Genomic DNA, 141,831 nt, shown 5'->3' with positions numbered 1-141,831 from the left:
TGTTACCGTCAATAAAGAATTCATGAAATTAAAACGTTAATCGTATTTAAATGATCATTTGACAGTCTGTTGCATTTCCCACAACAATCACTTGTGAACGACAAACTGACCCTTGAACGTCGACATAATGATATGATCGCGTCAAACGCACACAAATCACACGCAAATTGAAATCTAATATCTTTTAATAATGATACTTGCAATTAAATAGTAATTTATTGTTTGATTAAAATTATTTGTCTTTCCATCATTTTACATACAAACAAAAACACGCTAAACACTACTAATTATTCAGCACGACAATTCCATAGAAAGTAATTAATTTAAGGTTTCAGAACAAAAACGACGACGACGATGATGACGGTGAAATAGAAGCAACAACATGCAACTCATCATCATGTCATATCACAACAATGAACCGCACAATGAGTTAATATACATCGTAGCAAGTGTTGTTGTTACTTTTATTCAGTCATTAAATCATATAATTTAACAATGATAATTATGTCGTTATAAGCAACAACAACAACAAACGACGACCGAATAGTAAAAGTAGTAACTGGTTGTGGTACATTACCCGCTGATGAGTTAGAACAAAGAGTGCATTTAAATTAATATATAATGTTAAAGTGATTGCGGCGGCGACGACATTTCTTCACATGTGGCCCTTTTAATGACGATCGGAACATTTATGACAAATTTTGATGGATTTCTTCTGGCGTACCCATAAAACTGCTTAATATTCTGCGTAGCTTCCATCGAGTTTCGGTATTTCCGGTTCTGAAATTTTTGTTTCTTGGTAGAAAGTTTATATTTATTATGTTATAGGCAAAAAGGTAAAAACGACGAAAAGACGAGCGAGACGGCTAAAAAATATCCATAGAACCGGTTTCTGTCGCCATCCAATCAAGTGTTTAAATATTGTTGTCTGGTGTTTGCACTCTTCTTTGCTTATTAGAGGTTTTTGGAACGGAAAAAGTGCACATTTGAAGGGATTCGAAAGTCTGTCTGTCTGAAAATCCACAAAAACTTCGAAAAATCTCAATTTATGGTGCATAAAAAATTCCAGAAATAAAAAAATTAAAATATATTAATATTTTGTTCTTTGAGAACCTTTAAAAGCTAATTTTGATGGTTATTGGAAAATTGTTTTATTGGTTTAAAAATATAAAATTAACCAGAAAAATATTTCGTTGTTTCTACTATTTTTAAGATAATTCAGGGAGAATATTAAATTTGAAAATAGTAAAAAAGTATTAATATTTTAACATATTTTTGTCAAAATAATAAATAAAAAACAAAGTTATCCATAAAAATATGATAAAATATCAAAAAAAAAAAATTAATTTTAAAAATTTTTTTACTAAATCGTTAATTGAAGACATTAAAATAATTTTTACTTTTATTATTCTAAGTTTTTAAGTCAAAACTTTAATAAAATTTTACAAAATAAAAATTTTTTAAAAAATTTCTTCACGTGGCAAAAATTTTTTCAAAAAATATTCGTACTTTTAATTTTTTTAAAATAAATATGAAGAATTTCTCAATAAAAAAATAAAAATTCAATAGAATTTTATCGATTTTACCCAATTTAAAATTTACAAAAAAATTCAAAATTTTTCCTTATTTTTTTATTATTTTTATTTTTTGAAATTTTTCGGCAAAATCAATAGTTAATAATAAAGTAATTTTTTTTTAATAAAATTTAATGGCCTCATTAAAAAAAAATAAAAAAATTAAACACCTTTATAAATAATTAAGAAATAAATTAAAGATTGAAATAATTAAAAATTCAATAAAAATCGTATTTTCAATAATTTTTTTTAAATATATTATATTTTGTTTTATCACATATCTTAAAAATTTTCGAATTATAGCATTAGTTTTCGATAATTTTGCAGTAAAATCAAAATACACTTTTGTCAGAATATTCTAAAATTTTTAAATAAAATTTGTGCTAAAAATAAATATATTTAAATATTCTTTTATTTTCACAACGATCACTACCCAAAAATGTAAAAACCGATTTAATCAATTACCTGATCCTATCATCATGGCATCTTGTATCGCTTTCGGGTCGTCTTCTGATTTATTTCACAACTCAAGCTCACACTCGTTCGCCGATGTCAATGTCCTCGCATCATTATCACACATTAGTGCGCATTATAATTGTCTTTTCTCTCGATCAAAGCTACTTACTTGGTTATTGTGTCGTCGCTCGTCCTCGTCAATTCTGTTTGTTTACAACTATGAATTAATCATCGAAATTACACACGGCTCGAGGGAAGTACAACAAACGGTAGTTATTGACGACGAAGATGACGCCAATTCACGCTTCGAGCGTTTCTTATCACACAAAAAAAAGAGAGAAAAAACGTGTGAATGTGCTAGACAAGTGTCTCCACATGTAATCCACGTTGTCTCCGATATTGATATACTTTTGCTGCACACGTTTGATGATCCGATCACAAAGTGAAGTGCATCGAATTTACCGCTTCACGAACAATAAATACAACAAAAAATGAGTCATTTAAGTTCACTAGTTGCTTTTTTTCTCGTTCGATTCGTTAACCACAAGTTTTTTTTTTACTCTTTTTTTTATCTATCTCTAATTGTACGTAAATAAGTGCATGTGAGCACTTTGTATTGTTTACATTTATTTTATTTATAAAGCGAGTAAAATGCACAACGTGTACGTAAGGCAACTTGATACAAATCATACAATTTATTAGTCATCAATTTTTGTGTTGTTCTGTTGTTAATTGTAGAATAACGGCATGTCTTTCTACCGTACATAATAATATATATTATAACATTAGCTTGCAGTTTATGAACATTTACCGAAAAAATACAATAAACACGAAATTTTTGATTAATTTATTATATTATCATGTTGTTATTATTCTTTACGACTTAAATTTTATATTATTAAGAAAGAAACAAATTTATCAATTATTAATAAAATTATTAAATATAAAAAACCACACACACGAGAAAAAGTGTGATTAACAATTAATTTTGAGAAAAGAATTGAAATTGAGTTAACACAAGCAATTACAGCGGCAAGACAAGCGTGCACAGGCCGCACATGAGTTTTATATAAATATATTTTATTTTTTTTAGAATATAAATTTAACATGACAATAAACGTCTGACATGTGTACTTTTTCAAACAACGTAATATTGTTATTATTAGTAACGGCGATATGTTCAAAGGTCTTGTCGGACACCTTTCTATTAGACGTAAATATATCTATTTGTACGATAATTTTATAACAATTAAAGATTATAATTTTTAAACCTAATTTTTCATATATTTACTCGTGATTATTAACAATGATATTATACTATATAAAAAATAGTTTAATTAAAAAATATACTTTAAAAAAATAATTAATGTTAGTAATTAATAAATGTGTATTATTATTTTTTTAAATTAATTTAAAATTAAAATTTAGTACTTTTTATTATTAATTTCAATAAATTATTTTTTTAAAGATTAAAAAAAATAAATACTATAAAAAATAACTACTTAAAAAATAAAGATTAACATTAAACTTATTTTAAATTTTTTTTTCTCATCTTAAAAAAATTTTCATTAAAGAAAAAAAAAATTATAATAAATAAACGTATAATTCTATAATAATAATAACATACAACATCAACGTCAACGCGAACATTTTTAACGTTAATTATGCCATAACCCAACATAAACATAACATAAATCCATCAATATCGCAAGATAATTTTCAACCACAACATAATGAGCAGGTAAATGATGATATTAATTGTCAATTTATTACATATGAAAAAAATTAATTAAACTGCAACGTCTATACTTTGCAAACTCGACTCGATACACCATCGCATGTATAACATAAAAATTAATATTACAACCAACGGACGAGTTGAAAAAAATAAAACGCATATCAAACATGTTTGATCAAGAAAACATAAACAAACCACCTTCGCACACTTGTGCTCCTTCTTCTTGCCTCCTACCAACGTACCCGACAACGACGACGACGACGACGACGCATACATGTTATTATGTAGTATATTGGTGTATGCGACGGCCTGTTGAACCATGTATTTTTTTCGTCAGCTAGGTTAAATGTCTTTTTATAAAAGTTTATGTGTGTGTGTGTGTAACATCATCCGATAATTTTATTTTTTTTTCGTATCTCCAACAGGAATGGACTTACAAACGGCAAAGAGAATGAAAAGTGCATCAACAATAATATACTTATAAGAACGATGGACTATCAAACGGCTATCAAATAGGCAATTGTTTTTATTTTATCCCTTGTGGCAAGCGATTTTTTTGTAATTTCAAGCCATCAGTCCGCCAGCTAGAAAGAAAAAAAGTTAAATACAGAGAAAAATGAGTAAAAATCCGAGTAAAATGAAATAAAAAGTACAAGTGAAATATTATCATATATAAAATAATATGTATACACAAATAAACAATCATATAGAAATACAAATGCAATCGCTTTAAACTTTTCGCTAGCGAGCGATTTAAAAAAAAATCCTTTACTTTACGTACTTCGACAATATTTATACAAATACTGGCATGGCCATGCACTGCCGTTATGTATAACTATATATATATTTTGTTCTTTGTTTGATTCTCGATTCATTGCAGGCAAGTGTGTAGTAAATATATTTTTTTTTATTCTTTGCTTCATCTATTCCATGATATTTATTTATATGTGCGTGTGTATATATTTTTTTTTGCTCGTTCCTTTATTGAGTGTACGTTTATTTTATATAATAATACACGAAATAATAAGAATAGAAAGATACGTTTTGTGTCTTTTTTGCCTTTTTGCAAAAATAATATACAAATAGAGAAAAAAAAAATTAAAAGGAAAAAGTGAAGAATATAAAAGTGGATGTAGTGTAGTATAAAGTTGTCGTTTTTTGTATGATGAAATTTCTATAGTTGCTTTAGTTTAGCTTACTTTGCGTTGCCTGTAATAAAATATGATATAAAATGTATAATTTATATTTTTTATTATTTTATAAATCAGAAGCAAACGATTATAAAGTTATATTGAGACGTTTTATTGTGAAGTGAAGTGACTTTTGTTTTGAATTTTCTGTGTGAAGTGTTTTGAGAAGAATATTGAATATTATTAATAATAACTTTTTTAAATGTTTTTTTTTTCAAAGTGAAATTTGTTTTACAAAGATAATTTCTTTTTAAAATTTATTATTTCATTCAGTTTTTAGTTTTTTTTAGTATGTATTTAATTTTTTTTTTTAATTTTTTATTAAGTTTAAAAAATATGTTTTACGAAAAATTACGGGTTTTTTTATGAAAAATTAATCACTTTTATTTTTTTAATTTTTTTTATATTTTTTAATTAAGAAATATTTTAAAATAAAAATTTGATTGAACATTTTTCATTAAAAAAAAAATAATTTTCTTTTTCATTAATTTTTAAGAAAAAAATATTAGTTTTTATTTTTTTTTCAATATTATAAAATAAAACATATATTTTTTTAACAAAAAAGCAAATACTTTAATTTTTTATGAAGGCTTAAAAATATTTTTTTTTCTAAAATTCTGTAAAAAATGTTTGATAATTTTTATTTTAAAATGCATTTAATTTTTTAATTAAAAAATATTGCAAAAAAAAATATTTTTTATAAAAAAAGAAAATGTGACAAAAAAAAATGTTTGATAATTTTTATTTTAAAATGCATTTAATTTTTTAATTATAAAATATTGCAAAAAAAAATATTTTTTATCAAAAAAAAAATTTTTTAGGACTTAAAATTAATTTTTATGGCTCTGCAAAATTTTAATTTACAAAAATATCATTAAATTTATCATTAGGATTATTTTTTAATAAAACAAGATTTTTGTAATATTTGAAAAAAATTAAAAATATTTTTTTATTCAATTTTTTTAAAGAATTTAAAAAAAAAATATTTCTGAATAAATAAAATATTTTTAATGTTAAAGTAGGAAAATTATTTAAAAAAAAAATTGCATAAAAATAAAAATTTCGTAAAAATTGATAAAATTGTGAAATCAAAAAAAAAAATAAGATAAGAAGATTCAAAACAAAAACAAAGAAACCACAAAGTAAAATTTCCATCCGAAAAAAAAAACTTAGATTTCTTTTTTAAAAACAAAAATATTATATCCACACAATTCACCGCACATTTTACCAAAATCAAAACCCACAGAAAAAACCTTGTCGTGTATATTCTCTGTTGAAAATGAAGAAGAGTGAATCCAACAAGTACCTTGTTAATATACCTCTAAACACACATCATACACAAAAGATTCGTACAATATTCAACAAGCGATCCGTAGAACCAAACAGGAATATTAATAATAATAATAGAACACCCTTCCTTCGTCGTTCGAAGCGCGCGTATACGAGACCCGAAGTTGTTTCTCCTCTTGGAAGAGAACTTTATTCCCGGTTGCTACCGAATTACACGCATGCGCTCCCCTCCACTGCCGCACAAAACCCGTAAACAATATTCCCATTGGAACACCGCGGCCAAGAACGCGTTCTGATACACACACATTATGCATTTTATCTTCCCCTCGTGCACATTCGGTTCGGAAAACTTCGTAACATATGCAACAAATGCGTACATGGCACGTACAGCGACACGACTCAATATGTTACTCTTCTACACAAGTTTAAAAGTTTTATATATTTGATTGCACTTCGTTCAAACACGTCAATTTCAATCGGATCTCTAAGCGAGTTAGACGTAATTTTATAGTTCTCTAACAAAAAAATAATAATATTAACAAAACACATCTCTTTATATAGTATAAAATAATATTTGTTGTAATACTGATAAAATAAATGTGTTTCGTGTTGTAAAAAAAATTCTTGCGAGACAAATAATTCTAGTGCACAAAAATTTTTGATACTAAATAAAAATTAAAATAAACTAACAAAAATTGTTCGAAAAAGTATAAGAAGACGTCGAAGCGCTTTTTGTATAAAAACATAAAAAAAAATTAAAAATACGAACAACGAAACGAAAATAATAATAATAAATAGTACTTGTTGCTTACAAAAAAAATATTATTATTAAAAAAAACACAAAGTACGAAAATATGCAAAAGTGACATCAAAAGATAAAAAACTGTGAAAATGCATAAAATGAAAAATATTCATAAAATGATTTTAAGTAAAAATTTATCTGATAGCAATGGATAAAAAATTATGAATATTCAACAATAAAACAGAAACAGTAGTGATGAAACAAAAATAAATATTGTGGTTTCAACAGACACGCAAAAACACTAAAATAAAACAATAAATTAAAAATAAAAACGAAAAAAGACGATAAACAATAATTTATAATAATAAACACAAAAAAAGCTGCAATTGTGATAATAATATTAAAAAAATAATATTAAGACAATTTTTTTTCTAAATATCTTAAAATAAAAAAAAAATAAAAATATGGCAATTCCATTTTGTCTACCCGATCAACCATCAAATAATGATGCAGCCGGAAGTACTGGTGCATCGCAAGCCACAAGCGGTGCTTCTTCGGCAATGCAATCCCCATTGCTGAGTCCCGTCACCGATGCCCAATTCATGCAAGCCTTTTGCGAGGCACTCTACCGCTGCACTCAAAATGGTAAGTACCACGTGTGTGTCTGAAAAAAAAAATAAATAAAAATAAACAAACAAGTGTGGTGAATAAAATAATGTGTAAATAATAATAATATTATATATGATTATCAAATCAGTTAAAACAAAATAAAATAAATGATTATTTTTTTTTATCGCGCGACGTGTGATATAATTTAAATCAATTTAGATTTTTAAATCAAAAAATAATCTAACAGCTTCTGTCTCATAGTGTAATAATTATTTATCATTATTATTATTATTTATTGAAAACGACGCAAAAATTGTTACAAACATAAAAATATACATATATATTGATTACAAGTTTGTGATTAATTTGCGCGCGAATTATTATGTAAAAATTTGTTATTTTTCTCCATGTGACGTGCACGATAATAATCTAGAGTTATAAATAATTATACCAATTTTGTATCTTGATGGTGATATGAATACGTGTATTTTGCATGTTGCCTGCTAAATAGTGCGGAAAATTATATATAATTCGCCTGCGTACAAAAAAAGTTTTTTTTTTACTTTATACACAAAAAAAATAAAATTAAGATAAAGTGTATAAAATTCTCTTATAATATAATAAACAAACATGTATAAAACAATTAAAGTTTTAAACTTTTTATCTCCAAAAATGCAGAAAATAACGAAGAATATTATATTTTGCAAGTTAGAATGTCTTTTATTGCCAGTCATTAGAAATGTGATGTGCTAAGTCGATGTTGTCGTTGCATTTTATGACGTTAAGCATTTAACGGGACTAGTTGTAACTTTTTTACACAACTCTCGAATACCATAAAAAAGGAATTAAACATGGAAGAAAATGATAATTATGCAATGCACGTGCATCTTTTACGGCTCTTCATTTTTATCTAATTAAACAAGTTTAAATAAAAATTAAAAAAAAGGAAAAAAAAGTTGTCCTTGGATGCATTTTCATACACGATACATTTATTAACTCGCGAACAAAGAAAATTCGTAATATTATATTTTTTTATACAAATGCAGAAAATGCGGAAAAAAAACTTTTCATTAACATTATGCCGGTAGGAAATGCAAGCGCAATAATAAAAAATGAGTAATCCACCGCTTCGCTTCGGTCAACTGATTTTCGCTTGTTTTGAATAAAAAACGCATCATTCTATTGATTGATTAGTTTTATTGTGTCCAATTAAAAAAAATAAAAAAAAATACAATATGAATCATGCGACTTGCAACAAGGGAAGTTTATTTTTTGATGTTAATTGCGATACATGTTTTGTGTAAATTTTTCGTGTAATTGAAATATCGAGAAAAAAAAATACACGATTAATTATTGACCGTATTTGTATCAAAAAATGTATGTGACATTCAATCATCACATCATGTTTAATGCTTTTTTTGGGCAAAAAATTTTTTTCGTGCATTTCCGTAGAAAAAAAAATTATTTTACAAGGTTGACGGAAATTTGCACTTTAGTGATAAATATTTCTAACAAAGAACCCTGCTATGAAAAAAATTTTCTAGATAAAATAAAATATATATATTTTGACATGCATCCATCTGCATATCTCTTTTTTCGCATTGTATTTAAATAAATAACGTCTTTAATTTATGCATCTTCACTTTTACTGCGTTATAATTGTAACATACACATTATTGTTACTAATTGCGCTACTAAAGTACACTCAAGTTATAAATGCTCATTTGAATAAAAGATTAACATGCAAAAAAGTGCAATTTATTTTATTTACTACAAAAACTTCTTGCAAGTATTTTTTTTTTTCGCAACGAGAACGACAACTAGATGATGATTAAATAAACATTTCAAAGCTTTTCGCGCCTAATTGTTGACATACTCCATTATATTGTTTTAAAATAAAATAATAATGTATATATTGATAATCAAATAAGTAAATTACATACAAGAAACACTTGTATCTACTTGTAAAATGAATGGCGTGTTTGCGGAGCGAGCATTTGTAAACATTTATGTAACGAACAGATTATAAAAATAAATAAAGCGCGTCGTTTTGCGAGCATTGTTCAAACAATATACTGTTTTATTATTTGATTATCGTTAAACTATTAAAATAATAATAATAAAATAATCAGACAATTATTTAAAAATTCTAAAGAAAAGTCGTAAAAAAATCGAAACTGGATTAAAACCGGATTAAAACTCCAAAATGTCATCGTAAATCATATCACTTTCGATCCTTATCATTATTTATCATCAAAATTAAAGTAAACATTTAAAAAAATAAACAATTTAAATTTATTAAAATAATCTTGAGCGAGGTCAAAACTTCTAGTAACACCTCGCAAGTAATCATTTTCATCTTCTAACCTAATTTATTTGAAATTTATTTAGATTTATTAGAAGTTTATTTATAAAACAAGCGTTATCGTTTTTTTTTAATAATTTAATAAAACATTATTATTCTGACTCAATATTCTTACGAGATAATTGCCGCGTAAATGTCTACCTAATGCGCATGATGATGATCGGTCGGCCGACAAACCGACGGCAAATCGCATTTACGTATATATAGTATAACATGTTCGTACAAGTTTCGCGCCAAAACATTTTGTCGTGATAACAAACAATAAAAAAAATTGTATATAAATAAATAAACATTATGCTGCCTTGTTACTCAGTCACAATAAAAACAAAAACATGTGTGTATATGTAAATTTTTATTTTATTTCAAGAATCACGATAAATCGCATCATGACCTTCGAGATGATTTTTATCGTTTCTGCAACATTGACATTGCAAGAGTCTAAGGTGTTCCTTTATTTTTTATTTTATTATTTATTAACGTTTCATTTGTAAGACAATATACATTGTCTCTATCTGTCAATTAAATGATATGCTATTGATAAGATGATGTCATCGCAAGTACTTGCATTTTCTAAGCGATTTATTAATTATTATTATAAATCTTGCATTGCTACTGTATTCCTTCACTCGCTTCATTTTACGTAATAATTGTCTCGTGTAAACATGATGAAACACAAAACAGCTGCAGAATCATGACTTTGTACATAATATTGTTTGATCATTGATTCTATTTAATATAATAATAATTTATACAACAACAACAACAAGTCAGGGACTGGTTTGTGATGCATGCTTGTTGCATCTAAGGCAATACACGAGACCAATCCATTATTATATTAACTTGCTTAACCTTGAAAATGTGCAACATATATATTGGTTAGTAGTGCATCATATCAAGATTTGCGCCCTCTACACACATGCTAACATATATTTATAAGTAATTATTATTTTATTAGGCGACTAATAATTATTATTTGATATTTTGTAACACACCCTTTGTGATTTGGAAAAAAAAAATCAGGAAGATTTTTTTTTATGTTTTTGATTGGAAAATCAAAAAAAAAATACATTTTAAAAAATTTTAAAAAATTATCAAAATTAATAATTCATAATAAAATTATAAATAATTAAAATATTACAATTATTTTTATAAAATAAAAGATATCTTGAGCTCCAAACAAAGAAATGAGTGAATTAAAATATTATATAAAAAAATTAAAATTAATTTAAATAAATTTAGATATTTAAAAAAATTATTTATTATAAAAAAATAGTTATTTTAATGATTAAAATTAACAACTAAATATTAAGATAAAAAATTAAAAATAATAATTAAAATATTTTTAAAAAAATAATTAAAATGAAATTTCTCATTAAAAAATTATTAAAATTAATTTAATTAATTAAAAAATTAAAAATAAATAAATTATTTTTTTTACTAAATCACATCGAAATTGATGCGACTAAATTTCAAATAATTAAATCTACTCGCCTAATATTTATCATTATCATTAACATTATAAATCCAGAAAAAATGTTTAAGATAATTTTTCGCTTACGTGCAACAATCCATCAATTCAACGCATTACATTACGGCAAGAGTAAAGAACTTGAACTAGTCTTGCTAGTTTGTTTGCACAAACATATACAATAAATAATAATAATAATAAATCAAACTTATATATTTATTTTGTAATGTTAATTATTTATTTTATCAAGTTGCAGTGAGAGCGAGAAAAAAATGTCAAATGTGTACACAAAAGACACAACATGCATCATAAATATTAATATTATTATAAAATACAAAAAATCAATGGACAAGTTCATTTTTTCCGCTGTAGGCGCTTAAATACATACTTTGAACAAGCTTACACACTCATTTGTCGCTTAACTAACATATTTTTTATTATTATTATTTATAATGTTTTTTCGTTGCATATCTGGTTTTTTATTTTGTCTTTTATTTTTGCGCACAATTCTGACCTCTATTCTTTGCTACTTGCTGCAAGTGTACAAAATTTTCATAATCAGGACAAAACGTAAATAATAATCATAATAACGAGTATATGTTGTGTGTTGTGTATTATAATAACGTTGCGATGGTGTTGCGTCAGAAAACAAGACAGGACAAGACAAACGTGTCAGTACTCACTGCCTTTGTCAATTAACTGCCCCAAACTATTACGTACACATGTAATTTTTGCATATTACGCTGCAGCTAAAACATTCACATGTATATCATTGTAAGGTACATTATTATATTATTAATCGCGCGCTAGTAACTAACACTCCATCTACCAGCCATCCACAAAGATATTGGAAGTTGTAATGATAATTTATATATTTTTTTATTGAAAAATGAATATATATTGAGTAAATTAATGATGAAAAATTTTGTTTGTGTGTCGTTTTCGGTACTGTATCATTATATAATAAAATATAAAATAATATAATGGGGAGTTAATTAAAGTTTTGTTCTATTATTATCAATATTTTTATTGTTTTTCTTCGTTTTTAATGCATTCATGAATATATTCATGTTGCAAAAAATAAAAAATAAAGGAATCAAGGATGATCAGATACTCGTATATATGTTGATTGTTATGTAATTTTCATAGTTTATCATTATATAGAAAAATAATGAAACTAGTTTTACATGTTAAATGTATATAGTATGTAATTTTCGTGCGTACGTGCACTTTTGTAACGATTTGTATACAATTTGTCAATCAAAGAGATATATGTTACTTGTGAGAATATTAAATTAGGTTGGTGATGCGAGAAAATTGAGCAATTGCATATAAAGGGACTTCAAAGTGAAAAAATAAATAATAATAGCAATTTAAATTTAAAATTAATGTTAAAAAAAAAAGAAAAAAACGCGCCTGCCTAATAAAAACATAATTCTTATTGATATTTTAACCAGCAATCCACTTAAAATAATAGTGTGTAATAAACATAAATTAAGAATTAAGTACGTGTGCATTTACTACATACAGAAAAAATGGCAATAAAATAATATTATATATTTTTTGTGTATAACTAAATTAGAAGCACTTTATAATTATATTTCATCATTTCTACCCACTTGCGGTGATTAATGCATTTCATGTGCATGATGAATTGCGTATTATTTAATTTTATTTTTATCGGCTAAATCTGAGGAGAGATAGCAGACATTGTGGCAACCACTTTTCAAGATAACATACGTCACGTAGCCTTGGACAATTTAAAAAAACAGATAATAAACCACAATATTTGTTCAATAACAATAATAATAATGATTAATTGTTATGATTTTTCTCCAAGTTTCATTGAAATTCTTTCTAAACTTTCTCGGAAATATTTCAAGGCTATCATTTCTTTGCTTATATTACATTATTTATAATAACGAGGTATAATTAGATCGTACCACGTTAGAAGGGAAAATAACTGACGTTCAACAATGTGGTTATTATTATAAATTTTCCCGCAATTCACAGAGTTTGTCATCGCTACTGCGTTACTCACACAATGTTGCACCTCAATATTTGATGAAATTAAATGATTATTTATTTAAAGCGCATTCATGCGGCGTTCTGATACAAAATATATATATTTTAAAAAAAGAATAAAAAAAATTGTCACAAAAAACTGTAAATAATTATTATAATAATAAAAGTAACAAAAAACGCAAATAAAACGAATGCAAATATTACAACAAAATAATGTAAATGCAATCAACATTAATTTGAATGAATTTTAATGACTTTGGGTTAAATGGTTTACGATCTGATAATAAATTAAATGTACATTTAACATGCATAGCCAATCCATATTTAATGTTATTAAACAATTAATTAAAGTTCATGTTTTATTTTTTTTTATTTATTTTTTTGTAGGTTTACCCGAAACACCATTGATGTCGCCGATGATGAGTCCCAATCCCGATACCGGATGCGGATATCATGCCGTCAACCCGACGAACGGCAATCGTTTCTACTTTCCCCAAATCCCACGTTCACCAATGTCCCCGAATAGTACGAACAGCAGCGTGCCCGTCACTCCTGTCACAACGAGAAATCATCCGCGACGCGTTAATGCGCAAAGTCAGCAGAGGGTGTATGTGCCAAGACGGTAAGTTTTAACTTATTTTTTTTATTTTTTTAACAAAATTTTTAAAATATTTTTTTTTTTTTTATTTAGGGTCCGTTTGTCATCTCTCGGCGAAGACGACATGTACGAAGATGTGATCCACTACTGTGCCAGTGCCAGCGACTCCGAAGAGGAGGAAATTGCAAGTCCGATTGAACAAGTGGACCGCGAGGATCTCATGTTGCATTTGCGCCACATGGAGGCCCGCGAGCAATTGCAAATGTTCCCTGGACGTGTACCCCCACCAAAAGTTCGAAGAAAACGCGATCAATCGTCGACGTCGTCGTCGTCATCGAGCTCGACCACCGCTGCCGAAGAACGTCGTAACAATAGAAATATAAGTAATAATATAAGGATCTCAATGAAAGACGCCAAACCAGAACAGAAGTCAAAAGTAAGTTTAAATTAAATTATTATTTTAAAATACCAAAAAAAATTATTTATTTTAAAAATAATAAAAAAATATTTTTGAAATAATTTTAAAAATTAATTATTTTTTTTACAAAATTTGAGTTTTTTATTAATTTTGTTTTTTTTTCTCTTTCGCAGGACTCTTTCAAATGGCCAACTGTGGTAACTGTCGTTGTGATTGCTGTCGGATGTGGCATTTTAGTTTCGCGCTAAATTTCTACTGAAAATATTCGGGCTTAGAATATTTTTCAAGTAGACATTGTGTAAATATCGTGCCAATATCTTCAGACTACGAACAAAACAAAAAAACTACTTCTCGATGCATTTGTGAGTCAACTCACACTGCCATATATTTCAATCCTATTCAACACTTGAAATTCTCAGACGCATAAACGAATGAAATTACAAATTCTGATAAAAATTGCACAAGCAGCGAATTCAGCACCCCAGTTAGCATTAAAAATTAAATAAATTAGTGTGAATTTTTCTTTTTTTTATATACTTTAGACACATTTTTAGACAAAAAAAAATTAATTAAGTGTTCATAGATAGAAACAGAAATACAATCCCATCAAATTTGTCATGATCTTTACATTTAACGGATAAGTAAGAATATACTTATATATGAAATACCATAAATTTATATTAAATATAATATGATTGTGTAAAAAAAATATAAGTATAATGATAGTTAGTAAATATACATTTTTGTAAATAAAAAAAATAAATTTAAATGCACATAAAAACACAGAAAAAAATAAGGCATTTTTATAAATATTGATAGGTCATAAGCAATCATAACATAAGGAAAATGATGATGAAGACATACACGATGATGATGATGATAAGAAAACTTGGTCGGAACCGAGGAATATATTAAAAGATTATGAAAAACAAGTAGTAAGTAAGAATAAAACCCAAAGCAAATGTGATTTTTTATATAAAATAATAATTGGAAAAAAGAGGCGTTATATAAATTTATTATTATTATATTATTAAAGATTATTATCGAGAAACAATTTAGATGATAAATATATATTTTAATTTTATCATCATTATATTATTAAAATATACATCGTTAGAGGAAAATAATAATTTAGAAATATATACAAAATAATTATATTATTATTAAGTTGTTTCTTCTTTAACTTTTCCTCTATCTCATCATGTTTCTAACATATTTTCATCTATTTGTTTCATTTTATTACAAAAAAAAAACATAAAAATACAAAAAAAAAATATTTCAACAATGTGATGTGATATATATCTTGAATTAAAATTGGAAAAAATTCAGCATATGTATGATACACATTAAAAATTTAAAACATTTTCAAACAGAAAAAAAAATATTTCATTCAAAATGAAAATTTTCACATTTAGACCTAAATTATATTTAGTTTAATTTCGATTGTGATGAACATTACACATACAGCAAAAAAAATCATTTTCATTTCATAAAACCATTTTTCTTAAAATAGTGTTTTTTCCAATCGCTCTCAAAGCATATTGTGATCCCACTGAAAAAATAAAGTTTCAATGATGAACGCCATAAACATAACAATTGAAACAAAAATCGAAAAACAAATATTATTACAAACATGAAATAGATACGAAACAATAGTTGGCCAAAATCAAAGTTCCAAAGATTTTTTATACAGAAAAAAAATACAAATATACAAGAAAACAGTTTTTTATACAAAAATAATAATTGTAAAATCAATTCGAATCTGTCTTTTATATTATACAATTAAAAATATAAATATTTGTGAGAAAAAAAAACTAAAGATACAGTATATATGTTAAATATCTATTTTATTAATTAATATAAAAAATTATCATCATCGAAAAAAAACATTGTAAATTTGATGAAATGAAGTCCCAAATTGATCTCATTCAAGAAAAAATATATCATCATTGTTTAAATCTTAATATTACACAAAAAAAAACAACAACCGATAATTGTATATCATTGTTCATTTATTTTATGTTTTCATATAGATCTCATTTTAATTATAAAACAACAACATATATATATTTGAAAAACCAAAAGTTTTGATCAAAGTTACAATTTAATGATGACCACACATCAAAATTATTCTTCACATTGAAGATTTTAATTGTCAATTTATACAAAAAAAAAATGTCAATGTTTGATGAAACATTCGTCGATTATTGTTGTAACTTTGAAAATTGATACAAAATATATATATTTGCTTCAGCTTTTGCATATGTATGCTTTGGAACTTTTTTTAATTAAAAATTTCTTATACAAAACAAAATTTCCCGCCCTGCTTTAATTTTTAATGTATAAAAATTTATTTTAATTTTTTTGTGTAAATAAGAAAAAAAATGCTTAGCCCAATTTTTTTATTATCTTTTATATAATTATTTTCTGTATATTTTTTTCCAGTAAATGTCCCCGCTTTATCCATACTATAGTGCTTGTAACTTGCTTTTTTTGTAGAAATTTTATGTATAAATGATTATATAAATATTATATATATAGATTTATTATATTATTATTATTAAAAAGCCAAGAATATAAATTCTGAAAAAATAAAAAAACAATCATATACATAAAATACATTTTTTTTATTATTTTGCATTTAATTTTCTGCTTAAATTTTTTATTTTGCCGCCACTTTTATGCTTCTTAGATAACATACATACATAACATAACACAAAATATATACAATGCTTGTGCCTTTTTATTTCTAATTTTATATTTATAAAATGCTTTGCTTTGGTGTTAGTGTCTGGTCAATTCTGTCTTCTGCACTCGAGACGTTAAAAATCGTAAGTAAAACTTTTTCCTTTAAATTTTTTGGTATCTCTTAGAGGAACTTTGTCTATTATATATTATTACATTATGTACAGAAAAGTTATAAAGCTAAGCTGCTTTGAATGCTCAAAAGGCTGTGATTTTACTACAAAACAATAACATTTATATATTAAAAGCTAAATTTAAGTAAACTAAACTTTAAAGTAGCAATGTGGATTCAAGCAGCTTTTAAAGGTAAGTGTTGTAGAATTTTTATTGCATTATATTAATTATTGTATTTAATTACACTAAACTGCATACTAATTACAATCAAATGGTTTCATTTCACAAAAACAAAAGAAAAAAAAAGTTACAAATTACATCAAATCAAATCAGTTCACTAAAAACAAATGATAAATAATTATGTATAATGAAAAAGCAATATAATCAAACCAAATTGATTCTCTCATCCACAAGAATTTTAAATCAAAATAATGATTTTATTTACTCACCACTTCCCGACTATACATATTTTTATTATTTTGCAGATTTACTAAAAAAAAGCAGGAAATGCCACCAAAAATCCATTTGCATAATTGAAAACACACAAAATTACATCAACTGTCTAAAAATAAAAATAATAATAATAGAGAGAAAAAAATCACTTGTGCACAAAATTAAACGAATCATTGATTACCAAATTAAAATCTATTTTTTGTTAAAATTTTTCCATTACTTTGATTTTAAAACTATGATTATTTTTTTACGTGGTGTGCATATTATCGCATCGAATCGATGCTCGATAAACTATTTAAAATATATATATTTAAATAAAATGAAATAAAAAAAAATTAATTATACATATGTAACTTTGATAAATATTCAAAAACTGCACAATTAAAATGAAATAAAGGGCTGATGATGAAAAGTACAACTAATAAAAAAGCAAACATTATTTAATGATAATATAAACAATTTACATATATAATACATAGAATATAAATCAAATACAAATTGTATATTTACAAACATCAGAGACACAAAGATGATGATGGCACGACACACGATTTAATTAATATACATAAAATTAACAAAAAAAAAAGTAACAAAGGTGAAAACTATGGCTATGAAATTGTACTAATAAAAATAATATTAATTATAAATCATTGGATTATATATATTAAAATTAACAATTTTATACAAATTACATGGCTGCTGATAAACTAATAATTATACAACAAAATTTTTACGCAAATCTCGATGTCTAGAATTTTATATGAAACAAAAATACTATTTGTGTAATTTTTAAAAAATACTATTTTGGAAGAGAAAAACAATGAAGATGATGATGGTTATGATGATGACTAGCTTTTACCTTTGTAAAACATTGGTTAAATGTTATTAAAAATATACTATTAAGATGTAGTTATAAATATTATAAAGCATAATACAAAAAAAAAATATAAAACTATAAAAAAAAGAGTAAAATATAACAAGAAAAAAATATAAAAATGAAAGGTAACTTAATAATAATAATAATATTATAAATTATTTTTAAATTTAAGTTGAACATTATTACCGTTAAGTGGACGATTTCCATCTAAATTGCATTTATTTAAATTTAAAAATTTATTGAAAATGTTTTAGTTATACTTAATATATTTTAACATTATTATTGTATATTTTATAATTATAATTTACGATAAAAAAAAATATAAAAGAAAATAAACAAAAAAATAGTAAACTTAAAAAAAATACAAAAAACAATGATGATGACGAACGACATAATAATTTATAATAAAAAAATATAAATTAATATGAATGTTAAAGTAAAACATGTGTCTCATAATTAGCAAGACATGTATTTCATTTATAGGAGAAATTAAAAGAAACAAAGAGTTATTTAATTGTGATGTAGACAAATCTCGATCTCATTCAATTCTAGTAACGACATACAAAAAAAAATAATAGTTTATATTGAGTGTTGTGAACTTTGCCATCTCTTAATAATTATAAATAAAATAGACATAAATTAGACACGTCAATAAATATTCAATTCGAGTAGCAAAAAAAAAACGTTAAACGGTGCTAAAAATAACTTTAAAATAATAATAATTACCTTTACAATAGAACAATATTTTTAATGGGAACAAGAACAATACATGTAAAGATAAACAGCTGTGAAAAGGACCAGAAACACAACCAAAGTGACAATGATGATGATGGCGATTAAAGACGACAATTAATTAACGAATAAAATAAGTTTCTTTTATTACAAAAAAAATTTTTTTTTCAATACATTCATTTTAATTTCTTATAAAACCTTAATTCTTTTGAATCGTCTTTTATGCTAAACGAACTTTTATAAATATATAAGCATACAAAACCCGAAATGTCTTTCAAAGAAAAAAAAGAAGAAAACAATCGAAACAAGTACTAAAAAAAACTCTCAAAGAGTAATTTTACTTCTAAACTAACAATACAAAATAATATTTATAAAAATGTAACGACAATGATGATGATGATTGTATAACTTTAATCCTATATACTTAATGTTAAGAAATTTGGTTTCACATAAAACGAGTTTCATTTTACAAAACAATGAAAAATTGTACATAATTTAAATTATCAAATTGATTGATTACATTAAATAAGTTAAAATTAATAAAGATAAATTTAAGATATATAATTGTAACTTTTTATACAAAAAAAAAATAAAATATGTAAAATTATTAAACTTTTTGATAAATAAATGTTATTAATATTAGTAAAAATCATGAAATTATCCTCGTTTTCTTATTCTTTGACATTTTTTGATATCTGCCACCCACACATGTCCTTCTTTGCACTTTTTCGCAAATTCGTCTAAGAAAAAGACACTGAAATCTTCTATTTCTAGGCTGTCTTCTACTGCAGATTCGTCCATTTCGGTGATTTTTTCTTGGTGAATCGAAGCAGAATTGGCTATGGTTATTAGAACAAATATCAACAAAATGCTGATTAAATAAATTTTTGTATTCAACATTTTTTTGAATTATAAAAAAAATAATTCTCGAATATTTTTTAAAGAATTTACGCAAGAAATGTCGTTTCAATTGCAATTTCAAGCACAGACTGAGGATAATTTTTAAAATTGTGTGAGTTAAAAGATGCTTAAGACAAGATTCTCATTTGCAAGTTGAAATTTTAGCTCTGCGACTTTAATTTTTCATACAAAAATGATTAAAATGAGTGATAAAAATGAACGTTGACGTTTATTCAATAATTTTATTGATTGTTAATTTTAATTGCTGCACGTACGAAACGAATAAGTGTATAGGAAGAATGCAAAAATTCTCGGTAAACAAGTATAATTACCGGGTAGAACCACGTTTGAATCACTATGAACTCGTATATCAAGAAAAATTTAAATAAAAATTACGAGTTGATTCATTAAATGGTGAAATCACGTTGATTTTCCTTACCGGAATCAAAATTTACTGATTTTTTTTTTTAATTTTTTTTTCAAAATAGTTTTTTTATGACTCACCTGTAAAATCTGAAGAATGTGCGAAAATCCAATATTTCATTGCGATACGCTTGTAAACTTCAAATGTTTGTAATTAGACCATGCGACACATTAAAAGGTCAATCATATTTATCGGATATCCATACAAGTCGCGTTCATCATTAGGAATTCCCCAAGACTAGGTATTGCCCCATGCATCGAGCAGCAATGATATTCAACACGCCGGATCCGCTTCACTGAACTTCTTGATTGGTCTCTTACGAAGATAGCTCAAGTATGTAATGGCAATGGCAAAGACCTCCAAAAACTTTTGTTTATATCAATTTGAAGTAAATGATGACATAAAAGATGAATTAACTTTCTCTCTCAAGGCAACAAATTATTTGCAAATATGGTCTGGATTGGATCACTGTCATAATAGTAATAATTTTAGCAACACAGACACCGAGACCTACGCAAATTTTCTCTCCAGCTATATGGGCAAAATGCAAGGTAAGATTGCATAAAAGTGACGAGAGTAATAAAGTACGGCGGCGTGCGTGTCTCCTGTTTTGTTTGTATTTTGAATTAATGTGAATTAGCGATTGCTGTGATTCAAATTCATTTTTGTGAATTTACGAATAGGAAGAAGAAAATTTTTAGAAATTGTTTTCAGCTAATCTGAGCTTCTTTTCATTCCTTCAGCAGTTCTAAAAATTTTAAAATAGAATTTTATTTAAATTTCATTCAATTAAAAAAAAAATCATAAAAAATAAATTCAAAAATCCGTAATTAAAAAATAAATATTTATTTAAAATTGAATTTTTTCTTTAAATTACTATTTCTTTAACAAACTACAAATATGAAATTGATAAAATTAGAATCAGTGTTTTAAAATGGATAAATATTTTTTATAAAATGATTGTATAATAATATGAAATTTAATTTTTCCTTAATTTTTTTCTAAATTTTGGATCAAAATTTTTATTTTTTTTTTTTAAACGTTTAACGGTTTATTTAAATTTTAGTTTATAATTAAAACCTTACATCAATCTCACAAAATACAAATTTTAAAAAAAAAATAAATTTGTTTTATTTTACCCTTTTTGGACTTTTAAAATTCTTTGATTAACAAATTAAAAATTTACTTTGAAAAAAAAAATTAAAAAAAAAATTATAAAAAAAATTTAAAAAAAAAATTTTTAATTTTTTCCAAAAAATTGATATAATAAATTTAAAAAAAAGGTATAAAAGTTTTTTTATGAAATTATTATTTTAATTTTTCAATAAAATAAAATTTAATTTTTCCATAAATTTTTTAACAATTTTTTTATTATTATTTTTTGTTCACTAATTTTTAAAAACCTTGCATTAAAAAAAAATTTTAATTAATTAATATAAAATAATAATTTAAAAAATAAATAAATTAATTAAAAATAAATAAATAAATAAAAATAAAATAAAATAAAATAAATAAAATAATTTAAAATAAATTAAAAATTTAAATAAAAATTTAAATTTTTACCTGAAATGAAACCTCTAGAAATAATTTTTGTATCGAAATCAATTCCAATTTCTTCTCAATTTCTTACAAACATCCAAATATGTCATTTTATGAATGAAGTCACACATTTATATTTTTGCATACAACCATAAATTTAATATTCGTACGCAATACAAACAAATTTTACACTTTGGCAGACCTACTACTTTAAACTTTTTCGAGTTCACTTTCATTGTAAATTTAAACTTTAAATCCGAAACACACAAAAAAAAGTTATTCAGTAAACACTCGAAAAAATAAAAATTGATTTTATTAATATTCAGTGTAAAATAAAATAAAATTAAATTTAAACAAACAAGAGATTACCAAAGAGTTTAAAAAATCAGTTAAAAGGGATTAAAATAATTATATTTTACAAGCAATGTGAGACTCTTACGAGCTTAACGGATTTTTAATTGACTGAATGAATCAGATTATCGAAAATAAAATAAAACAATTCAATAAATATTGAAATAAAAGAAATTTTGTGAAAAAAGGGCGGGAATGATGTTATTTAACGATTGTAAATTTGTGGTTTTGTTATTTGGATTGATTGGAACACATCAAATATTTGCGGTCGATGTGTTAGATAACGCAGAAGTCGACGATAAAAGTAGTAATGTAACGAAACGGGAAGAGAAAATTGAGGGAAGGTGAGTTTTTTTTGACTATTTTTGTTCGAAAGTGATAATTTTAAGCCATAAATCATATTTTTTAAGGGCACGCAAATCATTTGTGTTCAAAGACAACGACGATTACGGCGATTACTCAACTGGCACTGGCTCTGGATATGGCGGCGGTTATAACGATTACGGCGATAGCAGTTACAACAGTCAAAGTCAAGGTGTGCGAGGTGGCCGATACTACAATGCGGACAAGGCGGTGAAATTTCCCGTCGATGATGCACGTGAAAGTCTTTCGTCGGTGATCGATGATGCCAACTACAATTACGGCGTTTATAGTTCAATTTACAATAATAATAATAATGGCAACAGTGACAACAATCGTGTCAAAGGCGGCCGTGGATTGTTCCCGTACGAGACGACAAATAACGGTGTCGATCAATACGGTTCGCAATACAATAATTACGAAAGTGAGAGTGTGCGTGGGCAACTGAACAGTTATGGGCAACCAGCGATTTCATCATCGCCATCATTTGGCTCGTCGTCGTCGTCATCATCGGCACAGCAGCCATACAAGTTCGTTGATCCATATTCCCATAAAAGATACGAAAACGAGGATCCGTCACAGCAAAAATTGCAAACGCAGGAATATATTCAAAAACTCGAGCAGCAACAGCAATATTTGTTGCATCAAAAACAGCAACAAGATGCTCTTCGTTTGCAGCAACAACAACAGCAGCTCTTATTACAACAACAACAACACAATCACGGATACAACCCACAATCGCAACTTTATCGTCCGCCAGTTGACAGTTCCTTCCCCGGTCCATACTCACCTGAATTCTTGCAAAATCAGCAACATTTCTCCTCGTTCCCTGGTTCAACGTCCCATCATCATCCCTCCGTAGCTCAAGCATTCCCCGGTACTTTTGGATCGAATCCGAATCCCAATCTCCACATTGGACCTTTTCCCCCACCAGGCACTTACAAACTTCCCAATGGCGTTGAAATAAGTTTCACTCCGCCACCAGGATTTGCAGGACCCGATCACGGACCTCCGCCAATAATTCACTCCCAACCGCCAAGACCCCAATCTCCTCCTGGTACCTACCAACATCTCTATGAAAACCCCTTCCAAAGCCCTTATGCACCAGATCGCATTGGACATCCGCATGCCAGCCAATATGCAAGTCAATTTGGAAATTATGGCGCTCCAGGAGGGCAATTTCCGGGTCCATTGAACCCAGCACTTTTACAACAACAACAAGGACATCCTGGACTTCATGGGCCTCCCCATGGACCTCCTCCACATCACGGAGCATTGAATCCCCATCAACTGGGCGTGATCGGAGGCATTGGAGCGATAAATGGTCCTCAAGGCTTTGGACATGCTGCATTTGCGCCACAAGGAGGACGACCGCCATACGGAGGAGGATTATTTGATGCAGTTGGAAGGCAACCAGAAGGAGGTATTGGAAGAAGAATTAGTAGAGCCATTGAGGAAATTAGTAAAAATGATGATTTGCAATGTGTGCCACAAATGGTGTGTAAAATGGTTGGCTCGAGAATGCGAGAAAGACCGTTGCCGGGATTTATTGATGTGGGATCGCTTGGAACGTGAGTATTTTTTTTTTTTTTATAAAATAATTTTTGAATTTTATTATTTTTCATTTTGCGTTTATCCTATCCTATATTTGAGTTTATAAGCTAATTTTAGGTGGCTTTAAATTTATTTCAAACTTTTTATCACTATTTTTTAATTTTTGAAATATTTACTTTTTGATCAAAATTTTTCAAATTTTTGATTATTTTTAAATTTTTTAATTATTTTAATAAAATTTTCTAATTGATTTTATTTTTTAAATTTTTTAAAATTTTTATTTCAAAATAATTTTTGAAAAAAAATAAAAAAAAGTTGAAAATTTCATTAAAATTAATCGTTTTTTGGTCTTTTTTTATATTTTTTCATGATTAAACATTTTTAAAACATTTTTTTTTTAATTTTAATTTTTAAGAATTTTTGTATTGAAAAACGAAATTTTACATGAATTTTCTTCTCTAAGAATTTTCCAAAAAAAATTATTTTTCAAAAATTTCTGAAAAAAATAATGAAATTTTTCTGAAAAATTAAGGACAAAAAATTTCAAAAAAAAAATCTCAATTGAAAAAGTGCATTTTTACGCATAATTTATTCATTAATTCAAAAAAATTTTATTTCAAAATTTAGTTCGAAAAAAATTTTGAACGGCACTACCATTAAATAATTTTTTTTTTCAAAAATTTTTATTTTTTGAGATTTTGCTTGATTTTTCTCCACTTTTAAATTCAAATTTGATAATCATTTAAAGTAAAATTAAATAAATGTTAAAAATCAACGTTTAACGTCTAAAAATGTTACAAAATTACAATAAAAAAAATTCAAAAATATTTATTTTTTTATCCGACGTCCCTTTTTATCTTAATTAATTTTTAATTATTTAATTAAATTTATTTTCTCTCTCAGCTTAATAGAAGCAATCCCCGTTGAAACTCCAGCAGCTGTTTATATGAGAGCAGCCTTGCTTGGATTGACAAATGGCGATCGACGTTGCTATCATGCCTACAAACGCTGTCCTAACAACGAAGATGATGTCTTATATTACCTAAACAATCATCGCGGAGGGTTTTTCAGGTAAATTTATTTTTTTCCGAATAAAATTTAAATTTTTAATATTTTTTTTGTGTTTTAAGATTCTTCAGTGGCGAAGACAACACATTGAACGATCATCAATCCGGCAGCAATCATCATCATCATCAACAACAACAATCCGATGGTGGCTTAGGCGGTTTATTAGGACTTTTAATGGGCGGCGGAGGTCAAGGAGGAAGTCCCCAATCACAACTAAATGCTCTCGCATTACAACAAATTGCCGCTGCTCTTGGAACGACAACACCAGCGCAACGTGATCCACCTCAAGGAGGTCTTAATCTCGGTTCTCTCAGTGGACTTGCAAGTAATTTCCAACTCTTATCGACTTTGGGATCTTTATTCGGAGGCGGTGGCGGCTCTTTTGGACGCTCAAAAGAAACGGAAATCACTGGAAGACAAGCGAATGCCGAAAAAATCGAAGAAAAAGAAGACTATGCACAATTAAAAGACGTTGACTTTAGTAAAGTGATACAAAATATGATCAAATCCTTTGCCCCCACGAATGCGACTGAGACAAAAGAATCCTCTGACCGAACGAAACGCGACACAATTCCCGTGACAACGCTCGTTACCCCTGTAAGTACTCCTGAAACTCACGCAAGAATCGTCAATAAACCCATTTATTCTTACATACCGGATCCGGGACACGCGAATAGGTATCAAAACACTGACCAATTCTACCACCAATCGAACGCCATCACTGACGATGACCGCTTTTACCAAAACAATCCACACCAGCAACGAATAACTCCCGATCAGATCCCCTTAAAAACCGGCACCGGTAATCTGGCATTTAGTCACGAGCAATTCAATAAGCGCTATTACGAAAATCAGAAATATTTGTTGCAACAACAGCTGCAGGAAGAACTCGAAAAAGAGCAAAAAGACCGCCAAGCTGAACAGGATCGCTTAAATCAGTTGTCCAATTATTACACGAACACACACCGATTTCAGTATAATTCCGGATCACGACCATCGTCGTCGTCGAGCTACAATAGATACAGCTATACACGATATCCGAGCAGCAGCAGCTCATCAAATAACAATTACAATAGATATCAATCGTCCTCGAGTAATTACAACTCAGGTGGTGGTGGCGGGAATGGCAACAGGGTTTATGTCACGAATGCACAAGGCGTGAACGAATATTATCTAGAAAATGGCAGGAAACATTATTTAAAGTAGAATTCTAACATTTTTTCATAATTCGAATATTTATTAGAATCCTATCTTAATTTCCTTCAGGATTCATTAAATTATTATAACCTTTAATTTTACTGAAATACGATTGTTTGTATTAATAAAGACATTAATTTATTTTATTTTTTGTGCATTTCCTCTAGCGAGAGAAAAAAATCAAATGAAACCACCTTTTCTGGTCAGTGGATCGTAAACCACGCTTTCGATCAAATTAAAAGCCAATTAAAACTAAATTAAATCATCACAACTATAAATGCATAAACCACGTGACCTGACCATCTGCCCGTTAATTGTCTTGCTTTGTTTCACATTAAAAGTTGAAAGGAATCTCGGTGAGAGGCATTGAACCATATTGTTCGAACAAAACCTACTCAAGCAGGAAGAAACCTGACACTACTTACACGACATTCTTGTCAACTTGTTTCTTTCCCCTCAAGCACGATGAATTGGCATTCATATAGAATGTTTATTTATTCAACTCGTCACAAAAAAAAAATAATAATTGCTAAATTTAAGGGTGCGTGTTTTTTTTTATCTAAATCTTATAAAAACAATTTTGGAAAAATAATGAGCGTCATTATTCAATTATAAGGGAATAAAAGAGAGAACAATGCAGTGAGGAAAGATGACACACGACAATTAAAATAATATTATGACAAAATACAATATAAATTGTATAGGACACATCTGTGTTCAAATACGAGCAAGTATCGAAAATTAGGCAAAAGTGAAATGAAGTGAAGGGATAGAAAATTCAAATGAATTTTGATAGATATTTAGAACGCGATAATGCCACAGTAGATATTCACAAATGATGATAATAGGCATAATTTTTAATTCCTATTCCAAATAATGCGGAACATGAGTATTCAATTAAAACAGGTGCTTTTGTTTATTTTGTGTCCATCAGTTTTCTAGCATGAGGTAATTGGGTACCGAATTAGAATTATTCAATGTAGAAAGTAAAGTGTAATTATTTTTGGCGTGTGGTTGGAATTAATTTTGTGTTACAATAATGGAGCAAAATTATAGGCAAGTACAATTTTGAAAAATGGTTCACTTTATTTAAAACCCCTTTATATACAAAGGAGGGTTAATGAATGATCAGCAATTTTTGAATAATTTTTTAAAGTTATATTTAAGATTTTCGCAGTTTTAAATATTTGTGGTTATTTAAAAGGAGGAAGGAACGAGTTGGCGTGGTAAAACAGCATTTGTAAAATCGCTGTACGCCGAGGAATGACCGGATTAAAGAGTAAAACAGACTATTTCATGAGCTAGGAAGAACGAAGGCCTCCGCCGAATTTTTGATGAAGCTTCAGTCGGCAGTCAAGAGTGCTTTGGATCGACAGAACAAATTCGACATCGACCGCCGGATAGAGCTTTGTTCTAAATACAGTATAATCTCTAATCTATTTAATAAATCTATTTCATCTAATCTATTTAACAAAAAATTTCAACAAAATTAATAATTTTCTTTTAAAAATTCAAAAAAAAATGTTTTCTTTGAATTTTTCAAAACTTTGAGTGTTTTATAGTTTATACTCTTTTTTAGATAATTTTAAACTATTTTTTATTGAAAATATTCTAAATAAACATAAAACTTGAATTTTTGGTTAAATTTAGTTATTAGTTGCTTAAAGAGCGTTATAAAAGAGATATCGTGAAACGGGACCCTGACGGTCCAATATATTTCAAACTTCCTTGGAGACATCGTGTATGTCGGATGGACCACAATCCATTCGACAGAACAAAAAAACATCATAGGGTCTCGTAAAGCTCCAAATGCGTTTTCGTTAGAAAAGGCAAGAGGACTATCTACGTTGTGCTTACAAAATGGATTTTTCAATTAAGGCATTGTTTCTCGACAAGACCACATCTCAAAAATTTTGTTTTTAAAATAAATACTTATAATTTCAAATTTAATTTCTAAATAATATTATTAATTTCTTTACAGTAAAAAACAACAAAAAACAAATTTTCTAAAAAATTTAAAAAAAAATTCAAAATTGAAGAAAGAACTTTTCGACAAATGTTTCATCACAAATGAAATGTTTTTTTGTATCATCAAATCTCGTTGAATATCATGAAACGTGAAACATTTTGCAAAATTGCACTGGCCTTATTTAAAATTTCAATCAAAACTATTATATTTTATTAAATTGAGTTTAAATGTTTTATTTAGCAAGGTTTTAAAAAAGTAAATAAAAACGTAGATATACTAAAAATACACCGGTAAATATAAGAAAAAATATTCTTAAAGAAAAGGTTCGTCTTCTAGCATCTTATAAATCTTTTGTATGAAATCTTTTGATTCAATTGATCTCTTAATTTAATTTCACCTTGAATACCTGAATATAACATTCAATAACAACTCTCACTTCATATGTCCAAAAATACCCATTATTTCGTAACAATTGCAAAAACAAACTTTTTTAATCACACCACACCTCTCAAATAATTTTTTTTTTGCGTGGGCCCACATTTTAATACGAAAATACTCTAATTAAAATATTATTGCAACTTATTTAATTTATCATATGTACGAAAATCTCCAATAAAAACAAAATTTTGAACATTGAATCCCCTCGTTTAGCAACCATTGACTATTTAATTGTAAACAATTTTCTGTATTTAAAAGAGATTATGTCGCATTAAATAAACATCCAGTAATTTTGTGAGCGAATTATTTTTTTGATGTGTCTAAATAATATTTTGAAACAAAATATTCTCCTCCTCCGCATTGATTGGCACTTATTATTGTTTATCTGAACATTATTTTTTTGGCATGAAACACTTGAATCAACAATTATTTTTGTATTAAAAACTTTATTCGACAACTTACAACTAAATAATAAAAATTGAATCATTTTTTGAGCAACGTCTTAAAATTACCTAAAATTACTTTATTATTGCAAGTAAGAAAATAATAATGAGGAAACATTTATTTACAACAGACAGAATGACCTTAAAACTACAAAAATATTTAGTTTTTTCTCCTATAATTTGATGTCTTTTTTAATTGTTAATATCGGTTAAAGGTCTCGCCACGCAGCAACGTTACGTCAGGCCGTCCACAAGGAAGTCTCTTTGCAAGTTGCTTACATAATTGCACATCTGCAAAAAAAAAACAACAAAAAATATTTTTAATATCTTACTTTAAAAAATTATTTATTCGTTTGTTTTATATTTCACAAATAAATGCCCGTCATGTAATTTCAACTCGTTTTTTTTTTGTAAAGATGTAAAAAATGAGACATTTGCATAAAAAACGACGTCTTCTTACCTCTGATCACGTCACCCAAAAAGACTGATAACAAATACCATTGTTTCGTTCCCGTTGACTGGCTTTTGTAATTTCTGTCAAAAAAATAAAAAGTTGAAATATTAATTTTCGAACAAAGAAGAGGAGAGGAGAAAGACGACACACTCCATCCACGAAAAAAAAGAATAAAAAAACGTAATAATGTCATTAGAGCTGTGGCATTAAATAAATCAGTGGGAAAATTTTTTTGGCGGCAATTTATATCTGAATGACTTTGATTTAAACAAATTTGGGGGTCAATCTTTTTTTTTTACTTTAAAGGTGAGGTGCGATTCTTATTTATGTAAGTCGTTATGAGAGTCGTTCATGCATAAAATTTTCCTGTTAAGAAGTTAAATGTTCCGTATGTAAAAACTTGTGAATCTGAAACGAAATTTAAGGTCAGTCTGTTATATGGTCAGGTTAGTAAAAAAAGAACTACAAAAAAAGTTAATTAATAAAGTATAGAATGTTATTGCGTCCAATTGATTTGAGTCCCTTTGATTTTCGTAACAATGACAATGGTTGGAAGACAATGAAATTGGGTAATTTGTATTTAAATTGTTTGATTTTGAACAAAAAATAATTAATTTTTTTTTAGTTTACAAAAAAATGAAGAAATCAAGTCAGTGGAAAAGGGAGTGATCTTGATCGTGAGAAAAAATATTCCAGAATTAAAGTTACTGGAAGAAGATGCACTAAATTTAGGTAAGTTGCACTTTTTAAATATTTATTTCCGGGAATTTTAAAAAGAAAGTTTAAGCCAAAAATTATTAAAATTTTTATATTTTCGAAAAAAATATTTTTTTGAAGATGTAAAATTATTCTACCTCTTTCACTAAGATTTTTAATTATTTTTTTTTTCAATGCAAGTAGAAAAATATTTAAAATTTTTGATCCGTCAATATTTTGAATAGATAAAATTTATAAAAAATTAATATTTTTTACAATTATTTCTCTAATTTTAATTTTTATAATTGTTTTCATATTTTAACTAAAAATTATTTTTCAAATTAAATAACAATAAAAAAATTAAATAATTACCGTAATGTAGAGAATGCTAAGAGAAATTAAAAATTTCAACAAAAATGGAAGTTTTTCAAAACATAATTTTGTTCTCTTAAAATTTTTTTGTTTCAAATTTTAATTTTTTAAAATTTTTAACTGAAAATGTTGAAATTTTAACTAGTTTTGTATTTTTATATGTATTTTATTAATAAATATATTCATTTTAGTGTCAAAAACATTTAAAAATTTAGAAATTGTCTTCTCTTAACTTCAAAATTAACCTTCTCTTTATTTATCTACATTTTTCTGTTTCATTTGAATTTTAACGGTTTTTCTTCTCTTAGCATTCTCTACATTACGGTAATTAGATAACTCAAATAAATTATTATTCTTAATTAAATAATAAATTTTGAGAAAAAAAAAATTTCAATCAAATTTAGTTCGTTTTTTTTTAACTTTGATAAAAATTGCAATTTTTTAATGGACACATGGTGAAAAAATTCCCATTTTAACAAATTCAGAGAAGATTAATGAAAATTTCAATCGTCAATTTAATTTTCTTTATTTTGTTTTCTTCCAGAGCATTAAAATACCTAACAAATTATTATTAGCAGTAATTCATAAAAACTTGTCGAAATTAATAAACCGGTAAAACACAAAATTTTCCTCAATCAACAACCTGTAACTCTCTCAATCACTCATCACAATCAAATCAAAAGAAGAAAGACAGACCATTGACTGCACAAACACACCGTCATCTATTCATAACACCAAGCACATAACAAAAACATCATCAACGTCATCGTTCAACCACTTAGCAATAATAATCATAATAATCCTCAACAACAGCGGCATGCAGCAACAACATTGCAAAAAAAAATCATTATATCTACTTACTCACATAAAGTAAGTCAGTATTACGATGAACTATAAAATACACTGCAAAAATGTTACGTATCTCAACATTTATTCACGTCGTCGACGATCGTCACTCGTTTTCGTTTTCACGTCGTTTCACATTTTATAAACGGCACATTGCACTTTTCCACAACTACTTGCACGAATAAAAATTACATAAGTCACATACGAGGAGAGCGAAAGAGAGTTGTTGTTGAACGTAGCGCTTCGATGCATCTTTACTCAGGATTTTTCTAGAGCATGACAAAAAAAAATCCACTTTTGTGCAAAATTAATCAAAGCCCACGTGAACGAATTTGGCGGAATTTTTAGTAAGTAAGTAGGTCACTTACACTGAGTAATTTACAACACCTTCATAATTATTGATAATTTTCACGATTATTTAATTTTTTTTAGTATCAAAGCACGCACCGATTTTTATTGTTATGATAGAAGAAAAAAAATTAGTATGCACAATTAATTGAATATTTATTTTATTACATTGTTAAATCATCATCACTACTTTTTTTTCTCACGTAGGCCACGGAAAAAAGCCGGTCAAGGCAATTTTGTCGGCAGTAAATGTCAAAGTTATCACGTAACGCGGAGAGATTGATTGAAAAGCCCCCCGATCGATGTCGGAACGAAGCATAATCATATGCGGTGCATTTGAATAATAGAGATATCTATTTGATAATGACATATTCATTAGGCTTTATTGGCCGTTTAAAAAGAAATATCATAAGATAATTGATACCTTTTACGTCGCGATCTACTCAATCTCGTCAAATGTGCACGAAAAAAATTACTCTTGAATGAAATTTTGTATTCAAAGCGAGACACGATTTAAATAATTGGCTTAAAAACTTTGATTTTCTTGACGTAACATTGCATTTCTTCGCTTGGTGATCGACATTTCTCGAAGCGAAATGCAGGTAGGTCTTTTAGTCATGAAAAGGGTTCGTTTGCACTCAATTAACGGCAAATAAATTTCTGTGGGTGGCTCCGCGATGTAATGACACAGCAATAAATTACCTCAAAATGTCCGTCCAATCGGGTTGCTCGCGATACTTTCTTTGGTTGGTGGCATGCAAGCGACATGGTTCTTCCATAACGCACGCTTTGGGTCCCATTTCGGCGATAATTCGCTTTTCGGCGAGCGTTGCATCGATCGCTTGCGTGGAAAAACTACTTGTGGCAGCATCGGGAGATCTGCGGTTGCGAGCGACATAAGTTTCTGCAAAAATACAAAAAAAAATTGCAAATTAGTGAGACGCGTGAAGGTTATTATTATGACAGACATGACAAGGTGAAGCAAATAATGCGGAAACAGACATAATTTTTGACAAATGTCCTAAAAAATTACTTTCTTTCAATGATTTTTGACGGACCGTTAAAACAGTGTTTTAATCATAATTTAAGCCGATCGAACATGGTCAGGTAAGTAATTTGAATTTTAAATTTTGTAACCGCATATCCGAAAAAAAATTACTAAATCGAAAGGTAGACAAGGTTTGTTTTTTTTTTGTTGATAATAAAGACCGCCACCTCATTTTTTGTGCGGCTTTTGAAATTAAATTTAATGCGCGATCTAAAAAATCATGTTGTAATTTAAAATAAAAGCAATTAATGTTAAACATTTTAAAAGTTAATTAAAGCGGCTGAGTGAATTGTGTATTTCAAAAACAAATATTAAGTAACGAAAGTGTGTTTGACGCATTTTTTGACCTTCAAAAATTGGGAAATAATGAGGAAATATTTTTAACCAGTTTTTTTGAAAGAAATTTGTTTCTTCTACTTGTTTATTATTATTTTTTTTTGTCGTAAAAATACACAATTCATATTTTTTGTTCGAAGAGTTTCATTTAAATAAATTTAAAAAATAACAAGAATATTGTTAAAGCTTAATTAAAATTAAAAAAATAATTTAAATTTTTTTCTCGTTAAATTACGAAAATTCAAATGAAGTTGTTTTATTTTTCCTAAAAAATATTTTTTATAAAAAAAAATAATTTTTAATTAATTAAAAAAATTAAATAGATTTATCTAATTTTAATTTATTATTTTTAAATTAAATAAATCTTTTCGAAAATTATTAAATTTTTTAATTTAACTTATTTTATTTAATTTAATTTATTTTGTTTTTTTAATTTTACTTAAAATTATTATTTTTGAAAAAAAAAATTATTATTAATAAATTATTTTTTTTATTTAAATTTAATGTTTTTCTTTTTGTCAAAAAGCTTATAAAAACTTGAACAAGAACTTAAAAAAAATCTTAAATATTTTCCTTGAATTTCAACCTTCATTTCTTTGTTATTTTTTAATAAAAAACCGCAAAAAAGATTTCACTCAATTGAACACAAATAAAAAGTAACAACAAAACGACAATGAATTGACAAGTGCATAGCACAATAAAGAAAGAAAAACAAAAAATTACTGTTGCGGCAATCGACAATTTTATACAAAAAAAAAAAAAATGCACGAAAAAAAGTTTGTCGAAGAATTTTGCATAGTTAATCTAGTTAATTCAGACATGACATGATCATTACACTTTTTTGTTATTTTTTCCTGTTGCATAATTCGCTTTTAATAAACAAAACAGGCAACCAGACAAGAAAGTGTTACACAACCGCAGTTCTGACATTGATTCGGTTTTCACTTCATTGCACTTTTGCAGATCACTAAACTTACGTGGATTGAGGGAATATGCGAGTCTTTTGACAAATGTGGACATTCTAACCGCTAACACTATCACTGGAAAGCCAATTAGCTGAACTGGGAGCTCGAAAAGTGGCTGTTGAGCAATTGCCCTTTCCGGGGTCTCGATTAATCCAATTAAAAGGGCGAAGATGAAATAAGCATAGGGTATCACGTATTTTGTGGTAATTTTCATTTTTTATGATTTTTTATTTATTTTTAATTTTTTTACTGGTATTTCTTTGGTTCACTTTAATTTTTTTCTAAATTCTTTTCCACAATTTTTATTTTTTTTTTTAATAATTTTTACATTCTATTTTTCTTGTAGATTTTTTTTTCTTGAATGCACATTCACATGCCGCTCCCCGAAGAAAAAAAAATATGGAAAAAATATTTTCATGCAATTTTCGATGTTAATACTTGTGCTTAACGATTATCACTGAGTTGCTTAAAATATTGTCTTAAGCACAAAAGTCTTTTCAGATTAAAGTAACGACGACGCGATGTCGACTACGTGACCAACCGACAACGGCACAGCGGTACTGTTGCAAGAAACGAGAGTGAAAGTGTCTATGTGTTAGTTGAAAAATCCACCGTTTCAGCTCCACTCTTTGGCAAACTGAGCCGCATGTTGCTCGTAGCATATGATTCATGTTGTTTCGTCGCATAATGTGTGCAATGCACTACTACTCCACATTCGTACAAAGAGTTGGCAAGCAAAAAGGTAGAGGGGTTTGTTTATTTAGAGTGGTACAAAATACAGGTGAATATGGATGAAAAATGAGTACAAAACACATGTATTTAATTTCTTGTGGCATAGTAATAATAATAACGAAGCAACGCCGTGTGGAGAAGGTAGGTCGTGAATGCAAGGGCATTTTTAAAGGTATTTGAATTATTATAATATTGGCATGATTATTTTTAAGGAATGTTGCTGTTACATTATTTATTAGTATAGAGAGTTGGATAATTTTAAAGATTTCGCAATTCAATGCAAATTTGCAAGTTTCTTAAAATGGTGCGAGTTGAATTTTAAGTAAGAACTTTGATGCAACTCTCACTTTCATGCCAATATTTTTGCAGTTTTGCAATTTTAAGTGTTCAATTTTAGGTGAAGGGAACTTTAGAAGAATGACGCTTAGAAAAAACCAACTTAGGTCACAAGATTTAACTAAAAATTCATCTTTATTTAAATTCAGTATTGGGGTATTACTGAAATTAAATATTAGGTTTAGAAAAAAAATTCAGAATAATTTCTAAAATAGAAAACTTTAAAATTTAGAAAAATAATTTTAAAACTTTTGAAGATAAAAAAATCAAAAATATTATTTTTTTAAATACAACAAATTTTTTCTTAACAATATTTATCTTCTTTTTCAAAAACTTAAAAAAAAAATAATTTTCATAAAGATTTTTAACTTTCTTTTGTTTAAAAATTTTAATTAAATATAAAGCAACTTTTTTTACAATTAATGATTTATTTTTTAACATTTGACCATTCCTTGTTTTTTCCGGATTTTTTAACAATTTTATATTTTTTTTTATTTTAATTTTTTTATTTTTTTTTTTCTTTTTTTTTTGAAAAATATAAAAATGATTTTAGAAGTTGAAAACTTCAAAAATGTTTTTTTTTTCTATTTTTTTTTATATTTTTTTAATATTTTTTTTCAAATATTTTTTTTTTTTTATATAAAAATTTTAATTAAATTTAAAAAATTAAATTTAATTAATTTTAAAACATAAATTTTATCCCGTTAGAAAATTATTTTTATTTATTTATTTCTTTGATTTATTTAATTTTAATTTATTATTGGGTATTTCAAGTAAAAAATCAAATTTTGAAAATTAATTTTATTTATTTTTTTGGGGGTGTTTTCCAATCTAATTTTGGTGAAAAATTCAAAGTTGGAATGATTTTTAGACGAACTGGAAAACAATTACGGAAAATGTCAACTATAAAAAAACCTTAGGTGAAACTGGCAAGTCACGTAGTCAAAAAACTATACAAACTATTAATATTAACCTTTAATATTAAAAAAATAAATATTTTATCTTACAAATTTAAATGAATGAAAATATATAAAACTTTTGTAAAAATAAATATTTAATTCTCTTTTAATTTTATTTTAATTTTAGAAGTCGAAAAAATCATAAATGACAAAAGACTGGACTAAAAAATGCATTTAACGCTGTAAAATTTACGAACATTGAATGGTAAACACAACAAAAGTAACTAAAACGAATTCTTTACCAAGATCAACAGAACCTTAACCCACTTTATCTCATTTTTATTCATTTTTTTTCTTTACTTCACACTTTTGATTGCACTTGATTTCACTTTCAATCCATTTAGAAATACCATTTCAACATTTGCTAACCACAAACGAACGACCTTGTCAACCAATTAACGACATTGATCAATACCGAAAAAAAAGTAACATAACAAAAAAATATGACTTTTTTGTCACGTCTCTAATAGATGCTTCTCCATCACACAAAAAGATATTTTTCGCACAATTTAATCAAAAAAAAACTGCAGTTAATGTCTAAAACCGCGCTGTAATATACATAATAATCATTTCTAATCGTACACAGTAATCAAGCACTCTGTAATAGTCTGTAATAATGAAACAAATTGTATAATGGTTTTGTAATACTTTGCGCGCGAGAAATAAGTATAAGGGAGTTCAACGTACGTTCACTGCTCCACACACACGAGAAAATACACAATTGAAATTGCATTTTCAATCTGCCATCATCCATCCGTAGAGCAGAGCGTGATGTACGAAAGCGTTTATTTGCTTGACGGTGCAAAGTAACTGTGTTACACTGCGAGAAAAGTACTTACTGAGAGTCTTAATTTAGAAGTATGCGAGTATTCAGATACTTTGAGAGGGAAATCTTTTTAACGAGAAATGCATGTGTGACTGCAAAACGATGTCTACGTGAATTTTACGTGAAAACTTTTACTTTTTTACGTTGCAAGCTTATCTTTTTACATGTAGACGCTGTGAAATAAGTGAATATGGTAACATTGTTGCCGGCGGTGTCGTGTCTCCTCAACATTAGGGTGCAAAAAATATAAGAAGTGAATAAATTTTTAAATTTAATTATTTTTGGTGACAACTCAAAACAAATATATTTCTTAAAAAAAAATAAAAAAATAGGGAAATTTCAACTATTTTTATTATTTTTTTAATAAAAAATTTTGACAAATTTCAATTTCAATTAAAATCATAAAAAAATTAAACGAACTGAGATGAACTTTGCAATAATGATAAAACATAAAATTTATGATAACTTCTATAAATAACTAATAAAAATTGTAAAAAAAATAAATAATTAAAAATTTAAAAAACAATAAAAATTTAGAAAACAAAAAAAATTAAAAATTATTTTATTTATTAAAATTTTATATAAATACCTAAATAAATTTTAATTTTAAAAAATTAAAAAAAAAATTAAAAATTTAGGAAAAAAAATTAAAATTTTGAAAAATAAATTTTTTTACAAATTCCTAACGCGTCAAAAAACTAATAATTAATTTTAGTCGCCTTAACATAAATTAAAAATAAATAATTTATTTTTTGAGAAATTTTTTTTTTTAAATTCCAAAAAATGTCCAACCTAATACTCTTCAATGCATAATATATCATTTTATATAGGGTTGTGGGTAAGTATCACATCGACCGACCGACATAACACTCGCAAAGCTATCTATGCAGACGGAAAATGATTAACACACGAGCCTCTCGGTGATGCATAGACACAAAACAAATCATAATTTAAATTACATTATTATAAATGACGTCGTCGTTTTTTTTTAAATAAAAAAAGATAAACATAAATTAAATAATAATAAAATGTGTGTGAATGTGGATAAAAATAGATACATAGAAAGAGTTATATAAAAAAAAGTACAAAAATTTACCCATATTGCTAAAAACAACGTGTTGTCATAAATCACGTACGCCATCCATTGCATCCATCATGAATCGTTAATTAATTGAGTTGAGTTGATTTACCAAACAAAAAAAAATATACAAAAATATTTTAGGTGTGAAACAAACTTTTATTACGATAAAAAGTAGGTGAAATTCGGAAACAATTTTATGGAAGTGGGACATAGGAAGATAAATATTTTTTTTTTACAAATTTTTGTATATTTATTTTTGGTATTTATTCATGTCCGAATGCGCGTTTGAAGCGTTGTCAGGTAAATAAAAATAAATTAAATTTAAATCCGCAAATTTGGTAACTTTTGAGGTTAATTGCAAGGAAATAAAAATTAACCAGGCATCTCCTTCTCGTTGCAGCAATGAAACTTTCTGCCATGCAAGATATTTTTTTACCATTGACACAATTAAAACCAGTTTCCCATACATGTAATTAATAAAAAAAGCCTCAATTCAATTGTTTTACGATAAAAAATTAAATTTTTAATTTTATGTTTAATGAAAGAGAGTGGAAACCAGTTTGGTTGGAACTCAGTTGCACAGTAGTACCTACAAAACAGCAAATAATTCCGGAAAAATCCAAATGTGCAAAATCATCCATTGAATATCGATTGATTCAATTGACGCGAATTATTGTGTAAGTCTGTTATTATTATTTATTTACTTGCCAAAAAATAATAAATTAAAATAAAAATCTATCGCAGTTACGTGTTTTTCTTTATTTGATATTTATTTCATAATTTTACGCTCTTACAAAGCTAAACAATTATATGATGTTGGAAAAATGTCTTATTATAAACTTTTGCATTACATTTGAAATTTATTCGTTTTATGATTATCATTTGTTTGTTATTACACTTCTGAATTACGTTTCGTCGCGTAATTTTCGCGTCTATTTGTTATAAATTATGTCTTGTTTGTATTGCGAATGGAATTCCTTTTAAGAGTCATTTGTCCAAGTTTTGCCAAAAATAAAAAAGATTTATGAATAGTGCGGCGAAAATGGAAGTAAAGTTGACGGCATGACAAAAATATTAAAATTTTTTGGATTAATTGGCAAAAAAAAGTGTTAAGTAACAATAAGCGCAGCTACTTAGCCAAAAAATATTAGCTTATAAATTTCTTTTTGTTTTGTTTTTATTACTTTTTTGTTTTTTTTTTTATTTTGTTATGCTTTAGTTTTAATATTTGCTGGCCCGTGTCAAAAAAAAAAAATGATGAGTGAAATGGATAACATTTTATTGTTGAAAAGGTAAATAAATTTTGATGAAGATGACATTTTATTTATGGAGTCATAAAACGAGGTAAAAATTTTAGCAAATTTTTAAAAAAAATAAACAAATTTATTTTCGAATATTTTAGATATTTTTATTTTAAAATTTAAATATTTTTTTATTGATTTTATGAAAATTTTGTACAAGATAATTTTTTATTTTAAAAAATTTTTAATTTATATACATACCACTAAAACTAAAGAAATTGATTTCTCGTAAAATCAATTAATTTCTCAAAAAAATATTTAAAAAAAATAGTAAATCAATTTTTTTTTATAAATTCTTATATTTTTTATAAAACTAGAAAAAAATCGATAAAAAAATAATTTTGAAGAATTATAAAAAAAAACAATTTTTAAGCCTAAGTTTATTCTAAATCGACGCCGATTTTAAAACGTTTCTGATAATCAAATATAATGCGGTTGAAATTTTTCTAACGATTTTTCCATTTTGAGACTAAAATAAACTGATTTTGAATATTTTCATTTAAAAATAATTTTAACTTTAAATAAAATTAATTCTGAAAAAATCCATTGACCTTTAAAAAAAATTCTTCAATTTAATATTCTATATAAAATTATGCCGATTCTAAATTCAGATTCATGTAATGTAAAACATAAAAATTAAATAGGTATATGAAAATATGCGATGTTGAAAAAATCGTTAATCTGTTAACCGCACATCTGGAGACATAAATACCTCTTGTATAAAAATAAAATAAAAATGCAAAAATATTTAAAAACGCATTTAAAGAAAAATAAAATATGCATCGCGTGTTGATCATGTAATGCACAATAAAAATCATAAACTTTTATCTTCTTTTTTTTTCAAGAAAAACAAATGAATAAAAATTTATATTTTATTTATTTTAATTTATTTTTTACAAATAATTACAGTAATTATTTAATTAACATCTTGATCTTCATTTTTTTTTATCAATAATTAATTATATTTTTAATTACTTATAAAAATAGAAATTTTTCTTATCACCTAACAGCGAATCCACTTAAAATTCTAATTTATTGCATTTATTCAATTAATTAACAAGTCTATAAATAAAATAAAAATCCAATCATTCATGGCGCGACAAAAACTGTCGTTCACTTTTACTCTCACTCTTGTTGTACAAATTAACAACAATTTGACTAGATCTCAATCTTATACACAAAAACTCGCTCCTACAAACACACACATTCCGCGCATTTAACAACTAGGTACAAAAATATTGATTTTTTTTTTCTTAAGTATCAGTACAATTTTTAATCTCTCTAAAACTAACTTACGGAAAAATTTACATAACTTCTTGCAGTACAACTACTACTTATTTTTTTTTTTTTTTTGCCTTTATCACATAACACAAAATATTATTGGAACAAAAAGGCGCGCGCGATACAAAACTCGTTCACATTTGTAGAGTGTGGCACATTTTTTTGACACATAAAAATTCCGGTTACGATCGATCGATCGAGAGACAGAGAAAAATTTGTCGCATTTTCTAATTGAAAAAAAAAAGAAGGCAAATAAAATATAGGTTGAAAAGTGAATCACTTCCTGCGCTTTGCACGACAAACGTTAATTTCGCATTGTAGTTCATCCAACTCATCGAGCCAAGGTCGTTTCAGGTGTTAAACTCGTGTGTCTTCTCTACCGGAACGAGAATTTGGACGAGATGGAAAGTAGTTTTTTTGAGCTGAACGGACAAGTAGGCCACAGCTGTGAACATCCAATTGGTGCGATATCATCTGTTGTTCGGAGCAACTGACCCATGTGTGCAGCAAAATGCCATCTTGTTGGCGATAAGGCAACGGACAACGACATGGTGGTTGATCTGCAACGGAATCGGACAATTGTCATTAAATTATGTCAGTTCCGAATTTTTTTTAGCTAATATTATTATGCAAAAAAATTAACGCCTGCGAGACAAAATTTTTAGACGACGCAAATATTTACGATGACTTCATTTATTGAATTTCCATTATGCAATCGAGCGAACTTTCTTCTGTTTCTTCTTCGGGCTAGTAAAAATTTTTACGCGTTTGACCATTTAAAAAATTTTTGCATACGAATTTTGAGCAAATATTAGCATAACGAACGGAAGAGGCGTAAAAAGGTCTATTTTTTGCATAATTTCACTTACTTTATCAAATTCAGTAAATCTCTTTCTTTGTCTGTCAACGACATCCACGGTTTTGCAGCCATTTCGCACAAAAGTTTCGGCAGACATGCCTCTCGAAGTCTCTCTCCCATGCGATATTTCGGCGTAGAATCCAATGTGTCGTAAAGACCTTTATAAAAAAAAATACGATTAAAAACTTGATCAACACTGCAAACTTGTTTCGTTATTAAATTTAAATTAAATTAAATTGTTTCGGTGTAAAAAACTGTTCGACCTTCAACCTTATTTACAATTCTTACCATTTGTACTTCCTTCCTTGATTACAGCTGTATCCATTGTTTGTTCGGCATGGCGATTACTGGTGTTGCTGTTGCCAGGTGCATTATTGCCGCTGTTGCCGTAACCGAGAAAATCGCCAAAGATGATGACGGCAACGCCAATTGCCATGATTAAACGCGCTTTCCATGAAGAGTTCATTTTTTTGTGGGAAGTTTGATGGATAAATCAAAGGTAAATTGGGTTGAACTGGAGTTGTTTATTAAGGTGATTGGTAACTGTAATAAAAAAATTAAAGAAAAATATTTATTGATTTAAAAAAAAATAGAAAAAATAACATTGGTAAACAAAAGACTTGAAATGAAAGGAATCTTGTTGACTTTTTATTTAAGCTTGTGCAAAGGTCCCTTAGACTGAACTTTAATTAATATAATAAAGTTAATATTTTCATTTTTTGTCCTATAAGGATTTTCAGGTGGGAGATGAAAAATAACAAAAAAAAATAAATAAAAATTTTTTGCTTGCTATTTTTAAAGTTTTTGGATGTTAAACGATAAATATTAACATTTTAAAAAAATTACTTTAAAATTTTTAATTTTTCATGACTTACAAAAAAAATTATCCAAATTTAATAAATAAAATATCCAAATTAAAAAAATTTCTTTTCAAAAAAAATTTAAATATAGATATTTTTTTTTTTTTCCTGAATTTTTCGGCAAAATCGGTTGAGATGGACAGCAAAAAAAAAACTATGTCAATTAAACATTTTCGCCTTCAAAACATATTTTCTAAATTTTTTCTAAAAATTTTTTTTTCTTGTTTTCAAAACATTTTTCTCAATTTTTGAACATAAATCTAAACATTGTAGTTTTTCAGAAATATTCGTCATTTTTTTTAATAAAAAAATATAATTTTTATATTAAATTTGAATCAAAAACGGTCCCGAATTCAAAATTAATTTTTTTTAGACCTAAAAGGACCAAAATTAGCAAAATAAAATATTATTTGATTGCAGCTGATAAAATTTTTTTCTTAAATAAAAATTTTTTAAATTGTGGATAAGGAAAATTTTCAATTTTGTTGGCAATTTTTTTTTTTTTATCCTTGAGACACTTTGACAAAAATTAATTAATTAAAAAATGCATTTTCAAAAAAAATACAACAAAGGTAAAAAAAAGGACAAAAAATAAACAAAACCTCAATTTAAAAAAATAATTTTTTAAAATGCTTTTTTAAATTGTTCGAATTCCGAATTTTTCATGAATTTAAGTCAAACTTGTTGACGTGAATTAAACATTTAGTATTAAAAAAATATTTACACTTCTTCAGACAAACTTCTTGAGTCATTGACTGAAAAGAGCACTTGCTGACGTCAAAAAATTACTAAATATAATTTAATTATTTAAATCAAGAACCAAAAAACTGCACATTTGTATCAATACAAAAATTTAAAAAAAAATTTTTTTTTTCGTTCGGTTCAAACTTCACCAAAATTTGCATTCAAACAAGCAAGCAATTATTTTTTTTTGTTATGACATACTTTTTTTTGTTTAAAAAATTCATTTAGTCGCATTTAAAGAAGACCTTTGTTTTTGCACTGCTTTTTTTGCTTTGCCGTTGTTGCTAATTAGAACTGAAACTGCGTTTAAATAAAAATTTTAAATATCATCATTATATAACAAAATTGTGAAATTACGAAAAAAGGGCAATAATCGCTTTGAACCTACTTAGTCATTTTTTGTTTACATTATTTCATTTACACGCGCTTTCGTTATTTTTAGTTGACTTGACATTCAATAGGTCAAGCAGGCGGAAGAAGAATACACACAGTTGGCAGAACTTTACAAAAAGCAAAAACTAGTTTCATGTATTTTTCCTTTCTTTTTTTGTGTGATAAAAATAAATAAGTTTAAGTGCCATTCAGGGAATGCAACTAGTTTTGATTCTGTTTTGAACAAAAAATATATTTTGACGAGATAAATATTGTTTTTGTTGTTGTTTATTTACGGCCGTTTGAAGGTCAAAAAACACTGCGTGAAGTGTTCTAGAAGTTTTTCGGTGTTGTGTTGTTTTGATAAAATTTTTGATTTTTTGTGGCTTTTTGATCGAATTCTCAAATTTCCGTCGCGATCTGTCTCCGTTATTGCGTCAACCGCGTATTTACCCAACACTTGAGTCACTTTGGCATTGCAATTATATCGAATTACAAATGTAGCTGTCCTTGAATTGAGCTTTAAATGAGTTCTTTGCTTTATTTTTATCTTCTATCCGTGTATAAAAATGTTAAAAAATGTAACTTTTTGATCACATGAACACAAAGAAATCTTTGTGTTAACCACTTCTTGTATTTTAATTTTTCTTTGGTGGGGCTAAAAAACTGCACTGTTCACAAATACACACACGAAAAAAAAATCTATCAATTGAATGCACTAACCTTTTAATTCAAGTATTAGCAAACGAAACAAAAAAAAAGCTTGTTACATCAAAGAAAAAAATAATTTTTAAAAAATAAATTCACGGTGGAATTATTGGACTTGTTCACCACTTTGCTATATGAGCTATTATGACTTAACATTAACACACAAATAGACGGCGAACAGACAGTCGACTGTAGTCAGCACTGAATAAATGAAAGTAAAAATGAGCACAAGAGCGAGGTACACAGCAGTGTGGTAGTATACACGGTCAAACATTGCTCACCAAACTCCAAACTACACGTTCGCTCAACGTGAAGCAGTCTCAGTAGTGGTGCTATATAGCTCTTTTTAGTGTATATCGACCAGATGTCTTGGCTACCAGCCAACGAGTAAGTGGGTATTGTGTGTTATATAAAATACCTGTTGAGTCAATTTTAAAGCATTTTTGGGGAGATAGCGCGTTTTATGCTCTCCTGAGTATTTGGATGTATTTTAAGAAATATTTTTCTTATCATTGGAGTTGCTCTCTGAAACGAAATATTTTTAAAATATCAAATTGCATTTATGATTTTCAAGTTTATTGGAAATTATAGAGGTTTATAAAAAAATTGAATATATTCCTGATATTTCTTTTTTCTATAAATTTTATTAAAAATTGAGAAAATAGGCTTTTTTCCTACCCTTGATTTTTGATTTTGACTTGTGTCAAAAAAAAATAATTTTTTCCGATTGAGTTTCGCTCAAATGTATTTTTTTGTATCAAATAAAATATTTTTAACACTTTAATTCTAGTTATAAAATTAATTTAAAAAATATATCTTTTTTTAAAACTTCTGTTTTTTTTAAATTATTTATTCGAAATTATTTTTAAATAATTTAATTTTATTATTTTATTTTTTTTTATTTTAATTTATTTTGTAAAGTAATTTTTAATAGATAAGAAATTTTGACTTTATTTTAATAAAAAAAATATATATTTTTTTTCTCAATTTACTAAGATTAATTTATCCAACATTCAATATAACCAAACGAAAAAAAATTATTTTAAATTTTTTTAAGTCCTTTATTATTTCTAATGAGTTTCTGATTTTATTTCAATAAATTATTGAATGAAATTCAATCCATGTAAATTTCTTACGTAACATTTTCCCACCAAATTACGTTCTAACTTAATTATTTTACCCACTTAAAAATTCTAAACTATTCAATGAATGAACAATTAGAGAAACTCTCAATCAATCCCAAAATTGCCCTCTAATTGATCGATACTTTAATACTTGGTGTCATGAAAAACCAATATTTACCAAATCAATCCTGCGTTTCTCAAGTGCCCTAATTCTCGGGTAATTAACATCAAATTAAGCATTTACCGGTTACTTGAAAAAAAAAATAATATGATAAAAAAGTGTGCACCTTTTATTGTACCTAAAATACTTAAGTGGGCCACTTGAGTGCATTTTATTGAAACTCAGCATTATTTGTACGCGTTGTACAATGGAAGTTCAAGTGGCAATCGTTTAAATTCCCTAAATTTTTGTCTTTTGGTGCAATTTTAATTCTCACGGAGGTAGAAGTGCATCAAGTGCAACGAAGAAAATATTAGGGTGCAACAGGAAATTTTTATTCAAGTGGCGCTTAAATATTTTTGCACAACGTTGTCGTGATTTGTAACAAAGATGGGTAATTGTTTGTAATAAAAAGGGATCGTTGCTTGATGTTATTAAAAATTGATGACAGTGCGAAAGAAGGATTATTTTGAAGATATTTTAATTTTTTTTTTAAATAATTCGCTTTAAATAGGGAAAACGGATAAAACATTATTCAATGAAAAATCTTAAAAAAAAATAAAATTAAGAAATGATTCGACTGTTTTTGTCTTTTCGATTAAAACATCGAAAAATTCAAAAATTAATTAATGTTTTTATTGACAGAATGGTCTTCTTTGTTTGCAGACGACATTTTTCTGTTGTCAAACACTCAAGGACAACTTGAAAAAGGCTTGTGCAAGTGCTGTGAAGCTCTGGAAACAATGCATACAAGGAAGGCTGCGAGAAAATAGAGGTCAAAATCAATGAAAACAACAACACACGTGATTCTGAGAGACGTTCAACGGTCAATTTGCTATTCAAAGTCCAATGTGCCGCTATTAATCACTAGATGGCGTCGAGTAAGTTCCAAAACCCACCGCTAGGTGGCGCCATATGACCGCTACTCAAAAAATTATCGGTTAATCGGTTAATTACCGGTTAATCGGTTAATTATTTTTTTTTTAAATATTTTTTAATTTAATTTAATTTTTTTTTGTTTTTTTTTTATTATTTTTACTTTTTTATATTTTTTTCAAATTTTTTTAGAATTTTAAAAATTATTTTTTTCATGTTTTGAATTTATATTATTAAATCAGAGGCGGACAGGCCATTGGGAGCGCAGGGAAAATTTCTAGTGGGCAAAAGAGTGTCAACTATTTCGAATCCTGTGCATCACTTTTGCAAGCGGCCCTAAATCCATTGGAGTAACGTCGTTGTTGACGATCTTCGCAAAAAACTCGATTATCGGCAAACCCCGAGGGAAAGGAATCTGGAAGAAAGAGCGGTAAGCCGCTTCGATCTTTAGCAAAATGTATGAATTTTTGGGCTTAATTTTCGAAATATCCTTAAAAATCATGAAATGGGCCGTTGAAAATATATAATGCCAGGGCCGATTTTTTTTTCCAGCCCGCCACTGCACTTGATCATCTAAAACAGAAAAAAAAAAAAATTAAGTAAAAAGTGAAAAATTTTTAAGCGGTTTTCCTATCGTATAGTTTTCCAAGTTTAATCCTCATGATGATTTAAAATTATATTCTTTTTATTTTTTTAATTCTTCAGCATATTTCCATATTTTTTTAAAATTACAATTTAATCAGTCACTGCTGTTAATTACTAATTTTTTGTTGCTCAACAAATAATTATGCCCTTTCTCATCTCTCGAAAAAAAATTCTAGATTAAGATCAAAACTCTTTCACAACAAGAAAAAAAATTATGTAAATTAATTTTAATTAATAACGGTAATTTTAAGCATTATTTGGCAACGTGTGCATTTCCTACTCAATTGCCCATTAACTTCTTATTAACATCATCCCACACTCTAACTGAATGTTTGTTACAAAAAAACAAAACAAAAAAGTTCTTAACGATTATTTCTTCCTCATCATCTCTCACATGCGAAAAAAAATTTGTCGACATTCGACAACATAATTAACGATAAGGTAGGTTCTTTCAAACAAATGCAAAGCCCCTCTCATCGTCGTCATTCATGTAATAAATAAAAAAAAATCATTTTCGTGCTCGTACAATTGCGCTTTCAATTACACTCCGCTGCTATTATATTTGAGTGAATTACATTTCCACACAAATACATCCACAGCGCGATCATCTGCGAAAGAAAGAAACTGGCTTTGAATGTGGAAAAAAAATTATTGTTTATTCTAAGCTAAGTTATTCAGTACGCGAGTGATAGTCACGGTGATCAGTTCAGAAAGCGCGGCGCGAACGATCGAGACTCTCTTCATATTTTTTTTAGATAATAATAAATAATAATTTGAATGAAAAAAGTGCATGATGTGCTGATAAAAGATACGCGAAGGTGAAAAAGGTGATTTGATTATTTTTATAACGAGCATTTTTTTTTATAATTTTATTAAATAAAAAAAAAGTGAACAATGAAAGAAATTTATATGATTATCACTGAATAAAATATAAAAAAGTGATAGAAAAAGAAGAAAAAAAGAGAAAATAATTTAATAAATAAATATTTTAATTGGTTTGTGTGTTGGTAATAATAAGCGGATAAGAAAAGAAATATTTATTTAATAACTTAATTAATAAAAAAAATAAAATTAAAATAAAGAAAAATCGTGTCATAGAAAAAAAATTAATAAGATCAAAAAAAGCAAGGTTTGTCTAAATCTGACAGTAAAATAATAATAAATAGTAAAAGCAGATGATGAGTAATACCTACAAAGATTAACCTATTTAACGTTAAATTTGATACAAATTTGGTAAATATTATCAATCATCTCGATCTCTTAGTTTTTACCAAATTTATTAAAAATGACTTTGAGCAAGATTTTATTTGCGCACGACTTTCTTGTGCGGTTGTTGTTTCAAGCCACGTTCGACGCGATGAAAGAACGATGTGACCACCGGTGATCGTGCGTCGAATTGTTTTTCTTCGTAACGCAGTTAGTTGCTTTGGTTAAATGGGTCGTTCAACTACAAAGTTGACAGGAAATGACGTGAAATGAAACAAAGAAAAATTGAGGAAAAAATTAGATCAGATTTATGTTGCAAAAATAATTTAAAAGTTTCACTCTAAATATTGAAGTTTCAATTTTTAAATTAATTTTTAGAATTTAAATAAATTTCAAAAAAGTTTTAAAAATTTTATAAGATTCAAAAATATGCAATTCTTAGAAAAAGTTGTTTTTTATAATTTTTGTTTTTTTATAAAATTAAATAATTTTAAATGTTTAAAATAGTAATTATCTAATTTATGTTTTTATGCTTTTTAAGACAATTTCATTGAAAAAAATTTTTTTATCAAGTTTTTAATTTTTTTTTATTTTTAATGACATAAAATTACATATTCCCATTTAAATAAAAAAAAACATAAATTGATGAATATACAATAAAAAAAATGAAATTAAAGAAATTCGTTAAATTCTGCCATTTTACCTCAAATTTATTTGAAAGAACCAAAATTACTCTTGAAAAAAATGTATAAATACACTCAATCGACCAGTAACTTTTTGCAAAATAAGCAAAAATTCATAAGAGATCTCTTAAATTATCGTCTGAAATATGTCAAGTAAGTACTAAGTACTTCAAAAAATCAATAAATGTCGGCACTTTATAAGATTATGAAATTTTTTGTTAAAGCAAAAAACTTCTATTACTTGCAGAATAATTATTTTTACTGTCTAACTACTGAAAATTCGATTAGAAAGCAAAAAATGTTGCTCCATTTTACAAATTTTAGCTGACAGAACTACTAAATTTTTGCTAATAAATTATTCAGACGAAATAAACAAAAAAGCTGAGTCAGTCTGAAAATGACCAATGGGCAAAAAAAAAACTTAAAAGAGCTTCAGAAAATTCAAATACAGATTTTTTCTCTCTCTTGTCTTATTTTCTCACATTAAGTCCATCGATAGTTCATTAAAAATCTATCAAACCACAACGATTCCATTTAAAAGTCATTAATCTTGTCCCTATCTAAGGAATTTAATGAGCTACAAACATTAATGGTCATGTTATCTACTTACTTGCATACAAAAAGAACAACAACATCGACTAGCGACAAGTCATGTTCAGAATTCAAAGAAAATGCTAAAAAACATTCACGTTTTATTTTTATTTTCTTTCTTTTTTTTAACACAACTCTTTAAAGCTCTGGCAGATACAATGCAATGAGACACTTCCTCCTCTGTGTTACACACGCATATCCATCTGGTTCATTACATCTTCTGCGCTCTTTTTCCATATGGCTCATCATCAAATTCGAATGAGCTAACACATCCGATAGTGTATATTTGCCATACATGCATAACAACAAAATATTCTCACGATTTGTTTTTGTTATTTTTTTTATATGCTCGCTGTTGAAATCGTTATTAGTGTTATATTAAAAGTATTATTAACAGTCACACTTCGTCTTCTTTTTTTTCTTTTTTTTTGTCTCTCCCTCTATTATTATGTTTTTTCTATAAATTAGGCAAAACGAATTTTTTTTTTGAACTTTTTGTCCCTTTGATAATGGGGGCAAAGTCAAAAATTCAAAATGAAAAATAATTTTTTTAATTAAATTTTAAAATTTTTAATATGAAAATTAATATTTAACATGAATTTTAAATTATTATCTAAATTATTTTAAAATTAATATTTTATTTTATTTTAATTTTTAATATTTTTTACAAAATTGATTATTGAATAAAATTTTAAATTCTATATATTTTTTTTTTATTAACTCTTTTTTATTTTCAACTCAAAATTTTCTTCAATCCATTAAAAAAATCAATTCTGAATAAAAATAAATAAAATTATAAAAAAAAAATAATTTTGAATTAAATTTTACACAATTTTTTTTTAATTTTAAAAAATTTTTCTCCTATTTTATTTTTATTTCTGACAAAAAAATTGTGAGTAAAAAAATTAAAAATAAATTTGTAACAACCTTATTTGAAATGTTGTAAAACACAAAATACCTTCTAATGGTAATGAAATGATTCACGAAACATGATAACTCATGTGGCAACAAAAAAATGCCTCAAGAACAAAATTTTCGTCAAATTTCAGCACGAATTAAAATTTTTATGAATAAAAGTTGTCAGATAATTAGCGACCGAATAAAAAAATCTCATTTTTTAATGAAAAGTCATATAAAAAGGTATCAAAGTTCGTTGATCTCTTCACCTCAAGTTTTATGTTATTTATTAGACAACGTGCACCTCTATCTATCGCTCTGCACATAACAGCAACAACAACAAATGATGTCGAAGTCGACGACGACGACGAACGACGAGTGAATGTGAATTTAATGTCTTTTGTCCAAGCCAAAGTGAAATAAAATAAATAAAATAATCGTAACAATAATAACAGTAAATTTGCTCTTTTTTAACAAAAAAAAAAGTCGAATCCATAATAATGACTGAAGAAAGAAGAGTCACATTTTAATGATTGAATAAACGAAAAAAGAGCAAACGAAAGCTTGAATTTGTGTGGTTAAAAGACCAAGAAATCGTCACCGTAATAACAAGACGTGAGTAAATAGTAAATAAACAACGATTCGAACCGTTACACACACCTTCCTTCAAGTACCTTCACCTTGACTGAAGAGCTGCAAGACACAACAACAACAAAAAAAAGACATTAACTTGGTAATAGAATAATTATTTACAAAACAGCGAACTTGTTAAATTTTATACGTTTTTGTCAAATTTGAAACAATCAAGAGTAATCTGTTTTTTTTTTTTGGTAAATTGGATTTATTTTCTGGTCGCAGAAATTGATTCTACTTTTGGACCGCAAATGAACGTGTGAACTATTAACGGTCAATATTGTCTTAATGCGAGCAGGAAGGCTTTCTTTGTAAAAATAAATTACTTTTTTTTGGTTAAAAATATAAATCTGTGGCTACGAAATCACGAAAAAAGTTTAAGAACGTGATTTTTTGTAATGGACATAGATTTACCTTGAATTGGATATTTTTTTAAAAAGAATATTGAAAGGTGAGGCAGTTGACCCGCAGTTGACAAGAACTCACGAGCAGAGTTTGAAGATCAGGAAAGAATTTGCTGTCACGAAAAATGATTTTTAGGAATTTCAAGGCCGTTGTGAAACTGTCGAACAATCATTTCTTTGTAGTTTTTTACTTAGAAAAAAATTTAAAAGATTTTTGGTTTTTAATTAAATTTAAAAAAAAAAATATTTTTAAGGTGAAAATATGAAAATTTTGAATTTTTATCTCTCAAATTAGGTCGCTTTGTGAGGAAAATGATCGTTTTTACGGTATTTTTAGCACTTTTTTTATTGAAAAAAAATTGAATTGCAATTTTTAAGACCCATTGTTTTGGTTTTTAATTTAAAACCATTCACTGTTTTTTAAATTAATTATTTTATTTTTATTTTAAATATACTACAATAATAATAATTTTAAATATAATTAAATATTTAGTAAAAATAATTAAAAATTCAATTTAGAAAAATGACAGTCGCATTTTTCCTTTTTTATCAAAATATTTCAGGGCTTAAACTAAAGTTTTGTAAAAAGTAAAAATAATTAAAATTTCAATTTAGAAAAATGACAGTCGCATTTTTCCTTTTTTATCAAAATATTTAATAAAAAATTTATTTTTACCAATTTCAAAAATTTTACAATATATGAAATATTTAATAAAAAATTTATTTTTACCAATTTCAAAAATTTTACAATATATAATAAAAAAAAAATGATAATTGTAATTATAAATAAATTATAATTAAATAAGCAAAAACATAAATTAAATAAAATTGTTGAAAAAAATTCTAAAAATTTTTTTTTACAATAAAAAAACGTGATTTACATAAATTTTGCCAAACTGCTAAAAATTAAAAAACTAAAAAAAAAATTAAAAACCTTCTAAAGACTTTAATTTTACAATATCTGATCATCACGAGACCGCTTTAGGCAAAAAAATCATCAACATTTATACTAAAGTAAAAAAAAAGTACAAAAATATACATTTCAAGAAGCCTTGACGAAACAAACAAACAAACATAAAAGGTCAAAAGTTCATAGTCCTCCTTCTCGTTGTATACTTAGTGGTTGTTATTTGACTCAAAACAACAATAAAATCGATGTTTTTCTTTCTTGTTTGATTGATTCCAACAACACTTGTCAAACATTGTTGTAACAATCGGCGAACAAAAGCGAGTGAACTGATTTAACATCGTTTTAAATTAATCTTTGTTATACTTTTGATACATCACATTTCATTAAAAACACATTTTTTAGCCTTTGGGGAGCGCGAGCTCGTCATGTCGACATGAAACTCGTCGATTTTTTTTTATTTATTTATTAAATCCACTATTTACAATTTCATTTAGTCGGAAAAAAAGAGTCAACGTTCATCAAGAGTCGTCGTCGTTGTGTGTTAACTACATTCAATTTTATTTACATTTTAAATATAAATGAATAGAATAATATTCGCTTCTTTCTCTCGGCACTACTGTGGAGCGACGTATAAAACGACATGACAAAATAATATAACGACAATAAATGAATGTTGTACAGAGAAACAGACAAAAGGTGGATAAGGTCAGACCAATTGAGATCATTAAAATTTAGATCAAAATGCTTCTCGTTGTGTTTTTTTCTGTGAGTTTCGTGCATCTTCTTCGAAATTTGGCGTTGATGTGATGAGAATGATGCAAGTAAATCGATATTTTGTCAGTCAATCGCTTAAAAAAAACGTAAAAAACGCAATTTTGCAAATTTTTTGTCGGCACGTGCATGGAAAACAGCATCGATTAAAAAAAAAACTGTGAGAGAAAAGAATGCCTTGACCCAGTTTCGCGTCTTTTGTCTTCGTTTCTTGCCTGCTTCCTGGTCTTTGTCTGTCTTCTGGCGAAACATTTTATTCGAAACAAACATTGCAAAGCTCTAAAATTGACCAAAACTCGGAGCATAAATCAATTAAGGTGTTAACAAGTACATCCGAGTCGGTAACGCGCTGCTGCCCTATTAATGGGGATTAACTCTGCAGACATTTATTTAAATGAGCGAAATTCTAACACTAACCTACCCACTTGCTCATTGAATTGACTGCAATTTAAAGGTGTGCACGATTGTTTCATCAGCATATTTATTTCGGTGCTGCGAGATGCGGAGGGGAAATCAGAAACTGACTGAAATGATGATAAATGGATGAGAATATATTACAAACTTGGCTTTTTTTATTGAATTGCATAATACTTACTAAGTAGAAACGACGACTACTCGATGATTTTGGATGAGATGAAAACTTGTATAAAACATGAGAGACTTTCCGGTATTTTATTAATGAAATAATTTTTCCACATAACACAAATAACAACAGCAGCCGATGAAGATCTAGTGAAAGTACATAAAAAACAGCGCGATAAACATGATTTTTCCATTAAATTAAGGCAGTTGTAGTAACATCATCATTCATGTGTTACATGCACTTTTAATAAATTCATCTCTTCTTCGCCGCTTTTTTTTATTTATTTATATAAAAATGTGAATTATGTGATGTATGAAGATCGTTTTTTGAAGTGTTTTTTGTCTGTCTGCTTGAAAATTGATATAAATAATTTAAATATTTTTTTAAATTAAAAAGACGAAAAATTTGGTAATTAATTTATTTTATCAAACTATTTTGCTCATTGTTATTGAAAAAAATCAGGATGAAAATAAAAAATAATTATTTACAATTATATCTTTTCATTATAAATCAATTTATATTGAACCCATAGATAAATTAATTTAATTTTTTATTTTAATAATTTTTGCTTAAAAATTTTATTTAACATTTTAATTGAACTGGATGAAAAAAATATATTTAAAGTTGTATGAATTAAAGTATAAAATTTATTTAAAAATTTAATTTATTTTTTTTCAATTTAATTTTTTATTTAAATTTAAAAAAAAAAAATTTTAAATTTTTGATTTAAATTTTTGCTGAATTTAAATTTTGGTAATTTTAAATTTTCCTTTAATTTTAAAATAACTTTATTAAAATTATTTTTTATATCATGATATACCTTTGAAAAGTCACACCAAAAATTTGATGCTTTATTTTTAAGACCATTAAATTTAATTTTTAAAATTAATTTATTCAACTATTTTTATTTTATTAAAATTTTTCTTTTTTAAAAATCTTACCTTTTGCGACAAAAAGTGAAATACTTAAATTTGATCACATAATTTCAAATAAAATGCTAAATTTTAAGCAAATTCTAGCTTTCACTTTAAAATAATAAAAATTACCAAAAACCTTAAATAATTATTGAATTAAAAAATATTTTTTTTACCTTTTTTAATTTATTTTATTTTATTTTGTCTTAAATGGGGTAAGAAGCTAAAAGCTTCTCCCATAATTTCACAAAAAAATTGACCATAATTTCTGTGAAAAAGCACTTTAGATGAAAATGCTTTCAACACTTGAGACAACTTTTCACGTTAATTTTACGATTTTTTCTCATGTATACACTTTGCTCTCATGTAATACTTTACAACAATTTCTCAATTATTATTTTTTTATTTCTTTGTAATAAAAATAATGTTTTGCAGATACTGAAGACACAAAAACCAAAGGCAATTTACAGCAGATTTTCAATACAATTACGCCGTACTTTACCAATAGAACGTGAATTATGGGAAAAACTGGATACTGTTGCATTCGAAAGACATTCTGTTCGCTAAATATACTTGTATTGGTAAGTCACATGACCATCGATGCAGTTTCATGATCACGAGACTAATTGAATTTGGTTTTTATGTTTTAGCTATGCGGCGCTTGTTTTTTGGGTCTCGGACTATGGCTGAAGCTGTCGTATGAGGGATATGGCTCGTTATTGCCCGAAAATGCCGGTTTAAGTGCAGATTGCCTGTTGATGACCTTCGGAGTGCTTAGCTTAGTTATCTCATTTTTCGGTTGTTGCGGAAGTTGGTTCCAGTCGAGATGTCTGCTTATTATTGTAAGTACCGGAATTGACCTTTTTCCTGGAATTTTAATTAAAAATTGTATTTTCTTAGTATTTTTCTTTAGTGATAGTTCTGTTTTTGAGCGAATTCCTGATTGGATCAATTGCTTTCGTGTTCCGCGGTGGCATTATGCGGACAATTTCGAATGACTTGAAGTACGGCATTGAAAAGCACTACAATGTGTCGGACCGTGGCAGTTTAATTGCGCCATCAGTTGCTGTCATTTACGATCAATTGCAAGTGCAGTTCAAGTGTTGCGGCGTGCACTCGTACGAGGACTGGTATGACATCAGTTCATGGCCTGGCGAGAGATGGGTACCAAAATCGTGTTGCAAACCAAAATTACTTGAGAACTTGGATGGATCGGGAGACGATGCTGGTTACGTTGATTGCACAAAGTAAGACAATTTTAATTTTTTTCATCAAAAAATGACAATTTCACACCCTCATGCTGTTGAATTTTCTCACGCAGATCCAAAGATCCAAGTCTCTGGTGGGAACAAAGTTGTTCAAAGGCCTTGACCAAATTCTTCCTTCAACGAATTCACATTGTTGGCTCGGTCGCACTGGGAATAGCAGGTTTACAGGTACACATAATTTTATGCAGAAAAAAAAAGTCATTAACACACCTGTTGTCATAACTTACACTATCCTTGTTTTAGCTATTTGGATTAATTGCGTCGATGCTCCTCTTTTGCACGATAAAGCACATGAAAAAGTCCGATTCGTACAAATCGTATTCCCCGCAGGTGGATTCGAGCATACAAAGGAACAGTCGCACCACCTCGTACATGGACGATTGAGTGCGCGCGACAATTTTCAACCCCGATGACGACGATGATTAGTTAAGATAAGAAAAGAATTTGTGCCAAAAATTATGTTTAACATTCCGTAGTATTTATCGAGTTATTAAAAAAAAAGACAAAAAAATATATTAATTAATTATATTTAAAGACAATAACTAATAAATTTTAATGAATTACCGAATTATCGTATAAGTGAGAACAAGAAAACGATGAGCCAGTAAACAAAAATAAATAAATTTAGATGTAAGCAATTTTAGATTTCCGTTTCACACGAATTTATCACAGTTCTCGGCCATTCTATGCTAAATTTTGAACTATACCAATAAATTAAACATGATATTCTACCTTAAAATGCGGAGTTTTATTGTCTTGAGAACAAAATTGTAGATGTTTTTCGTCGTTTTTTGAACTCTGATGAACTATTTTTAGTGACTTTAGATGAAATTCACAAGTGTTGGTGAATTTCTTAACGAGGTATGTACTTATTTCAAGCAACTTTTGCAATTGCTTAGAGTAGATTTTGTATTTTAATGTTTCTTTAAATTTAAAGTATATGAATTTAATTCAGTTTTCGTCGATTAAATAAATTTTTGGCTTCAATTGAATTAATTTTTAATTTAAACTTATCAATTTTAGGCAAATAAATTTAATTATTTGTATTTTGTCACATATTATAAATTTAATTGATAGCTTGACAGTAAAAAAAAATAAATAATTATTTATAAAATATTTTAAACAATGTTTGAAAGTGATTAATTATAAAATACCTAATTAAAAAAAATAACTGAATTTTTTATTAAATTTTAACTAATTAAAGTTTTAACTATTTAAAAAAATTAAAAACATTGATTAAAATTTAGTTTTCAAATTTTTAAAATTGAAGAAATTTACGAATTTCTTCAATTTTAACGTTTTCAATAAAAACAATAAATAAAAAAAAATAATTTTTGAATTAAATAATTGATTTTAAACTGAAAGAATTATTTTTTAAATTAATTTATTAATTTTGGATTAAAAAAAAATAATTTTTAAATAAATTAATTTAAGACTTTTAAAAAATTTTCAATCGATCACGTGATTAATTTTTTTTTTTCAACTAAATTTCAATTAAAGCATACTTACGTCATTTTTTTTTTATTTTTTCAATAGGGTTTGAGTTTTTTAAATATTTACAAAAATACTAAAAATAAAAATCTTTAACTTTTAATTATTTTTTTTTCTCTGGAAAAATAATTAATTTAATTCATTTAATAATTTTTTCAAATGAACAAATTTTCGGCAAAACTTTTTGATCATTAATTGCACATTCTTGAAGAAATTTAATGAAATTTGACCTTTTTCGAATATTTTTTGACCTCTCAATCACGAAAATAAACGATAAACACTCAAGGTTTCCATTCATCATTTTTCGATGTCACTAAATCACATTTATGAGTCATCATGTTCTATTTTTATATACTTCCATCTTGACTCTAATATGCATTGAGAACATAAATATAAGATTAAACTCACATGAAAAACTGATAACGAAAGTAAAAAAAATCTCACTTGTTCACAATTTAAACAGCAAGTTGTTCTTGGTAAAAAAAATTACTTCATATTTTTATTCTTCTGCTTCTCTCTTAATAACGTAATACTAAGGAGATTCTTTGTTTGTTTGTTGTCTTCCTTAAAATCTATGTATATAGGCATTATGTATGTTGTACATATATATAAAAGTACGTGCGCGAACTGTATAAAAAAGATGTAACGTAAAAGACATATAAAGCAAAAAATAGAGTTGAAATCACGATGGGTTGTTATTCTTAATGCGTCATCCGATTTTCGTTTGTGTTCCCGCTTATCCGGACTGGGCGTTGTTGAAGAGATTCTTGAAAGACTTTCCGATGGTTTCGGCCACGGCATCTGATTCGCCGCGCGAAACGCGATCCAAACGTTCGTAGTCGACCAACAAGGGCCACAAGAGGAACACCGAGACGCAAGTGTAGAGAATCAAAACCGTCAGTTGCTGTAAAAAAGTAAAACATAAACGATAATTATGGCATTACGCAATTGACGAAGTCGTAAATGTTTTGTTTAAATATAAACATTTTTTTTTCGTTTCGATGAAAGTAAATAAAAATAAAAAAAGTAAAGACTTACGAAATAACTGAAGCAGGTGTCACGGCAAAAGCAGAGTGTGGCATAACCGAAGCCAACGAGGATCATGGCTACCGATCCGAAGGCAGCAAAGGCATCGTAAGCCCACAAATCGAGGACTTTTGGCAGAAAGAGATTGACGAGTTTGTCATGATCGCGCAACTGGGCCGACTTAATTACCAACCAAAGTGCACCAGCCTACGCAAAAGAGACGACGTTCAATTGTTATTTTTGTCGTTAAACTGTTTTTTTTTTGGGTGTTGTTAAGTAACAAATGGCGGAATGCTTACCAAAACCAACGTGTTCAAGATGATCGAAGTGGTGATTCCGCAAGAGCCTGTTTTGCCCATTTTGTTTTTTTTTTATTAATTATCACTGGAATGTGGTATTCTAGGGAGGGAATTCAAAAAGTGTTTTCACTTTCGACACACGAAGCAACTTGAAAAGTAATTAAATAATTTTAATACAACACAACAAGAGAGTTTCGACAATACGCAACGAACCACTGCTAACTACTGACTGACTCGCTTGCAGACCCGACGACTTGTCTGTGTGGCATTTACGTCGTAGAAATTTCAAACAATAGCTATGTAACTCTATTTATTTTATTTTGGTGGTGTGTGTGCGATAGCGTACGTGATCTGATGTGGTTGTGTTATTTAATAGTATATTAGTCGCGACATGTAGAATACTACACAAGGTAACATAACATATACCGAATCGGATGTACATAAAAACTGGTTGTTGTTAGGTTATTTCAAACTTGCGAGAAAACATCGGTATTTTGATATGTTGCGAATAATTTTGATATAATTAATTTAATTCTTCATTAATTTTTAATTTAATTTAATTTTTAAAAAATGTACAAGTTTGGGTTTTTGAAATAATTATAAATTTTATTTATTAATTTTTTAAATTATTATTTTTTTGAATTAATTATTTTTTAATCAATTTTGAAATTAAAGAAAAATTAATAAAATTTTTAATTTAAATTTAAAGTTGATTTTTTTTTTACTTTTATTTTATTCTGAATTTTATATTATTTTTAATCCATCTAATTATTTTTAATTAATTTATTTATTTATTTAAAATTAATATAAATTTTAAAATTTAATTAATTAATTTTGATTTTTTAATTTTTTATTTTGAATTTTAATTTTTGATATTAAAAATAATATATCAATAATTTTTTTTCGTTAAAAAATAAAAATAAATAAATTAAAATCTTGACGAAAATTGACTTGAAAATAAAAAAAAATAAAATTCAACTAGAAAAGTAATCTAGAAACTGAAATTCTCCCCTAAATTTGTAACAACCGAACTAGTTTACCAAAACATTCACCCAAGCGTATGACCAATGAGATCCAAAACTTTTTTGATGATGTCATAACTTCGGTCCCTTATTTTTATTTTTTTCCTTGTATTTATTTACTTTATTGCAAAAATATACACAGACATCGATGCGTTAAAATTCTACAGAACTGGGGTAATAACAACAAACAACTCTCATGCCGACACACATCCATCAAGACATATCAAAGTCGCTTGCGCTTGCAAAAATTCAGCGCAGTGCTAAATACTTTAAAAAAAGATAAAAAAATAGTTGAACAAGTGAAGTCTTTTTTTTATTCAACGACGACAACAAAACGATGATTGAATTATAAGTCTGCAATGACCTTGCAACTGAAGTATTATGACTGAAAAAATGACCAACGATGCGGTTTTATTATCTTTCTTTTTGTTATTTTTACATCAGAATGAAGAGCAGACAATTATTAAAATTTTTGTTTCTATAAATAGGTTGAATGAACCTTTTTAAGGAGTTTCGATGCTTGGTCACGTAAAAACGTAAAATTAAATCATATTGCGCCAAAATTGCTTTGAATAGTATAAATTACTCAAGGACTTTATTGCAATATTTTTCGTGTTTCAACCACACAAAGTTTGTAAGAAATTTATTTCTGGATGCTTTCTTGTTTTTTGTTAGGTATTGCGTAGGATTTTCTTTATTATTAGAGCTTCTTTTTACAAATTTTACAACAATCATCATCTGCTGATGTAAGAAGAGGATGTAACTTAAATATTTTTGGAGGTTTTGTTACATAATTTTAATACAAAGAAAAAATTAAGAAAAAGTTTTAAATTTTTAAAAAATTTTAATTAAATAAAACTCAAGAATAATATTTGGAATTTTTTAATTAATTTATTTTTACCTATATTAATTATTATTAACTTTTTAATAATTAAATATTTATTTTAATATAAAAATGAGACGAATATAATTAATTACCAAAATAAGATTTTTTTTTTGCAAAATTATAATTTTTTTATTTTTAATTAAAATTATTTTTTTTAATTTTAATTAAATTTTAATCAAAATACCAATTTTTTTTAAATTATTTAAAAAAATAAATCGAATAAAATTTATTTTTACGATTTTACATGAAAAAATTACAATATCAAAATTTAAAAAAAATTGAAGACTTAGTATACACTAAAAAATGAACGAAGAAATTAATTCATTTAAAAAAAATAATTAAACATTATTTTAAATAATTATTAAAATCAAGTTAATTAAATTAAAATTCCAAACATTTTAATTAAAATTTAGTACTTTTTTCAATTTTTATATTTATTTATTTTTTTGTTTTTAATTTTAAATTATCATATGTAACATTAATATTAAGTTACATGCGGCGCACTTTTATAATAAAAATATCAAACAAAAGCAAAGTGGGCTTCTCAAAGCCTTCAAAAAGTCACAAAAAATGTGAAAAAACACATTCTCATTCACAAAACTCGAAAAAAATACAAATCTCTTTGACATGCCATACATTTCACTAAATGGGGTGAAAGTAAAAGCAAATCCTGTCTCCATTCACAAAACATAAATAGACTCAAGTTCGCAACGGGGACGCAGTAATTCCCGAAAATTCTTCAAAATGTGACTTTTCACTAAAATGGCCCGGAAAAATATAAAAGCTTCAAATTCTTTGGTCGCACATTCATACAAAAATTACAAAAACTAAAAAAACTTATTGGCCAGTTTTTACCTTAGAAACGTAAAAATTTGTGCCTTTTTTTAAAAAATCGTCTATATCGAGCATTACACAAAATGCTTGAATACAAAAAATCCCACAGCTTCCCATTCTTCATGTGAATTCTTTGGTAAAATTAACTAACTTACCCCAGTTTTTACCTCAAACGATTTTTTACACTGCTTGACAAAAAACCACAGCTTCCCTTTTTGTTCTCGTTCGCCATGCATTAACGGACTACTTTCACTTGGCTCCACTGTTGCAATAATTATCAACTTATAGCCTCTTCCCTTTATTTTTCATCATTTATGACAACGTCGACGACATCGTTGATGACGATGATGATGAACAGAACTCGAGGATACTTATCTCTCTCTCTCTCTTTGCTTGACATTTAGCATACGCGTGGATAACTCTTAGACATCTTCATTTGTCGTCGTCGACGTCGTCTCTGATCGTCGTTCTACAGAAATAAACATTCATCGCTATTTATGCCACCGCACCGCGTTGCGGCATCGACACAGGACGAGAGTGATTACTCAGCTTTTCACTCGTATTGATATATGATGATGAATAGTAATGATTTGGTCCTGTTTAAAAAATTCCCCACACACATACACAGAGACAAACACTTTTCCTTCATTTTGATCTATTTTTTCTTTCTTTTTCATGGATATAATTGGTGCATGCATAACTACGCTTCTTTCTAGATAAGTACATTTTGTAATACTTTTTTTGAAGTGCTTTTCCCGCTGAAAATCTATTTAAGCTGCGGCAAGATCAAAATTATGCTTAGTTTGGATTCGGTCGTTGCAATGTAAATAACTAAAAAAAATAAAAAAAAACGGATAAAAGTGAAAATTTGTGGAATTGATTTTAAAGAGACACAAATAAAAATTTTAAAAAAAAATGTAGAGCTTTAAAAAAAACATTTTTTTGTAATGTTGAAGCAAGCCACGTGGAACGAATTAACGGAAGACGCGCAATAAAATTAACAAATGGACATTCAGATAAATCATAGGTGGAAATATCACAAGTGGAACTTTATTTAGCAAAAGGTATAAAATAAAAAAAAATAATTGCGAAAAATAAAATTAAAAAATTATTCAAAGTGATTTGGCGCAAAATGTGAATAAAAAAATAATTACAAGGACATTCCACTTCTTAAAAGTTTTAAAAAAAATATTCACCCCCACGAAAAAACTGCTAATCAATTTATAGCTTTTTTACAAGTACCCAATTAAATTGGAGTATCATCAACACAATTTTAGTACAAAAAAAAAATTGGAAAATCACTCTTCTTCTAATTTTAGCTCATCAAACATCAACATATACTGTACAACTTACATCTCACATAAGAATCATCGACATGATTTTCTGTTCCTTCATCTTACAAATAATTATTACAACATTTTGCTTTAGTGAACTTTTAGCGGAATATAGGTGAGTACTTGAACACTCCTCGATCGGCACAAGAGTCCTCGAAAAGGAAATATTTTTGGTTCAATGATCTTCTCTTTAATCTTTTTTATGTATCGCTTGATTTTTTGCTCATTATCCGAAAAATAAAATCCTTTTCAAATGTGTGGAAATAATGCAGTACAAGCTTGACATTCAATGACCTCCTTCCGGAAGATCCGAAGCAATATGATAAAATGAGGCCTCCGAAAAAGGTATTTTTTTAAAAAATATTTTTTGTGGCAAGTGGACAATTTATTTTTTTTTATTTAATAAGATTTTTTTTTTTTATTTAAAATTAAAATTTATTTTGTCCTTTATTTTTTTAACTACTGTTATTTATTTCACATAATTAATTAATTTGTACATATTTATTTGATTTTTACTCTAAATTTTGTAATTAAATTTTAAAAACTTTATTGGTTTACATTGAATATCCAAGTTTCTCTCATGAATTATTAAATGTTTAATTGAGACTTTTATTGGACCATCGAAAAGTTAAAATTTTAATTTTTTATAAATTTAAAATTTTTAACGGACTAAATAATTTAATTATAAATAAAATAATAATTAATAAGTTAAAAAAAAATATAAATCCTCAAAGCCTTTATTTTATTTTCATTTAGAAATAATTCATTTTCAACACAAAGATCTTTTAATTATTGTTGATGCTTAATTTTTTTATGCTTTATGTTTTTCTTATTTGTCGATAGTTCCATAGAAACTTCATAGATGCTTTCGTTTTTTTATAAATTTAATAAAAAGATATTGCAAAAAATTCTTATAGATTTTTCAATTACACAAAAATCTTTTAACTTTTGATGCTTAAAAATTAATTTAAATTTTTATTTATTAATTGTTTATTATTAAATTCTTAGATTTAATTAAATTTAATAATTTTATGGATTTATAATTTTCTCAGAGACCTCAGATATATTTTAATGTTTTTATTCATTTTTTTTAAATTTTAATTTAATAATTTAATTTTATTTTTAATTTTTTATTCAATAATTTTTTTTATAAATGTTTATTTAAATTTTCAATAGGTCCAATTTTTTTACCAATAAATAAACCTAATTCTAATTATTTTTTATTTTTATAAATTCCTCAATTTTTCCAATTTATTTTTTTTTAATTTAAATATTTTTATTGATTTATAAATTCCCAAGAAACTTCATAGATACTTTTTATTTAAGTTAATTTTATTTGAACTTAAAAATTATTGAGTCAAATTAATGAAATTTTAATTCTAATATTTAAAATTTAAAAACCATACAAAACTTTAATATTAAAAATTTATTTTGTTAAAGAACCGAATAATAATTTTTATTAAATTAAAAAAATATTGAATTGAAGATATTTTATCTTATCAATCTAGGTATTGACAATTATTTTTTTTAAATAATTAAAAAAATACTCATTATTATTATTTACATTGAAAAATTAACTCAAAATCCAATAAAAAAAATTTCTGAAGTTTTAAAAGCTTGCCTATTCTTTCATTTTAATTTTTTTTTATTACAAATTCCTTAAAGTTCCTTAAATATTTTTTTATATTAAAATTAATTTTTCTTATTCACAGGATGGTGCAGCTACAACCGTATTTTTTCACGTTACCGTTATGGGGTTAGATAGTATTGACGAAACTTCTATGGTAAAACATAAAAAAATTTCCTTTTAACGCTTTTCTAAGTTTTCTTCCTTCTCTCTCCTAGACATATGCCGCTGACATATTTTTTGCACAAACATGGAAAGATCACAGGCTTCGATTGCCTGAAAACATGACGTCCGAATATAGGTCAGTTTACTTTTCCTTAAATTATCCTAAAAAAATATAATTAAAATTTTGTTTCTTAGATTACTAGAAGTGGAGTGGTTGAAGAACATGTGGCGCCCAGACTCATTTTTCAAAAATGCCAAAGCCGTTACCTTCCAAACAATGACAATTCCGAATCATTACATGTGGCTTTACAAGGACAAAACGATTCTCTACATGGTCAAATTAACGCTGAGACTTTCGTGTGCGATGAATTTTCTCATTTATCCGCACGATACGCAAGAATGCAAATTACAAATGGAAAGTTGTAAGTATTTTCTAAGCGATTTCCGGATAAATTTATTGATTTGTATTTTTTTAGTGAGCCACACGACTGACGACATGATTTTCCAATGGGACCCCGACGTTCCTTTAGTTGTGGACGAACATATCGAATTACCGCAATTAGCTTTAGTTAAGAATTACACAGCCGATTGTACGCAAGTTTATTCCACGGGTAATTTTTTTCCTACATTTTCCTTGATTTTTCACTAAAATTCTGATTTTTAGGCAATTTTACATGTTTGGAGGTGGTTTTTGTGCTAAAACGTCGCTTGGGCTATTATTTGTTCCACACGTATGTGCCAACGTGTCTCATTGTCATCATGTCATGGGTCTCATTTTGGATAAAGCCAGAGGCAGCTCCCGCTCGAGTCACTCTAGGAGTCACATCGCTGCTAACATTGTCGACACAACATGCCAAATCACAAGCAAGTTTACCTCCGGTGTCTTATCTGAAGGCTGTTGATGCTTTTATGTCCGTTTGTACAATGTAAGTAGGAGCCTAAACTAAAATTTCTTGAAAAAAAAAACATTTTAAAATTATTTTTTAGCTTTGTGTTTATGGCACTGATGGAATATTGCTTAGTTAACATCGTTTTGGGAGACAATCCGGTCCCTAAGGCACCAAAAGACATCAAACCTGAGAAGAACAATCGAACTGTGAGTCATTTTTTCGCCTTAAAACGACAACTTTGAAGCCTAAAATTAATAAATTTTCACTTTTTACAGACAATTCGACGTGATCGATCGCGCGAAAACTCAATCGAAAGTCCGCATCCGGCTTTTCGGCAACTCTCATCGAAAGCAACGCTGCCAGAGAACACGATAATCCTGACACAAACGATTCCGCCACCCCCCAAGCCACCCTGTTTGTCGGGCAAATTGACGCCTGCCCAGATCCGATTGGGACGCGCCGTCAACATTGATCGCTTTTCGCGAGCGTTTTTCCCGTTTTTATTCACTTTGCTGAACGTCATCTACTGGATCATGTTCTGGGAGTACATCTAAGAGACCATCAAAGTCGTTCGCGAAAAATTTTAGATTTTAATCTAGTCACTATTCACTAAGGTTTTACGAGTAAATACTTATTTTAGGTAATTAATTGCAAATAAAGAGATAGAGAAGAGTTAATTATATAATTTATAGGGACACAAAAACTCACTTTTATTTTGGAAATTCCGTTCGTGTTTATTTCACAAAATATTTCTCTTACAATATTCAATTAGATAAATTTCCTTTAGAAGAGCATGCGGTGTGGATATTGGTTGCTCTTCAATGCAAATTGGGATTTGAGGTATCGCTGGAGCAACAAACCCTCCTTGTGTTTCTTGATGCAGGCCTTCAATGCTTTGTCAACCTCAACTTGATCCTTTTTGCGTTGCTCTGACGGCACGTATTTCTCCTCCTTCTTGGCAAAGATGTCGCCTTCGGTACGTTTTGTCTGGGTCTTCTTGGGGCGCTTGAAGTAGTTGTCGTTGATGTGCTCGGGCACCTTGAAGCCCGTCAAGTCAACCTTGGTGCGCGTTGCGATCACATAACGTTGCGAGATGCGACGCAAGGGGCAAGTGTTCAAGCAGAAGGGTCCATTGACGAGCAACAAGCCCGACGACAAGACCTTCAACAACACTACACGTTTGCCTTGATGACGGCCCGCGAGCAAAATCAAAACACGTCCGGGTGTCAAGTTCTTGCGAGTGTAGCGGGTATGCTTCTTGAAGTAGTTGTGGGATGTACGCTTGACGACACCAGCCTTGACGGGATAGTTGGCCTTGTTTTTCTTCAGCAAAACAACGCGTTCACCTCCATTCTTGGCACCACCGATTTTCTTCACAACAGTAATGGCGACTTTTGGTTTCTCCACCTTCTTGGGCTTGGCGTTTTTGAAGCGATACAAGCACTTGCGACGATATTGGTCGGCGCGGGACCAACGGGTGACTCCGCTGCTCAATTCGCTGTTGTTGTGGCGATGTTTCGACGATTTTTGGCCCTTGGCCGCTGGTTTTTTAGCTACATTAGTCGGTGCCATGCTTTAACACGTCCTCTCCGACGAATCACTTGAATGAAAAGAAAGAGAAACACGAGGAATTTGACAGACGTCAACGTCAAAATGACAGACGCCAAACTTGTCTTTTGAATTAGAAAATGGCAATTTTTTATCATTTTCAACCGTCTCATTTTAGTTCCAATATCCGCCACTACGCTGCTAGGTGGCGCTGCTTTATCACTTTCATTCGTCTCAGTGGATGTAATGATTGAATTAGCATGAAACGAATTTTATCAATTTCATTCGACTCATATGTATTTGAAATAATTTGACCGTTGGGGGTTTATTAACAGGGTCTTGAGAGCTTTTTTGGCTAAATTGTGATGGGTTGGGAGCTATTCAAGATCCAACGTGGCCTTTTTTTAAACCTTTCAAAGCTCCAAAGGGCTAAATTTCTCTAATTTTCACTCCAAAAACTCGACAAAGTCTAATTGGAAGCTCGAAATGTACAATTTTGGATATTTAGGAGGTTGAAATTTTCAATTTAAAAGCTTTTTTAGACAAGGCTATGCCAAATTGGTTCAAGAGGAGCTTCTAAGAGACCAAAAATTGGATCTTGGAACCCCTGAACTCTCTATTCAAGGTAAGAATTGCTCATAGAAATCTCTTAAGGAGCTCCATAACGCCGGAATTACTTACTTTTTGTCTCTTTTTAGGCGCATAAAAGACAATATTAGATCACAACCTGCTTCCAAGAGTTGAAGTTAGATCCCAAAAATCATCTAAGAAGTCGAAATAAGACAGAATACAGTCTTTCAGAAGCTTTCAAGGCGTTGAATTAGATCTTTTCGAGCTTCCAGGCCATCATATGATCCCAAGGAGCTTCCATGAGGTTAAAATTTCAGGTATCAAGAAAAGACATTAGAGTAATCAAAAGTCAAAATCAAGGTAATGTATTCAATTCAATTTCAAGGATACATTTTTCATTAATACAGTTTTCTTAAAATTAATAAAGGAACAATTTGGGATCACGAAGTGCTTAATTCATTGTTGGATCCTTAATCCTCATCTTCATCGTTAGCATTTTCATCGATGACGGGATCGTATTCAATCAATTTTTCTATTTCTGCACTGCTGCACAACGATGGATTCCCAACAGCAGCTCGAATTGTTGGAAAATCGGCTTTTTTGTCTTTCAAAACGACATTTTCCAGGGCGAATTTCTCTGCAACAATGGTATGGCAGTAGATACCATCACTTTCCATTACGCTCGTCACTTTTTGCAAAACAATTCCAAAGGCATCCAGGACTCTTTTTGCACTTTCTAATCCAATGCCAGCGATTGAGATGGTGGCTTGATGACCCTTGACGACGTCTACTGCAGGAGGAGCTTTCTTCTTCAATCTCGGTGTGCTCTCAGTCATTTTGATGCCCAAAAGGTGATGGCACATCGTGTCTATATCGTCCTCGAAACTCGTATCTTTTACGATTTTTACATCGCCTACCCACTGAACCATCAGCTTGGCGGTCTCCATTGTGATGCCCTTCACAGTCATGGTGATTTTCTCGTCCTCTTCTTCGAAGTGAGAATTATATTCATAGACATCCAAGACTTCCATAACACAGTATGATTCGCCTGACAAAGATTGTCCTTGATCCTCACTGATGACTGTTGAATTTGACTCGTCAGACTCGCCTTCGAGGAAATCATCACCAGCGGAATCAACGTGTTCACTTGTCGGGGCTTCAGACCGCTTGATTGCCAAAATATGATGGTTTATTACTCCATCGGGTTCAACGATGCTCTCCTCATGTGTGATTTCAACAGATTCCAAGACACTTAAAATTTGCTTTGCCTCCTCCATAGTTATTCCAAAAACAGTTATTGTCGCTTTCTGATTCATTTTGGTAGAGTTTTCACACAATTTTTCACGATTGAATTTGTTTTTAGGCTTTATTTTCGGTATTAGGGCTTAAATTTTGCAATTTTAATGCTTTTTTGTGTTGTTTTAGGTAGAGACGAAGCAAAAGTGACGAAAAAACGTGGCACATTCCCAATAAGCAATTCGATTGAGGAACAACAGACGATCACAGACCAACAAAACGCTAAATTTGAAGAAAAATATTAGATAATTAGGTAACTTAAAAGACATTTAATTTAAAAAAAAAAAGCTCGGGCAATTTTGACTTATTTTATAGGTAATTAGGTGATTTGGTTATATTCTGCGTCATGTTAACGGTAGGACAAAAAGTCCGGTATGTTTTCGTTTATAGTTCTTCTGTCAAACTTGTGCATACAAAAGTTTTTTGGTTCCTCTCTCTAAGTTAGTCAAAAATATCGAAACAAGTAAAAATGAGAAAAACTATTTTATACAGCCTATAATTTTTCAATTTCTTTTCAATTTTCAACTGATTTTTGACAGATCTAAGGCTCCAAATAAAATGTTAACAACCATTTTTACTCTTTAGAACGAATATTTATTCAATTTTAAGCTTGAAATCATCTTAAGATATCCAATTATTATTCACTTTTAGCATTAAAATCGATCAAATTAAATTTTAAATGTTTAAATTATACAGCCTATAATTTTTCAATTTCTTTTTAATTTTCAACTGATTTTTGACAGATCTGAGGCTCCAAATAAAATATTAACAACCATTTTTACTCTTTAGAACGAATATTTATTCAATTTTAAGCCTGAAATCATCTTAAGAATGACTAATTATTCACTTTTAGCATTAAAATCGATCGAAAATTGATGAAAAAATTTTTACGTGACCAAATTTTTATTTTTTTTTAAATTTTTATTTTGTGAAATTAAAATTGTATAAGATTTGAACGTTTTTTTAATTTAAAGTTTTGACTTTTATTTGTTCAATCAACTTATTCAAAAAATCTATTAAAATCAAAATATCATAAAAATGCGACATTATTAATTATTTATGCCTAAAATCAAAATATCAATCATTATTTTATATGTGATAAAAAAACACATGCCTGAAAAACATAACGCTTTTAATAAAAATTATAATTTCAAAAATTATTAACCCATGTCACATATCACACATTAAATTACATATTTATTTTGGATTGTTGATATTGTGAAATTTTAAGTATTTTATCGATTTTCATTGAATTATCACAGCAAATATTACCACAAAATGGGCGAAGAATGGTGCACGGAACACTTGAAGAGCCTCGAGATCGTTGACAGACGAACAACGGCTCTGAACGAACTAAAATCGCACCTAATTACAAAGGGCAAGGATGATGCAGCAATTTACGACCAAGTCTTATCCTCGAAAAATCTCTTCGAATGTCTTAATGAGACCAACAGGTAAATTATTTCTTCATTTTTTCATAAAAATCTTTCATTAAACTCAAATTTTCCTTCAGTGAGGACTCAACTCTCGCATGTGACGTTCTTGCAATTTGCATGAGTAACTTGGAACTGGAAAAATCCATTCAGAACACGAATTTACTTGGTTCTGCTCTAACTCATCACAATCCCAAAGTTCAAGCACTTGGCTGTGTCGAAATCTCTCGCATCCTAAGGAATTGTCCAAATGGCATCAAAGATGTGAATCTCGTCATTTCGCTCATCGACTGCCTAAAATCCGAAGAATTGAATGTTTCGTTGCCGTGCATCCCGATTCTCGTGCAATTACTTCCCCAATTTTTGGATATCTCAACTGTGATGAGTCGTTTCTTGGGAACTCTCGATGCCGAAGCCAGTGTCAAATGCCGTTCGTACGAAATTGCCGTCAAAATAGCCAAAGTTTCTGCCGATCGATTGAATCACATGGACGGGGTCTTGGAAAAAGCTGTTGCTGATTTGGAATCCACTGATATCCTGTTCCAGCTGAACATGATCGAGATTTTATCGGAACTGGCAGAAAATGACCATGGCTTGCTTTATTTGGAAAACAAGGGAGTTTTCACGAAACTGCTGAAAGAAATTGAACAAATCAGTCAAAACCCGCTAAGTAACTTTGTGATTCCCGGTTTGATGAAATTTTACGCGAGAATTGCCACAAAATACCCGGAAAAGGTATTCGAGCAATTTCCGCAAGTGATTTTTGCGTTATTTGAATGTCTCGTGATATCGCTGGACTACACGATTCTTCCCACAGCCTTGGATACGTTGGGAGTTTTGGCACGATCGCGTACGGGAAAGATATTTTTGGAGAACACTTTTGGTCCGCAGATGAAACAAACGCTTCATGACATGGGCGCGAATATCCAAAATCTACCCACAGACCTGAAAATTCGCATTTTGGAGTGTTTAGATAACGTTTTCTACACAAACCCGGAGGAAAATGACAATCAAGTTGCCTGCATCACCGAGTCGTGGTACAAAATTGTATCGCAAAACGACCAAAGCTTGCAGTTTGTCTTTAAGTACATCCAGAACCCCTTTCCCGATATCAAGGGAGCCTCGTATTCGTTACTCAAAACGTTGTGTCACGTCAAATGGGGACACGAACGTTTGAACAAGACCGGCGGATTGATTGAATACCTATTGGATCGCAGCACCGAGTCCGATAAAGACCTCAAAATTGTAAAATATGAAATTATTTGTTTGCTGGCCGAGTCAAATGTGTTTCCGCCGAGAATTTTGGTGCAGTTGAAGAGTTACGTGAGTGAAGGAGCCTTTTTCGTGCGAGGCATGACAGAAGTGGCAGTTGAAGGGGCACAATAATTTTTGTATTTTTTTCGATATTTAAGAATAAAAACACTTTGATCTTATTATTACATGTTTATTACTTTAATAATAATATTTCCTCCTCAAATACGCAATTTTATTTATTTTTTTTATATAGTTTCGTTTATTCTTTAACATTATTTGCATCTCCATAATTAGCATTTTTTTTTTCTTCAAAACTTTAGACATTATAGCGCAATTTTAAATTTTTTTCTCCTTCTTAATATAATTAATAAGAGTTAAATATTAGCAATAGAATAACTTTTTAATATAATATTTTTTTATTTTATCTTTTAAATTTTTTTGAACTCATTTACAGTGTGAATTTATTGTTTTTCATTTATTATTCTGTTTTTTTTTATAGTACTCATTAAGAGGTCAGGTCAGGTGCGAACAAAGCATAAAATTGAATAAATATTTGAAACCGATTTTTCAAAAAGAAGTCAAAGAAGAAAAGAACGAATTTTTTATTAATAATAATTTTTTTTTCAACATTCATCAATATTCTAACTTTTTTCTTTTAAAAATAAAATTTTTCTTTATTTATTTTTTGTATTCATAAGCACGTGATTGTTTAGTTCTTGTCTTCCCTTTTTTTAATTTATTTTATTTTATTTTAGTCCCATGACATTTATTTATTTTTTAAAAATCTCAATTATATTGCTATTTATTAGATTTGTCATCAAAACACAAAAAAGAGCTCAAAAAGGAACTTATTTAACGTAAAAAAAAATAACATTTATTGCAGTTGAAAGGAGTATATGAGCGAACATAATATATTCTAACAATAATAATAATTAATAAGTTTTTAAACAAAATAACTAGTTTTTAATTGTAATAATAATTAATCTTATGAGAGAACTTCTTATCGATTAATGCATGGAATGATTTCATTGTTTTCTATTATTTACACTTTCTTTACATAAAACTAATAAATTTAAACATTTTTTTATACAATTATCTCGTTACACAAATGAAGCAAGTGTATATATGGCAAATTAAACAATTTTTTTTTCTTTAACTTTAAGTCAAATTTCAATTTTTATAATTATTTTTCAATGAAAAGCATCATAACTAGTAATATAGTACGCATTTTGATTTGATTTTTGAACATTTTTCTTTGTTGAATATACAATTAAAGAAAAAAATTAAATTATATAAATACACACGTGATCCTAGAATGAATGAACGTTATTACCTGACATTTTACACAACATTTAATATAATTTATATAATTCCACATTAAACGCTTTTCAATAATTTTCTCTAAGTATATGATGCGTTTTCATATATTTTTTACATTTTTTAAATTTTTCTTCTCTTGGATAAATTTACTCTTGGGATATAATTACTTTAATTATTATTTTATCTTTAATATATATTTATTTAATATTTGATTAACTCCAAAGTTCTTTTTGTTTTAATATTTAAACTTTATCACTTTACAAAGCCCCAAATGGATCCGTTGGCTGAGGTTGTTGCGTTACGGGTTGGCCACCAGGCGCCATCATTTGCGGTGCCATTTGCATTGGCATCATGTTAGGAGCGGCCATGGGAGCACCCATCATTGGTCGCATTTGTTGTTGTGGCATTCCTTGCTGTAAATTTATTTTTAAAATATTTTTTTTATTTAAATTTTAATTTTTTTTTAGAAAAAAAATTATTTTCCATCACCGAGCATTTTTTTAAATTTTTATTAAATTTTATGAGAAAAAAAAAATAAAAAAAAAAAACATAAACTGCCACCAAACAACAAAAGAAAATAAAAAAAAATATAATAAAGTCTTACCTGAAGGAACGGTGAAAAGTTTGGAAAAGTGTGGAGTGTGCTAGGTGCGGGACTTATTGTCATACCTTGAGCCTTATTTTTTTTTTATTTATAAAATTTACATAAAAAAATAAATAAATAAAATAATGTACAAAAGAAAGTAAAAAAAAAAATAAAATAATAATGAAAGAGGGAAAATCTAATTAAAAATAATAAAATAGAGTGAATTTTGTGTTTCAATCGCTTACAAAAAAAAAGGTTTCTAAGATTTCAACAGCTGTTACGTGTTTTTATTTTATTTGGTTTTAGAGATAGAAAGCAAAGCTTTCGTTCATTTTAATTAAATTAACAGGATTAAACGAGAGGATTAAGCGAAAAATCAGTTTCTAGTCTTTTTTATTTACATTTCAGACTTATTTTAAACTAAAAAAAAATAATTAAAGTCAACTCACCATTGGTCGGTAGTTTGCTCCAGTTGTGGCAGCCATGGGTTGTGGACTCCATCCCGTAGCGCCTGGCTTTGCGGTGTTCTTTGGTGAGTTCCATCCACCTCTGAAATTGTTTAAAAATTTATTTTTCATTAATTTTTCTTATTTTTTACAGACAAAAAACTTACTTTGCTTGTCCACCTCGATCAATTGTCAAATTTTCGGCTAACGATGCCAAGGAACTATCCAAATCTCCGGTCAAAACTTTGCCAGCGGCCGCCGGTTGTGGCACTTGCTGACCTGCAATTTGTGATTGGGCATGTGATATTAATCCACCTTGAAGTTGCTGCCCAGCAGCGGGTCTTAAAACATCACCCAATGCATCAAAGCCTTTTATTTTGTACAAGTTTACAGACAATGTTTTTTTGTTTTATTCACCAATGTGTGTGCAACAATTCCCCAACAATGTTTATGGTCATGTGTGATGTGTTTTTTATGTTTGTTTTATGAGTGTTTTGTTGTTTTTTGTTTGAATTGTACAAAATGATGAGGACAAAGAACAAAAAAAAGAGAAAATATATAAAAATTAAGGTTAGTTACGGCTTTTTTTCTATAGGTAAAATATAATTAAATACAAAAAGTTTTATTTTTCATTAAGGCGATTAAATTTAATTATTTGACTTTTTGTATGATTTTGACAAAAAAAAATTAATTAATTTTATTTTAATTTGTTTAAAATTTTTACTTTAATTTTATTAATTTTTTTGAAACAAAATATTTGATTTTTCTATTATTTTTTCAATTTATAAAAATATTTAATTGATTTAAGTTAAATCATTTTTTACGATATTTAAATTTTTTAAAGTCAAAATTTAAAGTAAATTTTTAAATTAAAAATTTTCAAAAAAAAATTTTGAAAATTTAATCTATTTTTTTTTATCTAATTAAAATTATATAAAATTTTAATGAATTTTGATATTTTAATATTTTTTATAATTTAATTAATTTTATTTTAATTTTTTTTATTTTGATAAATTTGAATTTTAAGTTTTTTTAATAAATTTTATTATTTCCAAAATTATTTTTTAAAAATTTTATTTTTCCCTTTGATTTTTTTTATCAAAATCGGAGTAAGGAAGTGGAAAAGTCAAATAATTAAATTTATTCGCCTTGAACGTCAAACTTATAAGCTAATTGAGATACACAAATAATACGAAATGTGTGTGTTTCTGTGCAGAACTGTAAGGAATCGTCTTTGGATCACTACAGTCTCTGAACTCGTGCAACAAAAAAGATTTTTTCGTGTTACGTGTAAAAAGCTCTTGTATACATTGATTGACCCTTTTCCCATTGAAGTTGTTGGACATAAAAGTTTACAACAAATTTACACAAAACATGCAAAAAATGTGCGAAAAATCATAAAAACTCATCGAACAGCACAATAAAAAAAATTCTGAAGCAACATTGATGAAAAATGTCAATTTTAAAGCAAAATGAGATGATCGAGCAGATCAAACGTTAGATCGAAAGAAAAAAAAACAACAAAAAGTTAAAGTTTTTCAAACGAAATAGAAGAAGAAAAAAGTAAAACGGGACAAGACCTCCAACAAATGTTTGCTGCGAGAACGGCTGTTGTGGCGGCATCATCTGTTGATTTTGCTGAAAATGTTGACTTGGACCCACATTCGACGACACATACATTGACGACGTGCCACCTGTAGCACCCTTCGACGGCGAACCCAACGCTATTCGCATGGAATCCTCCAAATCGTCAAATGCCGAGGTCTTGGGCGCAACGACGGGCGGCAGTGGTTTCGGTGGCGGAATGTTTGCATGAGCAAAATCTGCCGTAAATCCGGCGACATTTGACGATTCCAGAGGGTTTGCGGCAGCGGAAGGCGGCGGCGGGCGTACAGGTGGCATCGGACGTGGAGGCGGCGGTTTTGCAGGAGACGCAGAAGAAGAAGCATGATGATGACTTAAATTTGAAGCAAAATTTATACCTGTAAATTTTTGCGATTGCACCATTGAGTGACCATTATAAGAATTCAAGTTATTAGTAAAATTGTTTTGGTAGAGGTTTGTGTCCACGTCATCAGTCAAAAAGGGATTTTTTCCGGAGGGCGGCAACACACGAATTGCCGTTTGCGCAAAATGCTTAAATGGATCTGTCGATAAATGGCGAATTTATTCGTTTTCTTTCAAATCATAAAAGGGGATGGGTGAGTGATTCAGTGAGAATTTATAGAAAAAATTATTCCATAAAAAGCACACAAAACTGGATTTCCCTATTGGATGATTCGAAAACTCAATATTTTTTTAACTCATAAAATTTTAACAACATTTCTAATTGATGTGCGTCTAAAACTCATAAAAAAAATTCTATTTCACTAAATGATTCGTGCTGCTAAGAAGTAAGACTCTCTAACCCTAATTTGTATCAATTTTGACAGGACAGTGTGCAGTTTGCATGCAAATCCTAGCGATTTGTTAGTAAATTTTCTAGTTTTGTTAATAATAATATAATTTAGTTTAAGTTCAGAGAGGGAATTTTAGTTAGTAAGTTGTGTTAAATCTTCATGTGTTAAGTAGTGCTTATACAACTTTTTACGACGTGTGCGAAACATCTTACAAGAGAGATTTTTCCTTATTTTAGAGATTTTTTGCTTGGCAAGAGGAGCAAGTTCTTACCTTGAGGCTCAGCTGCCCCAAATACGTTGGAAAAGTTGGTGTCCGATACAAATGCATTCGTTGCTGCAGGTTGAGCGCCACCTGTGCCATTAAAGCCTTTGTTAATTATAGGTGAAATTTATGAAAAAAATAAATAATAAAAAAATTAACTTAAAATTAAAATAAAAAAAAAAATAAAATAAATAAAAATAAGGTCGCTTAAAATGAAACCCAATATTTTTATCCAAATTTAAAATAAAATAATGAAAATTAATATTATTAATTTTCACAGCATTAAAAATTGAATTATGAAAAAAATACTATTTTCATTATGTTATATTAATAAAAATTAAATAAAAAATTTTAATAGAAAAATTCAACGAAAAACAAATTTTCATTTTATTTTTTGAAGTTTTATGAAAAACAAATTAAAACATTTTTAAATAAATTTTTTTAAGTAAAAATTTTAAAATTTAAGGGTTTGTTAACGTTTTTTGCTTCAATTTTTATTTTTTTATAAAATGACTAATTAAATTTTATAAAAATTGAAAAAAAATTAAAAATCATTTTAAAAAGTAAAAAAAAAATTACAAAAAAATAATAACTAATTAAATATTTAATTAAAAATTACTAAAAAGTAATTATTGAGTTTCATTTGGAGCGGTAAAAAAATAAATTAAAAATAATCCATACCATTAGTAAAGAAATTCGCAGCGGGTTGTTGTACTGGAGGTGCTGGAGCTGAATTAAAGATGTCAGCGAAGGGGTTTCCCAGGCCGAGCAAGTCATCAGATGCGCGATTCGGAGCAACGGCAGCTGTTTGCGTATCAGCAGCTCCAAACAAATCCACAATATTCGTGTTGGCCGCTGCTGCAGGAGGCGACGACAAAAATGGATTTGTTGCGGCGGTTGGAGATGAGACCTTTTGCTGTAATATTTCAAAAAAAAAAAAAATTTTAAAAAATCTTCAACGAACGAAAATCCATTAATTACCTTATATTGATTCATTGCAGCTTCCTCTTCAGCCAAAGCCTGCGCTTTCAGTGCGTCATCAATGTTCACGCCATTCGAGTGAGAGTCATATTTCGCGGAAGCCGCTGCCGTGCCAAACGATGAGCTAGTAGAAGATAACGCGTTCACACCGCTCTTTACATTCTTTTGATTGCTACTGTTTTTTAATTCAACGTGTAAAATGTGTGTTTGTGTGGATTTTATGTAAGAAGCGTGCGGATTGTTTTTTTTTTTTTGCAGGAATTTTTACACAAAATTCAAGCAAGCAGGCAAAAAATCATAAATTGCAAGCAAATCATTTTAAATGGGGTAAAAAATGTGTTTAGAATTGGAAGCAAACACAAAAATCAGCAAACAAAAAATTTTTCGGGTTAAATTTTTACACACAATTTACACGCACATGATAGCAGTTGATTGAAGTACGTGGTAAGGACAATCATTACAACAAAATATAAAACAAAAATGGAAAAAAAGAAAAAAAATAGTCAATTACTGGTTTTTGGTGTAACTAGCTTACACACACACACACAAAAAGTGTAAGACTAAAATGTGTTAGAGAAAGGGTTCTTCAGGCTTTTAATTATAGAATTTATTTTTTTTCTTTTTAAAAATGAGGCAAAAAAATTCCTTTAAATTTGATCAAAAACTTAAAAATAAAATGATATTTTAAAATTTTCTTTAAAATTTTTTTTTTTTTGAAAATTTAAAAAAAATAAAATTGAATTAAAATTTAATAAAAAAAATTAAATTTAAAAAATAAATAAAAATTTTACTAATTAAAAATTTTATAAAATTAATTAATAAATTAATTAATTAAAGATCTCAATTTTTTTGTTGTTTTTTTTTTTAAAGATTATATAAATATATAATTTTAAATTTAAATGTTTAAAATTCAAATATTGAAAATTGTAGTTATGGGAACATAGATGCATAAGAATATTCTAGAAATAAGCAACTTAGATAAACAAATATCAATTTAGAGAATTTGGCCTGAAATGTTATTTGCATAAGTTTGGATAGATTAAGGGCCGGAAGTCACACTTCGTCCCTTTCTTAGATAAGTTTAGCATTAAGTAAACAATATGTCAGCTCAATATTGAAGAATCGAGAAATAAAGTTCAGTCTTCGTTCAGAAATCGTCGTGTTAAGACTCGCAATCATAACTTTGTTAAAAAATTGTACTTTTGAATTTTTTTTAATTTTTTTCACCTCACACAAATTTTAAAATTTAGAGCTGGAAAATATTTTTGGAGTTAATTCGAATCAATGTTATAAAAAAATTAAAATCTATAATCAAAAACCTGAAGAAACTTGTGTAATTAATTTTTTAGAACTATTCTAGATGAATTTTTTTTTCAGAAAATGACATTTGTACAAGATAACATGTTTTTGTCTACGTCAAACTAATTGTGTAGGAATTTTGTGTGTTTCATGTGCTTCGCGATTTGCGTCAGAAAATGAGAAAAATACCTTGCACTTTGCGTAGGTGTATTTGCGGCAGATCCTTTTCTGCCCTCCAACGTGGCAAGATGCTGTTCAAGCGCCTCAAGTAATGAACTAGGAGCTTTTGTCAGATCCGGAATATCACCTTTGTCAATACCGATTGCCTAAAAAAAAAGAAAACTTCCATAAAAAGTCGATTGAAATAAATTAGAAGACATTTTACCTCGGCTACTTTCAAAAATTCTCCTACACGATCCATGCGAGTCAAAAATTTCTTATACATATCGAGAGCATCGCGACACTGCTTCTTGTTCATATCGAAATATTTCTCCAATAAATTAATAATACCGTCATTGTAGCATGCAAACAATCTGATTAAATCTCTGAACAACAACATAAAACACATATTAATAACACCTGAAACGAAAAATAACCATTAAAATTAAATTTTTAACAAAATAAATAAAAATGCATTACCGTTATTCAAATGATTGGCCGGACAATCAAACTCCAACAACGCATCCAGCTGCGATTGCAATGCCGGCAAGGTTTTAAGTAATTTGTCGGCATTCATGGTGCGCAACGAGCCTTCTTCCTTGCCGCGCTTCACCTTGCAAAAGTCAAAAGCCACCGTGCGATATGACAAAGCTTTGGTATTTAAGTAATTGGCATATCGACGAATGTATGCGGACATGTCGTAACCTAAAGACGAAAAAAAAATTAAATTAATTTCCAATAAAAAATAATTTTTTAAATAATTTTCTAGCAAAAATCTACTTTAAAAAAAATAAGCGGGGACTTACCAACTCGAGCACCAGCTCCTGATAAGAGTTTTTTTTAGTTAGGTGGTTAGTTAGCGGAAACAAGCACGTTGTATTGAGAGAAAATGCAACAAAAAACAAGGTTAATGTCAAAAAGTGTGTGAGAAAAAACGATCACAAAAAGATTTTAAAAGTGAAAAAAAAAATCTAGAGAAAAAAAAATTTATTTACAGAACGATTTCTTACCCTCTGTGGTCCCAGGTTAGTACAAAGGTAAGAAAAAAAGAGATTTTTGTGTTAAAAGATGAATTTTTAGTCGTGTCAGTGAATGAATGAAAAGTGAAGGTAAATAGTGTTAATTAAAATTTTATCGAAAGTCTTCACACTCTCACGTATTGTTAATATTTTTTTATTTTTTAGAGAAATTTTTACCTTGAACACCTCCTTTGTCCAGAAAACTGTTCAGCTGGAAGGAGGAATTACTTGAAGCCAAATATTGGATGAAACGCTAAAATCGAAAAAAATCATTAAAAATATTTTCGCAACATTTTTTCATGGAAAAGTTACCTCATTTCCGTATGCGAGCAAGTGATGCGTCGTAATAAGAGACTTGAAGACGACAATCCAACTGGCATTTTGTGATCGTTCGATGAGGAGATTTGCCAATGACGGAATCGACACATTTGGCTCGTTTGTACAATGAACCAGATCTGCAAAGAAAAGTTCAATATTAATTTTTTTTTTTCAATTTTCGCACGAACTTGATTCGTTTTTAATTAAATCAATGTCGAAATGCTGTCATGGTTCACAAAATTCAATTTATTACACAGAAAACTCTCAGAAACGGCATCAAATGTCAACGGATTTGCATCGTCTCTCACGGAAAAATTTTTCGTTGTTTTGCTCGACTGAACAAACTGCAGAAACACAATACAATAATATTACAAATAAAAGTGATGACAATGGAAATTACATTGTTTATGCAGTTTTAGATTACTAAAATGTTGGAGGAAATACTAGAAATTGTGGTTTTATGGGTTAATGCTGTTTACGAAAGGCTTGCGGCAAAGCAATTTGTTTGACTTGAGTAACATTTTGAAGCGTCTTACTCAAAAACCGGTCTTTGTTTACATTTTCTTCGATAACTTAACTGTGTAACACTTGAAATTTGTTACAAACTACTACTCTCGGTCGTCGATAAAAAATGCCGGTAAGTCCGGTCATACGTTGATTTTTTTTTCGCTACACAATTCTTTGAATGGATTCATTCACCTAGAGATTTTTTGTTGGTTTGACGTTGAAAAAGACGATTGTCTTTGTCGTGACTTTACATTTGAAGAAGAAAAAAAGTCATTTATGGTGTTTATGATTCATTCTTTCTTTGAAACGGCGAGCAGTGACGCTCATTGTGTGGAATAAAAGAAGCAAATCCGATCATTTTTCATAAGCTTATTATTCAGTGACGTATTTTTTAAAGGTTTTTCCTACGAATGTTTTTAGTGAAAAATTACTTTTGAACGAGTGAAAGCCAGTCGACGCATGATAACGGCTTAAATCGCTTAGAAAATAAGGTCAAAGTTGTTCTAGGTTAAAAAATTTCGTTTTCAAGGTCAAATTATCGCATCGCAAAAAATTACTGATCAACTGGGGGAGTGCACAAAATGAATTGTGTTGATATTGGATTAACAACTAACGAATTTTGATAAATTATTCAAATTTTAATAAATTTGGTAAAAAAAAAGGACAAAAAAAATAATATTTACTAAAATGAGTAGATTATTAAAGTTTTTCTTCTATTTCAATTTTTTAAATATTTTTTTAACATTTTTTGTACCAATTTTTTGTGCATTTTTATTATCAAAATTTGAGTTAAAAAATTAGGACAAAATTTAAAAAAAAGTTGAAGACAAAATGGACAAAAAAAACTTTCAAGTAAAAAATTTTGTTAAAAAAATCTAAAAAATAAGCTTTCTTTAAATTTTTTTCTAAATTTTAATTTAAATTAAAATGAATTATTTTAAAATAAAAATTAGGACATTTTTTTATATTTTAAAAAAAAATACAGTTTTTGGATGGCAAAATCAATATAAAAATTTAAAAAAAAATAAATATCTAAATTTAAAAAAATTTAGAAAAAAAATAAAAATTGATCAAAATGGACAATTTATGTTTTTTTTTCTTTTATTTTTTTTTTTATTTTTTGATGATTTTTTTTTATGAGACAACAATTTTATTGAGTTTCGTTTATCTAATTTTTATGATTTTTGTTAGTTGTAAGTCACATCTCTGGCTCTCTTGTGACCAAAAATGTCTCATATCGCATTTTCTGCTGTAATTTGATAAAAAAAAAACCAGTTAATAATAGAAATCTTTCTTTCATTATTTTTCGTCAATTTAGCTCGTAAGTCTCATATTTCATTGTCGTCACATCGCTTCATATAACAACAACAACAAAGTTGAATACTCGCTCGTTCTCATTACATTTCCTTTTTGCAATATATTTTGCATCACTCTAATTTCTTTGCAGAAACAACGACAACGGAAGATAAACGACCTCGTTGAATTATTTTTTTTTCATTTTATTTAAAATAATATTATTCAAAAATATTCCGCATGCACAAAAGTAGATACAGAGAAAAATGGCAAAAAATTGACTTGGCGTGCAAGTTTTGTTTATTTGCTTTTTTATTTATACTTGTATTCAATTTTATTTGAAAAATATTTGGAATGGAGAAAATTTTCGTGCATCTCTCGATCACCAAGTCGATTTTTAATGCAAAAAAAAATGTGAATGCGGTCACCGAATGACAAATAATTTGTTTTTTCAGTAATAAAAGTGAGTGAAACAATCGAACCGAGAACTGAACTCATCAAAAAGAAAGAGGAAAGTGTTTTGATCGAGGGAGCAGTCATCCATGGCTTTACCGCAACAATTTATTGTAAAAATGCATGATGTGCGTGTTTTGCAAAAAAGAAATATTCAGAATGGAATTTCTTTTTTTTTTCATTGAATTTCTTTGACTTGTTGAAACTTTCGTTGAATAAACAAAAAAAAAAAATTATGGCGAAAAAATTCGTTCAAAAGTATGAATGAAACACAAATTTATATGCAGAGGGAAGCTACGAAGGTCAATATTACTACAACGAGTGACAACACATTATATTTTTAACTACGGTTCATTTGCCATTTTTTTCAGTGTGTCGAGTTGTCGAGCAATTTATTTACTTAGAACGATGGAGAAAAAGAAATGCAGGCAGCTGATAAGTTAAATAGAGTTAAAAATGTAAACAATGATAAGAAAAAAAAAATAATTTTCTTTTCAGAATAAAATTAAATTTAGGTCATCCATGCAGAATTTTTTGCAAAGAAAGGCAATTTCTATTTATAGAAAATCGAATTTCAATGTAAATATTTTTTGGAAACAATGAAAGTAATTGACCTGCAGGCCATTCGACGTATATTTAAATTATATCATTTTCAGTGCATTACTTTCGCATGACGAATTAGCTAATAAATATTCAATGAAACTTTGATAAGAAATGCAATGAAGTGACGAAGTGAGTCATTGACCTAAGTGACGATTGAGAAGTGTGGCTCTGATTTAATTTTTTTTTATTTAATTATAATTTTTTTAGTTTTTAAATTTTTGATGCAAAATTCATTGTAATTTTATTTCAATGTTTTATCCCACATTTTTATTTTTTTATTAATTTGAACATTTTATTAAAATTAAATAAAAAATTTAATTTCACTTTTTTCATGACTTTATTTAAATTATAATATTTTTCGAGATTTTTAAAATTTTAATTCAAAGCATTTCAATTGAACAATTCAAAAAAGCATCGAAGAATTATACAGAAAGGTTAAAAAATTTGTAAAAAAAATTTTAGAGAAAAAAAATAGAAATTTATTTTTTTTAAGAGTTTCCAGAAAAATTTGTTTTTCAATTTTATAAACATAGAAAGGGACAAAAAATTTCAAAAGAAATATAAAGTGGGCTAAATGAAGAAAAACATTTTTTTTTTAATAAAATTTTAATAATTTTTAACTCCGATTTTTATTAAATTTAATTTCTAAAGCTATTGCTTCATTTTAAAATTTTTCATCAATCAGAGGGAATTCCCATGAAATAACTCAAATGACTCCAAAGCTGAGATTTCTCAGTATTAATAAATCTCATGAAAGTAAATAAAAATCTAACGCCTACAAAATCGACTGATAATAAAGTCCTCTTTATCTCAAGTTTATGAAGAGAATTTTTCTTCGTCACTCACTTCTCGTGCAAAGAACAACAAGAAAGGAAGTGAGATATCAAAACATTAACAAAAACACGAAATAATGAAATAAATATTCGTCACAACACAACGCATTAACAATAACAAACGACGACGACGACGAGAATTTAAAGAACAACGCATGCGTCTCAATTACTAGAACATTTTTACGTATTTTCAACTTTCTTTCTTTCTTTCGTCGTTCGTTCGTTGTCACATTCACCCAAATCCAATTTCATTTAAAATAGAACGAATTTCCACCACATGACATTCACTGTCTATTTTCACTGCGAACATCGGAGATTAACTTGATACACCTACAAACATGAAACAGTTTCAGAAAAAAAAATCCTAAATAAACAGACGACGAGAATTCGAGACAATCTAATCAAAATTTGTTGTTATTATGCAATTCACATTCGCCAGACAATAAAAATTTGATATTTTAATGAAAAATAAATCTTGGGGCTTATGTTTTACACAGTCTGGTGTGATTTTTTCGAGTGTGTTTTGTTGCTGTGTGCAGAAAAAAATCAGAATTTTTGTTGCTAAAGGAGTATTAAAAGCGTGTCAACAAGATTGTCCAAATCTGGTATGTGATTTCGGTTTTTGGATCAGTGGGCGGATATATTTGTTTTCATTTATTTTGATTACTATTTATTATGTTTGTTTTTGTTCGAGACATTTTTCTCAATTAAGGAAAGTTTTTTTTGCTACTTTGTTTTATGCAAAAAATTGGCAAGAAGTCAATCAATAAATTAGGAGCTGGAAATAAATCACGGAATATTGATTGGATAATTCATAAAATTCTAAATTGATCAAAATCATATGAAAACAAAAAAAAAATACAAAACAAAAATTTTTTAAAAATTATTTAGAATTAAAATAAAGAATAAAAAAATTATTTTAAAATTATTTTAATTTTACATTAAATTTATTAAAATATTATAAATAAATTGATTTACTTTGAATTTTTAAATAAATTTAAATTAAGTTGATTAAATAAAATAAAAATTATATCTAAGTTAATTTTCTCAAAAATTTTTTTTTAAATATTTTTATTTTTAAAAAATATTTAAAAAATATTTATTATTAAAAAATATTTATTTAATTTTTAAAAAATATTTAAAAAATACTTAAAATTAAAAATTAAATAATTTGATTTTTTAAAAATTAATTTAATTTAAAATAATATAATTTAAAAATTAAAATTTATTTTTATTAATTTGAAATTAATTTTTATTTATTTATTTGATTTTTTAAAAATAATTTTTTTTAACTAAATGAAACTTTAGAATATAACTTTTTTAAAAATTTTATAAAAATTTATCATTTTTATCATGTCCAGTAAAAACTTTAGCAAAAAAGAAACATCTAACTCTCAAGAGACCAACAAATATTCCACCTGAGACAATTCTTCTTGTTCTCGACGAAGCAAAAACCAACCATTATCACATTACTCGGCACATTTAATTACTCTGGGAACCATTCTATTAATAAATTAAACGGCACAAGCTTGTCTAGCAACCACAATGTTAATGAATAACGAGTACTAAAAAACTGGTTTCGCTTTCAAAACGAATAAAAATGCACATTTCATATGTTTATTTTTCTTTTTTTTTATTATTTTTTTGCTACTGCAACACATGAAACTTTCAATGCAAGGCGAGATAGTTAGAAGCAAATTCACGGCACGTTCAAATATTTTATTTTTTATTTGATAACAATGGCATTTTTACGTTAAAAAGCACGAAACACGATTCACGTGAGTATTTTTTTGTCTTAAAAAAATTGCTCAGGTTAAAAAATAAAATAAAATAAAATTATTGGCGAAAATTATGTAATCGTGTTAATAAAAATTCGTCCAATAAAAAAATTGTGCTGTGTGTAAATGAACGCACATGTCAGTAATTGAATTATTATTACAAAACAACATAAAAAAATATGTCGTCGGTGACATAGACATACTTTACAAGTTATTTACTCATTCGTCATGACAAAATAAAAATTGTCTTATTCATAATTTGATGACGATTCACGACGTCGCGTTATCAATTTTTTTTTTTATCTTATCGCATATTTTCAAAACATTCTCGTTCTTGTAGGTCGACGACGTGCCATCGTCAAACACTTTGTTTATCTATTTAATTAATAATTCGCAATGACAGCCCTTTTGCACCGCACACAAATGAATGGATGATGTTTAGACAATGAAACTGCGCTCTCTTGCCATAATCGTAATATCTCCGTCGATAGAGAACGAAAAAAAACACACAATCAAATAGAGACAGTTTATTTCCTCACTCGAAAAAGGTGTTCAAATGATGATGATGTGTTTCAATGCAATTTACGTTTGTTGTCGCTCCAAATGTGTGTGGATTGTTTATATTCTGACGTGGCATGGCGTTTAAAATTAAAATTTAATTTATTGTCGATGCTCGTATTTAGAAGTGATTCTCAGCTGTTGTCATTGATGGAGTAGAGTTGAAAATTAATGAAAGTGAAAAATTTGACGTTTTTACATTTTTTTTGTCTAGAATTTCTGAAGGTGATAGCTTAAAAAGCAAGGTCTTCGTTATTTTTAAAAATTTAAAAGGCTTTTATTTTAGAAGAAATTTTCAAAAAAAAATGTTTTTATATTAAAATCGGTAGAACAAGAAAAATTATTTTTTTTTGAAATATTTTAAATATTTAGACCGCTTCGGGTTTATTTTTATTTTTTTTTTTATTTCAAATTTTAACGAAGCAAAATAAAAATAATATATTAATTTTATGAAATTTCATTATTTCAGTTTTTTGGGCTTTTTTAAAAATTTTTCAATTTTTTTTTTAAATTGACAATTTTAAAAATATTTTTTTTTAATAAGAATTTTGTTCAAATATGCCAAGGATCGTCATAAATAAATAAAAATGATTTTTTTTATTTTTTTTTTAATTTATTAATTTGATTTTGAATAAAATAAATAAATAAAATAAAAATATTAAAGAAATTAATAAAAAAATTATTCTAAATTTAATTTTAAATCAGAAAATTTTTATTAATTATTATTAAATAAATAATTATTATTTTTAATTTTAATTATTTTTTTTTTAAATTTTAATTTAATTTAATTTTTTTTAAATATTTATATATAAAAAAATTATTTATCTTCATTATCACTTTAATTGAAAAAAAGTTTAAAAAACCATTTTTTTTAAATCCCCACAAAAAAAAAATTATAAATAAATTTGAACTGACTTCACTTGTAATAATATTTTTCCTAGATTTCTCGGTGATTCACAATTTTCTACAATTACGTGTTAGTATATCGAACAGTATCCTCACCACGAAGACAAAAAACGTAATTTTTTAATTAAATTTTTATGCTTTCATCATAAAATTCTAAAATTTCTTTCAAAAAAAATCTCTTCAACGACATTTTATGACTTGACTTATAATGACTTGACTCGAGACGATCAAGACGATACCGCAATCATACATCTCCCATAACCGGTTCATCATCAAATTCCTGTCTGAGGATCGTTCAACAGCGACCACACAGTTACACAGGTGAAGAAGAATAACAGTGAATGAATAGAATTTCATAGAGGAAAAGACAAAACGAAGAAGAGAACTTGTCTCATGTATTCTATTTCCAACCGCAATTGTAATTCTTTCTAGCGTTTGTCTGCTAATCAGAGTATAATAAATGAAAAAAAAAATCAGAATAATCATGAACCATGACACTCGTCACTCGGTGTTGTTGTTGTTGTCTTGTCCATGACACTGAGTTATAACAAAATATTTTCGTTCTTTCTCACTGAATATTTCACTTGCTGACGATTTAATGTCCAATTTTTGTTGGGTACCAGCATGACCGAAAATTAGAATTTCTCTTGCCAAGTGATAAGATGACTTTGAAATAAATACGTAAAGTAGTTATCGATTACTTGGTTACACCACACGCAGCACACAGTCGTAGAAGGACGAAAAAAAGCTGACGAGGCTTCGTGACCTACTAAGCTAGCAATTACATTACGGTGATTTTGGATCACTTACAGTCCAAATGTTTCTTTTTCGGGCCAATCATCTCCTCTGTCGTGGCCTTACACACGGATTTGGCCAAACCTTGGCCAGCCAGGCTGTGACGAGCAGCCAGAAGTCTGTCGTTGATTGTTTGTCCTGCCATATTCATGATGAATTCCTTTTTTATTTGATTTTTTCTCCTGTGCTATTATTTCAATTTAATTCTTGTAATTTTATTGATATTTTTTTCACTGCGTATGGAATTTTTTTTTCGATATAGACACACACTCATATACTGAAAGAATTTTCTCACAAATTATAATTTTTTTTCTCTCGTCAGATTTTTGTGGATTTTCGCAATTTTATTATCATGCACTGATAATGGGGTGTCGGACCCCGGAGTGTAGTCACTTTTGGGCAATTAATGCTGCAGTTGAGCGATTAAATTTGGGTATTTTCGCGAATACACTTGACGAAAAAGCACTTGCGCGACGAATGAGAATTCTCGGAGTGCGTTCGGAAATTTTGGGGGCTGTTCGGAAGGCAATTTGAGACGAATGAAAGTGATACTGTTATACAGTTGTATGGGTGAGGCTCGTGACGGATGGCATGCGAAATCCATAGTGACTGAGTGAGACGATGTGAGTCGGCTGAAATTGAACTGTTATACAGCTGTCAGCTAAGTATACCAGTCTGTTATACTTAGCTGACAGATGTATAACAGTTCACTTTCATTCGTCTCAAATTGCCCTCATAGTCACTATGGATTTCCTCGTGCAAGTCGTCACGAGCCTCAATTATAACAGATTATAACAGTTCAATTTCAGCCGACTCACTCAGTCAGATTGCCACATTGGATCGTCAGACGATTGGATTTTCATCAATTTTCCGCAGTTTTTCCTTTATTATCGTCTGATTTTACCTGAAAATCTGATAAATTTGCACTTCCCATCACCGCGTCGATAGAAAGTAAGTGATTTTTTGTCATACTTTCACCAAAAAAAATAACTTTCCCTTCCTGAAGGTGCTGAAGATGTCAGAGGAGCAAGTGAAACGTTTCATGAGCATCGGTTTAACGGAGCAAAAAGCCAAGGAAACGTTGAAAAATGCTGCTGTTACGAAGAACTTAAATGCCGCCTTGGATGCCGTTGCTGGAGCCTCGTTGCCCGAAGGAGCTGGAACCCTTTTATATAACTTGTCGGCAAAAATTAAGCCACAAATCGCCGAGCACTTGCCGTTCGTGGCGAAAAACATTGTCGCGAAGAAACTCGATACGCAACAAAGACTCGATGCGGCCTTGGAATACTTGCTTGCTCGCACGGCGCATCAAGGTGCCATCAATGTCGCGGAATTCGAGAAGGCGTGCGGTGTCGGGATTGTCGTTACGCCCGAGGAAATCGACAAAGCAGTCGAAGCAGAGATCAAAAAGAACAAAGATGAGTTGCTGAAGCAACGTTACCGCTTCAATGTTGGTCGAATTTTAACGGAAGTTCGTTCAAAACTGCAATGGGCTGATGGAAAAGCGATCAAAAGTGAAGTTGATGTGCAGATTTTTGATTTGTTGGGACCCAAAACGGAAGCTGACATGGCTCCGCCACCAAAACAAGAGAAAAAACCGAAGGAAAAACCAGCTGCCAAGCAGAAACGAAGAAAACTGAAGAGAGTGATGGCGCAAATTCGATCGGGGAGTTGATGAAGCACAAAGTACACTTCCACAAACCCGGAGAAAACTTCAAAACAGACGGATATGTCGTCACTCCCAACACAGAAAGACTGTTAAAGGAACATTTGAAGCAAACGGGCGGCAAAGTTCGTACCCGATTCCCTCCCGAGCCCAACGGAATCTTGCATATCGGTCACGCAAAAGCAATTAACATCAATTTTGGGTATGCCGCTGCCTTTGATGGCGTTTGTTTCTTGCGTTATGACGACACAAACCCCGAAAAGGAAGAGGAAAAGTTCTTCATTGGCATCAAAGACATGGTCGAATGGCTCGGATACAAACCCTACAAAATCACGTACTCTTCGGACAACTTCCAGCAACTTTATGAATGGGCCATCGTCTTGATCAAAAAGGGACTTGCTTATGTGTGTCATCAAACGGCCGACGAAATGAAGGGATTTAACCCAGTACCATCGCCGTGGCGTGATCGTCCCATCGAAGAAAGTTTAATCCTGTTTAACGACATGAAAAACGGCAAAATCGACGAAGGCAAGGCTACACTTCGTATGAAAGTCACGTTGGAAGAGGGAAAAATGGATCCCGTTGCTTATCGCATCAAATTTATTCCGCATCATCGTACGGGAGACAAATGGTGCATTTACCCAACGTACGATTACACGCATTGCCTGTGCGACAGCATCGAAAACATCACGCACTCCCTTTGCACGAAGGAGTTCCAGTCGCGACGCAGTTCCTACTATTGGTTGTGCAACGCCCTCGACATTTACTGCCCAGTTCAATGGGAATATGGACGTTTAAATGTCAGTTATACCGTCGTTTCCAAACGAAAAATCGCAAAACTCATCTCGGAAAAGATCGTTCGTGACTGGGACGATCCAAGACTTTTCACGTTGACGGCTTTGCGTCGTCGGGGCTTCCCAGCTGAAGCAATTAACAACTTTTGCGCACTTGTTGGTGTCACAGGCGCTCAAGCTACCGTCGATCCATCCATGTTGGAGGCTTCCGTGCGTGATGTACTTAATGTCACGGCTCCACGTCGTTTGGTGGTTTTGGAACCTCTGAAAGTCACCATCAAAAATTTCCCACAAGAGCACGGAATCGACCTAGAAGTGCCCAATTTCCCCACAAATCCTGAAAAAGGCAGTCACAAGATCCACTTTGATCGCGTTTGTTACATCGAGCAAAGTGACTTCAAGGAGGAACCAGAAAAGGGATATCGGCGGATTGTCATTGTCGCAAAATGTCGGTTTGCGTCATACGAATTACGTCATTAAAGTGGAGGATGTCTTGAAAGATGCCACTGGAAAAGTTCAGGAGCTCATTTGTTCGTGCGAAAAGGCTGATGCCAATAACAAACCGAAAGCTTTCATCCAATGGGCTTCCAAACCGTTAGAAATTGAAGTTCGTTTGTACGAACACTTGTTTAATCACAAAAATCCCGAGGATACGAATGAAGTCCCGAATGGATTTTTGAGTGATTGCAACCCGAATTCGTTGACAACGTTGAAAGCGTACACCGATCAAAGTCTCTCTGTTGCCAAGGTCTACGATAAATTCCAATTTGAGCGAATTGGATTCTTTTCCGTTGATCCGGACACAAAACCAGGCAACTTGGTGTTCAATCGTACTGTTACTCTGAAAGAGGATGCTGGAAAAGTTTAAAACTTTTTGCAAATAAAATGCCTTAATTTTTTTGAATAAATCTCTGAATAAAAAAAAGTTGTAAAAAATTAAAATTGAGTAGTTTTTTGAGGCCTTTTACAAAAATAAAAAAAAATTTAGGTTGCTTTTAAATTGAAGAATTTTAGGTTGAAATTTTAAAAAATGCCAATAAAAAAATTCGAATGTTAATTTTGTTTGAATTTAAAAATTCAATATTTTTAAATAATTTGAAATACCAGGTCAAAATTTGTAATTTTCAAGAAATATTCAATTTTTACCTCCATTGAATTTTTGATCCTTCAAAGGACAAAAAGTTTAAAAAAATATGGAACGTCTAAAAAGTCTTTTAAAAATATTATTAGGTATTAATCAAAAAGAATTTTTTTAATATCAATTTTAAAAATTAAGAGGATTGATTAAAAAATTCTTTACTATTTTAATAAAAAATCTTTTATTCAAATTTTCTTAATTTTCAAGTTTGATAGAAAAAATAATTTTCAAATTAAACAAAAATTAGAATTAAGAAAATTTAAAAAATACAGATTTTTTTGAACTATTTTGAAATTTTTATTTTAAAAAAATACTTTTAATATAATTTTTAAATTTTCTTTCAAATTTTAACGATTATATAAAAAAAGGTTTATCAAAAATTTGGTAAAAAAAAGAAACATTTTGTCAACATTTTTTCTTGAAAAATACTTTTCAAAATTCCGATTTTTTAAAAAATTTACCATCGATTTTCAAAAATTTTTCACCAATTTTAACCTTTTCCGTTGATTTTCTTTGGATAAGGCCGTTAAATTTTAAATCAAAAAACTCCTAAAATTAAAACAAATGTTCGTTTAACGGTCTAAAAATTTTCGTTCAAAAAATTTTCGTCAAATCAAAAAATTGAAAAATATTTATTTTTTTATTTTTCCATCCTAAAATCATGGAAAGCTCCTTTTCCAAACTCTCAAAATACCGTTAAAGTCGTTCGTAAGGCAAAAACTTTTTATCTCAAATTCCAAATTTTTAAAGTTTAATCGCCTTGAAAAATAATTTTCAAATATCCAAAAATTTGGAATTCGAAAATTTTAAAAATAAGATAAATTTTGAACTTTTAAATACGAAAGATTTGATATTTTAAAAAAATACTTTTTACATAATTTTTAAATTTTCTTTCAAATTTTAGACACTCGACCTAAAAAAAATAGTAAGATTTATCAAAAAAGGTAAAAAAAGAAACACTTTATTGTCAACATTTTTTCTTACAAAATACTTTTCAAGGCAAGTCCGATCCGATTTCGATTCGCGTCGATGCTCAAAACAGTCGCCTCCACTTTATCACCAATTTTAACCTTCATTCCGTTCATTTTGCTCTGATGGATGAGGCCGTTACACTCGACACCAATATCAACAAAGACTCCAAAGTCACAAATGTTCGTTACGGCTCCCGAAACCACCGTATTTTCCTTCAAATCTGTCATTTTTGTCAATCCCGACTTGAAAAGCGGCTTATTATTGACATCCATTCTAAAATCATGGAACAGCTCCTTTTCCAAACTCTCAAACACGGTCACAAGTCGTTCGTAAGGCACGCCATACTTCTTCGAGAACGTCTGGGGATCCAAACTTTTCGCATATCCCTTAATCGCCTTGATAAACTTTGGTGTTCCAATATCCGATACGGTCATTTGGCACTCTCGAATTATTTTTTCGGCAATTTCGTAGCTTTCGGGATGGACGGTTGTCGAGTCCAAGACGCAATATTGATCTTTGCGAATTCCAGCGGTGGCAGGATCAATTCTGATAAATCCAGCACATTGCTCGAAGGTTTTGGGACCAATTAAGTTTACTTTTTTGACGTGACCAAAATTATTTTTTTACATCATTTTTGTCCTGGGGTTCTCTTAAAATAAAAAATTATGGCACGGGACAGACAGATTCCTTCGACAAACTTGGCGGGCTTTGAAGGGACCATTTTTCGCTCGATACTCCAATATTTGGTTAGCTCGCTTCTCCGTGAGACCGGCAACGTGTTTGAGGAGGGCAACACTCGCTGTGTTGATATCGACACCGGTAAAGCTGACACATTCGATGACGACTTCATCCAGCGTTTCGGAGAGGACCTTTGCATTGATGTCGTGTTGATACATTCCGACACCTAAAAATATTTCGAAGATTCAAATTAGTACAAATTTTTAAAAAATTTTCATAAATTTTAATTTTTTATGCTATTTTAAGGCCTTTTTGAATGTCAAATGACGATTGATTAGATTAAATTAATTTTTAGCTTAAATTAATTTTATTTTTCGTTATTTTCAAATTTTTAATCAAAATTGAAAGAAATTAATAGAAAATCTAAAAAAATAATATTGAGAAAAAAATTTCATTCAGATCAGATTTTTTTCATCTAAATTTTTATCAAACATGTGTTCATTTTTAAAATGATTTTAATGTTAAATAAATTATTTTTATTTTTTTTTAATCAAAAAAGCCTAACTAAATATTATTAATTTTCGCCCCTGAATTTTTTGACCAAAATTAGAGCAGGGGTGATTCAAAGTGAAATAATTAAATTTAATGGCCTAAATTTGTTAGTTTTTTTTTATCAAAATTCGTGAAAATTTTAATTAATATTTTTCTACCCACCTAGGCTCTTTGGATCAACTTTGACGAATTCGCACAATGGATCATTTAAGCGTCGCGCGATGGAAATGGCGGAAATTATGTTAATATCAACATCTGGAAATTCTTTCTTCGCTGTTTCGCTGCAGGAATAGATTGAAGCTCCTTGTTCGGAAACTATACAATAACGAACATCTGATCGTAAAACTCCCTTGCTCTTCAAATTCGTGATCCAAGTCTCCGTTTCACGACAAGCAGTTCCATTTCCGAGAGCAATCAGTTTGCAATTGTGACGATTCATGGCCGATGCCATTTTTAAGGCATGTTCCTCAGATTGTCTATCATTTTTGGTAAACGGATACAACGTAAATGTTTCAAGGACATCGCCACGTTCAGAAATCAAAGCCATTTTGCATCCATTACTGAATCCCGGGTCAATTCCGAGTATGGGTTCACCTTTGACGGGCGCCATCAAGAGAAGTTGCTTCAAATTCGATGCGAAAACTTTTATCGACTGCTGTTCGGCGGTCGTTGTAAGATTCGATCGCACTTGTCTTTGTACTAATGGTAACAATTTTTTGTTCCAGGCCTCTTCGAAGGCGATATCGAACATATTTGTGCGGAGAATGTAATGCGTGCCGGATTTCATGTACAAATCTCGCGTGAATCGCAGCAAATCTCGTTTCACATAATCGCTGGGCACGACTTTGACACTGAGAATCTTTAAATTTTCGCCACGATTGATGGCGAGGATCTGATGTGGCTTCAAATAGGCGATATTTTGTTTGAAATCAAAGTAATTTTCAAATTTGTGGTCTTGATCCTTGTTTTTTCCCTTAGAATTCGCGTCTTTAGATTCTTTTTTCTTCACCACAGTGGAGGTCAGCTCAATTTTGTGCGTTAATTGAAGATCTCTCAACTGATCAAGCACTTCTGGGTTCTTTGCGATGTCATGAACAATGACACTTTTGAAGAAATCTTCGACTTTTTTCGTCGTGCTCAACGATTCGTTCGATTGATTGACAAAAGTCTCAAATTTCATGGGAGGACCTCTGCCGCGGAGCATATTAACGGCATGTACTTCCAAACCGAGCTCAACCGCTTTTTCGTAAGCGGAGTTCTTGCGTTCCTTATAAGGCTCGTACAAATGATCGACTTGGTCCAAAGTTTTTGCGCAAAGGAGCTCGACTTTAATTTCTGGCGTGAGAACATTTTTGCTCTCCAACTTCTTGATGACCGATTCTGCTTTGGCGCGGATCGCTAGAATCTGATTGTACGTGTTTTTGATGTCACGTAGGCGTTCGGCGTCAATTTCAGGTCCAATTAAATCTCTTCGGTAACGACACAGGAAAGGAATTGAGTTGTCTTCGTCGAAAAGTTGACAAATGGAATGTGCTTGAGACAAAGGAAGGTTTTCCAAAACTGCAAGGAGTTCATGTTTGGACCTAAAATTAAAAAAGTTTTGAATAAAATTTTGTTAAAAATAAGAAAAAATTAACTCACCAAGGTCGTTTCCCGTATTTATCGTTCAAGTAGCTGGAAATTTCGCCCGTATCGTGGATTTTGGGTGCAAGGACGCGTTCAGGTGAAACACTTTCGTTCACCCAGGCAGCGACTCTGTCATGCTTCGTTACATGGATCTTTGGCACTTTTGGTTTTTGGACTTTTGTTGCTGTTGTGGTTGATCGAGCGCGCGGCTCGGGTCCTTCAATCGCCGTTTTTACCGCTGAAATTATGTTTCCCATCTTGTCTGTTTTGCGTTTCTTGATTGCGTTCTTGGCAACAACTTTCACAGGCTCCGTTTCCACTGGATCATCATTCAATTTTCGCTTGCGGGGAGCCAGGATGACGCTAAAAGGATAAAATTACGTATGAAGTCCTTTAAATTCTGTTACTTTTTTGTAGGCTAAGTTTGCCAGATATTAATATTCAAAGGGAAATAAGTGTTAAAGTCACCCTATTTTTTTGAAAAGAGACTCCAATACCGGTTCCTTATTTACCGGGTATCCGGTTCTTAGGGAAAAAAATCGTTTTTTTAAAGAAAATTTTTGAGGATTTTTTCAAAAATTTTGTTTAATTTTAGATCCTAATTGATTTCCCGTTATGCTAAATTTGCTCAAATTCTAAAATTGATTCAATCCTTTTTTAAAGCACTTTTGAATATATTTGTATCTAAAAAATCTAAAAATGTCCAAAAATCGTTCTAAAAACTTCTTTTAAAAAAGATTAGCTTTGTAAAAATAAAATAACAATTATAATATAAGGCCATTAAATTAAATTATTTCACTTTATGTCGCCCCCCCTCCGATTTTGCCGAAAAAATTCAGGGGGAAAAATAAAAATATTTCAAAAAAGGAAAATTTCTGACATTTTTTGGTCCTTTTTGATTAAAAAACGATAATAATGTCCAGTAAAAATTAAAATTATATTAGATATGAACTTAACTTTAAAAACGCATTATCTATAGAAAATTTGATGAAAAAATTTTTGAGTCACGTGACCAAATTTTTTATTTTTTCTTAAATTTTTATTTTGTGAAATTTTATTAAAGTTTTGACTTAAAAACTGAAAATAATAAAAGTAAAAATTATTTTAATGTGTTCAATCAACGATTAACGTTCAAAAACGTAAAAAAGTAGTAAAAAATATTAATTATTTTTTATTTTTTACTTCGTTAATAAAATTTTACAAAAATATTAAATCAAAAAGAAGTTCTTAAATCTTTTTTTTTATTTTTGATTGTTTGAAAAAAAAGCAAGAAAGTTTTAAAAAATTCATATTTTAGTCATTTAAATACCGAAACCGAATACCCGGAAAATCACGAACCGGTAAATTGGAGTCTCTATCCACACACGAAGACAGCTGCTTTGATTTTGTTCGGGGTGTTACATCACAACCACCAAGTAAAATCGGCTCAAAAACAGGTAAATTTCGACAATTTTCCAGCAAATAAATCCTCAACGACATCTTCGCATCATCCTTTGACACTTGCACGAGCTGTCCAACTCACAAATTCTTTATTTTTTCAGTTGCGACACCGCAAAACGAGAAGATGGCAAACTTTTTCCAATCATTCATGTCCAACCTTCGTATTTTCCCTGTGGTGAAGGCCCAAGAGGAGGAAGAAGAGCTCGTTGACCAACAAGATGCTCTAAGGGTGAGTTGCTATTCCATCGAAAAATCCTCCAAAAAGGAATGTTTCACTTGAATTTTGCATTGTTGACACTTTTTTTTCTTTTAGACGAAATGTCGCGAGGAAAATGGACATGCAAAACACTTGTGGGAGAAATACCAAGGATGCAATGACCGCGTCAACAGCAAGACCCAAACGTCGGAAACGTGCGTCGAGGAGCTCGTGGATTATTTGCACGCCTTGGATCACTGCGTCTCTGCCACACTTTTCAAAAAACTAAAGTAAATTAAACCGAAAATGGACAAATGGTGTGAATGCAAAACAACTTCATAGCAAGAAAATAAACAAAAAAGTTATATAAATATTACCAACCATCATTTTCTGATGTCTTCAGAGTCAACTTACGAGATGCTAATAAATTAAAAATAAATTGTAGAAAATTCAACGTCAACTATTAAAATTTTATCTGTTTTTCGCTGAAACTCCATTTTTAGGTTACTTCTCAAGACAGAAACTTCCAGAAAATTATTTTTTTGGGATTTGGAAAAAAATACAAATTTTTGTCTCATAATATCAAATTTATTCGTAAATTTTATTACAAATTTTCTTCATATAATATGATAAACTTACAATTTTGTTCGTAAATATTTCTAGAGAATTTTTTTAAAGTTAAATAATTGCCAATTGTCGTAAAGTGTCACTGGTCAAACACTTTTAAAAGCTTAGTTTGGGTTATAACATAAAATAAACTAATGAATTGTTAACATTTTCTTTTGTAAATGGAATAATAATAAACTTTTTGGACGATTTTTAGTCGGCGCCCACTTGCAAGACCTCGAAACAAACGGTGCAGACACGAACGGGCTTGTTGATGCCAAATTTGATGATCGGCACTTCATTCGATGAGCATTTACTGCAAAGGATTCGTCCACAATGACGGCTATAAAGAGAAAAATTAATTAATTTCCGAAGATTTTTTTTTAAATTGATTAAAATTAATGAGTTCAGTAAAAATTTGGAAAAATATTTTAATCTAAGCTGAAATCAGAAATTTAGTCAAATCTCTACAATTTTAATTTTTTTTTAAATTTATTTTTAATTTTTTTTTAAATTTTTGATATTTTAATTTTTTTTTGAAAATTAAGTTTTTTCGATTAAAAATTTTTCTTTAAAAAAATAATTAATTTACCAGTGATGTTTTCTCATGGTGATCGTAAACTTGGATCCACATTCCTGACACAACTCGCTCGTGGCCCATGGACTCTCTGCTTGCAATTGATCCAGCAATTTATGTAAAAGTTGATTGGTTGCCAGCTGAAAGTTGAAAATCGTGATTCCATCTTTATTCTCAGCACCCAAACATGCGCCATTTTTCACAAGAACTTTACACAACGGCGCTTGTCCCCGCATGTAAGCCAACAAAAGTGGCGTATTTCCCTGCAAATCTGTCGCATTGATCGGATAATTGGGCATCGACTCGAAAAACAACTCGCAAATTGCTGCTGCACTCTGATCTCTGCCACATCGACACAACTCGTGCAACGGATTTCGTCCCTTGAGATTTAAACTTTCCGCATTTATGCCAGATTCCGTTAACAATTCCCTCACAATGCCCACGTGACCTTCCCGTACGGCGATATGAAGTGCATTATTGCCATCCGCATCAACGCTATCGAAATCGGCGCCATTCTGGATGAGAGCTGACACCGCCGCGAGTCTTCCTTTCTCTGCAGCGACATGCAAAGCCGTTTTTTGTGTGGCATCGCGATCGTTGAGACGCGCTCCAGCTAGAATGAGATTCCGCACGAGCATTTCGTTCTCACTGGCAGCCGCTAAATGCAAGGGAGGCGTTTGATTGACGTCATGAACGCGCGAATTGACATCCACTTGGATGGACAAGAGGAAGAGAACGGACTCCAAGTCGTCTTTCATGATGGCGATATGGAGGAAATTCCTGCCGCGAGTGTCCATTTGCTCCGCTGCGTTCGGCATGAGTTCCAAAATACTTTGCGCTGCCTTGTGATTGCGAATGAGGAGTGCTGCAGCGAACGGAGTGTTGCCTTGCTTGTCCCGAATCCGCAAATCGATGCCTGGATGATACAATAAAATGCTGATAATCTCTTCGTGTTGATTCCCGATGGCGATATGGAGTGGCGTGCGGTTTGTCGAGTCAACTGCATTCACATTTGCACCGTGATCGATGAGTGCTTGCAAAACTCTCGTTAATCCCCATTCGCAACACAAATGCAACGGTGACATTTTGTCTTTGGCTTCATCACCGCCAGCTCCATCGGCTCCCGGTTGTCTTGGCGAATCCAAATCACATCCGTTTCTGATGAGAAATACTGCTGCCTGCTCGTTATTTTCGTCTATCGCACGATGCAGAAGCGTTTGCATGCATCCTTCGGGTCCGGGACCCCAACAATCCGTATCGACACCATGTTTCACCAACACCGCCGCAATCTCATCTTGTCCGGACTCCAAGGCACTCCACAACGGACAATCTCCTTTGTCGTTGGGGGCATTTAGGGCGACACCACGACTACATAACGCATCCACGACATTCGGCAGACGACAATGAATCGCAAGTTGCAACGGAGATTCTTGCTCCGCAGTCAAGGCATTCATGTCCGCCCCCTGTCCCAACAAGAAAATTGCCGTATCGGAATCTTCTCGCACAATCGCTTGATGTAAAAGTGTCATATCTTGTCCATTTCGGGCATTGACATCAGCCCCTCCTTGAATCAGCAGCGGCACGAGATCGTTGTAACCCAAGGCAAGTGCGAGATTTAACGGAGAATCGCCCGAAGTGTTTTTCAAATTGAAATCTGGCTTCTCTTGCGGCACATCTTCCTTCCAAAAATCCACAAAAACTTGCAACGTTTCCAAACTATTTGCCTCGATCGCGAAATGCAAAGCACTTTTCAACTCGGTGACGCTCGATTGTAAATTTGGCGAAGCACCATTTTCTAAAATCTCTCGCACGAGTCCCGGGAGACCTTTTTGCGCTGCCAAATGTAAAGCTGTCAGCCCACTGCGATTGATGTGATTTAAATTCGAATGTTTTGTCAAGAAAATCGCTGCATCCTCGAGTCCTGCTTTCGTTAGCGTTTGCAATAAACTGTCGCCCGATTCACTCATGACGGTATTGGGACGTGCGCCTTTTTCAATCAACTTTGAGGCGAGCTCGAATGGGGGACCATCCGTTTGGGGCGGCGTCAGGGCGAACAATAAGGCACACTTTTCGTCTTGTGTCCGTAAATTCAAGTCAAGTGAGGCATTTTCCAGCAAGGTATCGATCATCGCTTGATGCGTCGAAGTGATTGCCAAATGGAGTGGAGTACTGTAGAAGGAAAAAAAATTATTTAAAAATTCAATTAAAATTTTAGACGGTTATAATTATTTAATAATTAATTATTTTTGTCCCAGAATTTTTTGTTTTAAAAAAATTAGGTTTTGAAATACTGTTTCTTATAAAAAATTAACTAAATTTGACAACTTATTAATTTTTTATCATTGTTTTTAATAAGGCAAGGGACAAAAAATTTAAAATAAATTTAGAAATATTTAAAAAAAAACTTACTATCCCTTAACATTCTGCAAATTAGGATCAGCTCCCTTTTCCAGCAACTCCTTTCCCACTTCTAACATCGACTCGTAAGTTTCAAAATCGCAAGTTTTGTCGGAATAGGTGCACACCAAATGCAAAGCCGTATCATGACTGTTGCGAGTAGCCAAATTTACGTTGCAATTTTTCTCGAGCAGAAATTTTGCGGAAAATCCATCGCTGCGTTTAACGGCATCAACAAGCAAAGGGGCACCGTCGCCAGTGAAAGCATTGATATCAGCACTTCCCGTTTGAACGAGCGTTTGAGCGATGGCGGAACTTCGACCGATGAGTGCTAGCTGGAGCGGAAGTTGGCCCTGAGGTGATAAGCTGTTGACAATCTCATGGAGCTGTAAAGAAAAAGAATATATTTTTTTTTATTTTAAACAATTTAAAAAAATTAAATTAAAATAAAAATTAATTTAAATTTAATTTTTTTTAAATATAAAAAAATAAGAAATTAATTAGGCGATTAAATTTTATATATTCATTTTCTAAAGTCACGTGACCAAAATATTTTTGTTTTTCAAAAATTTTAATTTTTAAGATTTTGTTTAATTTTTCTTTAATTTTGAGTTCAAATATAAAAAAAATAATATTTTAAATTAATTTTAACATCCAAAAACGTTAAAAAATTACAAACAAAAAATAAATAAAATTTTTTTTTTTTAAAATTTTAATTTTTTTATGAAAAAGTATTTTTTTTAATTTTTTTTTTTAATTAAATTATTTTTGAAATAAATTTTTTTAAAATTTTTAAAATAAAAAAAATAATATTTTAAATTAATTTTAACATCCAAAAACGTTAAAAAATTACAAACAAAAAATAAATAAAATATTTATTTTTTTATTACCCCCTTCCCTCATAAAAATTTGCCTTAAAGTCTTTCAAACAAAATGATTGAGTTTCAGTAATTTTTGACCTTTATAAAAAAGTTTAGTAATTTTAAAGTATTTATATTAAACATTAAATAAAATTTTAATTTTATTTTTCTAATATATTTTTTTTTGCTCCATTTTAAACCTTTTAAAAATTTTAAAATAAATTCAAAAAGCTCTAATTTAATTTTTTTTTTTTTAAAAGAAAATTTTACTAAATTTTAATAAAAATTGAAAAATTTTCTTGAAATTTTTTAAAATGGAAATTACAAAAGTTAAATGAAATTTTTACCTTTTTTTTTTATTTTGCCCCATTGGATTTTTTTAAAATTGACAAAAAAATTTAGTTTCATTTGGAAAAAAAAATTATTTTTTTTTTAATTTTCGAATTTTTTTAGATTTCGCTATTAAAAAACCGCTTAAAAACAATAAACGCTGTTTCACATGTTTCAGCGCCAAACATGTCTCCGTGTTGTAAATGAAGAGAGAACTACATAATTAAACCATTTATTACCACTGAAACATTAAAAACAACTACAAGCCAACTACTTTTTCCCTTCCACAACAAATGCACAACATCAAAGGCACACAGTAGTTATCATCTACCTACCGACCTACCGCTAAAACTACACCATGAGAAACACAACACAAAAGCAAACACGAAAAAAGAGAGCTTTTGTAAATCGTTCTCTCACTGTTTTATTCATCGACAACGTCGTATTCCTCTTGTGAACATGCAATTTAATTTAGTTTGTGACACACCATCGTCTGGCAAAGACGTGTATTTACCAATTGAGCAACATTATCAAGAAATACGAGAAAAATAGTTTTTTTTACGATAGTGACGACATCCTAGAAAGAAAGTACGCAAACTCATCCCATTCATGAATTTGTTGGAAAATTTCGACCTTCTATGATTCATCGCCCATTTGCAAAGATTTCTTGAAAAGTGCTTTCACAAAAAAGATTTTTTAAATAAAAATTACAATAAAACGCTCACTCAGCCAGCATTCTAGTCAAAAAAAAAAAAAAAGTAAAAATTAACAACACCTACTAAATAACTGGGGTCACAAAAAATATGAAACAATAGCGATTTGTGACCTTAATTCATCATCAAATGTTCAGTTAAAAAACGGTTTGCCGGCTTAAAAGCACGCAGCGTCGACGATAATCGCTGTTCAATATTGAGAAACGATAAAAATAAAACGAAACATAATAATATAACGAAACATAAAAAGAAAGTACGGTCGAATGCAACAATAACACGATTGAAAATACACAGAAACCAATCGACAGGAGAAGGTCAATGTGCATGCTTTGCCAAGTTTACAGCAAAATAAATTTTTATACACAAAGCGAGGAGAAAGTGAAGAGATTACTCTGAGAAACAAAAATTTATACAATTAATAAAAAATAATAAAAAATCCAAACAAAAGTGAAAAGAAATTAAATTGAATGGAAAATTAATAAAAAAAATTATACAAAAAAAATATTATTCAATCAATTAAAAAAAATAAAAAATTATTACCGAACACCGATTACCAAAACAACAAAAAAAAATGAGAAATTCAATCTGGCCGAGGAGACAGTCTTCATCACTGTCATGCACGATTTTTAGCGTAGCCGTTATTATAATTTTATTTTTAGGTATGTGTGAATTTTCCGATGATGAAAAATGTTTCACTTTAAATAATAATTTTTACAATTTTTTTTCATAAAATAAAAGTTTGCAAACAATTTAGTGACAGATTTATGTCACTCTCATGAATGAAATTGAATTTAGTGATGTGACAAAAAAAAAAATTAACAGGCGTGAACGCGGGTGCGTCTGCGGTTAAAAAAAATATTAAATTAATTAATGTATGAAATTCACATGAAATTTCGTCTACTATTGGAATTTTGTTTGATTGTACATATGAGAGAGTTCAGTTGCCTAAGTCAAGTAGTGGAATGTTAGTCCAACTAAATATTTTTTCATATTCAAATGTGGCAGTCATGTGTCGATCGAGTAAATTAAAATTTTTCAAGAGTTGTTTTGACAAGTGTAGTTTTTGTGTTTTGTTGGTTATTTATTTATAAGAAAAGAGATAAAAATGTTAGTCATTCAATTCACGACGAGATGCGAATGAACTTTATTTCACAATATTTTTGTGCAAAAATTTGATGCATTTTTTGTGAATTTAAGAAATTGGCTCTTTTAGAAAAATATTTTAAATTATTCTTTTTTTTTAAATTTTATTATTTTTTAATTATTTATTCGATAAATTAAATTAAAAAATTGTATAATTTAATTTTAAATTTAATTATTTTTATTTGTTTATGGTGATTTTAAAAATAATAAAAAATTAAATATTAATTATATTTTTTAAATTAATTTTTTAATTCAATTTAAAAAAAACTTTAATGAATGAACGAAAATTTCTTTAAAAAATCTTTAAAATAAAAAAAAAACGATTTCAAGAATGAATTAAAATTCAATAAATTATTTTTTTCGAATTAAAAAAATAAAATTAATTTAATTTAATTATTAAATTTTTATAAACTTCAAATGAACGAAAATTAATATGAATCGTTAAAATTTTTAAATTCTTAGAATTTAAAAAAAATATTTTAATTTAATTACAACCTAATTAGGTACTTTTAATTTTTTTTATTTAATTAATTTTTATTTTTTTTTTTTTAATAAAAATTTTATTTTTAAAAATTTTAGGAATTGAAGAAAATTTCTTGAAATCCAAAAAAAAATTTAAAAGACGATTTCATCTCAAATTTTTTGTTCGAACTCGCTAATTTATCTTATTCTGCTTCGGGTTTTTTTTCCACAACTTAACACCGCGTATCGACACATGCAATTTATTTTACGATTTTTTGCAAATTTTAAAACTTTGGTACTTTAATGGATTTCTCTCGTTCTTCACTTGACTTTTAATTCTCATTCAAACGCAATTTCCGAATCTCCTAAATTCCTTCCGGTCAATTTTTGTGACCCATTTTAAAAATAGAATCGAAAAGTATGTGGTTCAAGGTCGTCTCTTCATAAAAAACACATTTCTTCTATAAATTAACAATAAAAAGATTACAAAATTATTTTTTGTTTTCATAACCCACTCATTACGCACAATATTGTGATGTTTTATCATCGAACGAGACACTTGGTTATACAAACAAAAAATACATAACGATCGCCGAAAAAAAAAGTGATAGGAGAGTATAAATAAAATAAAATTGTTATTGCGTCATTGTGTCGCCCATCATCAGATGTTTCTCTTTCATCTCCACACACATTTTTTGATAGCAATGAACGATTATAGTCAAAATATGGTAATATCTAGCGAATACTTGTAACGTAACAGTTTCGTTTGTGATGATTAAGAAAAAAGGTTATGGCAAAAAAAAAAGACGAGACACGAAATGAGACCAAAATCAATAAACCGGTTACTGGGCACTCTCACTCTTGATAGACGCAAAATTGTGTAAAAATCTAGCAGAATTCTAAGCGACCACGAACTGTGTCAAGTTGAATGTTGATAATTAATACAGATGTGACCAAATTCGATTTTATCTAGTTTTTTTCTCGGTTCTACTCATAAATCACAGCAAAACACTCGACAATGCTCATTCTTACGAGAATTCTCGCAATAAGTTGACAATGACATTAAAAATCCTTGAGTTAGTTGACACAGCGATTTTTATGGTATTCATGCCAAATATGCTTAAAATTCACTTAATTCTCGATGTAACGGCACGTGAATCGTCTTTAGTCTTTACTATATTAAATATTAGGTGAGGTTATGTTACACGCGTTTGTAAAAATGTGTCAGGTGGTTAGTAGTATTGGCTCAATAAATATTACAAGTAAAGTGGATTAATCTTTAAGTAGTCGATAAATAAACGGTGAAGACCAGAAATTTTTTTTTTTATCAACTAACAGGTCTTTGAAACAAGGAAGCGAAAATTGCTTCTAACGCAGAAATATCGGTTACTTCTAACCAAATAAATAATAATTATATGTATTAAAAGAGCACTGCGAACCGGTTTGCGGTTTTTTTTTCGGAGATTGTGTCTTACAAATAATTAAAAATGGGAATGAAACGCTGAGTGATTGTGCAGACCAGCATGAAGCAACTACACTGAAAAAATTAGAAGTTGTGAATAAAAAATTGGTTTGATTGATCGTGTTTAGGAGATTTTGATAGAAAATTGCTCCAAAATTAGTCTGTCTGACAAATGAAAAAAATTAAGGCGACTGTTTTGCATCTGAAAATAAATTTTTGAGATTTTCGAAAGTCAGTCAATTTTTAAATTAAATATTTTTTGTTTTAAATAATTTTAAATAAAAAATTGGAAAATTGTGAAAAAGCAGTTTAAGTTGAATTTCTAGTCATTTTTCACTTTCAAATTTTAATTTTAAAATTTAAAATTAGAATTAAAGCCACTTTAAAAAAAATTAATAGTTTTTTCTGATAGTTAAAATATTTTAATTTCTGAAGTTAAAATATTATTTTAAAAAATTCCAGAATTTGATCAAAATAAGCACTTTCACAATTTTTTAATTAAATTTTAAAAAATATTTATTTTTTGAAAAATAATTTGGTTTTTTTAAATTTTTCATATAAAATAGTCGAAAAAAATTTTTAAAAAATTTCTTAAATTTAAAATTTATTTTTTTTATTCTTAAAAGCTGTTTTTTTTAAATGAAAATTTAAAAAAACAAATATTTTTTAAATTTTTATTTAATTAATTTTAATTTCGTATTTAAAAAAATCGTTTTTTTTTTAAATTTTTATTTAAAAAAATATTTATTTTTAAATAAATATTTTATAATTTATTATTATTTATTTTTCCTAAAATTTTTCTTTAATTTTTTAAAAGTTTCATTTGAAGAAACTTAACTTTTAATTTTGAATAAAAAAGGCTCGTATTAAAACCAATTCAAGCCCATTGAGACTACCTCACGACAATGATATTTCACTTCTTGCCTTTTATAGATGCACACATAGAACATTTTTTGCTCTTTATTATTAGTCTTATAATAACCGTAGAACAATAACTACCACCAAAAAAAAATTTTTTTTTCGTAACTTTATAACTCATTCACGTTTTACGTTTTTTTCGCACATACGCTCACAGAAACGCTCACACATGACGCAAAAAAAAACAAATTTTGTAACAAGCTGAATTAATTTTAATTTTTTATTTATTTGGAACTTTGTCATGTTTTGTAATGAGCAAAAAAAAATGAAGAATCATAAAGAATTATTTTATCGCGTGATACGTGCCTCACTGGACTTTATGCTCGCGAGAGAACTTTACTTTTCCACTGAGTCACTTGCTTTGCGTGGTGAACTTTAAACAGCAACGGCGATATGGTGCACCGGTTGATTGAACCAGTTTCCTCACGTATATTAAAATGTAAATCAATTTGCAACAAATTATCGCTACGTTATTTCTAATCTTTTTTCATTGCAAATGCGAAAGAAATAAAAGAAAATCTACTTGCAAGTCCGTTACTTGTTTATTTGTTCATTGTACACAAGGAATTTCTTTATTTCTTTCGCACCGAATGAAACTGTAACGTTGTTCGTTGACCCAGATCAAGTGCTTCTGCTGCAAAAGTTAAAGTCACCTGGAGGCTCTTATTAGTTGTTGATAGAAAACAGTCACGCGATGTGACTTTCATTCACCGGTACTTTTCCCCATTTATCATTTCTTTTATTTGTCAGAAAAAAAAACTACAACAGAATTTATGAGTATTTTTACGATCACTTAATTAAAGTAAACATTGTTTCGTGTTTGTGTGAAATATCACAAAGAAACATTGCGAAAAATAAAAACATATGAGTATCACTTTGTTAGATAACCTTTCTCTTGATTTCATGTAAAGCCGCAAACAAAAGATACAAAAATGATAAAAATATGATTAAAAAGTCGCAACAAAGATATTTTTGCAATTTTTATCGCGAACTGTGTGTGAAAAAAACTCATTAGTGAGTTGTAAAAATTTAAAAAAGGTTCAAATTATTGAAGAAATTTTTAGGCTTGAGCGTATTTTGAGTAAAATTTAATATTTTTGATATTTTTAATGAATTTAATGACCCAGTTTTACGAGATTTTTTATTGAAAATTCTTTGGTTGAAAGATTTCATGGGTCATTTAACTCTCTAGGTGCCCTCTTTGTCTTTATGATTTACGATTCTATGTCACTAGTTCATTTATAAATTATTTATAGTAATTTTGAATTAAATGAAAGCCCTAAAATTTTTTGAATAAAAACATTTTTAAGAAACAATTCAGATCAAAATGACTAAAATTTTGAAATTTTTAAAAACTTTCTTCTAAAAATTAATTTTTTGCTACATTTTACTAAATTAATTTTATTCTTTAAATAAATCATATTTATTTTTTTTACAATTATTTTATTTTTATATTTTATTTGTCAAACTAAAACTAAGATAAAAAAAATATTAATTTATATGAAATAAAAAAAAATAATTCTGAAATTATTTTTTTAAATTAAAAAAAAATTTAATAATTTGTAATTAATATGCTTAAATTTTCAAATTTAAAATTTTTATTTTCATTAAAAATTATTTTTGATTTTTTTGCTTATTTTATATTTTGGAATTTAAAAGGCATTGAATAATATCAGTAGACAGACAGACAAAAAAATATTTTTATCAACGAAACCTATGAAAAAAATACGACCACACCAATAAAAACATTCATTATTGTGTCATGTTGGTCCATTTCACTTTCTTTCTCGTGAATGAGATTAACATATTTTTTGTTTATTGCATGATTTTTTTGCATTTGTTACCGAAATCTTTCATTTCGCAAAAAAATAATTTGCATATAAAAACTTTAATCAAAATCTGTCGATTTTCGATTAATTTGTAGCACGCGAGTCACAAATAATTGAGATACAGAAGTCTTTCTCACGTAAAATCGCTTCCAGAATCATGAGTAACGCCAATAATATTGCATCCTGCATATTAAGTCACGAATACTGCACTTTTTTCCATGTTCTGAATTTTAATCAACTTCTGGCGTAAAAGGAAATCCTCTGTTCTCTCGTTGTTTTGTCGTCATCGTCATCGCAAACACAAAAAAAAACACAAAAAACCAGAATTACTTCTAACAACAAGAGACGACTCGTATTTCCTTATCAAGAATTATCTTTTGTCGTCGCTGCTGTTGTCGTTTATTGATGCATTCCAGAGCATTAACGTGAACATACTTCCTTCTTAGTTGCGTTCTAAGCATAAAACAAACAGATTCGTATAAGAAACGATCAATTACTTTTCTCTTCGAACGAAACGTTTAAAAGGTTTAAAGTAATAATCCAACTACTTGAAGTAAAAAATTATTCTCACAAGTTTTGTAAGCTGATAAACTGCTGAAATGTTGTTGTTGTTGTTCCGGGTATGAAACGTTTTTGGTCATTAAAAGGCAAAAAGAGACGAAAGAAAGCAAGAAAGTGATTAAAGTAAAGAAGAAAGATTAAAACGTTTTTGTGAGAGTACTTTCTTTTTACTTGAAAATGCGTTTTTCAAGGAATTGTTTCATCATGTGTTTTTTTTTTGCAAAATTATGCTTTGAGGTGATAATTGGACTGTTTTTGTGACAAAAATTTTTTTATACAGGAGTGGTTTGGTGGTGAATGACCGAGAAATTACTCTTAATGCTTAAAATGCTGAAAAAAAAAATTTATTTGAAGCAAAAATATTTACTTTTTGGTAAAAAAAATGTGTGTAAAAAGTTGTTAAAGAATGTTTTACAGTATTTTAAATCCTTTTTAGGTCTTATTCATTATTTTAAAAAAAACTTTAATTTAATTAATATTATTTTTTAATTTAATATTTTAAAAATGATATTTTAAAATAAATTTAAAATTTTTAATGATTTTTTAATAAGAAAAATATATACATAGTTTTTCATTAATTTTTTTAAAAATTGTTAATTTTTTAAGTATCAATTTTGAAATATGTCAAAGTACATATAAAGATTTTATAGATTTTGTAAAATTTTTGATTTTTTGTACAATTTTAAACATATAAATTTGGTAAAAAAAATCATTAATTAAATTTATTTTTCAATTATTATTTTTTTAAATTTTATTTAATTTAATTCTTTTTAATATTTATTTAATTAATTTTATTAATAATTAATTTTTGAAAAATTTACAAAATGTGATTTTTTTGTCTTAAATTATAGTCTTTTTTTACTCAAAAAATTTAAAAAATTACGAGTAAAAGCACTTTGAAAAAATAAAATTTTAAAATTTCTGCTCCAGTTAAACCAAAAATTTCTTATCAAAAAACTTTAAATTAACAATTTTATGCTTCACACAGTTACATGTCACCAAATCTAACGCTTGAAAGACGCTAGAACAATAGAATTGCCTTTTCACCGTATTTAAAGTGTCGTTCCGACCTAAATTCAATCCTTTTCAATGATTCTCTTTTTAACTATAAATTACGTAACTCTACACCACTTTTCATAAATTTCTTGTAGAGGTAGCATAACTTTTTAAATAAAAATTCATGTAATTCAACACGGTGAATCTAATCCGGAATGCATTTAATTTTGTTCTCTAACAAAAACTTCACTCGTCGACATTCATTTATTAGAAGAATAAATAAAAATAATAATAATTTCTCAACTTTACGCACAACAAAAAAAAACTCTTTTTATGGTAATTCAAAAGTTTTTTCATATTCCAAAGAAATAATGAAATTTTCTTGCAACGCATTCGAGGAACAGTAGTCGTCGAGATGCATGAAAGAACACAATTTTGTGTTTCAAAGCAGTGATTCAAATGCTAATGACCCATTTTTTGTGTCTGTGGTGCGTATTGTCGATGCGTTTCATAAGAAATTCATTGGAATTCTAAGAAAAATGGCGAGACTAGGACGGCGTCATGAAGTTTTTTTTATCACTTTACTCGAGTGCAATTTGATTATTTTTATCAAATAATACTCTAGAGTCGTTTTATCACGAGTGATAAGAAACCATTTAAAAAAATAAACACTATCAATTACTGCGTTGTAACAACAAACCGGTCACTTTACGGATCTCCAGCATTAACAGCTTTCTTTTTTCACGTCATTTTGTTTGCTTTTGCATTTTTGTCGATATTTCTCAACATTGTTGGTGCTAACAAGCAGACAAAAATCATAAAAATTGTATTGTGAGCAATTTGGCCACAATTAACACCTGATTAGCATGAGTAATTTCTCAGTCGCAAGAAGGACGTGCCTGTTTTGAATACAAAAGAAAAAAAAATCATAGAAAAAATCTTAGAATAAGTAAATTTTATGAGTAGTTGGAAAGATTATTGGTTCATCGTACGAGTGATTCAGACAATTTTTTGCATTTACCTGCCAATTGGTAATCAGACTCATGCCAGACTTGGTCATTATGTTGTTAGACGCCACTTTTTATTGTTATAAATCTTTTTTTTAACAATTTTTATCGAGTTTTGTCCGTATTTGGTGATGGATTTGTCTGATTTGGGGAATAATACATGAGACAAACGATTAACAGGGAGTGGAATCTTTTGAAAAATTAGATTTTAGGTGAAATTTTGTGAATTGTCATTTAATTTAATGACATAATTTCGCATCGTTTTTTATAAAATTTGAATTTTTTTGGGGGAATTATAACAAAAAATTTACTTGAGTCAAAAATTAGTTGACAATTGGCATAAAGTGCTTGAAAATTGTGACATGAAATTTTAATTTTAGTTAATTATCGTAATTTATGATGATTTTTGGTGTTACAAAATTCCATTAGAAATCAAAATATTTATACAAGACTGTAAATTGGTCATGATGTAATTTTTAATTCAAATAATGAGTTTTTTTTTTCAAGATTTAAATTAAGAATTGAGATTTAAATAATAACACATAAATTCCGTTAAAATCATCATAAATTTGTAAAAAAAATATTCACTATAAAATTTTTCAAAATCAAATTAAAATTCCAGGAAAATTTTTATTAAATCATGAAAAATAATTAATTAATTTATTTAAAATTAATTTAAAAAATTCTTTAATTTTTAATTTTAAAAAATTAATCTATGAAATTTAAAAAAATATATTCTGATTAAAAATAATTATTTATTAAACAGCAAAAGTTAAAAATAAAACCAGATTCGGAAGTGGAACTTGTTCGTCTATTTAAATAATTATTTTTTTTTATCAAAACTCGAACTTTGTTCTTTTTTTCTGTAAATCTTTCATAAAAAACGCCGAGATTACAAAATCTTTTACAACACCGCGCTCAATTGAACGACAAATAGAACCGTATACGCGTTCAAATTCCACATCAACTTTTTTATTGAATTAAGTGTAAATTTTTATTTTATTAAATCTCGTGCAATACCTCGTTCATCTATTTAATATATAGAATAATATTCATGAATCACTGCCGTTGCGCCGCTATTGCCGTAACGGATCGCGGATGATGGTTCTCACGTTGACGAGATTATTTATGATGCGAATTGAATGCAATTTATTGTGGTATTTAAAGCGATAAAAAGAAAAAGATGAAATTCAAAAGAAATGTGAATTCATGCATAAATCTAATAAAAAATAATGAAGAATATTAGAATATTGTTATTGAGAGGCATTTCCGTATTTTTGTTTATTTGGAATATTTTTGCAGTCAATTATTGATAAGAGTGATGAGTTATTTACAATGAAAGGGGAGTAATTATCACGAGTGATTCAGAAAATTGGAATGGAAGATGGAGCACTTTGATGCATTGCAATCAATTAATTTTACAAGTATTGCCGGCAATGGAATAAATAAAAATTTCCTGTTACGATTTTTTTCGCGTGAATTGTCGCGACGACGACGACGAATTGACGGATATCGTAGGAGTCCAAGCATGACTCAAGTCGTCTTCGTTCGTTGCCGCCACAATAATCACTTTAGTTTATCATTTTTTGTTCTTTGTAAAATTTTGTGATGCATTTCTGGGAAAATGTGTGACAAATTTTAGTCAGTTGGAGTAAAGACAACAAAATTTCATAGAAAAAATTTCACTGAACTGACTACTAAAGAATATTTTTTTCAAAATTATTTCAAAAAATAAATTTAAAAAATTAAAAATCTATTTATATTTTATTTTTTGAATAAAAAGAATAAAATTAATTTAATTCAAGAAAAAATTAAATTGATCAAATTAATTATTTAATTTACGAAAAATATTTATTTAATTTATTATTTAGTGTTTTTATGTAAAAACACTTTTGAAGTTTCTTTTGCTCAAAGTTTATTTTTTTTCAAATTTAATTTTGATAAAATTTGTATTTTATAAATTGTAAAAAATTAAGGTAAATATTTTAAAAAATACCTAATTAAATTAAATTTATAAAAAATTAATTAATAAATAATATTTTTTTTTTAAATTGCAAAAAATAAAATCATTTTTTTATTTTCGAGAAAATCCTTGGAGAATGTCCATGAAAACCCTCAAGAAAAAAAACAAAAATTTCCATTAATTAGGTAATTTAAAAATAAATAAAAATGTGCTTATATCTTTCTAATTTTATCAATGAAAACATTGACATTGATTAAAAAGAGTTTTTTTGTTAATCATAATCTACTTTAAAATATTGTTCTTGCTGATTTTAGAACATTGCAGATGTGTTCACTCGAGCATTGCATGAATATTTCTATTTTAGAAACAATCCAAAGTACGAAAGACAACAATTTTAGCAAATTTAACTAAAAATATTCTTTAAAACAACAAAAAATCGGCAGACAAGTCATCTCAATTGTCATCTAATGAATGCCATAATTATTGTTTGTTTACTACACTCATCATCGCTTTGCTCAAAAAAAAAAAGTTTACGTGGGTCAATGAAATGATTTGTTTAAATTCCTCTCCAAACGAGACTATTGACACTCATTATCAACAAATAAATTCGCAAAAATAAAAATTTTATGTCTTGTTTATTTTTTTCAGATGTTACTCTAGCGATAAAATGTTACAAATGCTCGGTCATGCCGCCCAGTGACAACAAGGAAATGAGCAAAAGCGGCGCCCAGTCCTTACTTTGTTCAAAATTCGACGAATCCGAAGACTTTATCACAGACTGTCCGTACTCGACGATGTGCATGAAGCGGATATTCAAGTTGCAATTGCCACGCGGAGAACCCATCGAGACGATCACACGAGGGTGTGCCAATCAAAAATACACGGAACAAGTAAGAAATTCTTTGTTTTTTTGATAAAAATAGTTTTTTAAAGAAAATTTCGTTTTTAGGTCTATCGTGACGGCGCATGGCACAAGGAATTCACCGTGGAAGAACCTTACGAGGAAGGTTGCCAGGAAGACCAAGATGGCTCGACGTACTGCCATTGCAAGGGGAAACTATGTAATGCCGCTACCGATACGCCCGCATATCACACCGACACGATGGCCGTCATTTTCGTCTTCAATCTCATGAAATACTTGAGGAACGTCGAATATTGAGGCATTAATTTGCATTTAGACCAGTTAGCTACGTTTTTTGTACCTAACTCTAAAAAAATCTAATTCTTTGGTCAAAAGTCTCACGGAGCGCGTCACTCGCTCCTTATGTTATTTATTTTTTATCTAAGTGTTTAGCCAATTGAAGATTATATTTACGAATAAAACCGAATAAAAAAGCATGAAAATGTGATAATTAAAAAAAAATCTGTTTTTTACTTACCGATTTGTCGTTCTCCACGAGACACAAGAAGACGACATCCTCTCGCAGGAGTCTCACAGCGGCATGCAACGGATATTTCGTCTTGCTTTTTAGCATTTTATAGAGCAATGGACCAGACATGTGCTCAAAATCTTGCGGCGTGAGGTCGTCCCAGTGCGTTGAAATGAGTCCCGAACAATATTCTTGCAAATTGAAGGCTCCAACATCCTCGGCGACGCAGTAAAAGCGAACACAAGTCCTCACATTCACGGAAGAGACGAGAGCTCGTTCACATAAGCCCATTAAGCCCGGCAGCTTGAAGCGATGCGAGACTTTTATCAAGCCAAGTGCAAGGGAATCTTGTTGCAAGTCGATGACGTCTGTGTAAATCCAGCGTAGGAGGGCATAACCGACGTCAGTGTCGAGATCTGACCAGTCTACAATGAAAATTTCATTAAAAAAGTTGATTAAATTAAGAGATGATTGTCGAAAATATTTTTGATATCCTCGTTTGTAAGGCGAATAAATTAAATATTTTCCCATGAGAATTTTTATGAAGGCCCCTGTCCCCTAAAGAACATATTTTGAATTTTTGGTTTGTATTTTTTTAACATTTTTGAACTTTGAATGATGAAATTTGAACTCAAAATTGAAGATTTAATCTATTACAAAATCGAAATTTTTGGAAAATAATAATTTTGATCATGTGATTTAAAATAATTTTCGTCTAAATTTCAATATGGGACGACTTAAAATATAAAGTTTCCTTCTTTCTTGATCTTCAAAGTCTATGAAATCCAAAAAAATTTCGACAATTGCATCACCCTTAAACAATTTCTTACCAAGTTCCGGCAAATCAATGATAACTTCCTCTCGCCACTCCTCGGAACGAGCATTCAACACGAATTTATGTGCCGGAATTGATTTGTCCTTCAACTTTATCGTGATATCCGAATATGTGCTGCGTCCATAGAGCGTTGCCACAGTCATCACTAAGCGCGACACAAAACTACTGAATTCACTCAAGTCCTTTTCCTCGGACGACGCAACAGCTTTGCTGTACTTTCGCTCCAACTCGGCATATCCCTTTTGGAGTTTCGTGTATTCCTCCTTCAGCAGCTTGAGATGCTTTTCTAGCTTGTCAGCGGCGTCCGATTGCACCGGAGTGCCGTTCGTCGTGTGATTCAAATCTAAAAAGCGAAGAAAAAGTGGGTTAGAAGCAAGAATTTTTGCCAATTTGGCAAGAACAAATCGTCTCCGCCCCTATCTCGGATCACAAAAATGCCAAAATAAAACATATTTCGGGGAGTCGGGGACTTACTCATTGCAACTCGATCCGTTCTGCACCAGCAACGAAGTTAAGAAGCCCAACTCTGACTGTAAGTGCCCAAAAAATAGCTGAAAATATGGAAAAGCAGCTCCAGAAAATGATTTTTGAAATGATTTTTGATTATTTACGTTCGTTTTCCGTGACGTTTCGATGCGTTTTTGGGATATTGCGGGAAATGAAACCGATTTCGATGGTAAACAAAGCGAAAAAATAGAAATTTTTGTCATTTTAAGGCTTTTTACTACAATTTCTTGCTGTAAAATCACTTCACACCGCTAATTTATTGACTAAAAATCATAAATTTATAAAAATCCATTCGAAAAATCAAAAATGGCAGACAGAATCACACAATTACAAGACACCATCAATCAAGTGAGTCCCGGTTTGACAAAATTTCCATGATTTTTCACTAATTTCCTCTAATTTTCCAGCAAGCGGAGCACTTTTGTAACAGTATTGGTATTCTTCAGCAATGTTCCGTCCCCAGTCGCTTTCCCGGCTATGACAGATCCGGATCGCAAACCCCCCAACAGTCTCAAGAGGATTTTGCGCAACTTTTCTCGACGCTAATTGTGAAATGTGCGAAAGATATTGACACCTTAATCGAATCGCTGCCCAACGAAGACAGCAGTCAAGAGCTCCAGGTGCAAAGTTTACGAAGATTGGAGGTGGAAAATCAAGCGGCAGCCGAACGACTCGAAGAAGTGGTGCGAAAGGGAGAAATGTTGCTGGAACAGATCCAGTCGGCTTTGAGTGATATTGCTCAGTCACAGATTGAAAGCAAATTCGAAAATGCTACGTAAATAAAAAAATAAAGTTTTTAATTATTTTAAATTTAATTTTTATTTATTTTTCTTACAATTTTTACAAACTTGTCAAAAATTTTTATTTATTAACCACCAAAAAGTGAACGAAAAATTTTAAAGATTTTTTTTTATAAAGAAAGGATTTTTTTTAATAAATATTTTCTTATATATTTATTGAAAAAGAGGGTCAAATTTAAAAAAGAGTGATTTTCGCAACAAACAACGATGGCAAAGTGTGAAAGTTTAAAAAAAAGTTTTTTTTCTGTACAATAAAAGTGGCGAGAAATTAATTCAGAGTGCCACGACAACCTTGAGCGCCACAGAGACACGGAATTTTCTCGTCTTCCAGAGGAAATTTGTAATCGTACGTGATTTCTTCGTTAACGGCGATCGGTTGCTTCGAGTAGATGACAATTTTCTTTTCTTGTTCGATTGTGATGATCTTCGCATAGCAATTGGGCTGCAAAAAAAATTTTTTTTTAAAGAAAATTCAATTTAAAAAAATAATTTGCGACTTACATTACAACTGTGATTAATGAAACGCGCCAAATTGCCACATTTCGTGGCATCAATAATCGTTTCCAAGTCAATCCTGAAGAGATACGAGCTTCCAATGCCAATTTGTTCGTATTTTTGTTCACGATGATCTGCCAAACTCGGTCTAATCATCTGCCCGACATACTCAATGACCATCTCGTCTGCCGCAATTGGCTCCATGGCGAACAATCCCCAGTCGTGAATTGCCGATTTCGCGAATTTAATTTGTTTCTTGCGGAATTTGAGTTGATTGAATTTCAACAATTCAGATTCTCCGATAGCTCCGAAGGCGGTAAGCAATCTTCGTTGGTTCGAACGTGCCTCACGCGATAATCCCTGCGTTTTGACGGTACTTGATTTGGCAGCTGCATTCGCACTTAACTTGCTTAAATGTGTTTCCGCTGCCGTTCCCTTGAGATGGTGATATTTGTAGCGCGCTTTTTCAGTCGGATCGATTTTGTAGTAGCCTTCGGTACGAGCCGATCCCGTGGAATGTACTTTCGCTTCGTAAATGTCCTTTTTGCGTTTTTTCGAGGGTGGCGGAATGAAACTCCGATCTGTGGGCGGATGATCCACCCAGTGTGTCGCATTGAGCCAATAGCTGTGCTCGTCGTTGCTTTGCAGCAACATTTCGTAGCTTTGTCGCAAATAGGCGACATCTTCGGCATCAATGCCGGACTTTAAGAAGCTCCACAAGTTGTCGAATTCCATTTTGGGATCGCGCGGGCGGAAAATTGGCATCGGACGAAATACTTCGGTTTCCATGCGACGTTGTTCGGCGAGGGCAGCTGCAGCAGCAGCTTTCTCGGCAGCCTTTTGTGCCTTTTTGCGTTCGTAGTAGTCGTTGCGTTTCGCCTTTTGTGAGGGATCTTTACGAGGACGACCGACCTAAAATTAAAAAAAAAAGTTTAGAAAAATTCAAGAACGTAATTAAAATGAAATTTCCAAAGAATTTTAAAATGAAGTCCAAAAATTTTTTCAAATGGGAATTTGAGTAAAAATAAGAAATCTTTAAAATTTTCTTTGTTGATTTGATTTTTTATAAATATTCTAATAAATTCTAATTTTAGAATCAAATATAATTTTTAATTTAAGGGAATTAAATGAAAAAATAATCAAAAATAATAAAAAAAAATTAAATTTAATAAATTAAAAAAAATTCTTAAAAAAAAGAAGAAATATTTAATTCAATGAAATAAAAAAAGGAAAAATTAATTTAAAAAAAAAATAAATTTAAAAAAATTTTAAAAAGCTTGAAAAAAATATATTCAATGAAATGTTTTAAATTAATAATTAATTTAAATAATTAATTAAATAATTTAAATAATTAAATTAATTTTTTAAAAATTATTTTACGATTTTATTAAAAATTTTTGAAGAAAAATTTAAGATATTACAAAATAAAAATTTACTTTGGTCAAAATTTGGAAAATCTATATAGAATTTCTGGACTTTATTTTTAAGATTCATTTGGAGCAACTTAAATAAAAAATTAAAAATAAAAAAATACTTACAGGTCTTGGCGCACTAGAGGGAGCCTCCTTTTTATCATTCGTGTACCCATGATCGTTGTGAATGTATTTGCTCTTGTTCTTATTCTCTTGCGGCGATGAACCAGACGACGGCGAAGCTGATGGCGGTAAGCTGTAACAATGATCCAAAGCGAAAGCATTACATGAGCCCGCATCTGATGCCGATCCACCGTCCGATTGCTCCTGTTTCGCATCCTTTTTCACGTGCAGCGGCACAATTTGCTTCTTCAGGTCTTGTTGCGGCGTCGATCGAACCACGCCATTCACATCTTTGTGTATCACAAATGCCTTTGGTGACATCGAGCCATCGCGTTCTTGCTTCTTTGCCATGTACTTTGCCATTGGGTCTTGAATTGAAACGCCGGGTGTTGGTGGCGGAGCACTTAACGATGGCGTAATTGGCTCTCGCGGACTCGGAGCGCGCTCAAGAATTGGTGATTTTTCGTAACTCGCACTCTGAACGGGTTCAGGCTTGGGTTCCGCTTTGCGTTTTTCCTGTTCTTCGAGTTTCTTGCGGGCTTGCTCTTCCTGGAATTCGCGCTCAATTTGTTCCATGTACTCGGTGTTGCGACGTCGTTTCTCCTGGTACTCGCGTTCTTCCTCGGAGTCGCTGTAAACGCGATCCAAGTCGTAAATTGACTTTTTGGCTTCGCCTTCCTTGCTTTCGCCCGGGGAATCGCGACCTGGAGTGCGTGGCAGTTTTTCGTCTTCTTCCTCGTCGTCCGATAAATCTTCGAGATCGTCGGCGGCGGAGCAAATAGGAACTGGAGTCGTGCGTCCTTCGGGCGTCTTTGAACGAGACTTTCTCTTTGTCGGCATTTTTTCTCGAACCACGGGCGTTTTTTCCTCAGATTCACTTTCGGTGTCCGAATAAATTCCAATTGTCTTCGGTTTTGTCGTCGTCGGAGTCGGAGTTTTAATTTCTCCTTCCTCGTCTTCGCTCTCGGTATCCGAATATATCCGTTTGTCATCTTTTTTCGCGTGACTTCTGGTGACTTCGGCAATATCGGCGTCAGATAACGAACTGTCTTCCTCACTTTCGTCGTCGCTGGAGCTCTCTTCCTCGCTCGTACTTGACGAGAAGCTCGATAAACTTCCTTTGCGACGTTGCGTTCTCGATGCGGGCTGTCTGTCGCTCGCTTGTGACGTCGAAGGCTCCTTTGCAGTTGTCGCTGTTTTGGTTTCCGTGAGATCCGCATCCCAATTTTCTTCGTCGGAGGCTCGTACAACATCTTGATCCTCTTCTTCGCTCTTGCGCGAGTCCTCGTCGTCTTTGGGCTTGGGACTCGGTGCTTTGCGGATGCGTCGGAAACTAGGCAACTTCGGAATAGCTGCTCGCAGTCCGAGACAGAGCGACGTTTGATCGCTGGAAAAGGTTTCGCTGCGATTGCTGTTGAGAATCTGATTGATATCCGGTACTTTTGTGTCAGTTTGCCGATTTGGCGCCTCATTTTCGCCCTTATTCTTGTTCCGTACCTTCTCGTCCCACCACGCCTCGTACTTTTTGTAGGAAAATCCTTCGATCATGCGTTTGTTAAAGTCCCGTTTCAATATCACTTTAAGCTCTTCCGTCATGCGTTCCAGCACGGACTTGATCGTTTTCTCGTACGGCTCCGTTTCGGAAACTTCGCGTTTCATAGCGCCCGAATACGCGCCATACATTCCCGACGAGGCCTGCGATGCCATGTAACTTTGCACATATTCGGAATATTGGTACGGATATTGGTAGGAATTCGGAGCGGGATACGAGCCAAAGTTGTACATGCCGGGCGCAGCAGTTGGCGGCAATGGCGGTTGCAGCGGCGGATCCGAAGGCAACGGCGGTGGGTGGTTTTCGCTTTTGATGCCACAACTTTTGCTGTCGTCATTCGAGGAAAGGCTGGACAGTGACATGGCATCGGGTTCGCGTTTAACGGGGAAACCGGGTGGCGGTTCGGGACTGTAGGTACCTCGAGCCAGCAGAATCTCATCGTCAGACGAGGAAATGTCACTAGCTCCCTCTTCCTTCCGAATCTCAGCTTTGCGAGCCTTTTCTTGCATGATTTTCGTCAATTTCTTCGACGTTTTGTACGTGGCGCGCGACAGGAAAGGACTTGGTGGTGCATCTGTCACACTCGAGTCTTCGGATTTGTCGCCGCTCGTTTTGTTCGATGAACGACGCGAATTTGAATCATCCACTGGCTCGTTTTTGGACTCAGTTTTTGCTTCGTCTCCCGAATCCGAGTCAAATTGCAAGAAAGGCGGCGCTGCTCCGAAGGATTTTCCCTTGAACATCATTGCTATTCGAGTATCCAGGTCAACATTCGATTCGTCATCTTCCTCTCCGGGTAATTTCACCTTTTCCTGTCCCTCGGGCAAGGGAGGGGGCGGCGGCGGAGGAGGTTTCCCTTTCGAACTGCCCTCCAGAAGATCCTCATCCCACATTTCGTCGACATCCAAACCCGGTGGTTTCGGATCTTCGGGCGGCGGAGGTGCAACTGATGACGATGGCGGCGGTGGCTGCCACGAATTTGGATCCACTTGGTATCCTTGAGCATTGTAATATGGCGCTGCCGGATAAGCTCCGTATTGCGACGAATATCCGCTTTCGTAGGCAGCGGGATATGCTGAATAACTACTACTTTCCTTTCCGGATCCATATTCTTCGTCACCGCGTCGATACGAATGCCTCGACGACCTCGAATGACGCGATTCGTCTTTTTTATCGCGATACCGATGGCGAGATTTGTCATGTCCTCGATCCCGATCTCGATCGTAGTCGCGATCTCGATGTCGGGAACTGCTCCTTCGTCGACGGGAGTCTCTTCGATCGCGCGATCTGCTACGATCGCGACTCCGATCGCGGTGTTTTCGATGTTTTCGTCTGCCCTCGTAGTACCGATCGTCGTAGCGATCTTTGTGATAGCGATCGCGTTCCCAATCCGGACTGCGGGAATGATCACGTCGTCGATCTCGTTCGTCGCCGATACTTTCGTCCCACAATTCGCCGTCTTCGATGCGACCACGATGCTTGAAACCGTCCATACTGTCGTTGTACACTCCTTCGGGAATGATATCGGGCAACGGTTCGGGCTGCACCATCACATCCGACCTGATGGGCTTCGGCAATGCTGGTTTCTCGGGCTGCACGGAGTCATCTTGGTACGAATTTAACGAGGGAATCGTCGTTCTTTGGGTGAATGCTGTGGGAGCGGCGATTGCCACACTTGGCGTTGGCAACGGACGCTTCGCTGTCGTATATTGCTCTATCAAGTTTTTGCATTCTTCGCCAAATGGATCGTTAAAGACATGCAAAATCTAGAAAAAAAATAATTTTTTTTTTTAACATTTTCTGAGAAAAAAATTAAAATTTTATATAATTACCCTTCCCATCACAGATTTTCCGTTAAATTTATCGATACAAGCTTTTGCAGCTTTTACCGTTTGGAACACAACTCGCGCAAGTCCCAAATGTCTGGCATTCGTTGGATGATAATAAATGTTCAGCTCGTCAAATTCCCCCACTTCCGAAATCATTTTCGACAAAAACCCCTTGTCGATGTTGTCATTCAAGTTATTGATCGTCACTTCCAAAGCGGGCGGCTCTCCGATAAAGTTTTCGTCAATTTTGAATCTGAAACGGGAGAAGAAAAAATCGTCAATTCAACACGATAACATGCACCAACGAGATAACCTTGCATACCTCGGAAGTGTCAATTCCATTTCTTGTCGCATCCGGATGCGCGACAAGACGTTGCGTGGATCGCGCGGAATGACGGGCGGGCAAGTCGTGTCTCCGGGCACAATTCCATCGTAGCGATAGACCTTCGGGGCACCCTTTTGCAGAAACGGATCCGAAATCAACTTGTAATTGCGTATGGGTTGTGGTGTTTGTGGTTGGGTTGGCGCTTTATTTGCTCCCGCAGCGACATTGCCGGGAGGGCCGCCATTCATCTGCGGAAAAAAAGAAGAGTTGCGAATTAGTTGCGGGGTAAAAGCAAGTCGCGCTGCCTTTCGCATTACCTCCATCCCGTAAGAATCGCGGAAATTTGTGGATTAAAAGTATTGTGTTGGTGTGTCAAGAACGCGCCCGACAAAACAATTGAAATCCCAGGCAAAATCACATAGAAACCCCAATGAATTTTAGCATATTTCGCAAGGGAGACGCTTGAACTTTTTGCGACGCGTGTAAAAAAGCTAAATTCTCGAGTGTAAGCGGGTCAAAACTCGAATTCCCCAAAAACTTTTCAGAAATTCGTGTGCTTCTGCTTGTTGTTTACCGGAATGACGTGCAAATGGACGGCACAACGTGCGGAAAATGGAAAACCACTCATCGGTAACTCATAGTCACTCAAACCACTCATGGCACTCATGCCGCTCGACCCCAGTGCAAAAAAAAAGAAACATGCCCCAGGTGACAATCAAATGTCGGTACGTGACCCAGCTCACAGAAAAAATTTTTGAAGCGTCGCCTTAAGTTCCAACCTGGTCAAACACTATGCTCACATACGGGTTTCTGTAGCGACCAATCACGTCACAGACATCATCGTACCGTCGAAATTGTCGGAAAATCGGAAAAATTGTCGGAAAATCGGAAAAATTGTCGGTAAATCGGTACCAGTAATATATAACACATAAATATTATTTATTTACTTATTTTTATTTTTTATGTAATTTTATATTTTTTTTTATTTTCCTCCTTCGAAAATTAAATATTTATTTATTTAAATTTATTAAATAATTAATTTAAATTTATTAATTAAATTTATTCTTTGAAATAATTAAATTAAATTTAATTATATTTATTATAATAATTATAATAATTTTTTAATGATTTTTATTATAATTGATCTTTTAAGGGATCACATTGACCTCGAAAGTGAGTCAAGTTGATTTCCTATGTGAGCCTTACAATTTTTGGGCTTCAAAAACAATTTTCAGTAGAGAATTATGAACTATTATATTTTGAAATTTCTGCGGATCAGAAAAAGGCGAAAAGTATGTATGCTAAAAAAATAAATTTCCGTGGAAATCCAGTGAAAACTTAAAAAACCTTTTCTCGATAAAGAAATAATTGCTGTGACGTTAATGAATGCCCAATTAATCACATTAATGATCAACAAAAATCCAAGAAGTAGTTAAGAATAAACGAAAAACGACGCTGAAATTTACAATAAAATTTTTTTTAAATAATTTTTTATTTTATTTTAGAACATTCCAATTAATTTGAACAACCACAACGATGTAAGTAACGGTGGCAGAAATAAACTTCAAAGAAAACATCCAATAAGTATCATGTCTAAATTACAAAAAATTTAACTCACCATGAACAACATTGAAAAATTACACTCAAACATTTGAAGAATTTGCATTTTTGGATTCAAATGTAAAACTTGAAGCATGAAAATTTCCATCTAAAATAAAATTAAAAGTAAAATTTGAACAATTTTTTAAAATTCAGCTTACATTTTTATGATTTTCAATGAAAAATCGTTCAATGATGATGCTTTTTAATTTTTCAACTTCATTAACGAATTTCTGAGGACCATACGAAATAAAGTAAAGTTGATAAATGACAAAGATGATGTACAAAACAGTCCAAATACATGTCTGATAAGTTTTACAGCCAAGAGTTATCCCATAATATAAGGCTGTGACCTAAAATTAAATGTTAAATTATGTTTTATCAATTTTTCAGGTGACTTACCTCTCCAACAAGTTCGAAAAATAGTTCCCAAAGTAAGAGAAACATGACTATTTGCATTACAGAATTAATTTTTTGCAACCATTTAACTAATTTTTCATGTGAATTCATAATTTTTTGTAGGCAAAATCTTCGATCTCGTAAAATGTCTGTGAATTTTCGCATCTGATGGACTCCAAAAGCAAACGGGATATAATAGATAAATGTGATGAACATTTCCAAGTACAAACACAAAGGAGATTCTATCACAAAAACTGCGTTTGTGAAATTAAAGTGTTTTGCAACATACAGGACCGCTGTGATGAGCACAATTAACGAAATTCCACAAACAAGCAAGAACATGAACAAAATTTTGTACAAAAGATTTTTATAAAGTCCTTCGTGTGATTTAAATTGCCTCCATTCTTTCTGATTATCCATTCCGTCATTAATAATTTTCAGAAAACATTTTCTCTGAGCCAATATTTTTCCATAAAGAATAAACACGTAAACATCTTGAATGATATTTGCCGAATATTTCATGGTCTGACTAATAACCATTGAGTAATTTGTGTTTTCCCGGAAAAATATTACCATATAAACGATTGCTAGGTGTCCCAAAGCTGCAACTTGAAGAAGTCCAAAAATAAAAGACCAAAAAATCAACTTTTTAGAGCCCAAAATAAAATTTTTTCCATTAGGTGCTGGTTCGTAAATAAAAAAACCGAGGAAATATCCAAGATTGATGACCAACGAAGAGATTTTATTATGTAAATGTTGAAGAAAAGTACGCGGCACATGATATTTTAAGAACATTTTCCATGAAAAATCGGCGAAAAACTAATCAAAGTCAGTTCTTGACAATGAAAAAATTCATTTTGACCCATTTACGTTAATTAGTACCCAATTAATCTCTTCACATTGTAACAAATTGGTGTTTCGCAAGTTTTTAATTTTGTTTCTTTGTTCGAATTTTGTTTGAAAAATTTTTTCATTATATATTTTTGAAATAAAAATAAAAATTAAGTTTCATTCAAAATAAAAAATTATTAAAAAAAATGTTTTAAAAAGAGGCTTTTTTATTGAGGCTCCTAAAAAGTTGAAAATAAACGAAAGTTTTTTTTTAAATTTAAGCAAAAGAAAAAAGATATTCGACTTTCGGTTATTTTCAACTTTTTAGGGCCCTCAATAAAAAAGCTTCTTTTTTAAATATTTTTTCAATAATTTTTTATTTTATAATTTTTAGTTGTTTTTCGATTTTTTTTTTCTATTTTTATTATGTTTCAAGAAATTTTTTAACATTCTATGAAATTTGTCGAATATTCTATGAAGTTTCTCGAACATTCTTATTTTAACTCATTTCAAATTTTTCAATTTCATAGTCAAAAAATGTTTTGCAATACTAAAAAAAATTTAAGATTTTACTTCAAATTTAAAAAAAATTCTTGAATTTCATAAAAAAAAAATTTTCCTTTTTATTTAAAAAATTCGAAAATTAAAATTCTCATATATCGTAGATATTCTGACTTATCAGAGATGGCGCGAGACACCAGTTTTTCATAGTGTCACAAAATTCCTGACCATCCTCAACAAAATCCACAAAAAAAAGTAATTCAAAATAACGAAAAACAACGAATTATTTCCCCTGCACCACTTAAAGCCATATGCTTTGCACGAAAAAAACCGAAACATAATTAAATTCACGTACCAAGCGAACAACTGACAATGCACAACAAATACAAGACACGCAAAAAGAGAAAGACCTCTTTTAACGTTATTCACTTCGTATGACTACTAACGGCTTCATGAATACTGAATTTAGTCGACAGTGAGCAATCGATGGTGAAACATCGAATTTTTGTTTCTCGTGTAAATTTTGTGAATTTTCAAGCAGCAACAATAGATTGTCATGCTCGACCGTGATAATAAATTTTGAGTGTTAACAGAAACGGAAAGTGACTTCCAACTACAAAAAAAAAATAAAATAAACAAAAAGTGACACGGTGAATTATTAGAAAAAATAAAAATTAAATAATCGCCACAGACAGATAATTAGTAAAGGAATGAATGAATGACAACCGCAAAGGAAAGAAGAAATTACACACACTCGTAATTCAAATATTAATTCAATTCAATAAAAAAAAAGAGAAAAGAAAAGTTGTTGCCGTTAAGATAACAGAGTAATTTCACTACACATGACATGTTCGAATGTTGTTGATGCGTTTCTCCAAGCCAACAAGTTAATAAAATTTCATAAAGCAAAAAGTGTAGCAAAAAGTATGCCATTCAAATAAATTTTAAATAATTGTTAATAAAATAATTGTGAATCAATATTTTTTCTCTCTCACAAGAAAAAAAAACATTTTTTTTCCGTAAACTTGATCACAATAACAATCAATAAAGCCGCAAAATTGTGGTTATTGAGGCAAAAAGAGAGAATTTTCGTACTTAAATTAAAAGTGGATCAAATTCTCACTTAAAAACGAGTTTTTTTAACGTTTACAAAAGAATACAAAAAATAAACAGTGATCGAGAAAGAGAGAGAATGGACGACGTGCAAAGGTGTTGATGAAGGAAGACCGGATAAAATTAAATTTGATGTGACACTCAAATTATTATAATTATTCGAAACTGTTAATTTTGCGTTAAAAACTCGACTAGAGAGTAAAACTGTATAAAAATATATATTAATTAATAACCAGTATTAAAAATATTAAAATTAAGGTGAGTTTTAAGCACTTTCGATTTTTTTTAAATTTTATTTTTGCTCGTGTTTTTAATCCATTTCTTATCAAATCATTAACATGCACATATAAATATATTTATTTTTTTTTCACGATGACTCGTCTGTCAGATGACAACTTTGAAATTTCCGCAATTAACAATTTCTTGGATATTATGTAGTCGTGATAAATATTTTTTCTTAGGGCATTTTTTTCCTCTTATACATTTTTTAGTCTTAGCTAGTTAAAAAATATTTTGTTCTGGTTCATTCTTAATTAAATAGAAAAATAAGGGGAACAAACCGTCAATTTATATCATTAAATCAATATCCGTATTTGAAATATGGAGCCAAGCCTTTAAAAGGTGAGAACTTTAATAAGACCTTTTTCATGATTTTCATGTTTCTTTTGCTCTCTCTGTGTATTTATTTATTATTTTTTTCTGTCTGGCTAAACAGTATGAGACAACTTAATTTGCGATTTATTTGGATGATTGCGAAGTAGATCAACTTGAAGTGGCAATCATTTATGACTAAATCAAATAAACTAATTAAGGACAGAAAAAAAACTCATTTTTTAAGAGTAAAAAAATTTGATTAATTTGTGGTTTGGCAATTAAATTGAGAAGTTAATGTAAAAAAAATTGTAGAGACACCTGGTTTTATTGAACTGACTTGCAAAATTAATCTTTTATCTTTTTTTTTTGCTAAAATAAAATATTGCGATTTTTTTTTCAAGATAATTTAAAATTAAATTAAAAATATTTAATTAAAAAAAATCTGGATCTAAGTAGTATTTTCTGTGAAATATAAAGATTTTTTCAGAAAAATATAATTACTTTTTATTTATAAAAATATTTTTTTAATTGAAAAGTAGTTTTTTAAAATTAATTTATTTTAATAAAATGAGGTTTCAATAAAAAGTAATTTTTTGAATAAAAAATTTTAAATAATTTTTTAAATAAAAAATTTTAAATAATTTTTTAAATAAAAAATTTTAAATAATTTTTTAAATAAAAAATTTTAAATAATTTTTAAATAAAAAATTTTAAATATTTTTTTTAACTAAATTAAAATTAAATTAATATTTTTTTTTACATTAATAAAATGTTTAAAATTTTAAATATCAAATTAATATTAATTTATATAATAAAATATTTTTTTTATAAAATTAAAAATTAATTATATTTTTTTTTATTATGAAAAAAATATGCTTTCAATTAAAAAGAGTCATCATTGACAACAGAGACTTAAAAGTCATTTATATAAACACGAACAGAAATTTCCTGTCCAGACGGTGTCTTGCGGTTTTTTGTCCATTCATCGGTCTCTTTTGTTGACCTTTCCTTTTATGGCAAGAATTAATAAACGAAAAGTTTCGTGTCTTCCTCACACTTTCTTTCTTTAATTTACATAATAACTCACAATTATGTTACCCTTATCATCTTCTTTTCAACAAAAAATTGCGTGACCACATGTTATAAATAAAAATAACTTAAAGTGTCCTAAAAACCTCGCATTTTTTTGAAATAACATCTAGGCCATAAAATTGTAACAAAGCAATTAAACAGCTTTTACTTAAAAAACTTTTTACAAAAAAATCAATAAATTTCTTTGTTTTGAGGTAAATGAGTCCATCAAAGACCGTAAGGCGTAAAAAGAATGATGATATCACTCCTTCGTAATCACTTGTTAGCTTTAAACGAATGTCGCGTCATTTCTTATGTTTATCGGTCATTATCAAAATCCTGGTCGAAAGCATTTGAAACAAGTTAAACCTGCTTCTCTTTACGCAAACGCCACCGTTTAACACCAATTTCTATCCAAACATCGACCATCCATCTATTTCTCGCCGCATAACGTCCATTGCATTCGCACATATCGAAGTTCTGCACTACTTGGTAAATACACCGGCAGCACGATGCGTTGCTGCACCAAAACATTTCTAGTTATTCCAGTTTTTATTTCTTTTACTTATTTCGCATTTACGTGCTTAAACAACAAACAAAATAAATAAAATAATTCCGAACAAAAGCTCAGTTTTTTTCAGAATTGAGCCAGCCAGCCAGTCAAACTAGTAACACGTTCGTATAATATTGAAAAAAAAAATAGAAGTTTAAAACACATAAAAAAAAATAAATAAAAAGAGTGCAACCTTGAAAATGGTTATTGTGCTGACGCAGACCATTCCAAGCACTGTGTATACGATCTCGACTGTGTGAGGGAAAAAATCATACAATTTTATGCTTCCATCCACTTCAGCTCAACTCCACTTCAAATGCACGATTTTTTATACAATAATTTTTTTTTCATATAAGTAAATGTTGCTGGTAATTTGAATGGAATTATGGCACAGAGCAATGTAGCAGCACAGCGTTCATTTACATTACACGCTCTTGTGTTTCTTAAAAATGTTTTTTTTTCTTTTGCAAAATAAAATTGCTTTATTGCTTGTATGATTTTTTTTCTAGTTTTAAAATTTATAAAGAGTTTGATTGAAAGTTACTCGTGTGAATTTGAGGAAAAATGTTGATAAAAATTCCAAGTAAAATTTTGAAATGAAAAAATATTGCAACTTTTTATTATTTGAGATCAACTCTCGATTTTGAATAAGGAAAAAATTGGCTTCAAAGGCCTTGGAGAAGCGTAATTGGAGGTCTTGTCGTGATGAAGACGGGTAAAAAACCTTCAAAAGTGCTGAAATTGCTTCAGAAAGTTTTGAAATTTATCTTTTTAGGTAAAGTTGTATGTTTTTTTAGGTAAAAATGCATTTTAATCAACCGATCTTTTAATTTTTTATAAAATTTTAATGTTGAATTAACAAAATTTAAGCATAAATTGATTTTTGAAAAAAATCATAATTTAATTTGAATAATAAAATTAAAAATTAAATAAAAAAAAAAAATAAAATTTTTAAGTAAAACAACTAAAAATTCATTAAATTGCCAAATTGTGACCAAAATCATCGATTTTTAAGGATTTTTAAGTGTTCAAAATAAAATTTTTAAATTATGATATTCAAATGATAGTCAAAAAATTTTGTTAATAAATTAAATAATTGCTATCAATAAAATTAAATATGAAAATATTAATATAATACTTAAATAATTCCTTGGATTAATTTAAAAAAATATATATTTTTATTTAGTTTAAAAAATTAAAATAATTAATGTTTTATTAAAATAATTTAAATTTTTTTATTTAAATAAATTTTTACCTCCATTTTAAAAATTATGACGATATTATTAAATTCAATTTGAAAAGGTCTTATTACTTTTGATCAATAATTCACTTTTTTATCCCAATTTCGTATTAAATTTCAACATAAATTCACATAAGTATCTTAACAAGTGAAAGCCCTTTCCCTAAAAAACCGTCAAAACTGACTTAAATTTTCTCCATTTAGTCATGATTAATGCTAATCAATTGATAAACGCTTTAACTGAAGCATCAAACTTCATTAAGTCACTAAGCTAAGTGCTGCTTTGCGGTAGGCGTTCAGTGTTAATTCAACATATTTCCACATTTTTAATGTTAATTTTATAAATTGCTGAAACAATAGACTTTTCTCCGTAAAAAACATACAAATTCAAATCACTTTCTTTCACGAAATCCACTAAAAAGCTATTATTTTCGCATTAAGCGTGCTCTTTGTTTACTTTTTTTCACATTATATTTACGTTCATCGATCAAAAATCCACCAGTAATCAATATAAATTTATAATTACTACCTTTTTATGTTAATTCACACTTGAAATACTCGAAAAATACTGCGAAATAAGTAACCGTAAAAGCACGATGATGGAAGTCCGTCACTGCCCTTTTTATCGTTCATAATTTTTTTTATGAAGAAAAAAAAAAGTTATTTACTTTTCCTTCTTCCCATCGCTTGTGGGCTTCAAATTATATCGAGTTACGTCTCAATTTTCGTTGCATAACGCTAAAAACCTCAGAGTAATTCATCATCTTTCTATTGTTTCCTTTCGCGGCAATTTCGACAATTTGTGATAAAAAAATACAACAATTCATTCATAAATCATATTTTCACCTGTAAATGCAATTTATCTCTCAAAAAAGCGTTTATCTCTGTAATAATTGGCCTCTTGGCAAGAAAAACAAGCTGTGGCGTGGCATACAACAATAAACTGGTCAACAATAAGACGTATTTATGATCTTCGAATAACAAACAAAGTGTTTTGTCGTCGTTGTCTTGTGATGCAGAAAAAAATTGGTACATGAGAAAATGAAGTCGAGTGTGTTGATGTGGCTCATTGACACAATTCTCGGAACAAACGCTTTGTCTGTGCAAAAGAACTTAATTGTGTTTTGTGATTTATTGTTATGATGACGGTTATGCAGGCATAAGATAAGTGAGTGACAATGGAACGTGATGATAAGCAACGGAAATGAACCTTCATGCATCATTAAAAGTGGGTCAGAAAAGATGCTGTCAGAATTTTGTGATTGATGATTTTTTACATGTGATTTATTCTAGATTTTTATCATTTAATTATTTTAACTGATAATTAATTATTTTGCATTGATAAAATTTTTGAAAAACTCTAATTTAAAAAAAAAATACACAAAATAATTTTAATTAATTAAAAAAATAAATAATAAAAAAAAATAAAAATTCAATTTAGTTTATTTTTTGTTAATTTTAATTAGGTAATTGTCAATTTTTATTTTTTAATATTTATAAATTTCAAACATTTTTTAAATGTAATTTTTTTTAAATTATTATTTTGATCTTTAATTTATATATTTTAATCAATTTTTATTTTTTTAATATTTAATTTCAAAAATTTTTAAATGTAATTTTTTTTAATTATTATTTTATTTAATTTAATATTATATTTTTTAAATTAAAAAAAATAATTATTTATTTTTTAATTTTAATTAATTTAATTTTTTTTTTATTTTAATGAAATTTTATATTTTTATTTAAATTTATCTTTTTAAAAATCTTTGTTAAACCTTTTTAAAATCTTTGAATCAGCAATACATGCTAATTATTTTTTTTTCTTTACTACAAATACTCTAAAAATCAACAATTAGCATAAACATACCGTTTTTTGTTAAATTTGTAGTCAAATAATACATATTTGCAAAAATTCTAACATTCTAAGTCAAACATTCATCATCTCGTTTATTTGTCTAAAAAATTTAAAATTCACATAAAATATCGAAAGATTTCAACGAAAATTTGGTGACGAACCCAAATTGTATTTCAAAACAAATTTCTTCATATTATGCTTTCCATTTACTAATAAAATCAACTTTACTGATAAAAATAATAAAAATATGAATCATAACTTTTAATCATAATAATTAAAAACGCCTTAACTACAAAAACCGCACAAACAACAATTAACAAAGGACCGGTCAACGTTTCTCAGAAAAAATATAAATTTCATGCGAACACCGTTAATGAGTCACATTCACTTGACGATGAATGAAACAACGTGCGTGAATGTAAATAAATATTAAAACAGGAAATTCTCTGAAAATATTTAAATCCGAATGAATCAAAATCGAAATTTATCGAAACAGGTAGCTAAATAAATTGATCGAATTATTTCTTTGTCAAAAATTAATTCAAAATATTTACTAAAAAAACTTTTGAAATTATTTTCCATTTGACTAAGAGACCTTTACCACGAAAAAAAATTTAAAAGATAATTAAAATGGCAAATTTATGTTTATAATTAACATCAAAAGACATTCAAGACGACGTTCATGCGCGAATTTACTTACAAAAAATTAATGTAATGAAAACATCATTCAAAAAACGTTTTAATCTACGTTAGTAATAGACAATTTAAGATAATTTAGAGGTAATTCAAGAAGCATATGTGTGCAAAAGTAAGGTAACAATCGCTCGCGAGAGACAATCAGGCCACATGTTACCATTAAAAGTCATTATTTTAATTTAGTTTTTTTTTTACATTTTTTTTCATATGCCACTAAATGAACATAAATAAACAGATTGTCTTGCTTTTTGGTCATGGTTTTAAATTTTTAAGACAATTTTTTTTTTGTGTATATTTTAGTAAAATCAAAATCACCTTTTATTGGTAACAATATAACATTTGTTTGGCATATGTTAAATCTCTATGACGTCGTGTGTGTGCTTATAAAAAGTTTTTCAAGGTCCACAAAACAACAAAACACAAAATGAAAAATAGATAGATAGAGAGAGAGATTAATGTACAAAATGGAAGCAAAAACACATAATTGACAATAGTTTTCATTTTCACGTTTTTTTTCTTTGTTGTGAAGGTATTTTACGGATTGTGTTTTTATTTTTTGATAATTATCGGTTTGGTTGCAAATTACAGCAAATTAATTGGGTTTTAATGAAAGAGATGGAGAAATATGTATGTTTTTTTGTGGGTTAAGCTCACAGGAGAGTTAGAGAAGGCAAATCAATCAAATTTAGTAAAAGTGTGTTGGTTGTTAGAGGAACTCGAGCAGTAATTTAAGGCAGTAGTTATTAGGGTAGAAGAGGGTTTTATTGAGAAAATTAATAAATTTAGATTCGAAACCAGTTAGAATGTTTGGTCGATGCACAAAAAATATTCTTGGAAGGATTTGAAAAGTCCTTGATTTTTTTTTAAATATCTGACGAATTGAGAAATGCAAAAAAAAGGAAACTGAATGTTGAATAAATTAACGTTTTAATTTAAAAAAAAATATTTAATGCGCGATAAAAAAAATTTTTTAAAATTTTAAAGAATTTTCTGAAATTTGTACTTTTTTACAATTTTTTTTTTTCATTTTTTTTTATAAAAATATCAATAAATAGGTACCACAAATGTGGAAAAAAAATTAAAAAAAGCCTTAGAAACCACTAGCTATTTTTTGAAAATAAATATAATTTTTTTTATCATATTTAAAAAATGAAGCTAAATACAAAGGAAGCTCTTATATTAACTTTATTAGAATAAATTTGCAATAGACTAGAATCACTAGACCATATAGCTGAGACAAAGTAGTGATTGATAGAATATCTGCCCACATCGATGAATCCGACACTAAAATTTAAATTTTTATTAGAAATGATGTTTTTCATGGCCAAATTCACAAAAACTGTCATAAAATTCAGCCTTTGCGAGTTTGCAAGTCTTAAAAAAACCCTAAAAATAAAATTTCCGCTCTAAATTACAAAACCTACCTTTACAATTAATGAATGGCGCCTCCAAAAATTTCAAAATTAATAAATTTTACTTACAATAATCCGTTTTTTTAATCCTTTTGTTCCCAAAGTTTAATGACTTTTATGTGCCCTTGACTTTTAAAATCGTTCATTTCTCAATGAATGTTTACTTGAGGAAGACGACAGTTATTTCTCACTACCCACTGATGCTCGCCATATATTGGAGTCCACACTTTGTTGAACATCTTCATTCATCTCCATCTGAAATAAAACGCAATATCGCTACAATAAAATAATTCGTGGGTGTATTTAACTCGCAAAATGCGATAAATTTGTGTAAACTTCCAAAGAAAGTCATTGAAGACGAACTTTGAGTGCATTTTTACATCTTCTCCGCTGCAAGACTCCACTTATAAGGTATCCTTCCGGTGTAATTATTCACATAGAAAAACAAAAGAAACTCTCAAAATAAACAAACCATAAACAAAACCTCATAAAATTACTTGATTTACTCCCAATTTTATTCATTACACGAACGATTTAACGATATTTTTGTTGTTTTTATATGCTAAACGGTAATAAACATGTTTCTTGTATTAAGCAAATATTGACTAAGGAAATAATAACTATAAGGAACTTTTTTGCCGCGATTATTCGTGCGATCTTTTAACCATTCACCTATAAAAATCAACAAATCAGGCCTAAATTACTCGAATAATTTCGAACAATTTTGGGTTAAAAGTTATTTGAAAATGAAAAATTTCTCATATTTGTTGTGGAATAGCATTTTGTGTTTAAATATGGATTATTTGCTACAATTGTTTTATAAATATATTTAAGTCAGGTAAAGCAAGTTAATTTTTTTGAAAAAAATATATTCGATGCCAAATTTTTTGGAACAATAAAAACGATTTTTGCGTTATTTTTATAATATATTTTTTAAAATTTTAAAAATTTTGAAAAAAAATAAAAAATTTATAATTTTTGATCCATTTTTAAAAAAATAATTAAAATAAAAAAAATTATAATTTTATTTGAAATTTTAAAATTTAAAAAATTATTAAAAAAAATAATTTAGTTTAATTTAATATTTTTACTTAAATTTCAGAATAAAAAAAAATAATCTGAAATAATAAAAAATTAAAATTTCATATTTTTTAGAGTTTTTTTTTTAAACAATTCATCAATAAATATTCAACTTTAAAAAAATAAAAATAAAACCGTTGGTTAACAAATTTCAAGATAATATTTGCAATTGCAGTTAAAGTTGTCATAAGGTCAATAAAACGATCACTGGCAGCAATAATAACAGTTTTTGTGTGCATTAACTGCAACAAAACGGTAAATGCTTACCTTTCGACTTATTTCCACAACTGGTTTGCGCAAGATTTTCACGATTGCTAGCCATTAAAAATATGACCGATGACAAATTATGTTTAAAATGACCTGAAAAATGCTTCTTCGGACTTTTACAAAACAGTGTCACTTTCGAAATTGAGCTACTTCTTGCAGTGAATGTTGCTAAACAAGTGATTGTCTAGAATAAAAACCACAAAATCTAGATAATAATTATGCAATCGTTAATTACTTGTCCAGTCAGCCACCACCTTCAACGATGATAACGATCAAGAACATTGCATAATCTCGCATGTTTTTTCATGACAATGCAAATTCATTTCCTTTTATTGTATTTGCCCAGAACTCGGTTATTATTTATTACCTCATCGCGAGCACACCAGAGAGACTTTGTTGTGCTTCGAATCACTGACACACGCATCCATTTTATTTGATTAGCGAGAGCTTCATTTCATTGTTTTGTTTTGCTTTTTGCCCGTAATTATGTTTCGATCCACTTCCATTTTTGGTATTATGTCAATTTTAAGTTGAGCTGAATCATCGTTAGAAAAGTAAATAAATTTTTTTTGTGCGATTATGATGAAGTAACAATTCGTCGTCACACTTAAAAACTTTTCACTTTGACAAATTATGAGCATTAATTGTTGCTTTTTACAACTTTTGAACAACAACGAAGGTTATTATTTTCGCCAAAGTGTCTTTTTAATTATATACAGCTGTCTAGGAGGTAATGGAGGTTTACAATGGATTATTAAAACTTTAATTTTTTATTGACATAATGATGGATTTTTTTTAGTGTCTGAAAGGTGAAAAAATTAATGTGATAGTTTTTTATTGGATTATTACAGTAATTAATTATGTAAGAAAATAGTGAAATGCAAAGTAAAATTGCTGAAGGGTCTTTTTTTTGTATCATCTTTAATTACTTTCTTTCTTATGCATAATGTGATTTTTTTTTATCAATAAAGAGGCAAAAATAAATTTGTTTTGCTTATGTTAAATTTTTTAGTTTAATAAAAATAAATAAACTTTGAAATTTAATTTAATTTATAAATTGAAATTAATAAATTTATAAAAAAAAAAAAAGTAAAATATAATCAAATTAAACTAAAATTTATTTTTCAACAATTTTAATTTAATTTTTTTTTCTTTTTTTGTCACAATTTTCTAATAAGAATAAATTATTTTTTTTTATTTTCTAAAAAATTTAACTTTTTTTTCTATTTATTTTTGTCAATTTTTTTTTCTTACTGGATCTTCCCCATAGAATAAATAAAAGAATAAAATTTTTAAAATAATTTTTTATCTAAAACCAGTGGACCCGTAGACTACGTTCTACTCGTCGAATGATATTTTTTTTTAATTAATTAAGAAAGTTTAAAGTGCAAAAATTTATTGAAAAATATTTCGTTAAAAAATAATTGTCAAAAAATTTATGAAAAATACTTTCAGAAATTTTGTCGAAAATATTTTTCGAGAAGAAAATCTATAAAAAAACAAAAATTTCAGTACAAAAATTTAAAAAAATCGAAAAAAAATTATAAGTCTTAGAATAAAAACAAATTACTGCATTTTTTTTATAAAATTTTCAATTTTTATCATTATTTTACGCCAATGGACTTCCCAAATGGGTCAAAAGACAAAAAGTTAAAAATAAATTTGAAGTGGCCTCATTAAAAAAAAAATCATGAGAACATTAACCTTACTTACAAATCAACATCAAAACTTGTCGATTCACCGTAAATAAGGGTTGCAATTATATTTGTGACTGACCTTCTTGCCTTCTTGCTTAACGCCACTTAATACTTTATTAGCCGTGTAATGAATTGTTTATTTGCAATTTTCTTCAAACAAATTCACTAACGGTCAACATTTACTAATTCATTTTTATCAAAACTCCATCGGCTTGTGGCTCAATGACGAAAAATTGTCGCAAAAATGCATTGAACCGTAGTTGCCTTTGACGAAAACGGCTTCCGTTTTTGGTCCAAGTCATTTATATAAATTGCACGTCGTACGTATTTCTCAACTTTACGCAAACTTACTATGGTGTCTGTTCAATATAATGACAAACAAACACGAACGAAAAAAAAAACTCAAATCATTTTAATCTAAAAAAGAAAAAAAACTGAAACTGAAACTAAGTCAAGTTAAAAGCATTCCATTCATTCAACTCGCAGACTTATTGAGTAACAAAACATTATAAGACATCGAATCAATCTTAGCATAAGCATAATTCGAGCTTAAGCGCCAAAACAATTTGTCCATTATTTGTTATTATTATTGTCATTTCGATTTAATTTTCGTATTTGCATTCATTTGAAATCCGAATTTGGCACGTAAAATGCATTTGAAAGCCAAATTTATGATAAATACGGTCAATTTACCACCGAATTTGGACTCGACTAAGGCCGAAATGCATTTTTGAAGGTGAGTCTAATCTTCTTCTATTGTCTCTTTTTACGGTGTGTCAATCACCCGACTATGTAAAATCACTAATAAAGTAGATTTAGAAAAAAATATTACAGCTCGTTGATTGCAAAAGAGCAACAAAAAATGCGATCTATTCAATTTACTCAGCAACTCAATTAATATCGATCGTTTTTGTAAAAAAAAAATTTTTTTTGTAATTTTTCCCATATAACTTTTGTTGCAAGTGTAAAGATTTTCGATTGAATGAAGGTACTTTTGACGCGACCATTGTTCCGTTACTTTGAACTATTTTTATTATTTTTTTTTCAATTTGCTGTTTTTGTTTCTTGATGATGTGAAGGTGTGAGAAAATTTTCATAAATTGTGAATCAAATAATGTGGGTAATTAGCGTTCATGCCTTAAGCTGGAGACAAAAAGTTGTTAAAATATGAAAATCGGGAGCCTTCAACACAAAACTTCGAAAAATGCCGTAAAATAAGATGAATGATCGGTAGTTGATCCCAAATTAGCCTCCAGTTCCTTTCTCTCAGCGCTCTTTAACGCATGAATTTGCATTTCAAGTACGTTTGAATTAAATTTTTTCAAAATAAATACTGTAAAATTACATATTATTTTGTGTGTTTTGAGACCTATGGTTAAGTCATATTAAGAGGTCAAAGCACCGTGACGCGTACTACCAAAAAAAATTTCACTTTCATCTGATTTTTTTTCTGTTATTTTTTTTTTATCATAGCAAAATAATTATTTGTATTTTTTTTAACAATTTTATTCAATTTGAGAAAAAAAATTATTGCATTTGATTGCCTTGTTTGTCATGTCACAATTTTCAAAGATCATTATTTATTTATTTTTTTTTTAATTTTGATAAAAGACAAGAGTTTCTTACCCTTTTCATGTTTCATTGTTACTGCGTCACTTTCGTTTTTATTGCATTTATGATAAAGCAAAATTTTGAACAACAAATTAAGATGTTGTTAAAATTTTTTTTTTGAATAATTAATCATGATGTTGAGGTTGAATTTTTATGGTTTAGCATAGAGAAAGTATGTAAAATTTGTGAAAAAATTAGTTCAATTGTTGCTCTTTTGTCTGAACATTGCACCTCTAATGAGTATTCAAAAGTGTTAATGGAATGGAGTGACAAGTAGTCGCGAATTGCACTTTCTTATCATATTTTTTCGTAACGCAATCTCATAGTTCATGTGAATGAGAAAGTTCAAAAACAAAAGAGAGTAAAAGCAATTAAGGTTTTCTCTGAATTTTTGATGAGATCAGCAGTAAAGTTGGAGATAAAAGATTAAGATCGTTGAGAAAAGTGCAAAATTATGCTCTCATGTTTAGTACAAAGGTCGCAAAATGCATAAATTTACATTAATTGTTGGTCTTGACTGTTGAGTTAGTGATTAATTTGTGCGATTTTTTATTTAAAATAATTTTTTTTAACAAACTTGAGAAAAAATTAAAAATTTCTAAATTTTTTTGACAAATTATTTTCATAAAAATTTGCCATATTTTTATTTTTTTAAAATTTGGGAAATTTAACTTTTTTCAATGCCTTAGGGAAACATTTCCAATTTTTTTGTTTTTTTTTTAATGACAAAATTGAAAATCAAAATTGACTTTAAAGGGCTCGGGAGAAATTTTTTCAAAGTTCTGGTTTTTTTAAATTGAAAAATAAAAAAAAAAATAAAAATTTTTTTATGAAAAATAGAGGGCCTTATTCCTTAGTTCCCAAGACCTTAAAAAAGGCTACATAATTTTACTATGAGTAAAAATGAAATGGATTTTAGAAAAAATAATTTTTTTAATATCAGCAACACTCACAAAAAAAAACTTTTTCCATCTTCGCTGAAATTTGTCCAAAAACGCTTGCAAAAGAACACTCGAATAGCAACGCAATTCTTCCTTGTCCATGACTTGAATACTAATTTGCTCAAAATTGATCAGGAAATGTGTCTTTGTTAAATATTTCCTTTCTAATTCGATCAAAAAACCGAAGATTGCATAAAAAAATTTAATTCTGACCACAAAATATTGCAATTCCCTCATTTTCTCATGCTCCCTGCACTTCTTGGCTGTGTCAAAAACGTGTTTTCATCTCGTCATCACCATCATCACTCTGTTGATTGACCTCCTAATCCATCATTAAAATCTATGTTGGCTACTGTATACCTGTCCAAACATTCAAATCACGTTCCCTTCACGGTGATTGCTCGTCATGTCAGTCATGTATCAATTATGTAAATCGAAAAAAACTCCATTTCCACACAAAATTTGAGGTGAGGTGATAACAGTTGGTGTGTTGCATAAATGACCATTTTTGTACATGTAAGTGCATTTTATTACTTAAAAATAAATTACATTAGACAGAAAAAAAATCACTTTAAGAATTACAAACAAACACAATGTGCAATTCAAAAGATTATCAAGTCGCACATTGTAATATTTGTTGAAAAAAGGTGAAAGTTTTTCGTAATATCCATAATAAAATTCGTATCTATGAAAAGGGATCGGGCACGTCTTCTCCTCTGTACAGCGCTCGAGTGAATGCGCGTCCACTCTTCTTTTTTACTGCAAGGCAAACAAAGCGATTTATTGTGACTGCGCGATATGCATGATTGTTTAAAATAAACAATTTTTGTCTATTAACGATGCCGCGATGCGCATGAGAATCAGCCACTTTGACGATAATTTTAAGTGATAGTCACGATAGTTGCACGATAGAGAGATAAAAAAGTGCAATTCAATAAAAGCGAGACCTTTTGCCCTATTATGAAGGATTCTTTCCAGTTATTTAAAAAAAAAAGAGAAGAATTCGCTTTGTTGCATAAGTAAGAGATGCGATAATTGGATTGCTGCTGCTGATGGCGAATCGTGACATATGCGATTTTTTCTTCTCACACGGATTTCCTTATTTGGAAGACTTTTGGAAGAATTCTCATGACATGAAATAAATCGCTATGTGTTGACAAAGTCTCTGGTTGCATAAAAAAGAGGCTTATCTATCGAAGGCATCGATCATGTTTTGCAAGAAATTTCGATACAAAATCACTTTTTATTATACACAAAAAAGTTATTTACACAATGGATTTTTTTTTGTATTTTTGCATGCGACACATTTTTCATGTTTCTGATGCAAAATACATAATAAAATAATGTATCGATAGACAAAAACAATGAACAAACATACGGCGAAACAATAGAAAAAAATAAACAAAACAGAGACGACTGCAACTATTTTACATAAATAATAACAAGTAAAAGTGAAAAATAATTGCAAAGTCATTTGTTAAATTTTATGTTGAAGAGCTTTGAGAGAAGAGTTGAATTGAATTAACAATGTGGCAAATTTTAACGGTTTACCTGAGATGAAGGTACTGAAATAAAAAAAAATGTGAGAAAATGTAGCTTATGACACAATTTAAGAAAATTA

The 141,831-nt window shown here is 29.2% G+C and overlaps 16 protein-coding genes across 32 annotated transcripts; 8 read left to right on the top strand and 8 right to left on the bottom strand.

Moving 5' to 3' along the window:
* Window positions 1–7,014: 7,014 nt before the first annotated feature.
* On the top strand, window positions 7,015–15,550 carry LOC134826902 (cell death protein hid). The gene is made up of 4 exons (XM_063839406.1): window positions 7,015–7,635; window positions 13,845–14,079; window positions 14,149–14,491; window positions 14,647–15,550. Exons 1-4 carry the CDS (start codon window positions 7,455–7,457, stop codon window positions 14,719–14,721), a joined length of 834 nt encoding a protein of 277 aa, XP_063695476.1. The 5' UTR covers window positions 7,015–7,454; the 3' UTR covers window positions 14,722–15,550.
* A 14,286-nt stretch (window positions 15,551–29,836) lies between these two features.
* On the bottom strand, window positions 29,837–34,916 carry LOC134837525 (uncharacterized). The gene is made up of 4 exons (XM_063852907.1): window positions 34,715–34,916; window positions 33,056–33,257; window positions 30,098–30,171; window positions 29,837–29,928 (listed from the first exon to the last, which is right to left on the bottom strand). Exons 1-4 carry the CDS (start codon window positions 34,914–34,916, stop codon window positions 29,837–29,839), a joined length of 570 nt encoding a protein of 189 aa, XP_063708977.1.
* Window positions 34,917–41,294: 6,378 nt separating this feature from the next.
* Window positions 41,295–42,543, bottom strand: LOC134837524 (uncharacterized). Its single transcript, XM_063852906.1, has 3 exons — window positions 42,366–42,543; window positions 42,088–42,235; window positions 41,295–41,778 (listed from the first exon to the last, which is right to left on the bottom strand). Exons 1-3 carry the CDS (start codon window positions 42,541–42,543, stop codon window positions 41,595–41,597), a joined length of 510 nt encoding a protein of 169 aa, XP_063708976.1. The 3' UTR covers window positions 41,295–41,594.
* A 5,713-nt stretch (window positions 42,544–48,256) lies between these two features.
* On the top strand, window positions 48,257–57,152 carry LOC134838016 (tetraspanin-9). Of its 3 annotated transcripts, none has more exons than XM_063853450.1 (6): window positions 48,257–48,384; window positions 55,594–55,739; window positions 55,809–56,000; window positions 56,059–56,405; window positions 56,480–56,594; window positions 56,670–57,152. In XM_063853450.1, exons 2-6 carry the CDS (start codon window positions 55,677–55,679, stop codon window positions 56,808–56,810), a joined length of 858 nt encoding a protein of 285 aa, XP_063709520.1. In that variant the 5' UTR covers window positions 48,257–48,384; window positions 55,594–55,676; the 3' UTR covers window positions 56,811–57,152. The 3 variants fall into 3 exon arrangements, with proteins under 3 accessions (XP_063709520.1, XP_063709519.1, XP_063709521.1); XM_063853449.1 differs by having other exon boundaries at window positions 48,257–48,393; XM_063853451.1 differs by lacking the exon at window positions 48,257–48,384 and adding an exon at window positions 48,705–48,799.
* A 1,213-nt stretch (window positions 57,153–58,365) lies between these two features.
* LOC134838395 (uncharacterized) lies at window positions 58,366–59,456 on the bottom strand. Its single transcript, XM_063853915.1, has 3 exons — window positions 59,243–59,456; window positions 58,956–59,150; window positions 58,366–58,821 (listed from the first exon to the last, which is right to left on the bottom strand). Exons 1-3 carry the CDS (start codon window positions 59,300–59,302, stop codon window positions 58,654–58,656), a joined length of 423 nt encoding a protein of 140 aa, XP_063709985.1. The 5' UTR covers window positions 59,303–59,456; the 3' UTR covers window positions 58,366–58,653.
* Window positions 59,457–62,908: 3,452 nt separating this feature from the next.
* LOC134827749 (glycine receptor subunit alpha-2) lies at window positions 62,909–66,694 on the top strand. The gene is made up of 10 exons (XM_063840540.1): window positions 62,909–63,048; window positions 63,304–63,433; window positions 63,591–63,663; window positions 65,031–65,102; window positions 65,164–65,246; window positions 65,306–65,532; window positions 65,587–65,721; window positions 65,775–66,036; window positions 66,098–66,206; window positions 66,276–66,694. The coding sequence occupies exons 2-10, from the start codon at window positions 63,360–63,362 to the stop codon at window positions 66,552–66,554; spliced, it is 1,314 nt and encodes a 437-aa protein (XP_063696610.1). The 5' UTR covers window positions 62,909–63,048; window positions 63,304–63,359; the 3' UTR covers window positions 66,555–66,694.
* A 14-nt stretch (window positions 66,695–66,708) lies between these two features.
* LOC134827750 (large ribosomal subunit protein eL6) lies at window positions 66,709–67,622 on the bottom strand. The gene has a single exon (XM_063840541.1). It carries the CDS (start codon window positions 67,570–67,572, stop codon window positions 66,784–66,786), a length of 789 nt encoding a protein of 262 aa, XP_063696611.1. The 5' UTR covers window positions 67,573–67,622; the 3' UTR covers window positions 66,709–66,783.
* Window positions 67,623–70,624: 3,002 nt separating this feature from the next.
* On the top strand, window positions 70,625–72,271 carry LOC134833661 (26S proteasome non-ATPase regulatory subunit 5). The gene is made up of 2 exons (XM_063848065.1): window positions 70,625–70,868; window positions 70,928–72,271. The coding sequence occupies exons 1-2, from the start codon at window positions 70,693–70,695 to the stop codon at window positions 72,231–72,233; spliced, it is 1,482 nt and encodes a 493-aa protein (XP_063704135.1). The 5' UTR covers window positions 70,625–70,692; the 3' UTR covers window positions 72,234–72,271.
* Window positions 72,272–73,178: 907 nt separating this feature from the next.
* On the bottom strand, window positions 73,179–89,096 carry LOC134837973 (phosphatidylinositol-binding clathrin assembly protein LAP). Of its 14 annotated transcripts, none has more exons than XM_063853371.1 (15): window positions 88,632–89,096; window positions 80,885–81,027; window positions 80,750–80,825; window positions 80,360–80,377; window positions 80,034–80,258; window positions 79,780–79,973; window positions 79,584–79,720; window positions 78,096–78,270; window positions 77,796–78,030; window positions 77,124–77,219; window positions 76,436–76,600; window positions 74,621–74,732; window positions 74,457–74,556; window positions 74,026–74,097; window positions 73,182–73,834 (listed from the first exon to the last, which is right to left on the bottom strand). In XM_063853371.1, exons 1-15 carry the CDS (start codon window positions 88,765–88,767, stop codon window positions 73,679–73,681), a joined length of 2,040 nt encoding a protein of 679 aa, XP_063709441.1. In that variant the 5' UTR covers window positions 88,768–89,096; the 3' UTR covers window positions 73,182–73,678. The 14 variants fall into 14 exon arrangements, with proteins under 14 accessions (XP_063709447.1, XP_063709441.1, XP_063709443.1 ...); XM_063853373.1 differs by having other exon boundaries at window positions 77,124–77,204; XM_063853376.1 differs by having other exon boundaries at window positions 78,096–78,219.
* Window positions 89,097–89,441: 345 nt separating this feature from the next.
* On the top strand, window positions 89,442–92,082 carry LOC134831308 (probable glutamine--tRNA ligase). Its single transcript, XM_063845015.1, is given in 4 exon segments — window positions 89,442–89,567; window positions 89,623–90,235; window positions 90,238–91,505; window positions 91,507–92,082. Coding segments are annotated over 3 exon segments (2,310 nt in total). The 5' UTR covers window positions 89,442–89,567; window positions 89,623–89,631; the 3' UTR covers window positions 91,945–92,082.
* A 1,050-nt stretch (window positions 92,083–93,132) lies between these two features.
* On the bottom strand, window positions 93,133–96,448 carry LOC134837972 (S1 RNA-binding domain-containing protein 1). Its single transcript, XM_063853370.1, has 4 exons — window positions 96,058–96,448; window positions 94,579–95,999; window positions 93,884–94,090; window positions 93,133–93,793 (listed from the first exon to the last, which is right to left on the bottom strand). Exons 1-4 carry the CDS (start codon window positions 96,297–96,299, stop codon window positions 93,195–93,197), a joined length of 2,469 nt encoding a protein of 822 aa, XP_063709440.1. The 5' UTR covers window positions 96,300–96,448; the 3' UTR covers window positions 93,133–93,194.
* A 931-nt stretch (window positions 96,449–97,379) lies between these two features.
* On the top strand, window positions 97,380–98,138 carry LOC134837976 (cytochrome b-c1 complex subunit 6, mitochondrial). Its single transcript, XM_063853388.1, has 3 exons — window positions 97,380–97,478; window positions 97,584–97,711; window positions 97,796–98,138. The coding sequence occupies exons 2-3, from the start codon at window positions 97,607–97,609 to the stop codon at window positions 97,970–97,972; spliced, it is 282 nt and encodes a 93-aa protein (XP_063709458.1). The 5' UTR covers window positions 97,380–97,478; window positions 97,584–97,606; the 3' UTR covers window positions 97,973–98,138.
* A 117-nt stretch (window positions 98,139–98,255) lies between these two features.
* On the bottom strand, window positions 98,256–116,316 carry LOC134837971 (rabankyrin-5). Its single transcript, XM_063853369.1, has 6 exons — window positions 116,182–116,316; window positions 115,703–116,050; window positions 114,882–115,297; window positions 101,271–101,644; window positions 98,877–101,030; window positions 98,256–98,627 (listed from the first exon to the last, which is right to left on the bottom strand). The coding sequence occupies exons 1-6, from the start codon at window positions 116,183–116,185 to the stop codon at window positions 98,498–98,500; spliced, it is 3,426 nt and encodes a 1,141-aa protein (XP_063709439.1). The 5' UTR covers window positions 116,186–116,316; the 3' UTR covers window positions 98,256–98,497.
* On the top strand, window positions 102,932–114,834 carry LOC134837975 (uncharacterized). 2 transcript variants are annotated; one of them, XM_063853387.1, is made up of 3 exons: window positions 102,932–103,036; window positions 114,151–114,392; window positions 114,452–114,834. In XM_063853387.1, the coding sequence occupies exons 2-3, from the start codon at window positions 114,189–114,191 to the stop codon at window positions 114,659–114,661; spliced, it is 414 nt and encodes a 137-aa protein (XP_063709457.1). In that variant the 5' UTR covers window positions 102,932–103,036; window positions 114,151–114,188; the 3' UTR covers window positions 114,662–114,834. The 2 variants fall into 2 exon arrangements, with proteins under 2 accessions (XP_063709457.1, XP_063709456.1); XM_063853386.1 differs by having other exon boundaries at window positions 102,939–103,820.
* Window positions 116,317–116,366: 50 nt separating the features above from the next.
* LOC134828651 (mediator of RNA polymerase II transcription subunit 21) lies at window positions 116,367–117,029 on the top strand. The gene is made up of 2 exons (XM_063841636.1): window positions 116,367–116,562; window positions 116,622–117,029. Exons 1-2 carry the CDS (start codon window positions 116,521–116,523, stop codon window positions 116,991–116,993), a joined length of 414 nt encoding a protein of 137 aa, XP_063697706.1. The 5' UTR covers window positions 116,367–116,520; the 3' UTR covers window positions 116,994–117,029.
* Window positions 117,024–123,313, bottom strand: LOC134828640 (histone-lysine N-methyltransferase SETD1). Its single transcript, XM_063841625.1, has 6 exons — window positions 123,068–123,313; window positions 122,748–122,998; window positions 122,429–122,678; window positions 119,048–122,362; window positions 117,516–118,421; window positions 117,024–117,456 (listed from the first exon to the last, which is right to left on the bottom strand). Exons 1-6 carry the CDS (start codon window positions 123,071–123,073, stop codon window positions 117,283–117,285), a joined length of 4,902 nt encoding a protein of 1,633 aa, XP_063697695.1. The 5' UTR covers window positions 123,074–123,313; the 3' UTR covers window positions 117,024–117,282.
* Between the last annotated feature and the right edge of the window lie 18,518 nt (window positions 123,314–141,831).

The sequence above is a fragment of the Culicoides brevitarsis genome, chromosome 1 (genome assembly GCF_036172545.1).
Source record: "Culicoides brevitarsis isolate CSIRO-B50_1 chromosome 1, AGI_CSIRO_Cbre_v1, whole genome shotgun sequence".
In the NCBI taxonomy this organism is placed as follows: domain Eukaryota; kingdom Metazoa; phylum Arthropoda; class Insecta; order Diptera; family Ceratopogonidae; genus Culicoides; species Culicoides brevitarsis.
The sequence above is the reverse complement of the archived record's forward strand: the minus strand, read 5'-3'. Positions and strand labels throughout refer to the sequence as shown.

What these genes read in the sequence shown, in the direction of transcription:
- LOC134837525 (XM_063852907.1), bottom strand. Translation starts at nt 34,916, where the DNA reads ATGAAAATTACCACAAAATACGTGATACCCTATGCTTATTTCATCTTC. An exon ending in CGCATATTCCCTCAATCCAC is followed by an intron (nt 33,258 to 34,714) that starts GTAAGTTTAGTG and finishes GTATTTTTGCAG; the next exon opens with AAACTTATGTCGCTCGCAAC. An exon ending in GATTGGACGGACATTTTGAG is followed by an intron (nt 30,172 to 33,055) that starts GTAATTTATTGC and finishes TTTTTTTGACAG; the next exon opens with AAATTACAAAAGCCAGTCAA.
- LOC134833661 (XM_063848065.1), top strand. Translation starts at nt 70,693, where the DNA reads ATGGGCGAAGAATGGTGCACGGAACACTTGAAGAGCCTCGAGATCGTT. An exon ending in TGTCTTAATGAGACCAACAG is followed by an intron (nt 70,869 to 70,927) that starts GTAAATTATTTC and finishes ATTTTCCTTCAG; the next exon opens with TGAGGACTCAACTCTCGCAT.
- LOC134827749 (XM_063840540.1), top strand. Translation starts at nt 63,360, where the DNA reads ATGATTTTCTGTTCCTTCATCTTACAAATAATTATTACAACATTTTGC. An exon ending in AACATGACGTCCGAATATAG is followed by an intron (nt 65,247 to 65,305) that starts GTCAGTTTACTT and finishes TTTGTTTCTTAG; the next exon opens with ATTACTAGAAGTGGAGTGGT. An exon ending in CAAATTACAAATGGAAAGTT is followed by an intron (nt 65,533 to 65,586) that starts GTAAGTATTTTC and finishes GTATTTTTTTAG; the next exon opens with TGAGCCACACGACTGACGAC.
- LOC134837971 (XM_063853369.1), bottom strand. An exon ending in TTGCAGAATGTTAAGGGATA is followed by an intron (nt 101,031 to 101,270) that starts GTAAGTTTTTTT and finishes TTCCTTCTACAG; the next exon opens with TACTCCACTCCATTTGGCAA. An exon ending in ACCATGAGAAAACATCACTG is followed by an intron (nt 98,628 to 98,876) that starts GTAAATTAATTA and finishes TTCTCTTTATAG; the next exon opens with CCGTCATTGTGGACGAATCC.
- LOC134837976 (XM_063853388.1), top strand. Translation starts at nt 97,607, where the DNA reads ATGGCAAACTTTTTCCAATCATTCATGTCCAACCTTCGTATTTTCCCT. An exon ending in ACCAACAAGATGCTCTAAGG is followed by an intron (nt 97,712 to 97,795) that starts GTGAGTTGCTAT and finishes TTTTTCTTTTAG; the next exon opens with ACGAAATGTCGCGAGGAAAA.
- LOC134837972 (XM_063853370.1), bottom strand. Translation starts at nt 96,299, where the DNA reads ATGGGAAACATAATTTCAGCGGTAAAAACGGCGATTGAAGGACCCGAG. An exon ending in AGTTGATCCAAAGAGCCTAG is followed by an intron (nt 94,091 to 94,578) that starts GTGGGTAGAAAA and finishes AAATATTTTTAG; the next exon opens with GTGTCGGAATGTATCAACAC. An exon ending in TCCCTTCAAAGCCCGCCAAG is followed by an intron (nt 93,794 to 93,883) that starts TTTGTCGAAGGA and finishes ATAATTTTGGTC; the next exon opens with ACGTCAAAAAAGTAAACTTA.
- LOC134837975 (XM_063853386.1), top strand. Translation starts at nt 103,733, where the DNA reads ATGAGAAATTCAATCTGGCCGAGGAGACAGTCTTCATCACTGTCATGC. An exon ending in TATTATAATTTTATTTTTAG is followed by an intron (nt 103,821 to 114,150) that starts GTATGTGTGAAT and finishes TATTTTTTTCAG; the next exon opens with ATGTTACTCTAGCGATAAAA. An exon ending in ATCAAAAATACACGGAACAA is followed by an intron (nt 114,393 to 114,451) that starts GTAAGAAATTCT and finishes TTTCGTTTTTAG; the next exon opens with GTCTATCGTGACGGCGCATG.
- LOC134837973 (XM_063853371.1), bottom strand. Translation starts at nt 88,767, where the DNA reads ATGAATATGGCAGGACAAACAATCAACGACAGACTTCTGGCTGCTCGT. An exon ending in GAAAAAGAAACATTTGGACT is followed by an intron (nt 81,028 to 88,631) that starts GTAAGTGATCCA and finishes TTTTCTTTGCAG; the next exon opens with ATCTGGTTCATTGTACAAAC. An exon ending in AATTTTTGAAAGTAGCCGAG is followed by an intron (nt 79,721 to 79,779) that starts GTAAAATGTCTT and finishes CTTTTTTTTTAG; the next exon opens with GCAATCGGTATTGACAAAGG.
- LOC134828651 (XM_063841636.1), top strand. Translation starts at nt 116,521, where the DNA reads ATGGCAGACAGAATCACACAATTACAAGACACCATCAATCAA. An exon ending in TACAAGACACCATCAATCAA is followed by an intron (nt 116,563 to 116,621) that starts GTGAGTCCCGGT and finishes CTAATTTTCCAG; the next exon opens with CAAGCGGAGCACTTTTGTAA.
- LOC134837524 (XM_063852906.1), bottom strand. Translation starts at nt 42,543, where the DNA reads ATGAACTCTTCATGGAAAGCGCGTTTAATCATGGCAATTGGCGTTGCC. An exon ending in CAAGGAAGGAAGTACAAATG is followed by an intron (nt 42,236 to 42,365) that starts GTAAGAATTGTA and finishes TTTTTTATAAAG; the next exon opens with GTCTTTACGACACATTGGAT. An exon ending in GATTTACTGAATTTGATAAA is followed by an intron (nt 41,779 to 42,087) that starts GTAAGTGAAATT and finishes ATTCCGTTGCAG; the next exon opens with ATCAACCACCATGTCGTTGT.
- LOC134838016 (XM_063853450.1), top strand. Translation starts at nt 55,677, where the DNA reads ATGGGAAAAACTGGATACTGTTGCATTCGAAAGACATTCTGTTCGCTA. An exon ending in CGCTAAATATACTTGTATTG is followed by an intron (nt 55,740 to 55,808) that starts GTAAGTCACATG and finishes TTTATGTTTTAG; the next exon opens with CTATGCGGCGCTTGTTTTTT. An exon ending in CGAGATGTCTGCTTATTATT is followed by an intron (nt 56,001 to 56,058) that starts GTAAGTACCGGA and finishes GTATTTTCTTAG; the next exon opens with TATTTTTCTTTAGTGATAGT.
- LOC134826902 (XM_063839406.1), top strand. Translation starts at nt 7,455, where the DNA reads ATGGCAATTCCATTTTGTCTACCCGATCAACCATCAAATAATGATGCA. An exon ending in AGGGTGTATGTGCCAAGACG is followed by an intron (nt 14,080 to 14,148) that starts GTAAGTTTTAAC and finishes TTTTTTATTTAG; the next exon opens with GGTCCGTTTGTCATCTCTCG. An exon ending in AACCAGAACAGAAGTCAAAA is followed by an intron (nt 14,492 to 14,646) that starts GTAAGTTTAAAT and finishes TCTCTTTCGCAG; the next exon opens with GACTCTTTCAAATGGCCAAC.
- LOC134838395 (XM_063853915.1), bottom strand. Translation starts at nt 59,302, where the DNA reads ATGGGCAAAACAGGCTCTTGCGGAATCACCACTTCGATCATCTTGAAC. An exon ending in TCTTGAACACGTTGGTTTTG is followed by an intron (nt 59,151 to 59,242) that starts GTAAGCATTCCG and finishes TCTTTTGCGTAG; the next exon opens with GCTGGTGCACTTTGGTTGGT. An exon ending in ACACCTGCTTCAGTTATTTC is followed by an intron (nt 58,822 to 58,955) that starts GTAAGTCTTTAC and finishes ACTTTTTTACAG; the next exon opens with CAACTGACGGTTTTGATTCT.
- LOC134827750 (XM_063840541.1), bottom strand. Translation starts at nt 67,572, where the DNA reads ATGGCACCGACTAATGTAGCTAAAAAACCAGCGGCCAAGGGCCAAAAA.
- LOC134828640 (XM_063841625.1), bottom strand. An exon ending in ATGGAATTGACACTTCCGAG is followed by an intron (nt 122,679 to 122,747) that starts GTATGCAAGGTT and finishes CTCCCGTTTCAG; the next exon opens with ATTCAAAATTGACGAAAACT. An exon ending in GAAAATCTGTGATGGGAAGG is followed by an intron (nt 122,363 to 122,428) that starts GTAATTATATAA and finishes TTTTTTTTCTAG; the next exon opens with ATTTTGCATGTCTTTAACGA.